General features: G+C 45.9%; 1 protein-coding gene and 1 long non-coding RNA gene across 33 annotated transcripts; one reads left to right on the top strand and one right to left on the bottom strand.

Moving 5' to 3' along the window:
* Positions 1-24,917: 24,917 nt before the first annotated feature.
* LOC103880626 lies at positions 24,918-80,417 on the bottom strand. 30 transcript variants are annotated; one of them, XR_004181040.1, is made up of 10 exons: positions 79,575-79,747; positions 72,222-72,290; positions 69,333-69,377; positions 68,383-68,534; positions 65,609-65,653; positions 64,907-65,010; positions 60,641-60,709; positions 28,528-28,868; positions 27,114-27,264; positions 24,918-25,439 (listed from the first exon to the last, which is right to left on the bottom strand). XR_004181040.1 is itself a non-coding variant. In XM_031661039.1 (8 exons), exons 4-8 carry the CDS (start codon positions 68,413-68,415, stop codon positions 25,285-25,287), a joined length of 402 nt encoding a protein of 133 aa, XP_031516899.1. In that variant the 5' UTR covers positions 68,416-68,534; positions 69,333-69,377; positions 72,222-72,290; positions 80,149-80,417; the 3' UTR covers positions 24,918-25,284. The 30 variants fall into 30 exon arrangements, 13 of the variants coding, with proteins under 13 accessions (XP_031516899.1, XP_031516898.1, XP_031516897.1 ...); XR_004181042.1 differs by lacking the exon at positions 24,918-25,439 and adding an exon at positions 26,556-26,931 and having other exon boundaries at positions 60,641-60,743; positions 79,575-79,749; XR_004181039.1 differs by lacking the exon at positions 24,918-25,439 and adding an exon at positions 26,556-26,931.
* Positions 79,935-127,391, top strand: LOC116272347. 3 transcript variants are annotated; one of them, XR_004181057.1, is made up of 3 exons: positions 79,935-80,011; positions 81,513-81,631; positions 126,116-127,391. It is a non-coding gene; the product is annotated as an uncharacterized LOC116272347 (long non-coding RNA). The 3 variants fall into 3 exon arrangements; XR_004181058.1 differs by lacking the exon at positions 126,116-127,391 and adding an exon at positions 100,569-100,617; XR_004181059.1 differs by lacking the exon at positions 126,116-127,391 and adding an exon at positions 88,860-88,904.
* Positions 127,392-129,534: the final 2,143 nt, after the last annotated feature.

Here is a 129,534-nt window from a genome sequence, read left to right as displayed (position 1 = left end):
GCCCCTGGTCTCCAGTGGGAGCAAAATAAACTTTCCCAGCAGCTCCCTTGCTCGGGAAAGTGCAGGTCGCTCCCTGTCTACAGCCTCCTAAATGCACGCCTCTAACTGTAGCGACACGAAACTGCCGCCCTTAGTGGAAATGTGTGGCCCCACCCTCCCTACTCGCCCCTGCGCCCCTTCTCTGCCCCTAACAGGGACCCTCCCCTGCTCTGCAATGGGAGCAAAGGAAACTCTCCCGGCTCCCCTGCTGGGAAAAGTATGGGGGCCCCTCCCAGATGCTCACCTCAGGGAGTTCCCCAAGGGGAGCAAAGGGCAATCCCCTCCCTGCTCAGGAAGCGTGGCCCCCGCTCCACGGGCAACCCCCGCCTCATGTCCTTTCTAAAGCGTCCGAGCTGGGGAGCTGGGGGTGCGCAGCCGGGAGGGTGGCGGACGCCCCCTTTGCGCGGGACCAAGGACGACCCTTGGAGGAGCCTCTGCGCTGGGGCAGTTTCTCCCCAGAATCCCCAGGACGAGGCTGGGAGTGGGGACTCCTGGTCATGGGGGTTAGTGGGGAACAATAGGGAACGAGGTCCCTTCTCCTATCTGGGGTACCTAGGCCCTAGTCCTGGTCACGGGCGACTCGCCTTCCGAAGTGGGCTTCAAGGTTAGAGACCCTCCCGCACCACCGGCCACAGCTGCAGTGCAGTTGTCGCCCTTCCCACACTAACGATATGTTTTTTGTTAACACCTAAGCCTAAAATTGTATCCATTTTCCTGCAGGGTGGTGGAACAACTTTGCAGCCTGACAAATAACCCTGAATATTCTTGCATTCCACGTTTCCAACTGTCCACGAAAAGAGTCAAACTAGGCCCGGCGCAGTGGCTCACGCCTGTAATCCCAGCACTTTGGTAGACCGAGGCAGGCAGATCACCTGAGGTCGAGTTGGAGACCAGCCTGACCAACAAGGTGAAACCCTGTCTTCTACAATACAAAATTAGACGCATGTGGTGGTGTGCACCTGTAGTCCCAGCTACTCAGGAGGCTGAGGTAGGAGAATCGCTTGAACCCGGGAGGTGGAGGTTGTAGTGAGCCAAGATCAGGCCACTGCACTCTGTCACTCCTGCCTGGGTGACAGAGCTAGACTCCGTCTCAAAAAAAAAAAAAGAAAGACAGAAAGAAAAAGAAAAGAAAAAGGAGTCCAACTCTAAAATACTTGAAGAGATTTAATCTGAGCCAAATATGAGTGACCATGGCCCATGACACAGCCCTCAGGAGGTCCTGAGAACGTGTGCCCAACGTGGTCGGGGTGTAGCTTGGTTTTACACGTTTTAGGGAGACATGAGGCATCAATGAAATGCAAGACACATTGGTTTTGTCCAGAAAGGCGGGACAACTTAAAGCAGGAGGCTTCCAGCTTACAGGTAGATTTTAGAATTTTCTGATTGGCAATTGCTTGAGTTTCTTTAAAGTCCTGGGATCAATAGAAAAGAATGTCTGGGTTAAGATAAAGAACTGTGAAGAATCAAGTTCTTATTTGAACAGGAGCCTTTGGGTGCTAGGGTCAGAGAGAAGAGGTTGTAAAATGTTTCTTCTCAGACTTAAAGGCTGTGTGGATGTTAACCCCGGAGAGGCATCATGAGGCATGTTCGACCCCTGCTTCGCATCACGGCCTGAAACAGTCTCTGAGGTTAAATTTTTAAAAAGCTCTGGCCGAGGAGGAAGTCCATTCAGACGTTTTGAAGGCGGGGAGGTGGGGGGGCTTAGGATTTTATTTTATTGTATTAATTTGTTTAGTTTTTGAGACGGAGTCTAACTCTGTCGGCCAGGCTAGAGTGCTGTGGCGCCATCTCAACTCACTGCAACCTCCACCTCCCAGGTTCAAGCGATTCTCCTGCCTCAGCCTCCTGAGTAGCTGGGACTACAGGCACCTGCTACCACACCTGGTTAATTTTTGTATTTTTAGTAGAGACGGGGTTTCACCATGTTGGCTAGGCTGGTCTGGAACTCCTGACCTCAAGTGATCCGCCCACCTCAGCCTCCCAAAGAATTTTATTTTTGGTTTACAAAGCCCTGCCTCATCTATTGGCCCATTCCTGGGCTGGCAGACTTGCTGCCTGGCCAGCTGAGTCAGGGGCTCTGAGATAACAACTGTCTTTTTATTATTAGTAGTAGTAGTATTTAAGTTCTGGGGCACATGTGTAGAACATGCAGTTTTGTTACATAGGTATACACGTGCCATGGTGGTTTGCTGAACCCATCAACCATCATCTACATTAGGTATTTCTCCTAATGCTATCCCTCCCCTAGCCCCCCACCCACCAACAGGCACCGGTGTGTGATGCTCCCCTCCTTTTCATTATTCAGCTCCCACTTCTGAGTGAGAACATGTGGTGTTTGGTTTTCTGTTCTTGTGATAGTTTGCTGAGAAGGATGGTTTCCAGCTTCATCCATGTCCCTGCAAAGGACATTAACTGATCATTTTTTATGGCTGCGTAGTATTCCATGGTGTCTATGTGCCACATTTTCTTTATCCAGTCTATTATTGATGGACACTTGGGTTGGTTCCAAGTCTTTGCTGCTGTGACTAGTGCTGCAATAAACATACGTATGCATGTGTCTTTATAGTAGAATGATTTATAATCCTTTGGGTATATACCCAGTCATGGGCTTGCTGGGTCAAATGGTCTTGAGCTGTCCCCTGCCTGTGGCCAGACCCACCCCTCCCTAGGTCACCTGCACCCCTAGGTCAGAAACCTGCAAGGCTAGAGGGGCTGGGCCTGTGCCCCAGGTGGTGTGAGCGATGCATATCTTCAGAAGTAACAGGGTGAGCTTGCACACCAGAAGGTTTTTTCTTTTCTTTTTCGTTTTCTTTTCAGCCAGCAAAACCCCAGCAACATACTTGCACTTTAGAGGCCTGAGGAAAATGTAATCATTCTTCATGGGAACACCATCTTTAAAGTGTTACCTCTTGGAGTGAATCCCGATGAATTACCCAAGCAGAGCTCCTTCCGTGGTCTTTTCTCCTGCACCTCTCCCCCCCGCCGACCTCCCCATGTGGCATTGACTCTACCAATTAGCACTTTCTTTTTCCCTGGCCACAGTCCTGGGCTGGGATCGAGGGAGGGTGTGGACCCTAGGTCAGGGTAAGCAGGAGGACCCTGGGGGCTCCTTTCGAGGAGAAAGGGGATGCTGGAGCTGCCTGGGCATTTTGGCACCCTGAGGCAAGTCCGACTTGGGATGAAGCAGAGATGCAAAGAAAGCAGGGTCTTTCTGCCATCTCATACTCCAAAGACCCCTCTCCCTGTGAACTTCCTGCTTCACCCCCATTACCTCCAAAAGAAAGGCCCTACCCTGGACAATCTCCAGCCTCTGACATTTGGACGGCACTGCAGTGCAGGTGAAGCTTCCCTCCTCTGACCGTCCATTATGTTCCAGTAGAGTCTAGACTCTGGCTGCCTTTCAGGGAGGGCGCAGGTCACTCTTGCCAGCCATAATAAACACGCAACATCAGCTTCTGAAGGCCAGGCTTTGCGGCTTTTTCTTTGCGTTCACACAGATAAGCATTTGGAAGACTTCTGTTTCTAATTCATTTAGTTAGATGCCTTTTGCCTTTTTTCTTTTTTTTTTTTTTAACGCTACCATTCTTTGGCTCCAAATACGAATTTCCATAATATTCTGCAGACATTCTGGAACTGGCACCAAGAGGCTGTAACCTCCAGAATGAAAATTAAATTAATTGAAAAAGTCTTCTGAATTGTGTCCAGGTGCCATGGGAAGCATCTTTTGAAGGCCACAAGCTAGGTTGAGGAAGGGATGGGGAACTCACCGCTGGGGCAGTCTCCATGTTTCCCGTTTATTTCACCAGTGGAACCTCAAGAAATAACCACGTTCTGACCATTTCCAAGGGACCCAAGTGGCCACGCTGCACCTTTCAACCTAACCCTTGGTAGCTCCCGGCCTCCTGCGGAAACCTTCCATGTGTCTTTAATTTTTAAGAATTAGTTCTTCTTCTGTTTATTTATTTATTGAGACAGTGTCACTCTGTCATCCAGGCTGTAGTGCAGTGGTGCAATCTCGGCTCACTGCAACCTCCGCCTCCCAGGTTCAAGCAATCCTTGTGCCTCAGTCTCCTGAGTAGCTGCGGCTACAGGTGCTCATCACCATGCCTGGCTAATTTTTGTATTTTTAGTAGAGATGGGATTTCACCATGTTGGCCAGGCTGGTCTCGAACTCCTGACCTCAAGTGATCCACCAGCCTCGGCCTCCCAAAGTGCTGGTATTACAGGTGTGAGCCACCACCCACGGCCAAAGATTGGTTCTTCTGACTTTGGACTTTTCATACCCTGCTCTCCAAACCAGTTTTATATGTTTTATACTGCACACACACGTGGGTTATAATTATATTCCATCCTCATGCACACACATACACGTGCATGCACACACACATGCATGCACGCACACACATACATGCACACACTATTGCAGACTGGCTTTTTCTCCCACTTTCTAGGGGGGATCTGTGGTTTCTTGCCCACGGGGCTTTGTTTACTGGTCTGGGAAATGGGTCTAAATACACAGCTGCAGAATTCAAAGGAGGACTGAAAATCAAACTACGCAGCACAGAACACGGAACTCCATGGAACAGAAAAGAAAGCATCGGGGCAGGGAGTTGTCAGAAGGAACCATTTCCAATAAGTGCATCCTTGAAGAAAATATGTCTAGACTGGGCATGGTGGCTCACACCTGTAATCCCAGCACTTCGGGAGGCTGAGGCGGGCGGATCACCTGAGGTCAGAAGTTTGAGACCAGCCTGACCAACATGGTGAAACCCCATCCCTATTAAAAATACAAAAATTAGCCTGGTGTGGTGGTGCACACCTGTAACCTCAGCTACTTGGGAGGTTGAGGCAGGAGAGTCACTTGAACCCAGGAGGCGGAGGTTGCAGTGAGCCAAGATCACGCCACTACATTCCAGCCTGGGTGACAGAAAAAGACTCTGTCTCAAAAAAAAAAGAAAGAAAGAAAGAGAAAAAGGAAATATGTCAATATGTCTAGACTGGGCACAGTGGTTCACACCTGTAATCACAGCACTTTGGGAAGCTGAGGTGGGTGGATCACCTGAGGTCAGAAGTTCAAGACCAGCCTGGCCAACATGGTGAAACACCATCTCTACTAAAATTACAGAAAAAATTTACAGGGCGTGGTGGTGAGTGCCTGTAATCTCAGCTACTCTGGAGGCTGAGGCACGAGAATCACTTGAACTTGGGAGGCAGAGGTTGCAGTGAGCCGAGATCATGCCTCTTCACTCCGACCTGGGTGACAGAGAGAGACTCTGTCTCAAAAGATAAATAAATAAAAGAAAAAGAAAATATGTCTAGAGAGAAATTTTGGCATTCTTTCTGAGTGGCAAGATGCTAGGTGCTGTGCTGGTGGTGATACAGTTTGCCTCTGTGTCCTCGCCCAACTCATGTCAAACTGAAATCCCCAGTGTTGGAGGTGGGGGCCTGGTGGGAGGTGACTGGATCATGGGGTCAGATCCTTCATGAATGGTTTTGCACCGCCCCCCTCAATTAAACCTCTTTCCTTCATAAATTACCTAGTCTTAGGTAGTTCTTCATAGCGGTGCGAGAATGGGTTCATATAAGCTCCCATTGATTCTACATTATGGTGAGTTGTAGAATTATTTCATTACACACTACAATATAATAATAATAATGGAAATAAAGTGCACAATCAGTGTCATGTGCTTGAATCATCCTGAAACCATCCCTCCCACCCTTGGTCCCATGGAAAAATTGTCTTGCATGAAACTGGTCCCTGGTACCAAAAAGGTTGGGGACTGCTGCTCTAACCATCAAGGAGGTGGACACAAATCCCCACTTCTTCCAAAGTGTATGACACTAAAAAGTTAGGAAAAGAATAATTTCACTATGGAGGAATCTCACAGACATAATTCAGATAGGATGGGTGGGCTAATTGATGGGTGAGTGGATGGATGGATGGATGGATAGGTGGATGGATGGATGGGTAGATGTGTGGATGGATGTGTGGGTGGATGAATTGAGGGTGGGTGGGTGGATGGAGTGGATTGTGGGTGGACGAATGGATGGATGAATGAGTGGATAGATGAAGGGTTGGATGACTGGGGGGTGGATGTATGCATGTATGGGTGGGTGGGTGGATGGATGGATGGATGGATGGATGGATAAATACATGGGTGGGTGGGTGCATGGATGGACAGACGGATGAATAGATGGATAGGTGGCTGGATATTCTTATCTCCCTATTCTCTCAAATTGTGACCAACAGATGTTCTCCTGATGTCTAGATTATCTTTTTTTTTTTTTTTTTGAGACAGAGTCTCACTCTGTCACCCAGGCTGGAAAGAAGTGGCGCGATCTCGGTTCACTGCAAGCTCTGTCTCCTGGGTTCACGCCATTCTCCTGCCTCAGCCTCCCGAGTAGCTGGGACTACAGGTGCCTACCACCATGCCCGGCTAATGTTTTGTATTTTTAGTAGAGACGGGTTTTCACCCTGTGTTAGCCAAGGTGGTCTCGATCTCCTGACCTCGTGATCTGCTCACCTCGGCCTCCCAAAGTGCTGGGATTACAAGTGTGAGCCACCATGCCCGGCTTTTTTTTTTTTTTTTTTTTTTTTTAGACAGAGTTTTGCTCTTGTTGCCCAGGCTGGAGTGCAATGGCATGATCTCAGCTCACCGCAACCTCCACTTCCTGGGTTCAAGTGATTGCCCTGCCTCAGCCTCCCGAGTAGCTGGGATTACAGGCATGCACCACCATGCCCAGCTAATTTTGTATTTTTAGTAGAGATAGGGTTTCTCCATGTTGGTCAGGCTGGTCTTGAACTCCCGACCTCAGGTGATGCACCCTCCTCGGCTTTCCAAAGTGCTGGGATTACAGGCGGGAGCCACCGTATCCGGCCTCTAGATTATTCTTAGAGAGTCAGATTCAAAACCGATACATTTGCAGTATGATATATATGCACATGTATATTCCTGTACCATTACCCTGAGTCAGGTCAACTCTGCCACCCATTCGAGCTTAAGAATGTGATCTTCGGGAACGAGTAGCATCAGATCTTTTGTCTAGCTGCATTTGCCAGGGTATAGCCCACTCGCAATTTTCTTCCATGTACCCCTAACTGCTTGGCTCCTGCACCACCAACTCAGTTTTTTTTCTCCTCAGGTTCCTACAGTGCTCTATTCTTGGTGATTTCTCAACATGCCCAGTTACTCAACAAAGCTTTTTCATGTTTTTTAAAATATTTTATTTATTTTTGCTTATTTTTATTTTTTGTAGAGACAAGGTCTCTCTCTGTTGCCCAGGCTGGTCTCAAACTCCTGGACTCAAGAGATCCTACCATCTCAGCCTCCCGAGTATCTGGGACCACAGGAATGTGCCACCATGTCCGGCTCATTTTATAATTTTAGAGATGGGGTCTCTCTGTGTTACCCAGGCTGGTCTCAAACTCCTGGGCTCAAGTGATCCTCTGACCTCAGCCTCTTGAGTAGCTGGGACCACAGGACTGCACCACCATGCCCAGGTTATTTTATTTTAGAGATGGGCTCTCACTATATTGCCCAGGCTGGTCTCAAACTCCTGGCCTCAAGCAATCCCCCAGTCTCAGCCCTCCCCAAGTCCTAGGATTACAGGGAGGAGCCACCATGCCCAGCCTCAACAAAGCTTTTTGAGTATCTGCTCTGTGGGATACAGCAGTAAAATCAAACAGCTGTGGTTCTGCTTCTGGGAGCAGCAAGTGTTTATTTTAATAGCCCTTAATTTATGTGTGTTTATTTAGATTTATTCGTGTTTATCTGAGCCTCCCAATAAGCTGTGGAGCAGTCACATCTTTGTTTGTACCTCAGCACCTGGCAGAGAGCCCAACAAAGAGAGGCAGCCTTTGAGAAGCTAAATTACTCAATTGAATGCATACACAACAAAACGTAGCTCCCCCAAAAGGCTAGGCATTTAGATAATGAGGTTTCCTATCTTTCCATACAGACACACATGCACACACACGGTATACATGCATATATGTGCTATGAATGAGGTTTCCAATCTTTCCATTCACACACATGCACACACACATTCAGTATGCATGCTTACACGTACCATGAGCAGGGTGCTGTCTGCTCTCCAAATTCCTATGTTGACGTTCTGTTCCCCATGTGTCTGTACTTGCAGCAAGGAAATAATTAAGGTGAAATGAAATCGTAAAGTTAGGACCCTAGGCAGTAAAGTTAGCGCCTTTATGAGAAGAGATACCAGAGGACTTGCCTGCTCTGTCTCTCCACCATGTGAGAACACAGCAAACCAAGAAGAGAGCCCTCACCAGGAACTGAACCAACCAGCTCCTTGATCTTGGACTTCCCAGTCTCCAGAACTGTGAGAAAATAAATTCCTTTTGTTTAAGTACCCAGTCTATGCTATTTTATTATGGCAGCCTGAGAAGACTAATATAGTATTTACATACACGCCCCTGTCCACTGTCCGTCCATCCATTTCTCATGCATGTGTGAGACTCCAGTTGCTTATCCCACATCCTTTCTTTCTTCCTTTATATTAAGGGACCTTGAATTTACTGATTTTGGCAATGTGACGGCTGGAAGATGATATCCTCATTCTCCTTTGCAGTTAGGTGTAACCAAAAATCTATGTTCCAGTTAATAAAATCAATGTAAACCAAAGTTATTGGGTGAAACTTCCGAGGAGTCCCTTAAGAGGGGGACTATGGCCGGGCGCAGTGGCTCAAGCCTCCCAAGCACTGGGAGGCCGAGGCAGGGCAGATCCACGAGGAGTCAAGATCGAGACCATCCTGGCTAACTACGGTGAAACCCACGTCTCTACTAAAAAATACAAAAAAAAAAAACAAAAAACAAAAAAAACTAGCGGGGGCGTGGTGGCCGAGCCTATAGTCCCAGCTACTGGGAGGCAGGAGGCAGGAGAATGGCATAAAACCCAGGAGGCGGAGCTTGCAGTGAGCTGAGATCCGGCCACTGCACTCCAGCAGGCTGACAGAGCAAGACTCGTCCTCAAAAAAAAAAAAAAAGAGGGGGACTGGTGGCCAACAAGCCCACTTTTCACTTTCTCTGCATCATGCCGGGCCTGCCTGCAATAATGATGTGATGTCTGGAGTTCCAGCAGCTAGCTTAGAGCAGGAAGTCCTCTAGAGGGTAGAGGTCCTATTCCAAGAATGACAGAATATATGGAGCAAAGGTGCCAGGGTGGTTGGTGACACTGCAAGATGGCCGTGCCAGGCCCAGAGCAACTCTCCTGACCTCACTACAGACAGAAATGATGCATTTAACGTTCAAAAAGTCAGAACGCTTTCAGTGTTATTTAAATCACTTTTTTAAGAATTTTATTTACACTCCATTGCCAGGGGCTGAGCAAAATTTATAGTAGAGACCTCCTGTGAGGTACTTGTGGGCAGCAAGGCAGAATTAAGAGTGTCTTGGCGGTAGCCAGTGGCTCAAGCCTGTAATCAGCACTTTGGGAGGCCCGGCGGTAGGATCACGAGGTCAGGAGTCGAGACCATCCTGGCTAACACAGTGAAACCCGTCTCTACTAAAAAATATGCAAAAAAAAAAACAGCAGGCCCGAGATGGCGAGAGCCTGTAGTCCCAACTCGGGAGGCTGAGGCAGGAGAATAAGCGTAAACCGGGGCCGGAGGCTTGCAGTGAGCTGAGATCCGGCCTTTTCACACTCGCCTGGGTAGCAGAAGCGAGGAATTCCGTCTCAAAAAAAAAAAAAAAAAAAGAGGTGTCTAAGCCACATGCAATGTCGGCTGTAGACACTCAAAATGAAGTCTCATGAGTCAGTGGGAAGATGGATGTACAGATGGGTGGATGGGTGGGAGATGTGGATGTACGGATAAATGGACAGCCATCTGGATGCATGGATTGATTGAGAGATAAATGGGTAGATGAATAAATAAATGGGTGGATGAATGAATGCATGGACAAATGGGTGGGTGAGTGGATGGATGGATGGGTGGGTGGATGGGTGGATGGGTGAATAGATAGAGGGTTGGATGAATGGGTAGGTGGATGTGTGGGTGGATGAATGAATGGATAAACACATGGGTGGGTGGGTGAATGGATGGATGAAAGGGGTGTACACATGGATGGATGGATGGATGATAGATAAGGGTTTGGTGAATGGGTGGCTGAATGTATGTATGGATGAATGGATGGATGGATGGATGGATGGATGGATGGATGGATGGATGGACAGACAGATGAATAGTTTGGTGAATAGGTGGGTGGATGTGTAGATGAATGGTTGTATCCATGAATGGATGGATGGGTGGGTGCACAGATGGATATGTTATCCGGATAGATGGATGGATAATTGGATGGATGGATAAATAGGTGCATGGATAGACGGATGGATGGGTGGCTAGAAAAATAGATGGATGAATAGACAGACGGGTGAGTGGACGGATGGATTGATAGACTTACAAACAAGTAAATTTCTACCTGATATTTTTGTATTGTCATATAACTTTCTATGTGTTCGTTCATTGAGGAACAACTGTGAATCAGGGGCTCTGGATTCATTAGCCCACCTCTGCTGATGAGGAAACATCCCAGGGCCATTGAGCTTGTCAGTGGTGGGCTGGGATTAAAATCAAGAGCCCTTTGCTTCTGAGTCCAGGCCATTTGCAGCACATTGCCTTGTGACTGCCTCAAAACCACAGGAATTTTCCTCAGAGTGTTCACAGTGGTCAAAGATACAGAGTGTCTTGTATCCCAGAGTTCATACATTGGAAATTTTATGGTTTTTGCCCATCAGTGGTGCAAATCATTTTTAAAACAGTAATTTAATTTGGCACAAACTTGATGTGTGATCCTATGTCTGTGTGTCTTTTTAATTGTCTTACCTGTAGCACTGGCTGAGTCTTCGGAAGAAATTAAAAGGCATTAGGGAAGTTGCATAATATACAAACAACTACTTTGTTGATGAAGCTTATGCTTGCATTTAGTTTGACTTAGAGTCAAGAAAGAATCAACTTCCCAGAATCCTGTATTTGAAGCAGGAATCCTGTTTACCCCTAAGTCTGCTTAGATGGGTAAACAACCTTGTGGGTTAGAACCAGTGGTCCGTTAGGACTGTATCCAAGACCTAAGGTTGAGTCTTGATCGTGACAAGTGTTGACTATGATGGTCCCAGTGCTGAATCTGAGAAAGCCACCCTAGGGTGTTCCAAAACATAGAATGTGACAGGAGAGCTGTTGGAATTTGTGTCTGTTAATTTGTGTTTATCTGAGTTTTCCAACAAGCTAGGAGCAGGCTCAGCTTTGTTTTTACCACGGTACCTGGCAGACAGCCCAATGTACAGACTGGGTACTTTAGATTCTTAATTGCTCAACTGAATGCAGGCAAGGCAAAAGTGAGCGGACCACAAAACACTCTGCAATAACAAGGCTCCTTATCTCTTTTCTTTTGCGCGCACACACACACACACACAAACACACAAATGTGTGAGAATGCTACATGGTAAAAGTTAGCTTACATATGAATTATAAAATGCCTGATTGTTTCAGTTATTATGTATAACTAGTTATCCCAAAATTTACTGGTTTAAAAGAGTCACTGCAGCCAGGTGCGGTGGCTGATGCCTGTAATCCCAGCACTTTGGGAGGCCAAGGCGGGCAGATCACGAGGTCAGGAGTTCGAGAGCAGCCTGGCCAATATAGTGAAACTGTATCTCTACTAAAAATATTAGCTGGACATGGTGGTGCGTGCCTGTGGTCCCAGCTACTTGGGAGGCTGAGGCAGGAGGATTGCTTGAACCTGGGAGGCGGAGGTTGTGGTGAGCCGAGATCCTGCTACTGTATTCCAGCCTGGGCAACAGAGTGAGACTCCATCACAAAAAAAAAAAAAAAGAAAAAACAAAGAGCCACTGCATGTATTTTCTTCATAAATCTGCAGTGTGGACAGATCTCAGCATGGGTGACTCTTCTGCTGAATTAGAAGGCTGGGGCTAAATCACAGAAGCTTTGCTCATCCACGTTTCTGATGCTTGAGGCTGGCTGTTGAAAAAGACTAGGACCAGGTACAGGATTTATAGGGCCGAATGCAGAATGAAAACATGAAGTCCCTTGCCCAAACTTTATTAAGAATTTCAAGATGACAGAAACAGAGTATTCATCCAAGCATGGGGTCCCCTTCTGAGCACAAGTCCACCTGCATAGACTGTGGGCTCAGGAAATGGGCCCTGGCTTAGGTATTTGGTGTGGCCGTCACCGAGAACACCCACCCAGGGCCTCTCTGCACGGCCTGGGCTTCTTCACAGCATATTGGCTGGATCCCAAAAGTGAACACAGAGAAGGAGAGAGGCAAAGTGAGGTGACAGTTACAGCACATTTACAACCTGGTTTCTGAAGTCACGTGGCATCACTTCTGCACAAAAGCAGCCACAAATATCCACCCAATTTCAAGGAAATGGGAATTAGATTCCCACTCCTGATGGGAAGCGCCAAGGTTCTGGAAGACAGTGTGGGACAGAAATATTGCTGTGGCCATTTATGAAAAATACAATCTCTTCCAACAACAATATGTGCATCATTGTAGCTACAGAGCTAATGCAAGCACATTTAAGCACTGTAATGTACTAACATGTGAAAATTATGTTTATTTATCCAATAAACATTGACTTAGCAAATAGAGTGTTACAGATTGTCTCCTACATGCAAAGCATGCCAAGGTGAGTAAGTCCTTTTTCTTTCATCAAATAGCCCAATTGTTCTATTGAGGGAGAGCAAAAAAGAAAACAGAACAGCACAACAACGACATCACCAAAAATAACAATTTATCTCACACAACGTGATATAGTCTACAGATGATGGACACACAGTGCTGTGCCAGGAAAAAGGAGAAAAACGGAGGCCATGCTGGTTGAGAAATGTTTCGCGAATGAGACTGCATTTAAGCTGGGTTGTGTAGCATGTGTAGGAGTCTTCCAGATAGAAAATGTACAGGCATCCATTCCAGAGAGCATACATACATCAGCAAAAACACAGACATTGAGGGAAAAAATTATGACCTTAATGAGTAGGAGGAGAGTTGGGAGGTGAGGGTGGGTAGGTAGTCTGGGATCAGGTGGGGAAGAACCTCGTATGCCTTACCAAGTTGATATGGTTTGGCTCTCTGCTCCCACTCAAATCTCATCTCGAATCGTAATCCCTGCGTGGAATACAGTGAAAACAGATCGACATTATTGTGCTCTCAGTGGTTCACTCCTGTAAACCCAGCACTTGTGGAGTCTAAGGGGGAGGATCTCTTGTGGCCAGAAGTTTGAGACCAACCTGGGCAACACAATGACACCCTATCTCTCTAACAACAACAACAAAAAAATTAGCAGGACATAGTGGTGCACACCTGGAGTCTCAGTTACTTGGGAGGCTGAGGTGGGATGATCACTTGAGCCTAGGAGTTCAAAGTTACGGTGAGGTATGGTCGTGCCTCTGCACTCCAGCCTGGGTGACAGAGTGAGATCTGGTCTCTAAAAACAAATAAATAAGTGTTTTTTAAAAATTTCTGCACTTGAGCTTTTAGAGGCTGTTCACGCCTTAGCTCCCTGGCTCGGAAGCCTTCCTGGCTGCCAAATCCATAAGCCTGAGCTGCCTCAGTGAAGGCTGAGAGACCACTTGGAGCTAAACGAAGCTGCCCCAGCTGAGTCATCGAAACCAGCCTGCTCCTGGCCACCCGGCAGCTGAGCACTGACTCATAAGCGAATCCAACTGACCCCAGAGCTGCCTCGCTGAGCCAAACCCAAATAGCTGAGCCACAGAATTGGGAATGAACTAAATGGGTGTTGTTTTAAAGCACCACGTTTTGGAGTGGTTTGTCATGCTGCAAAAGTTAATCACTGTTTACCTAACGAGCTTCTCAACGTCCCCACATCCCCATTCCAACACAGACACTACTGAGAATTTGCCGAGTTTTCAACGCTTTGCTAGGCACCTTGAGGGACACAAGATAAAGCATCCTCAAGGGCTTTGCCATCCTTTTTGGGGTTGGAGAAAGGGGAGGTACACACACATGTTCAGTTCATGACCATAAACTGTTTCTCTGGCTTTGATTTCCATGCTTAATCATCTTCTGGTGATTAACGCCAAACTGGCTAGTCTGTGGTTTGCAGATTCTTCCAACATTTAAAGAATATCCTTTGTTCGGTCTTGGTTGGCCATATATGGGCAGCAAAAATCCAACAGGATCACATTAATAGCTGCTTGAATTATAAGCCATGTATTTCTCATATTTTATTGCACTAAAACCTGAAGCAGGCAGTAAGAACCACCACATTTATAATACACTTTATGCCATCTATGTCTCCTCATCATCTTATGGGAAGCTATTGACATCCCTAATATTCTATTGCACTAGAACCTTAAACAGGCAGTAAGAACCATCACATTTATAATACACTTTATGCCATCTATCTCTCCTGATAATCTTATGAGGAAGTCATTGACATCCCTAATATTAAAAAAAAAAAAACAAGGAAATGAATCCAAGGCTTGATTCATATCTTGAAATTAAAAGAGCTCATCTTTGAACCTTTATCTCTCTTCCAAGGTCAGATCAGTACACCTGCACATTCTGTTTGCAGGTTCTTGTCACCAGCAAATCAGTGAACTGAATTTTAATTGATGTGTGTGTGCAGGTGTGCATGCATGTCTGTGTAAGTGTGTGTGTTTATGCATCCATCACTTTAACCCCATCATGGGTTCTAGTTAATGCTTAAGCCTGATTTCAAAGAAGCCAACAGATTTGTTGCTCAATGTAATAAAACTACCTCTCCTTAACAAGGAATGATGTTAAGTCAACTTCAAAGATAAACACGGGGCTGGGTGTGGTGGCTCACACCTATAATCCCAGCACTTTGGGAGGGCGAGACAGGTGGGTCATTTGAGGTCAGGAGTTCAAGACCAGCCTGGCCAACATGGTGAAACCCCATCTCTACTAAAAATACAAAAATTAGCTGGGGGTGGTAGCAGGTGCCTGTAATCTCAGCCACTTGGGAGGCTGAGGCAGGAGAATCGCTTGAACCTGGGAGGCAGAGGTTGCAGTGAGCTGCGATCGCACCACTGCACTCCAGCCCAGCTGACACAGTGAGACTCCATCTCAAAAATAAATAAATAAAAAATAAAGATGGGAAAGTTTTTGGTTCCAGACAGGATTATTTCATGACATCCAAGCAAATTTAGATTTTGAAATATAACAAGACGTGGTAAAATGTACCATTTTTCCAAATTAGTTTTCTGCATAATGTTTACAAATTGTAATTTGATATTTTTTCTTTAAATTTCCTTTTGAGGTAATTAAAGAGTCTAAGGAAGATGCAAGGATGCAAGACCCCCACCTAGAGTTTCATTTGCCCTTAACCCAGCTTCATTTTCTATTAGGATTGGAGTGCAATATCAAAGCCGGGTCACCAACACCAGTGCACTTCTGATAACAAGGCTACAGACATCAATCGGTTGTCACAAGTGTAATAGCTTTAAGTCAACACATCTTCATCAACTCCAATATACACAAAGCATTACAGAGGAATATTTATCAGCCAATCCAGAAATATTTATGAATGGTCAGCTCTATGCTGGATTCTGGGAGAAATACCCACCAATTGTTTCATAGAGTCATGTTGCAACGTCTTCCAACTTCAGGGCTGAAGGAGTGCTTGTAGGTCAATGCTGAAGGGTCTTGTTGCTCCATGCACACATAGTGATAAAAAGCTGTGCTAGGGCCGGGCACGGTGGCTCATGCCTGTAATCCCAGCACTTTGGGAGGCCAAGGTGGGTGGATCACCTGAAGTCATGAGTTCGAGACCAGTATGGCCAACACGGTGAAACCCCGTCTCTACTAAAGATACAAAAATTAGCCAGATGTGGTGGCGGGTGCCTGTAATCCCAGCTACTTGGGAGGCTGAGGCAGGAAGAATCGCTTGAACCCAGGAGGTGGAGGTTGCAGTGAGCCGAGATCATGCCATTGCATTCCAGCCTGGGTGATGGAGCAAGACTCCATCTCAAAAACAAACAAACAAACAAACAACAAAAAACAAAAACAAAAAGCTGTGTGATCGTTCCAGGAATTCATGAGAAGGAAGAAGAATTTAGATCCCCTTGGGTTATTTTGAGGGATTAGTTCTGGTTTGTTTATTGGGCCAAACAAACCAGGGTAGATGTAAAATGGCCCCATCAAAACCATCCTACGGAACACTTTTCCACTGCTGGCGGGAATGTAAACTAGCACAACCGCTCTGAAAAACCGTGTAGAGACTCCTTGAAGAACTAAGAGTAGAACTACCTTTCGGGGAAGCCGTCTCACTACTGGGTATTTACTCAGTGGGGGAAAAAAGTCATTATAGGAAAAAGACACTTGCACACACATTTATAGCAGCACAATCCACAACTGCAAAGATAGGGAAGCAATCTAAGTGCCCATCAACCAATCCGTGCATAAACAAAATGTAGTATACATACACCATGGAATACTACTCAGCCATAAAAAGGAATGGAATAATGTCTTTTGCAGCAACTTGGATGAAGCTGGAGGCCATTATTATTTTATTTGTTTATTTATTTATTTTTGAGATGGAGTGTTGCTCTTGTCGCCCAGGCTGGAGTGCAGTGGTGCAATCTTGGCTCACTGCAACCTCTGCCTCCCAGGTTGAAGCGATTCTCCTGCCTCAGCCTCCTGAGTAGCTGGGATTACAGGCACGTGCCACCACACCCAGCTAATTTTTTTGTATTTCTAGTAGAGACGGGGTTTCACCATGTTGGTCAGGCTGGTCTCAAACTCCTGACCTTAGGTGATCCGCCCGCCTTGGCCTCCCAAAGCGCTGGCATTACAGGTGTGAGCCACCACGCTTGGCCCTGGAGGCCATTATTCTAAGTGAAGTAACTCAGGAATGGAAAACCAAATATCGTATGTTCTCATCTGTAAGTAGGAGCTAAGCTATGAGAATGCAAATGCACAAGAATATTATGGAACTTGGGGACTCGGGGGTGAGGATGGAAAGGAGGTGAAAATAAAAGACTACATATTCAGGCCAAGCATGGTGGCTCATGCCTGTAATCCAAGCACTTTGGGAGGCTGAGGCGGGTGGATCATCTGAGGTCAGGAGTTCGAGACCAGCCTGGCCAACATGGTGAAACCTCATTTGTACTAAAAATCCCAAAATTAGCTGGGCGTGGTGGCACGCGCCTGTAGTGCCAGCTACTTGGGAGGCTGAGCCAGGAGAATCACTAGAACCTGGGAGGTGGAGTTTGCAGTAAGCCGAGATCACGTCACTGCACTCCAGTCCGGGCAACAGAGTGAGACTCAGTTTCAAAACACAGACAAACAACAACTACATATTGGATACAGTGTACATTGTTCAGGTGACAGGTACACTAGTCTCAAAAATCACCACTAAAGAATTTATCCATGTAACCAAAAACCACCTTTACCCCCAAAACTATTGAAAAAAAAATCTGTCACACACCAGGGGATGTGTGAGCAAAGGCAGGAAGGAAGAGAGCCCTGGGAAGGAGAAGGGATCACTGAGATGACAGGGAGGGCAGCATTCTATCAGTCAGTGTCCAGGCAGGCAGTGGTGGGAAGGGCCGTGGTCAGGAGTTTCTGTGCTGGCCCTCGGGGCCATAGAGAGCTGAGCTGGGTGACGTGCGGAGCCTGGGCTCATGATCAGGTGCTGTAGCCGTTGGAGGGGTGTGCTGCTGCCTGAGGGACTCAGAGGAGACTAGAGGGTATGAATGAGATTCCTGGGAGTGGCTTAACAAATGACCACAAACAGTGGTATAAAACAACAGGGACTGATGGGGCACAGTGGCTCACGCCTGTCACCCCAGCCCTCTGGGAGGTCGAGGTGAGCGGATCACCTGAGGTCAGGAGTTTGAGACCAGCCTGGCCAACACGACAAAACCCGTCTCTACTAAAAATACAAAAATTAGCCGGGTGCGGTGGTGCACACCTGTCATCCCAGCTACTTGGGAGGCTGAGGCAGGAGGGTCACTTGAACCCAGGAGGCAGAGGTTGTCTTGAGCCGAGATTGCACCACTGTACTGCAGCCTGAACAACAGAGCAAGACTCTGTCTCAAACACAAAACAAAACAACAACAGGAATTTATTCTCTCCCAGTTCTGGAGAGCAGCAGTCTGAGATCAAGGGGTGGGCAGGGCTGTGCTCCCTCTGGAGGCTCTAGGGGAGGATCTCCCCTGCTCTTCCCAGCTCCTGGGGGCTCCAGGCGTCCCTGGGCTTGTGGGCGCATCACTCCAGTCCCTGCCTCCATCTCCACCTGGCCTTCTCCTCCGTGTCCGTCGTCTTCTCCTCTTGTTATAAACACAGCAGTCACTAAATCAGGGCCCACCCTAGTGACCTCAACTGCAAAGACTGTTGTGAGCTGAATTCTGTCCTCTAAATTGATCAATTGACATCCTAACTCCAGGACTGCAGGGTGTCACTGTGTTTGGAGATGTGTTCTTTAAAAAGGTGATTAATATAAAACGAGGTCATTACGGTGGGTCCTAATCTGATATGATTAGTGGCCTTATAAGAAGAAGATAGTGGGACACAGACATGACCTCCCTGCAGGAAAATCCGTTCTCCCTCTCCCAGCTCCTGGGGGCTCCAGGCATCCCTGGGCTTGTGGCTGCATCTCTCCAGTCTCTGCCTCCATCTCCACTTGGCCTTCTCCTCTGCGTCTGTATCTCCTCTTCTGTCTCTTACAAAGGTACCTGTCATTGAGTGCAGGGTCCACCCTATGCCATGATGATCTCATCTTGATTTGTTGCTGTTGTTGTTATTGTTTCGAGATGGAGTCTCGCCCTGTCGCCGAGGCTGGAGTGCAGTGGTGCGATCTTGGCTCAAAGCAACCTCCGCCTCCTGGGTTCAAGCAATTCTCCTGCCTCAGCCTCCCAAGCAGCTGGGACTACAGGCGCCTGCCACCACGCCCAGCTAATTTTTGTACTTTTAGTAGAGACAGGGTTTTGCCACGTTGGCTAGGCTGGTCTCAAACTCCTGACCTCAGGTGATCCACCCGCCTCAGCCTCCCAAAGTGCTGGGATGACAGGCGAGAGCCACCGCGCCTGGCCCTCATCTTGAGATTCTTAACTGAATTACATCTGCAAAGACCCCTTTTCCAAATAAGTTCCCATTCGCAGATTCTGGGGATGAGGACGTGGACGTATCTTTTAGGAGGACCACCGCACAGTCCACTACAGTTGTATCCAGTTGCTTCCAGAGGCTCCAGTGGAGGCTCCTTTTTGCCTCTCCCAGCCCCTTGTGGCTCCAGGAGTCCCTGGCCTTGTGGCCATCTTACCTCAGTCTCTGCCTCCATCTCCACGTGACCTTCTCCTCTGTGTCTCTGTCTGTGTCTCTTCTTCATCTCTTAGAAGGCTGCCTGTCACGGAGCTTGCAGTGAGCTGAGATCCGGCCACTGCACTCCAGCCTGGGCGACAGAGTGAGACTCCGTCTCAAAAAAAAAAAAAAAAAAAAAAAAAGAAGGCTGCCTGTCATTGGATGTAGGGCTCACCCTCATTCATCTTAACAAATGCATCTACAAAGACCCTATTTCCACATAGGGTCTCATTCTGAACTCCCTAGGAGACAGGAGTTTGGAGGGGCCACTGCTCACCCCAATACAGGTTTTACTGTCAAATATCAGTCCCCCAGATTGGTCAACACCGTTTAGAAACTCACAGGCCTGAGTCCCTCTGATACAGTCTCTAAAAATCAACTCCCAGAGCAGAAAGTGGATATGGAAGGGTGAAAAGAGGACTACAGTCCAGGGATACTGATTCAGCACAAAAATTACATGTGCCAGGCCACATGTCAAGGGCTATCCCTCCTTGAAAGTCATAGGACAGGGCCGGGCGCGGTGGCTTACGCCTGTAATCCCAGCACTTTGGGAGGCCGTGGCAGGCGGATCACGAGGTCAGGAATTCGAGACCCGCCTGGCCAACACGGTGAAACCCTGTCTCTACTAAAAATAGAAAAATTAGCCAGGCATTGTGGCATGCACCTGTAATCCCAGTTACTCAGGAGGCTGAGGCAGGAGAACCGCTTGAACCTGAGAGGTGGAGGTTACAGTGAGCCGAGATCATGCCTCTACACTCCAGCCTGGGTGACAGAGCGAGACTCCATCTCAAACAAAAAAAAAGAAAGAAAGTAAGTCACAGGACTAAGAATAAAAAGCCCGTTCAACTGGGGTTCTATCTTCTAGTACTGTTGCGCCAGGAAAATTCATCTCTTGAAAACAGATAACTATAAAAGGCATTGATTTCCGGCTCTGACTCCTAGAATGTTGCCGTTCTAAAAGTCAAACTAAAGCCATTTTGTCTGAAAGCCTTCTCACATGATTTTTGGAATAAAGGGAGTAAGAATAGATAAATACAGAAATAAATAAAACATTATTCTGGCAGAGGACTGATTGTATTCCAAATTATCCTCAAGAAGAGCAAATAAAATATAGAGATGAATTTGGCGGACAATTTTCTTCACGTGAGGTTTCAATGTTTGTACAGTTTTGAACTGGGAGTTTTCACATAAAAACATGTGGCTTAATTTCTTACTGTAAGCATTTTCTGTTGGGAGAAATCACTTTTTTTCTCGTCTGTCTGTGGTGATGCTGTCACTGTTGGAAAATTCAGCTTCTTTATTTGTTTAATTTACAGAAGAGTGTTTGAAATATTCTTTATACTTAACATATAAAGAATATTTTTAATGTACAGAAAAAACTTAAAGAAAATGTAGGCAGGGGAGGAAAAGTATGAGAAAAAAGAGCATAAGAAGCAAAATATTGCAGCCAAAAGTCACAGAAAATGTTTTGCAATGGAAACCATTTCCTTTTCAAATACCCCTGCATGGAAATGATGGGAAGAGGAAAACACCTCATTTTTAGTGGTCACCACAGGGCCAGCAAGCATGCTTAATCTGGCTCTAATTTTATATCCCGAGGCCATGTCAGGAGCGTGGGCGTTTATTATGCCATTTGAAGAGAAATGGAAGCCAAAGGCATGAGGCTTCTCCAGTGAGGGAAGGTCCCAGGGGTGGCCTTGGCTGGGTGGACTCTTCTGTGAGCCTCGGCAGCGATGCTTGGGACTCAGGTTGGGGCCTGAGAAGGGTGCAATCAGCCTGGGGCCTGGGGCCGCTTCTTGCTGATGACTCTCACCACTGAGATATGTACAAATCAAGTCAGGGTGCCCCTTCACTAAAATGTGTGTGTGTGTGTGTGTATACAGACACACATGCATATGTGAGTGTGCACGTGTTTGAGACATAGCATATATAAGTGCAAATGTATATTAAATGTAGAGATACACAGAGATAAATGAATGGACAGATATACATACATGAATGCATATATAGGTAAATATCAATATGTGGATCCAAATAGATACATGGATAGATGATTGCTAAATAGATATAGATACATGTATGGATATATTGATAGAAAGTAGATTCATGGATAAATGATGGATAGAGGTAGATACATGGATGAATAGGCAGACAGATAGGTAGGCAGACAGATAGTAGACAGACAGATAGATAGATAGATATAGATAGATAGATAGAGATGAATGGATAGATAGGTAGATACATAGATATGGATATATGGATGATAGATATGGATAAAATGGATAGATATATAGATAGAAAGAATAGGTAGTTAGATATATAGCTATAGATATATAGATGATAGATATGGATAATATAGATGAACGGATATATAGATGATATAGATAAATGCATAGGCAGATAGATATATAGATAGATATGGATATATAGACAGATATAGATACGTGGATGAATGGATACAGAGAGAGAGAGAAATAAATAAATAAATAAATAAAATAAGAGGCCAAGTGCTATGGCTCACACCTGTAATCCCAGCATATTGGGAGCCCAAGGCAAATGAATTGCTTGAGCCCAGGAATTTGAAACTAGCCTGGGCAACATAGCAAGAGCCCATCTGTACAAAAAATTTAAAAACTAGCAGGAAATGGTGGTACATACCTATAGTCACAACTACTTGGGAGGCTGAGGTAGAAGGATTGCTTGAGCCCAGGAATTTGATGCTGCAGTGAGCTATGATCACACCACGGCACTCTGGCCGGGGCAAAAGGGCAAGACCTTGTCTCTAAGAAAAAGAAAAAGTAGATGACAGACAGATGGATATAGGTAGACAACTACGGAGAAACAGACAGCTAGATCAATACATGAGACAGAAAGAGAGCAAGAGAGAGACAGAGAGTGAAAGAGAGAGAGAGTGTGTGTGCATTTGAAGCTAATACAGGGTTTCTCAGCCTCAGCACTGTGGACATTGGAGTCTGGATCACTCTCTGAGGTGAGGCCGTCCTGTGCACTGTATGGGAAGCCCCTGAGGCCACGGGAATAGGCTCGGGGCTGTGGTAAGGAACGGATCCACCACGAGAGCCTCCAGAAGGAACTCACCCTGCCCACACCTTGATTTCAGACTTCTGCTTCCAAAACTGTGACAGAATGAATCCCAGTTGTAAGCCACCTGGTGTGTGACAGCTTGCTACAGCAGCTCTTGGAAACGGCATACAAGGGGGATGAGACACATTCTAGTATGCTTTCCAGCAAAGTAAGTCTGAGCCGATGTGCTTTTTTTTTTTTTTTTTTTTTTTTTTTGAAACGCAGTCTTGCTCTTGTCGCCCAGGCTGGAGTGCAATGGCACGATCTCAGCTCACTGCAACCTCCATCTCTCAGGTTCAAGCGATTCTCCTGCTTCAGCCTCCCAAGTAGCTGGGACTTCAAGCATGTGCCACCACGCCTGGCTAATTTTTGTACTTTCAGAAGAGAAGGGGTTTCGCCATGTTGGCCAGGCTGGTCTCCAACTGCTGACCTCAGGTGATCCACCCGCCCGGGCCTCCCGAAGTGCTGGGGTTCCAGGTGTGAGCCGCCGCGCCCGGCCCCTGGGGTCTCTTTTATAAGAGCACTGATCCCTTCGTGAGGCTCCACCCTCATGACCACACCACCTTTTAAAGACTCCACCTCCTAGCGCCACCACTTTGCGGCACAGAGATTTCGGGGAAAAACGAGCGTTCAGTTGATTGTGGTGACCGAGGAGCAAGCCCTCTAACAACACTGGAGAATTGATTGCTCACAGTCCTGGAGGCTGGAGGTCCAGGGCAAAGACGTGGCAGATTCAGTGTCTGGTGGGGACCCACTACCTGGTTCCTAGATGGAGCCTTCCGGCTGTGTCTTCACATGGTGGAAGGGGTGAGGGAGCTCTCTGGGGCCCCTTTTACAAGGGTACTCATCCCATCCATGAGGCCCCACCTTCACGACCTCATCACCTCCCAAAGGCCCCATGTCTGAACACTATCACCTTGGAAGTGAGGAGATCAAAATAGAAATTTTGGGGAGATAGCAACATTCAGACCATAGCAAATTTTATATGCTACTTTCTAATAGACTTACAATCATCATTTAAAAAAAAAAATCACTGAACTCCCATGAAATTCCTTATTTGTCACCCCTTTGACTTGGATGTCTAATCTGTTTTCTAATATTTCATTTAAAATAGAAGTTTGTCACCTCCTAGGACCACACATTCTACCTGTTCGATGTTTTCGCCAGGTGGGCAGTCAGGAAACATTTGTTAATAGCCATGCATGGGGAATACCGTTACTCAAGTCATCTCACTTCTTTGCCCTTAAAATTACCTTTTTTGGGCCGGGAGAGGTGGCTCACACCTGTAATCCCAGCATTTTGGGAGGTCAAGGCAGGCAGATCATGAGGTGAGGAGATGGAGACCAGCCTGGCTAACATGGTGAAACCCCATCTCTACTAAAAATACAAAAATTAGCCAGGTGTGGTGGCGGGTGCCTATAGTCCCAGCTACTTGAGAGGCTGAGGCAGGAGAATCGCCTGAACCTGGGAGGCAGAGGTTGTAGTGAGACGAGGTTGCACCATTGCACTCCAGCCTGGGCGACAGAGTGAGACTCCATGTCAAAAAAAAAAAAAAAAAACCTTTTCTTTTTTGTTACTCCCTCTGCTGAAAACATTTAGAGGTGAATTACACAAAACGGTTTGAACCAAATGATGACTTTAAAAATTCATATTAGCAAAAACAACTTTTACTCAAGATAAATTAAAAGAACCAACATCTAGGCCAGGCGCGGTGGCTCACACCTGTAATCCCAGCACTTTGGCAGGCCGAGGCAGGCAGATCACAAGGTCAGGAGATCGAGCCCACCCTGGGTAACACAGTGAAACCCCATCTCTACTAAAAAAATACAAAAAAATTAGCCGGCCGTGGTGGCGGGCGCCTGTAGTCCCAGCTACTTGGGAGGCAGAGTTTGCAGTGAGCCGAGATTGCACCAGACAGAATGAGACTGTCTCAAAAAAACAAACAACAACAACAAGAACCAACATGTAGATTAAGTTCTCTTTTCTAAAGGGAAATTAAGTTTTCAAAACATATTCTTGGCCGGACACAGTGGCTCACGCCTGTAATCCCAGCACTTTGGGAGGCCAAGGCACGTGGATTGCCTGACCTCAGGAGTTCAAGACCAGCCTGGGCAACACGGTGAAACCCTGTCTCTAATAAAATACAAAAAATTAGCTGGGTGTGGTGGCATGCACCCGTAATCCCAGCTACTCGGGAGGCTGAGACAGGAAAATCGCTTGAACCTGAGAGGCGGAGGTTGCAGTGAGCTGAAATTGCACCATTGCACTCCAGTTGGGGTAACAGAGCAAGACTCCATTTCCAAAAAAAAAAAAAAAATCCTCACACTGGGATGAGACACCCAACATCTAGAAGGGCATTGGGTCTCACCAATTACGTAAAAGATCGTGTGTCCTTCATACCTCATGGCAGGCTGTTCGGGAACCAAAGAAATCCAATAAGGTTGATCTCCTTGGAAGAAAACATTTGCAAAGTCAGGGGGAAATTTCAGATTTTATTTGCTTATTGTGATGACCAAAAGCAACCAAACATGATCAACTTCCTTTTTTTTTTTTTCATTTGCAATTCTTCCTTAACAAGAACATGGTAACTGCAGGTATATAGCAGGAAGGAGACCACTGGGGGCTAGTTGCAAAGACATGAGCGTAATAAGGAATGGAAAAGCCATTTCTTCTCCAGGAAGGTAACTCTGCCATTTTTAACATTTTTATCTCATTTTCCCAGCCTCCCTGCTACGGACAATGTTCAGATCCTCATCAGCCGGGGCTCTTCCACCAGCTTCTCAGCATTGCTCTCCAAGGTGTGGTCCCTGGATCAGCAGCATCAACATCCTCTGGGTGCTTACTGGAGATGCAGAATCTCAGGCCTCGTGTCCCAGGCCTCCTTAATCAGAGTCTGCATTTCAGTCCGACTCCCCAGTGATTCCTGCACCCAGTAGAGACTGGAAGTCCTGAGAGTGGTCCTAGTGCTGTGGAGTCCAAAGTTCCCGAGGTTCGCTGCATAACAGCCAATCATTCGAGAGACAAGAAGTTAGAAAAAGAAAAGCATCTTTATTTGGAGAGCCAGCAAGTCAGGAAGATACTGGACCCATGTCCTAAGGAACCATTTTTAAAGGCATGAATCTCAAACTTCTTTGTACATTGAGAAGGGGGAACAAGGAGGAGGCTGAGGTGAGGGGGGTGGCTGGTGACCACAGACACTTGGGCATCAGCAGGGGCCCAAGGAGATTGCAAAACTTCCTTGTCCTTGCTCAGGTCACAGTGCTCCTACAAATCTTCAACACAACATTGCTACTTGTGTGCATGCCCTTCTTATCTCCTCAGAGGTTAGTTTTGGAAAGGAATTCTTATCATCCTTGCTTTCCAGTTAAACTGTAATCTAAGTTCTTTCCATGATTAACTTGGCCCATGTGCAGAAGTGCCTAAGAGCAGTTAGCTTGAGGAGTCAGAAGCAAGATGGAGTCAGCTATGTTCAAGTTCTCTCCCTATCACACTGGCAGCCCATTCTATCCTCTTCTGAGAGACTGAGTGTTTCAAAATGTGGGCCTCTCCATGGCTTTCATGATAAAAGTGTAGGTGCCTTTAGAACTAAGCAGGGTGTAGCCCTCTGCTCAGAACCCTGCATGTGTGGCATGGCATTCTCACTCTCTCCTTACAATAAAGGTAGACAAAAAATAAAAAGTGTTTTTCCAGCTGGGCGCAGTGGCTCACGCCTGTAATCCCAGCACTTTGGGAGGCCGAGGTGGGCGGATCACAAGGTCAGGAGATCGAGACCATCCTGGCTAACACGGTGAAACCCCGTCTCTACTAAAAATACAAAAAAATTAGCCGGGCGTGGTGGCGGGCGCCTGTAGTCCCAGCTACTCAGGAGACTGAGGCAGGAGAATGGCATGATCCCAGGAGGCGGAGCTTGCAGTGAGCCGAGATCGCGCCACTGCACTCCGGCCAGGGGGACAGAGCGAGACTCCGTCTCAAAAAAAAAAAGTGTTTTTCCTCCTCTCTACTCTCATTAAAACAAACAAAGTGAAAGAGAGAGAGAGAGGGAGGAAGGAAGGAAGGGAGGGAGGGAGGGAGGGAGGGAGGGAGGGAGGAAGAAGAAAAGAAAAGAAAGAAGAAACACAGAGAGAAAGAAGGAAGAAACGGGGTGGGGGGAAGGAGAAATGGAGGGAGGGAGGGAGGGAGGGAGGCAGGAAGGCAGGCAGACTGGCCGGCCATTGCTGGCACATGGCATCTGCTCCCCTCTGCAATTTCAAATCCTATCACCCAAGAAAACATCCCAGCCACATAATTCCTAAAACATAAAAGTCCATTTTCAAATCATGAAATAAGTAAATGTTTCTACGGGAAAGCCATCGTTCTTCCCTTTTCTCTAAACACAGCGCCAAAATCAGTATCTTTCTCAGGGGAGAGTCCTCTTATAGCCTGATCCAATGAAGGCTTTCCTTCTGGGTGAACTCTGCGGGGCTTTTGTTTCTTTGCTTTGGGACCTCTGAAAAACAAACGCATCATGCAATGAATTTCCAAAAGCAGCAGCTAAAACCCACCCACGCTGTCTCGCAGCCCTGCTCTCTTCCAACTGCCTGCTTTGTCACCAGAACAGGCTCTGCAGGCCCCTGGGCTCAGGGGGCTTCCCACCGGGTTCTTGCCTTTGGCAGATGTTTTTGTTTTTACCTTCTCGGCAGGTGTTTTCTTCGGCTAAACTTGGCTTAGACAAAGAATGAGGTGCTGAAGTTGAGCTGCTTGGGAGGCAGAGGCAGGAGAGTCGTTTGATCCTGGGTGGTGGAGGTTGCAGTGAGCTGAGATCGAGCCACTGTTCTCAAGCCTGGGGGACAAGAGCAAGACCCCTCTCAAAAAAAAAAAAAAAAGGCAAGAAAAGAAAATAGTATCTCTGAGTGCGGGAGGATCACTTGAGCCCAGGAGTTCAAGACCAGCCTGCACTACATAGGGAAGCCCCATCTCCAGGAAACATTTAAACATTAACCAGGCTGGGCACGGTGCTTCATGCCTGTGATCCCAGCACTTTGGGAGGCTGAGGCGCGTGTATCGCTTGAGCTCAGGAGTTTGAGACCAGCCTGGACAACATGGTAAAACCTTGTGTCTTTAAAAAAAAATAAAAAAATAGCCGAATGTGGTGGCTAGTGCCTGTGGTTGCAGCTACTTGGGAGGCCAAGGTAGGAATATCGCTTTAGCCCAGGAGGCAGAGGTTGCAGTGAGCCAAAAGATTGTACCACTGCACTCTAGCCTGGGCATGAAAACCTGCATGAAACCCTGTCTCAAAAAAATATAAAAATTTTAAAAAGTAGGCAGGCATGGTTGTGTGTGTGTGTGTAGTCCCAGCTACTCAGGAGGCTGAGGAAAGAGCATGGCTTGAGCCCAGGAGGTCGAGGCTACAGTGAGCCACGATCACTTCACTGTACTCCAGTCTGGGCAACAGAGTGAGATCCTGTCTCAAAAAAAGAAAAGAAAGGAAAAGAAAAGAGAAGGGAGGAGCGGGAGGGGAGCGGAAGGGAGGGGAGGGAAGAAAGTGGAGGAGGAAAAGGAAGGGGAGAAAGGGAGGGGAGGGAAGAAAGGGAGGAGGGGAGGGGAGGGGAGAAAAGGAGGGGAGGGAAGAAAGGGAGGAGGGGAGAGGAGGGAAGGGAAGAGAGAAAGAAACAAGCAAGAAACAAGGTAAAGGAAAGGGAAAGAGGGGAGGGGAAGGGGAAGGGGGAAGGAAGGAAGGAGAGAGGAGAGAGAAAGAGAGAAAAGAAAGAAAGAGCTTGGTCATGGTGGATGTCCACATTGATTGAGAACCACAGAGAACAATGGGCCATCCTGATAATACAGACAATTGTCATTTCCCTCCCGTATCACCACGAAACTAGAGAGGTGCTTTCTGGAGGAGCAAAGGTGCTTCAGAAATGTGGAATCCTGACATTCACAATGCAGAATCTTTCTCAGAAGTGAGCTCAACCGTATGTTCATTTTTTTTGTTTTTGTTTTTGTTTTTCCCAGTTATTGGTAATTGGCTTTGTTTAAAAAAAAAAAAAAAAAAAAGAGAGAGAGAGAGAAAATGCAACTGTGAATAGAGAGATTGAAGGTGTCTGACCCAAGGTTGTCGCAGCTCCTGTTTTCTGGTTAGGCCTGCATTTCCTTATGAATCACAGGGAATGGAGAACTTTTCTGGATAATAATGGTCATTCTATGCAGAGCAGGACTCGAGGTGTTATGATAAATGTATAATTTCTCAAAAGTGGTCTACTTGAGAACACAGTTGCAAGGAGTTCCTCTCCATATTTGTTCCTGGGTAAAGCAGCTCTTCATCAGGTCATTCAGCTTTCAATTTATTGTAATCAGCACTTCAGCTCAGGCCAGCAATGTCACTGTGCTTTCCAGTCAGGACGGTCCCAGGGTGCCTCAGACACTGACACAGAGAGACGTGTCAAATGACTGTCATTGAGGGGTAAAGTAGAATTTGACATGAGAATAAAACAGAGATATGTAGAAATCACAAAAGAAGCATGCTCTATTTCCAGTGCAATTCCATTTTAGGTGAATATAGAAAATAATTGCAAATTTTCACATATGCCTTCATTAACTTATGCTATACTAATTTTCACATATGCCCAAGTTAATTCATCCTAATTTCTACTAACTACCACCAAGGCCATACACTTCTGCCCAAGGTAAAATTTACCTACTGTCAGAAGTACATGTGGTGTTTTAAAACTAATTCTACAGTCAAGAGATCCCCATTAACCACACTTCTTTTTTTTTTTTTTTTTTTTTTGAGACGGAGTCTCGCGCTGTCGCCCAGGCTGGAGTGCAGTGGCCGGATCTCAGCTCACTGCAAGCTCCGCCTCCCGGGTTCACGCCATTCTCCTGCCTCAGCCTCCTGAGTAGCTGGGACTACAGGCGCCCACCACCGCGCCCGGCTAATTTTTTGTATTTTTAGTAGAGACGGGGTTTCACTGTGGTCTCGATCTCCTGACCTTGTGATCCGCCCGCCTCGGCCTCCCAAAGTGCTGGGATTACAGGCGTGAGCCACCGCGCCCGGCCAACCACACTTCTTAAAACCAGACGAGCAAGTTCTATCAGATTAACCCTGGAGCTTAAAATCCAACTACACAGAGAACTTTTTAAAACCCTGAACGATTAATTCCACCTGTTGAAAGTGGTTCCCTTCACCTGGGCAACTGCTAAGTCATTGTTTTATTTCGTGTAATGGAAACGCAGTAATGCATTAGATATTCGTAAGATTAAAATATTTCGAGGCATCCAAGGAGCACAGTCATGCTGAAGTGGTCACGAGCATGAAAGATATTTCATCTGCAACTGCTGTACAGTGATAGGAAAGCATCTGTGATAATGGTTGGTAAGAAATCTACAGGCGAGACTAATATTGTTGTGGGGTGTTGCCTAGGTCCACAGGCGATGCAGAATTTCAGTTACAAGTGAGTAAATCCAGAGAAGTAGACTTTGTCCCATCTCAGTTGACAGAGCCCTTGAATTTTACTCACAGACCTCTGGGGTCTCTCAACATACCAAGGCAAAGAACAAAACCTCCAACGACAGGGTAACAGAAGAGGGAACGAGTGGCCAGCCTTGTTCGTTTGAGACACGATATAAATATCAAACTTAAAGCAGAAATACTGAAAATGAAATTGCATGTTAAACTGCTCTTCTAGATGCTTATTTTTGGTTTCCCTTATTCTTCTTTTATTTTTCATTATTATTATTATTGAGACAGAGTCTTGCTCTGTCGCCCAGGCTGGAATGCCACGGTGCCATCTCGGCTCACTGCAACCTCCATCTCCCGGGTTCAAGCGATTCTCCTGCCTCAGCCTCCTGAGTAGCTGGGACTACAGGTGTGTGCCACCACGCCTGGCTAATTTTTGTATTTTTAGTAGACATGGGGTTTCACCACATTGGCCAGGCTGGTCTCGAACTCCTGACCTCACGATCTGTCCGCCTCGGCCTCCTAATTTTCATTGTATTTTAAATCAATAAACAATAATTGCCTATGTCTCTGGGGTGTGCTGTGATGTTTCTCTTTATCTTTCCTGTTGGATTCATCCTCAGCGTCAGTGCAGAACCCTTGGTTTACAGACACTTGGTTTGAAGAGATCCAACATTCAATGGAAACGTCTATCAGACAATGAGTGAATGGCTGTGCCTTCCATATAAAAGCACGATAATGGTGTGTTCTGAGTGGAGGCATACCTCTGTGATTTTACACCTCTCTCAGCTCGGCTGGAACCCAGATTCTTTCAGATTTATACCTCTCTGGGTAAACAAAAAGCTGGGACCCAGATTCTCAAAGTTAAGTATAGTCTTTCTGCAAAAGCCTCTTTGTCCACATCAACAGTGAGATAATTTGCTGTCTCAGAACTGCTAGACCAGCTGAACTTTCCTTGTTTGCCTTCTTGTTAGAGTGCCCATGAAAGGCAGATTGGAGACAAAACTGATTCAACAGAGGCCATGGATAAGAGCTGTTTTGTCTCCAGTTGCATCAGAATCACAAACTATTCCAGGGGAAGGTACACAGAAGACATTTTTGTAGGTTATTCTTCGCTGAAAAGGATTATGAATGACATTTGTCACTGTGGTTCATGCATATTCTTTCTGGGATCTCAACAGCGATGTGATATCCACGAACACAGTCAACATCGTAGAGACTGGGATGTGAAGAAGGGCACAGCAGAGCACAGTGCCTCTGGAAAGCTCCCAGGCCCAATACCAACTCTACATTCCTTCAGCCTGTGTCTCTCCCATGTACCCCTCTTGTCAAGAGAGGGAAATGCAGTTAGAGACAGTCCATTTAATGTTTGTTGAGTGAGTGAAAGAATGAATGAATGTATGAGTTGTCTGTGGCCACATGCCTCTCTGCCAAAATCTATTTCTTCAAACTTAATTTCTGTCTGAACATCTCTATTCAGGCTCCCTGCGGCTTTGGTATTTTCAGCAAAAATCCTCCCTGGGTTCTGACTCCAGGAGACAAAAACCACTCATGTAGTCTTTAGAAATCCTTCAATTAATTTTTAAAAATTATTTGTAGAGACAGGGTCTACCTATGTTGCCCAGGCTGGTCTCAAACTCCTGGGGCTCAAGTGATCCTTCTACCTTGGCCTCCAAAGGTGCTGGGGTTACAGTTGTGAGCCACTGCACCTGGCCTCAAACATTTTGTCTTCCAGATTTACCCTCGTTGACGATCTAGTCACCTGATCACTCTCCTCTTTGGGTCATGAGAGCTGGTGACTATGCAGCCAACAGGGACTTCAACAGAGTCCTGCCCTTCCATTTACATTTAACCTCATTGTTTATGGGTGGCCCCCAGGAACTCTCAGAAACAACTGTTAGAGTGCAGGGATCCTGAGGGGAGTGGGGTGAAGTTAGACCTGAGCTTCTGAGTTCTCCTTCCTCATTTCTCCTCCCTCCCTCCCTTCTCTCGCATTCCTCCTCACCTTCTCTATCTCTTGACCCCCATCCCTTCTCTCAATTCCTCTTTCTTCTCAAGCTCTGAGAATGTTCTGGCATCTTCCACCATGCAGAGAGTATGGTAGGAGGTTAGGAACTAATGGCTCTGGAACCAATGTCTCCTTCAAGTGACATATACTTTCAATCAGTATCTCCAAGTCTGTTCATGTTCCTATGATATCAGAGAGGGAAGCCAGACTATTTGGTGCCCAGCCAGTCTCCCCCTCCTCTGGGAGATGTCCAGCCTCTGTGTCCTCTCTTCTGTCTGCACCCAGGGGCCCAGATATTTGGAAGCCACACACAGAGACTCAGCGTTAGGGGGCTGGCTCCCCATCTCAAAGACATCTGGTGGTTGAGGCTGCTTGACGCAACCAATCAGTGATCTTTCAGTTGGTAGGTTTTTTGGTGGGGAGAGGGAGTAACCCTACGAAGAAAAAGCACCAGATCCCCGTGCTTTTCAGTCTCTTGTTCCTGACTCAGACCAGGGAACCAATCTCCGGGGGACTTTGAGCTGGGAGGAGCTGACAACGGCTGCTATTGATTTGGGGCTGAGACTTCTCCTGGTTTCTGACGAGTTTTGAACTTGCTGACTTCGGGTAGGTTCAAAGGCAATGAATGTAAGGGCTGTGTGGGCTTCTGGAGAGGGTCTTGGAGAGGTGGCTGGGGCTTTTGATCAGGGCGATTCCCAGGAGATGCTTCTAGGGGAAAAGGGAGAAGCAAGAACCTATAGACGGCTCTAGGACTCTGGGGACTGAGAGGTGAGCTGGACAAAGTGGAGATAGCAGGAGTCGCTGCGCCAGCAGGTGGAGGACAAGGTCAGAGGTCAATGTCCGCTAAGCAAACAGCCTTTACCAGGAGTGCTACCAATTAAAGGGACAGCTTTGTGGGGCTACAGAAGCATGTTGGTCTGCCACACTCCTGTCTTCTCCACTGAGGTTCCTGTGGGTAAGGATGTTGTTGTGGAAAAATACCTATAACATTAACTTCACCATTTAATCATTTCTGTATATATGTATTCATCTGTTTTAGAGATGGGGGTCTATACTCTGTCACCCAGGCTGCAGTGAAGTGACACAAACACCTCTCACTGCAGCCTTGACCTCCAGGGCTCAAGCGATCCTCCCAACTCAACCTCCAGAGGAGACGGGACTACAGGCACATGCCACCATGCCCAGCTTATTTTAAAAATTAATTAATTTATTTATTTATTCATTCATTGATTTTATTTATTTATTTATTTATTTATTTATTTATTTTTGAGATGGAGTTTCCCTCTTGTTGCCCAGGCTGGAGTGCAATGGCACGATCCTGGCTCACCGCAACCTCTGCCTCCCTGGTTCAAGTGATTCACCTGTCTCAGCCTCCCCAGTAGCTGGGATTACAGGCATGCACCACCAAGCCTGGCTAATTTTGTATTTTTAGTAGAGACGGGGTTTCTCCATGTTGGTCAGGCTCAATTCCAGACCTCAGGTGATCCGCCTGCCTTGGCCTCCCAAAGTGCTGGGATTACAGGTGTGAGCCACCACGCCCGGCCTTATCAGCCTTTTATAATCAACTTAGTGGGTGGTGCATCCATCAATAATGAAGTGAAGTAGGAGAGGCCAACAGCCAGGATATGTCTATGCCATCATTATCCACCTGCATCCTGTGACCTGCCACAGCCGGCACCACGGGGGAAAAAGAACACACACATGGACCCCCAAACACTGGAGTCTCCTTGTCCATCTGCAGCCCCCTGGACCAGCAAGAGGAAAATACACCTTGTCGTCCACCAGAGATGAAAAAGGATCCCCAGCCAGGAGAGGTGGCTCACGCCTGTCACCCCAGCACTTTGGGAGGCCGAAGCAAGTGGATCGCTTGAAGCCAGGAGTTCAAGACAAACCTGGCCAACATGGTGAAACCCCATCTCTACTAAAAATACAAAAATTAGCCGGGCGTGGTGGCAGGCGCCTGTAATCCCAGGTACTCGGGAGGCTGAGGCAGGAGAATGGCATGAACCAGGGAGGTAGAGGTGGCAGTGAGCCGAGATAACACCACTGCACTCCAGCCTGGGCAACAGAGTTAGACTCCATCTCAAAATAAAAAGAGAGAGAGAAAGAAGATGGGGGAGGGGGTATGGCAGGAGTTTCCTTGAAGAGACCAGCATCATTAGTTTGTTCTCATATTGCTATAAAGAAATAACTAAGACTGGATAATATAAAGAAAAGAGACTCCGTCTCAAAGAAAAAAAAATAAGAAAAAGAAAAAGGAGCCCCAAAGCTTCAGGAGATCCAGGGTATGAAACTGCAAATCCACAGGGCAAGGAAGATGATGCCTCAGTATCCCAATTCTTCAGATCCTCTTCTTCTTTTTTTCTTTTTGTTTGAGATGCAGTCTCGCTCTGTCACCCAGGCTGGAGTGCAGTGACACGATCTCAGCTCACTGCAACCTCCACCTCCCGGGTTCAAGCGAATCTCCTGCCTCAGCCTCCCAAGTAGCTGGGATTACAGGCGCGTGCCACCATGGCCAGCTAATTTTTGTATTTTTAGTAGAGACGGGGTTTCACCATGTTGGCCAGGATGGTCTCGATCTCCTGACTGATCCGCCTGCGTCAGCCTCCAAAAATGCTGGGATTACAGGCGTGAGCCACCACACTGGACCTAGACCTTCCTCTTATCAGTCACCAACTCAGCTTCCCCTGGGACCGCTTCAAAAATCAGCTGTTCATGAGCCCCGGTGCCAAATGCCTGGCTTCTGAGAGACACATGAAGACCCTGATTCCCCTTTTCATGGGGAAGACGTCTGGTCCACCCAGTGGACGGCACAGACAGCTCCTAGCACCACAATGGCAGGGCAAGGGTAAGAGTGTGCCCAGTGGGGGAGGCGGGAATGTATACACGTGCTTCCAGACAGGATGTACAAGACAAAGAATTTGAATGACTTTTTGAAACAATGTCATACGGTCGCCTATGCCAAGCCGATTCCCACACAGGAGACAGCGCCTACTCAGTGTGCCGGGACAAGCATCCCTGTGTGAAGAAGTGACTGCTGCCGGCAGGGGCAGCTCACTTGACAGAGAGGAGAGGCTGGAATGAAGGCTGAAGGCATTTTCAGGGTGTGGACTCCCATCAGTGACTTTTACAGAGGAACCCTGAGCCCAATCTGGGGTCTGGAGTGGGGGCTAAAGGGACAGAGGGGAGGCAGGAAGGGGCTCTCTGGGAGACTTGGTGGATGACACAGAGCCACAGACACAGAAAAGGCAAAGCCTAGAAGCTAGCGTTTGAAAATCAAGGTTAGGGAGACCCAACACAGGAGACGATTTGGTAAAGGTGACCCAGGACAGGAGGCAGGCAGGGCTCCCTCGTCAGAGCCCTCTAAACCTGCACTTCTCTTTGTCCTGGTCACCAGAAGAGAGAAGAGAGAGCCTCTGCCTGATGTCAATGAATGGTGTCTCTGTGGGTAAGGATTTAATTTTCCCCTGATTACCTAAGGAGAAAAATTCTCGCTTTTTTTTTTTTTTTTTTTTTTTTTTTTTTTTTTTTGAGATGGAGTCTCGCTCTGTTGCCCAGACTGGAGTGCAGTGGCACAATCTCGCTCATTGCAAGCCTATTCCTGGTTCATGCCATTCCTCCTGCCTCAGCCTCCCAGTAACTGGGATTACAGGTATCTACCACTCACTTCTGGCTAATTTTTTTGTATTTTTAGTAGGAGATGGGGTTTCACCCGTGTTAGCCAGGATGGTCTCATCTCCTGACTCTCAGTGATCCACTACTGGCTCAAGCAAAGTGCTGGGATTATAGGCGTTGAGCCATCAATTCCTTAAAAATTCTTTCATCCTCATAAATCTACCTTTCTATTTGCATTCACCTTTGCATCTATCTACATATCTAGCCAGCCACCCACATCCATCCATCCATCCATCCATCCACCCATCCACCCACCCACCCATCCATGAACCTGTTTATTCATGCATCCATCCATCCATTCAATCATTCACTCTATCTACACTCATCCATCTGTCCATCTACCCATCCATCCACCTATGAAATCATGTCTACTCCATCCCCCTTTCCATCCATACATCCATCCACCCAAACATCCTGTCTATCCATGTATGCATCTATTCATCCATCAAACATTTATCCATCTCTCCATCCATCCACTGTCTACCCATCCACTCATCCATTCATCCACCCATCCACCCATCTACCCATCCACCCAAATATCCATCCACTCATCCATCCATCCCTCCATCTATACATCCACCTATTCAACACATCTATTCACTCATCCATCTGTCCATCTACCCATCCATCCACCTATGAAACTGTCTATCCATCCCCCTTTCCACCTACACATCCACCCAAACACCTGTCTATCCATGTATGCATCTATTCATCCATCAAACATTTATCCATCTCTCCATCCATCCACTGTCTACCCATCCACTCATCCATTCATCCACCCATCCACCCATCTACCCATCCACCCAAATATCCATCCAAACATCCATCTATCCCTCCATTTTACCCACCAATTCACCATCCATTCATGCATCTATCCATTCGTCCACCTTTCCATCCATTTATCTATCCATCCCTTGACCCATCCCTCCCTCCCTCTTTCTCACTTTCCCTCAGTTCCTGCATATGGACACCTAGACATGTCTAGACATCCATGTAGCCATGAGCCCACCTGTAACATCATTCAAGCACAACCTTGCCTGCTGTTTTGTAGCCAGATGATCACGCCTATGGGTGGCAGAATATCAATAGCAGGGTGCGAAACCTGGGGCCACTGGAATTGGGCATATCTGTGAAAATGTCCCTGGAGTCTTTCCTTTTGGTCTCATTTTTTAGAGGACTCAGAAACTGCAGCACTTGTGTTATTTATTAAGTTTCTCTACTGCTGGCCTCTGCTCAAGTGAGTTAGGAGAAACGGCAGGAGCGAGTCTATGAAAGCTCTTAACGCAGAGCCCCACACAGATGAAGACACTGGTCTTAATTGAGACCTCAAATAATAATTACTATGTGAAAATAGATCAAAGCAATATCTCTGCCCTGCAAAATACTGAGAGGGGAAAATCACGTATTACATTTTGTAAAGATACAAACGCTGTTTTCCGGTGGGTAAAATAAAGTATAGAAAGCAAGGCCAAGTCTAAAGTCTACTTGAAAGAGCCAGATAATGTTGTAAGATTTATTTGCCTGAACCAGGGTCCCAGAAAACCTTGTTGATCTGTTTACACTGCTCCCCGCTATACCGGACAAGAATAATTCCAATGTACTACTTGCTGGGGGTCCAGGAAGGGCAACTGAAACTGATTCACCCTTAGGATATCAGGACCATAATCTAGTTGCAAGCAGAGACTTTGAGGACAAATGTCTTGATATTTGAATTTCACTTCTGCTGTTTATTAGCAGTGCATTGGTGACCATGTCACCAATCTGATCTTTGACTTGTAGAATGAGAGCGATCATTCTTACTATAAGGTTTGCTGCAGATTTTCTGAAAGTGTTTGCAAAGCACCTGCCATGTAGAAAGGGCTCCATCAAGCAGCACGGCTGTTGTTATAAATTTCATTCCAAAAGAGGGAATTCTTGACAAGACATCCCCAGCCCCTGACTTGTGGATTGAGCCTGCTGATGTTCAGTCAGTGGTGGGAAATGAGGCTGCTAATGGGACCCTGTACCGCACCAAGGTGCTGAGCTGTTGAGAAGACACAGGAAGGAGAAGTCAGACAAGGTCTGGTAAGCCAGCGGACTCACCATGAAAAAGATCTACAAAGAGCTCTCATGTACCTGGAACTAAATTCTGAACCTACGCATGAGTTAAAAAGAAAAACAGGCTGGGTGTGGTGGCTCACACCTGTAATCCCAGCACTTTGGGAGGCCAACACGAGGTCAGGAGTTCAAGACCAGCCTGGCAAAGATGCTGAAACCCCATCTCTACTAAAAATACAAAAATTAGCCAGGCGTGGTGGTAGATGCCTGTAATCCCAGTTACTCGGGAGGCTGAGGCAGGGAACTGCTTGAACCCGGGAGGCAGAGGTCGCAGTGAGCTGAGATTGTGCCACTGCACTCCAGCCTGGGCAACACAGTGAGACTCCATCTCAAAACAAACAAACAAAAAATATGCTAGTGGAGATAACTGCATGCTCCTTGTACCCATAAAAATAAGCATACAAGTTCATGTTTGCCCATATCTGAGCAGAAGCCATAGACCTTGTTGGATCATTTAAAATTTTGCTAAGATTTCTGCATGATTTCTTCAGCCATGTAGTATTTTTTTTTCTTGGTTAGCAAGTTTTCGTTGGTTTTGTTTTTTAGCATTTTGAATTTATCAGCCTACTGCCTTCTGCCTTCCAAAGTTTCCGAAGGGAAGTCTGATGATAATCTTCTTTAGGACTCCTCAGATGGGATCAGTCACTTCTGTCTTGTGGTTTTCGACAGTTGAATCACACTGTGCTTTGGGGTGGGTCTCTGCCTTCATCCTGCCTGAAGTTCGCTGACTTTCTTGGATGTTTATGTTAAATAGTGACACTGACAGGTCTAAGAATGTCCCCTGTACCGTGGTGAGTGAAATGGATGAGCACACCCACGAGAGTTCTCAGATCTTCCAACCACCCAACACGTGTGGGTTGTGTTCCATTTCCTCTTCCTACAACCATGTCCCTTCCTAACGAAAATGACTGCGTCACCGCCCAATGTAATCACATGACTGAATCTGGTCACACATCCTATGCTTGGCACCAGTCACATCTACTTTGCCCCCAGCCTTTGGGGTCCCTACTCTTGAGGTCCTGAACATTCATAGAGAACAGATCTCATTCGGTGCAGGAGAGGGGCAGAAAGGATTTGCAAGATGAAGTAGGCCAAGTCTTGTAACACCTGTTGTAGGTAGAAGTAATAATGAGCCCCAAAGATATCCATGTCCTGATTCCCAGAACCTGCGCATATATTGCCTTCCATAGCAAGGGAAATGAAGGTTGCGGATGGAATGAAGGTTGCTGATCAGCTGAGCTTGAGATGAGAAGACATTACTGGATTACCCAGGTAGGACCAATGTTATCACGTGGGTCTTTATCATTGAAAAAGGGAAGCAAGAGGGTCAGAGTTAGAGAGAGATTAGGACATGCTACACTGCTGGCTTTGAAGATGGATGAAGCAGCCACATAACAAGACGTGCAGGCAACCTCTAGAAGCTGGAAATGTCAAGCAAACCCTTTCTCTCCTAGAGCCTCCAGAAGAGAGCCAGCCCTGCTGACACCTTGATGGGAGCCCCAGGAAGCTCATTTCAGACTTCTTACCTCCAGAACTGAAAGCAAAGAAATGTGCATTGTTTTAAGCTGCAAAGTCTGTGACGCTTTGTCCTAGAAGCAAGAGGAAGCTGAGCTAACCCCCTTAAGCAGCTGAAGGAAATCAAGTCAACAGCAACTGAAGTCATTAGAGTGACTCAGATTCCCATGGGGGATGTTTTTCCTTGCTCTTGGTTTTGCTCAAGACCTAGGATCTGATTTTGGTTGGTGCAAAAGCCACCAAAGTTACCAAGATTAGGGGGAATGGAATTCAGGGCTGAGGGGGGATGTACGAAGCCCAGAGCAGGAGCCGAAGAGCCAACAGATATTGATTTAAACCACGGCACATTCTTAGCAACGGGGGATGTGCCTGCAACTGATGATCAGATGGTGTGTGTTTTCCATGTCTTTTTCAACATCTTACAGGCAAAATCACAATAGCGCAGAAGGGTGACCGCACAGCAAAACTATTCTTCTAGAATCACCTTGCACCATAGCAGCAGCTGCAGGGATTGTGCACCACGATGCATCCCTGTGGGCAGGAAAGGCTCCCAGGATGACTGGGAGCTGAACGAGGTGGTAAATGATGGTGTTGGCACTGGGGAGAAGTACAGGGTAGGCATTCCAGGTGACAGGAAGGAAATAAGGAACTCAAGCAGTGTGATGGTGAGAATAAGCACAGGTTCACCCATGTGTGTGGACCTCTGCTTCTTCACACCCAGGTCACCCAGCTTTGAACACGACAGAAGGTCCAGGAACCCAGCCAGTCCTGGAGGTGCACAGATGAGCAAACCATGGCCACTCACTCACTTTCATGTTGCTTAGCGTCTAACAAGGAAAGCAGACATTTAAACAAAACTGCCCACAGGACATAAAAGTAGTGCTGTGGTCAGAGCAGCAGTAAGAAGGTGAGACTTGTAGATGCTTACAATGTGGTCAGCTTGGGTCAGGCAGGGACACAGATGTGAACTTTTTTTTTTTTTTTTTTTTTTTTGAGACAGAGTCTTGCTCCATCACCTAGGATGGAGTTCAGTGGCGCGATCTCTGCTCACTGCCACCTCTGCCTCCTGGGTTTAAGCGATTCTCCTGCCTCAGCCTCCCAAGTAGCTGGGATCACAGGCATATGCCACTACAACCGGCTAAATTTTTTTGTACTTTTAGTAGAGCCGGGGTTTCACCGTGTTAGGCAGGATGGTCTCGATCCCCTGACCTCGTGATCTGCCCGCGTTGGCCTCCCAAAGTGCTGGGAATACAGGAGTAAGCCACAGCGCCCAGCCACAGATGTGAACTTTTAAGGGGAAGTGACAGTGGAGCTGACAACTGAAGAATGAAGACAGCACAAGATACAGGCAGAAGGGAGTTTTGTGTAGCAAGTGTGGTACGTGCAAAGGACCTGTGGTCAATGGAACTGACGATCCCATGGGGCTCAGTGAGGAGGGAAAGAGTTCAGGTATAGCGTGGCATGGAGGGGAACACAGTGAGGCCACAGTCAGTCCTCAACCTTGAAAATGGCCCTTTGACTGTCCTCAGGGGCTAGCCTTGCTTGCCATGTTCATTGTGCATATAGCACCCTCTGCTTGCTCCCGGAGAGCTCTCTCCTGCCTCCCAGCTCTGCGTCTCTCAGATTCTGGCTCTGATCCCACACTGCTGTTGCTTCCACTCATGTACCCATTGCTAATGGCATCGTTTCTTGGAGTAATTCATTGCAAAGTTCATATTCCACTATAAACGCAGTCTGTGCTCAGTACAGTCAACAGGGTGGCCCAAAATAGTTCAATTAAAGAAAAAAAAAATCAAATTTTACCTTGAAAAGAAGCCAGTGATATGGCTTGGGTCCACTTCCCTGAGGTTCTCTGTTAGTGTAAGTTGCTTTTAGGCCTGGTCCTGCTGCATATACAAGGTGTGTCTTTCTTTTTTTTTTCCACCCCCCTTTTTTGAGATGGAGTCTCGCTGTCAGCCAGTCTGGAGTGCAGTGGCGTGAGCTCGGCTCACTGCAACTTCCGCCTCCCGAGTTTAAGCGATTCTCATGCCTCAGCCTCCCAAGTAGCTGTGATTACAGGCGTGTGCCACCACACCCGGCTAGTTTTGTTTTTTTGTTTTGAATGCTGAGCCTCAGTTTACTGCCCGGGCTGGAGGGCAGTGGCGTGACCTTGGCTCACTGCAACCTCCACCTTCTGGGTTCAAGCAATTCTCCTTCCTCAGCCTCCCAAGTAACTGGGATTACAGGCGCCTGCCACCATGCCCGGCTAATTTTTGTATTTTTGGTAGAGATGGGGTTTTGCCATGTTGGTCAGGCTGTTCTCAAACTCCTGACCTCCGCTAGTCTCGAACTCCTGACCTCAGGTGATCCACCCGCCTCACCTTCCCAAAGTGCTGGTATTACAGGCAGGAGCCACTGCACCCAGCCTATCTTTCTATGTAGACGGTGCCCTCTCCTGGTGGGAGGCTCTCAGTGCCTGGTTCCAAATTCATGACGCTAGAGGTGGAGAGGTCCCCAGCTGTCCCCCTTACTTCTCCCAAGCTGGAGCCCTAGCGAATCACCAACTTCCTGTGACCACCTGTTCTAGCTACTTGGTTCACTTTGACCCAGCCCCTCAGGGGTGACACCCTCCCTCATCAGGCTCCCAGACCCCATCAAGTGTTGAAACTCTATGTGGCAGGTACAATCCTGGTCCCCAGAGATGCCCATATCCTAATTCTTAGAACGTATGACCTTTTAGGACAAAGAGGAATGTGCAGAAAGGATTCAGGTATGGTTCTTAAGATGGGGACATTGTTTGAATGATCCATGTAATCACAGTGGGGTCCCAGGGCTTTTATAAGAGAGAGGAAGTGAGATATTTAACCACAGAAAAACGGAATGTGAGGATGGAAGCAGAGATCAGAGAGATGTGCTTTGAAGATGGGGTAACGGCTAATGAGCCAAGGATGGCAGGTGGCTTCTTAAAACTAGAGAAAGCAAGGAATGAATTCTCTCCTAGAGATTCTGGAGAGACCGCAAGCCTCCCAACACCTTGATTTTAAAATAGTGAAATCCATTTCAGACTCCAGACCTACAGAAATGTAAGAAAATAAACATGTGTTGTTTTCAGTGTTGGCAGTTCGTTACCACAGCAACAAGAAAGTAATGCACGCACTTCCTCAATTCATCCTTCTTCAACTGCCCACTCAGGAATAAGGCTCCGTCTCTTCTAAATGGCATCTGTCTGCAGTGTATGAGGAGTGTAAATACAGGGGCCATGATTTTATTTTTCTTGTTTTTTTTTTTTTGTTTTTTTAGAGATGGGGTGTCACTATGTTGCCCAGGCTGGCCTTGAATTCCTGGTCTCAAGCAATCCTCCTGCCTTAACCTCCCAAAGTGCTAGGATTACAGGCATGAGCAACTGTGCTCGACCTGTATCTTTTTTTTTTTTTTTGAGACAGAGCATCACTCTGTTGCCCAGGCTGGAGTGCAATGCTGCGATCTCAGCTCACTGCAACTTCCGCCTCCTGGGTTCAAGCAATTTTCCTGCTTCAGCCTCCCAAGTAGCTGGGATTACAGGTGCCCACCAGCCTGCCCAGCCAATTTTTGTATTTTTGGTAGAGACGGAATTTCACCATGTTGCCCAGGCTGATCTCAAACCCCTGGTCTCAGGTGATCCTCCTCTCTCACCCTCTTGAGTAGCTGGGGTTAGTGACATAAGCCACTGCATCTGGCCTTTGAATCCTCTTGAGAATTAAGTCAATGGTCTGTTTCCGCAATTCTACTCACTTATTTCCCCACAGCCCTTCTCCTCCTCTTTCCCTTTTTCCACCTCCCACATGCTTCGCCCCTCACATGCCCTTCCTATGAGTCTCAGCATCCATGCATCCTTGCACCAAAGTGCGAGAGACACGGGGTCAGTCTTGGATGGAAAAGGAGCTCCCTTCTACACTTTCCTGAGGTCCTGGAGCTGATGTTACTGGCGTCCCATCCTCCCTTTCAATCACCGTCACCTTCTGCCATCCCTCCCATGAAGGTCAGCCCCACTTCAGGCTCTCCCCGACCTCCTTTACCACTTCTGTACACCCCTCCAGCCCTGTGCTCATTGCTTCTCCTGCTCTATACCTGCAATCTCTGACTGCTGCCCTTGAATTGCTGGTTTGCTCTTTCCTGTGATCTGAGAAAGCTAGAGAAGCACAGGGGTTTTCTTTCCTCCCTTTGCTGTGGCGTGAACCCCCACTCCCTTGCCACGCAGGCCTGGAGGGTCTGCCTAAGTAAACCATTTGCATGATTGTATGCCAGAGTTGCATACTGTCGTGAGTCATAAAAAGATATGTGGGGCCAGGCGCGGTGGCTCACGCCTGTAATCCCAGCACTTTGCGAGGCTGCAGCAGGCACATCACGAGGTCAGGAGTTCGAGACCAGCCTGACCAACATGGCAAAACCCCATCTCTACTAAAAATACAAAAATTGGTGTGGTGGTGGATGCCTGTAATCCCAGCTGCTCGGGAGGCTGAGGCAGGAGAATTGCTTGAACCCAGGAGGCGGAGGTTGCAGTGAGCCAAGATCATGCCATTGCAGTCCAGCTTGGGTGACAACAGCAAGGCTCCACTCAAAAAAAAAAAAAAAAAAAAATGTGTATCATGTCCTTGCCCTCAAAATGTAGAAATAGGATCTTATTTAGAAATAGGATCCTTGCAGATGGGTCCTAAATCCAATTACTAGTGTATTTGTAAGGAGAGAGAGATTTGGAGACACAGAGGAGGAAGCCAAGTAGTGACGGAGGCAGGGACTACAGTGATGTGGCCACAAGTCCAGGGACACCTGGAGCCCCCAGGAGGTGAGAGAGGCAAGAAGAATCCTCCACTAGAGCCTCCAGGAGGAGCGCAGCCCTGCTCACACCTAGATCTCAGACTTCTGGTCTTTGGAATGGTGACGTCAATTTCCTTTGTCTTAAGTCACCGAGTGAGTGGTGATCAGCTGTGGTAATGTGATAGATTCTCATCTCAGAAGGCATCAGAGTGGCCCCATCTGGGTCAAAGTATCCTGAGGTCTGTATGGCATTTCTTCTAATCCTACCCGTGAATGACCAGTGCGTGAACAGTTTCCGTAGTTTGCCCTCCCTAAGATGGTAATTTCTTCCCTTGTGAAACTCTTCAGGGCATCTCATAGTGTGGTATCCATTGTGGTATCTCCTCTTTCCTTAATTAGGATGTTTGAGCCCAAAAATGTGATCATTAGTATTAAGTGTTCTTTGCTTTTTTGTTTCTTTTCTGAAATGGAGTCTTACTCTGTTGCCAGGCTGGAGCATAGTGGCATGATCTCGGCTCACTGCAACCTCCGCCTCCTGCGTTCAAGCGATTCTTCTGCCTCAACCTCCTGAGTAGCTGGAACTACAGGTGCCCGCCACCACACCCGGCTAATTTTTTGTATTTTTTTACTAGAGACAGGATTTCGCCATGTTGGCCAGGATGGTCTCGATCTCCTGACCTCAGGATCTGCCAGCCTTGGCCTCCCAAAGTGCTGGGATTACAGGCGTGAGCCACAGGGCCCAGCCGGCATTAGGATTTTTTAATAAATAAAACTGGAGAAGCATTACTGTAGCTACAGGATACTAAGAAAAAGTTCATTCTTGAGCTGAGGAAAAAAAAAACAAACAAACCTAGCTGCGCATGGTGGCTCACGCCTGTGATCCCAGCACTTTGGGAGGCTGAGGCAGGCGGATCACCTGAGGTCAGTGGTTCAAGACCAGCCTGGCCAACATGGTGAAGCCCTGTCTCTACAAAAATACAAAAATTAGTCAGGCATGATGGCAGGTGCCTGTAATCTCAGCTACTCAGGAGGCTGAGGCGGGAGAATCACTTGAACCTGGGAGGCAGAGGTTGCAGTGAGCCGAGATCGTGCCACTGCACTCCAGCCTGAGGGACAGAGAGAGACTCCCTCAAAAACAAAACAAAACAAAACAAAATCCTGACATTAGAACAATTGTGTTGTCAAGTAAATTAGAGGGTGCTGGGACAGCGACATTCCTTCCCTCTCTCCTGGACCCTGGCAGTAAAGCACTGGAGGGGTTCAGACCCATCTGAATCATGGGGCGTGTGACCCAGGGGCTGCTTTTTCACCCAAGGACATTTCCAACCTCACAATGGCACTCTGGTTAGAACTTCCTCAAGAAGAGACACGCGTAACACCAAGGAACGCGGCACAATTCAGCAGTCCTGAATACAGCAGCATGAATGGTGCCTTCTAAGAGCGTTCAGAGCAGCTGACAAGCAAGAGATGATGGCTGGGATTTCTCAATAAACCACTGCAGTATATTAGCCTTTGTACATCAATCAATATTTTTCCACATCTCCTGGTGAGAAACTTAGATAATGCCTGATAAGAACACACATGGCAGCAGAGAATCAGTTCTTCCATTTGCTTCTTTGAGGCAGGGATGTTTTTTGCTCTTGGAACTGACCCGACCCCAGAGTTCTAGCAGAGGCCTCATTAAGTGGGGTGGGATGGAGAATTGTTAAGAAACACTAATGACCAAGGCATGTATTTTCACATTTATATTTGCTCTCTCTGGAGCTACCAGACACTCACTGCAACAAAACCCAGCCAACTGTGTGGAAAGGAAGGGAAATGTATTAGCCACATGCCTGTGCCTGCAGGAATCTGGCTCTGTCGCTGCCTGAATTCCAAAGTAAAAGCTGCAGTTAGGACAGGAGCGGTGGCTCATGCCTGTCATCCCAGCACTTTGGGAGGCGGAGGCAGGGGGATCACCTGAGGTTGGGAGTTCGAGACCAGCCTGACCAACATGGAGAAACCCCATCTCTACTCAAAATACAAAATTAGCTGGGCGTGGTGGTACATGCCTGTAATCCCAACTATTCAGGAGGCTGAATAGAAAAAGAGCTGCAGTCACTCAGATCTTCTGTCCTTACTCGGTTGCATGTTTCTCCAAGTTATGTGGTTCCATAGATGTTGAGATGTTTGTGACATCCATGTCCCCTTCGATTTTGGTCCTCTGTTTCTGATAGGGACTGTATGGTTGACCCCAATGACCAATCATCAAATTTCCATTATGCCAAAGTTGCGTGTGCATGTGTGTGTGCGTGTACAACTATGAGTATGTACATGTGTATGTAGGTATTTGTGTGCATGTGCATATCTCTGTGTATGTGTGTTTGTGTATATGTGTTCGTGTATGTGTGTAGGTGTAAGTATGCATGTATATTTGGTATGTATGTACATGTGTATCTGTGTGTATGTGTATGTATGTATTTGTGTTCATGTGCATATGTGTATATCTTTGTGTTTCTGTATGTGTGTGTATAGGTGTAAGTATGAATGTATGTTTGGTATGTATGCATATGCATATCTGTGTGTACATGTGTATATCCGCAGGCTTGTGGATATCTGTGTGCATGCATGTGTATGTGTGTATATGTGTGTAGGCATATATCTGTGTATATGTTTGTATGTATACCTGTGTATGTATGTTTTATATGTGTATATCTGTGTATGGTTTATGTGCATAGGTATATGTGTGTATCTGCGTATGTCTGCATACATGTGCATGAGAATGTGTATCTGTGTATGTATGTCTGTATATTTGTGCATGTATGTGTGTTTATATCTGCATATACATGTGCAGTATGTATTTGTAAGATGTGTATAACTGTGTGCATGCATGTGTATGTGTGATATATGTGTGTGTGACTGTGTACACACAAGGGTTTAAAACTTAGTGCAATAGAACCTTTGTGAATAACCACAAGAACACACAATTGTGCTTCCTATTGGTACAGGAGAGCAAGAGGAAGAACACTTTATAAAACTCTCTTTTGTTAGTTTTAATCGTATAATGGTAGGAAGAAGTATAGCATGAAGGATAGTTTTGTATATGCTGCAGGAATTTCTACCCATCCAGGAGAAAGCTGGGACCACATAAATCTCAAAGATAACCAAGGAAATATCTGACTCATATTTTAGACTCATATTTAGACATATTTTGGTCATATTCTGACCAAAGAAGAAAAACTTCAATTTTATAAGCTCTTCAATGTACCTCTAGTGTATATTAATGCTTTTTATGCTTATATGCCTGATAACAAAAACTATCATAAGAGACTGCAAACATCTCACCCTTGCAAAAAAAAATAATTCCACAAGGACATCTGCTCAACAACTGGCTGTCCAAACTCAGACTGCTGTCACCATGTTATTGATCTTTTTAGCCAAGGATAATCATTTCAAAATAATTATGGAATCCTCTTCATTATTTCCTTTAAAATCCTTTTTTCCCCTTTACCTCCCTGAATATGTACATATTTTAATACGGCACATCTATTCTCATGGCACTACTATACTCCCAAATAAACATCTCTTCTATTACAGAGTATATTAGTCAGTCCTTACACTGCTATAAAGACGTACCTGAGACAGGGTAATTTATAAAGAAAAAGAGGTTTAATTGGCTCACAGTTCCACAGGGAGTACAGGAAGCATGGCTGGGGCGGCCTCAGGAAACTTAAAATCAGGGCAGAAGGCAAAAGGGAAACAGGCACGTTTTACATGGCCAGAGCAGGAGCAGGACGGGGGTGGGGAAGTTGTTGCACACTTTTAAACAACCAGATTGGATGATAACTCACCCTCACCACACCACCACCATGGGGAACAGTGGTAAACCAGTCAACGGAAACCACCCCCATAATGCAGTCACCTCCCACCAGGCCCCACCTCCAAACTGGGGATTCCAACTCAACCTAAGATTTGGTGGGGAACCAGATCCAAACCATCTCTTTGTGTTTACTTAGGTTGACCCCATACTCTGTATCTGTACCTGTTTCATCCAATTTTATTCTTTTTTATAAAACCAATGCAGTAAAGATGCAACTAAATGTGGACCCGGGGAACAAGGAGTCCAGAGGTCGCCCAAAGAGTTGCAAAGTGAATCCGGAAACCTGAATGTGAAGATGGGTGACTGACAGCCTGATGCCAGCCTCCTCTTGGGTCCTGATTGAAATCTTACCTATTGAAATTTTGCTATTGGATTTTGCATGTAAGGGCCTCCATCAGAGGACAGACTGAGGCATATGGTTTGCCCAGTGAAATAAACAATTTCCAGAGCTTATGAATTGAAGGGTGGGATGAATACAATACATAGAGCACCGAAGCAAACATATCAGAGTTGAGGCAACTCCCCTGGGAGAAAAAACAGAAACCTTGAACTGAATAGTTCAGAACAGGTTGTCACAAACTGAGCATCTCGGGGACCTTTTACCCACAAGAGCTGTAATCTGGAAAGATCTTTGCCTGTTTACCATGATTTCTTTTTCCTGGGAGGTATAAATTCCCAGTGCCCTCCTCTATCTTACTGTGGATGGAATTAGCTCAGTTTTTCGATTTTTAAACAGGTACCACCAAAAACTGTCTTCTCAATGCTTCCCACGCTATTCCACATGGACTTTTGGCTTACAGTTTACTTTCATTTTACTCACTTTTTATCTGTCCTCTAATCTGTCAATCAATTGCCTATTAATCAATCATCTCTCTCTAAAAATATCTTCTATCATTCATATATCTATATATCCATTTCTATCATTGATCTGTCTCTGTGTATATTTATCTATCCATGTATTCATCTATCCATCTACCTACCCTGTCTACGTATCTATTCATGTACTGGCTTTATCTGTCTATCATGTATCTAGCCATTTATTCATTTACCTATCCACCCACCCTGTATATATATCTATATATCTATCAGGTCCAATCTATGTATCTATCTATGTATCTATCTAATCTCTATCTAATCATCTATCAATCAATCTTGTATCTAGCCATTTATTCATTTATCTATCCACCCACCCTGTATATATCAGGTCTAATCTATGTATCTGTCTATGTATCTATGTAATATCTATCTATCAATCATCTATCTACCTATCATGAATCTATCTGTATCAATGTATTTGTCTGTCTGTCTACCTATCTTTATTAACTTACTGACCATGACTAACTCGAACAAGATAAATTCACAAATTTTCTGGGAGGAAATTTCAGGTTGATTCCAGCAGGTAGCAAACATAAAAGCTGTCTTACACCAGGAAACGGTTAAAGACCCAAAGGAGGAAGAACTTTTTCATCCTTTCATAAAAGACCAACAAGTCTGATGGGAGAGCTGCAGCTGTGCCTTAAAATGCAAAGTGACTCAGAGAACAAGGTGCAGGTGAAAGAAGAAAGCTCGTAAGGTCAGAGGTGGGAGAACCAACAGAGCTTGCTTAGACGGAAACTCTTTTTTTTGTTTTGTTTTTTGAAACGGAGTCTTGCTCTGTCACCCAGGCTGGGTGCAATGGTGTAATCTCAGCTCACTGCAACCTCCTGCCTCAGCCTACAGAGTGGCTGGCATTACAGGCTTCCGCCACCACGCCTGGCTAATTTTTGCATTTTTAGTCGAGATGGGGGTTTCTCCATGTTGGCCAGGCTGGTCTCAAACTCCTGACCTCAAGTGATTGAACTGCCTTAGCCTCCCAAAGTGCTGGGACTGCAGGCATGAGCCACTGTGTCCAGCCAGATGGAAACTTTTTTTTTTTTTTTTTGAGGTGGAGTTTGGCTCTTGTGGCCCAGGCTGGAGTGCAACAGCACAATCTCGGCTCACCACAACCTCCGCCTCCCAGGCTCAAGCAATTCTCCTGCCTCAACCTCCTGAGTAGCTGGGATGACAGGCATGTGCCACCACGCCCGGCTAATTTTGTACTTTGAGTAGAGATGGGGTTTCTCCATGTTGGTCAGGCTGGTCTTGAACTCCTAGCCTCAGGTGATCCACCCGCCTTGGCCTCCCAAAGTGCTGGGATTACAGGCGTGAGTCACCGCGCCTGGCCAAAACTTTTAAATCATTGAAACGAGTGCCTCATCTCTAGCCCAATGTCCTCTGCACCTTTTCATCCTTGAAGGGTGACAGCCAAAATCCCCCTCTAGGCTGACGGAATGACGAAGCTTCATGAAATTTCTGTTTTCAAGCTGTCCCTGAGTGAAATGACCTATTTCCTTGCTTTCCTCACTGGTAGGGATGACTGGGCCAGCCAAAACCCTCCTGTGCCCTCAAGCCAATGCTGAAAATGAATTTCACCATTTAGTTAAGATATTATTTTAGTCATTTACAAATAAAATCTGGTCAACAGCCAGACATGCTAGCCAGAAGCAAGCTAAGGCAATGCTCCATCTCTGTCCCGTGTGTCTTGAAAGCGTGCCTTTTTAGGATAATGAAAATCTCCACAATATGTTCTTGGGCTAATGAGAAGTCAAGTGTTTATTTGTATTTTTAATATTAAAGAGAACATCTTTGCCCCTGGGAAAATATTTATGAGAAACATAACTAAATGGAGACTAAGCTTTCCTTTTCATTTCCCTTCTGCGTCACAGACTCTTCTGTTCCTTCAAAGCACTAATTAAATATTTAAAGCTGTTGTCAGTGCAGAAATGTTCCTCCGTAAAATGTTTCAATGAGCTGGAAAAAAGCGGAGGATAATTTGTTACCATCTACGTATTCATAACATAAGGACGTCAGGAGGTATTAGAGTCACTATCGATGTGTCTGACTACACAGCATTGGTAATATTAGAACACTTCCAGCTTTCAAGGTGCAAATTTTTCATCTCCTCCTTTCCACTTCCTTCCATTGGTATCCAGGCCCCTTGGAGAGGTGGCTGCAGGTCACTTTTATTATTATTATGTTTTATTTATTTTATTTTAATTTTATTTATATTTATTTATTATTATTATTTTTTTTTTTTTTTTTTTTTTGAGATAGAGTCTTGCTCTGTCGCCCAGGCTGGAGTGCAATGGTTCGATCTAGGCTCACTGCAACCTCTGCCTCCTGGGCTCAAGTGATTCTGCTGCCTCAGCCTCCTGAGTAGCTGGGACTATAGGCGTGTGCCACCATGCCTGGTTAATTTTTTGTTTGTTTGTTTTTGAGATGGAGTCTCGCTCTGTCACCCAGGCTGGAGTGCAGTGGAGCCATCTTGGCTCACTGCAACCTCTGGCTCCCAAGTTCAAGCAATTCTCCTGCCTCTGCCTCCCAAGTAGCTGGGATTACAGGCGCCTGCCACCACGCCCAGCTATTTTTTTGTATTTTTAGTAGAGACGGGGTTTCACCATGTTGGCCTGGATGGTCTTTATCTCCTGACCTCAGGTGATCCATCCGCCTCAGCCTCCCAAAGTGCTGGGATTACAGGCGTGAGCCACCGCTCCCAGCTGGTCACGTTTATTTTTCAGCCAGTTTCTGTGCACCAAATAAGGGACAGCCTTCTGGAAGCATTTTAAAAGGGAGAAAGTAAAAAGCTATACGAAGTTCATTCCAAAACGTATCTCCCTGATTTCTCAAAGAACTAAAAAGAGAACTACTACCATTTAGTTCAGCAATCCCATTCCTCCATACATACGTAAAGGAAAATAAATTATCCTGCCAAAGAGACTCCTGCACACATATGTTGACCACAGCACTATTTCCAATAGCAAAGACATGGAATCAATCTAAATGCCCATGAATGGTGGACTGGATAAAGAAAATGTGGTACCTAGACGCCACGGGATACTACACAGCCACGGAAAAGAACAAAACCACGTCCTTTGCAGCAACACGGATGGAGCTGGAGGTTCTTATTGTAATCAAACTAATCCAGAAACAGAAAACCAAATATTGCACGTTCTCATGTATAAGTGGATCTACACATTGGGTACTCATGGACACAAAGATAGGAACAGACACTGGGGGCTTCTAGAGTGTGGAGGGAGGGACAGGGGTAAGAACTGAAGAACCACCTATTGGGCGCTCTGCTCACTACCTGGGTGATGAGATCGATCATACCCCAAATCTCAGCATCACACCCACGTAACAAGCCTGCATATGTTCCACAAGTCAGCAAAATAAATCATGATGAAAATAATGAAATGTTCTTAGTTTTATTTTAACAAAAAATTAGAAATCCAACATTTTCAACTCTCTGGCTTGGACCTGATTCTAGGGAAAATATCCTAGGTCTGTGTTTTATAAAGATATGTGTAAATATATGTGTGTGTATGTATGTGTGTGTGTATACATATATATATACACACAATGTGGGTATGCTTGTATATGTGTGTATACCTATATATACCTATACATACATGGAGGTATACACACATATATATGTATGTACATATACATATACAAGCATACACACATAAACAACAGTGTCTTAGTCTTCACATTGAATTTTTTATTGTTCTGCAAATGGAATAACTGTTGATATTTTGAAATAGAACATGCATTTGCTATTATATTTCATCCATATTTTTTTAACCCCTTCTGTGTTTCAGGCAGTGTCCTAGATAGATCTGGGGATTTTGGAGTTGAACAAAACACAGTTCCTTCTTGAAACTGACATTTAGAGAAGCATATCTGAGAGACAAGCAAATGAGGTCAAGCATTAATAAGGCTATGAATAAAACACATCAAAACGCTGAGTAAGAAATATTTATTTATGTATTACTCACCTACTTGACAGAGAAGAAAGAACAAGAAAACTTGAAAGCCGACCTATGTGGTCATCAGGGAAATGCAAATCAAAACCACAATGAGACAGCTCATCATACACACTAGGATGGCTCTAATGACAAAGACAGACAATGACAAGTGTTGGCTCGGATGTGCAGAAACTGGAGTATTCTTACATTGTTTGTGGGATGGTGCAATGGTGCAGGTGCTTTGAAAAGCAGCCTGGCGGATCCTTCAATGGTTAAACATAGAGTTATCATATGACCCAGCCAATCCCCTCCCGGGTATTTACCCAAAAAATTGAAGACAAGTACTCAGACAAGTACGTACATAGAAGTCCTAACTGTATGCTAAGTGCTAAGCATTATTCATGGTAGTCACACAGTGGAAAGAACCCAATGCCCATCAACAGGTGTGTGGGTAAACAAAATGTGGTCTACCCATATAATGGAATGTCATTCGGCCATCAAAAAGAATGAAATTCTGATGCATGGTACAGAATCAATGGACCTCAAAAATATTATGCTGAGTGAAAGAAGCCAGGCACATAACCACATGGGATGCCATTTGTTTGAAATGCCCCTGATAGGCAAATCCATGGATACGAAGTAGATTTGTGAGTGGCTGCATAGGGCTAGAGCAGATGGCAGGATGGTGGTGATGAACCAGGGAATGTTGCAACTATCCTTATGAACCAGGAAGTGCTACAGTTACCTGGATGAACAAGGAAGTGTGGCAATGTCCCTATGAACCAGGAAGTGCTATAATTATTCCTATGAACCAGAGAGTTGCAAATGTCTTTATGAACCAGGAAGTTCTACAGTTATCCATATGAACCAGAATGTGCTGCAGTGTCACTATGACCCAGGAAGTGTCACAATGTCCCTGCAAACTAGGAAGTACAATTATCCGTATGAACCAGGAAATGCCACAACTATCTGTATTAACCTCGAAATGTTACAGCGTCTCCATAAACCAGGAAGTGCTGCAATTAGACATATGAACCAGAAACTGTTACAATGTCCCTACTAACCAGGAAGGTCTATGATTATCCAAATGAACCAGGAAGTGTTGCAATGTCTCTGTGAACCAGGAAGTGGTACTATTATCCATATGAACCAAGAAGTGTGGCAGTGTCGCTATGATCCAGAAAGTATCACAATGTCCCTATGAACAAGGAAGTGTGCTACAATTATCCAGATGAACCAGGAAGTGTGGCAATGTCCCTATGAAGCAGGAAGCAATACAATTATCCATATGAATCATGAAGTGTGTCAATGTCACTATGAAGCAGGAAGTTTCACTATTTCCCTATGAACCAGGAAGTCCTACAATTACTCAGATGAACCAGGAAGTGTGGCAATGTCCCTATGAACCAGGAGGTGATACAATTATCCATATGAATCAGGAAGAGTGGCAATGCCACTATGAAGCTGAAAGTGTCACAATTTCCCTATGATCCAGAAGTGCTACAATTATCCAGATGAACCAGGAAGTGTGGCAATGTCCCTACGAACCAGGAAATGCTACAATTATTCCTATGAACCAGAGGGCTGCAAATGTCTTCATGAACCAGGAAGTTCTACAATTATCCATATGAACCAGAAAGTGTTGCAGTGTCACCATGACCCAGGAAGTGTTACAGTGTCCCTACAAACTAAGAAGTGCTACAATTATCCCTATGAACCAGGAAGTATTGCAGTGTCCCTGCAAACCAGGAAGTGCTACAATTATCTGTATGAACCAGGACGTGTTACAATGTCCCTATGAACCAGGAAGTGCTACAACTATCCCTACAAACCTTGAAATGTTACAATGTCCCTATGAACCAGGAAGTGCTACAATTATCCATATGAACCAGAAAGTGTTACAACGTCCCTGCAAACCAGGAAGTTCTACAATTATCCGAATTAACCAGTAAGTATTGCAATGTCCCTGTGAATCGAAAGTATTGCAATGTCCCTGTGACCCAGGAAGTGCTACTATTATCTATATGAACCAAGAAGTACTACAATTATCTGTATGAAGTACTACAATGTCCCTATGAAACAGGAAGTGCTACAATTATCCCTATGAACCAGGAAGTGTTGCAAGATCCCTGTGAATCAGGAAGTGTGACAATTATCTGTATGAACCAAAAAGTGTTGCAATATCCCTGTGAACTAGGAAGTGCTACATTTATCCCTATGAACCAGGAAGTGTCACAATGTCCCTGTGAACCAGGAAGTGCTACTATTACCCATTTGAACCAGGAAATGCAACAATGTGAGCCAGAAAGTGTTGCAGTGTCCCTATGAATCACAAAGCATTACAATCTCCAGATAAAACCAGGAAGTGTTACAGTGTCCCTATAAATTAGAAAGTGCTGCAACCTTTCAATGACCCAGGAAGTTCATTTACCATCTCTAGAAAGCAGGAAGTGCTACAACCTCCTCAGTGACCCAGGAAGTTCTCTTACCATCCCCAGGTAGCGGACGTACTACAAACTTCCCTAGTGACCCCGGAAGTTTATTTACCATCTCCAGGAAGCAGGAAGTGCTACAACATCCCCAGTGATCCAGGAAGTTTATTTACCATCTCTGGGAAACAGGAAGTACTACAACCTTCCCAGTGACCCAGGGAGTTCATTTACCGTCTCTAGAAAGCAGGAAGTGCTACAACCTTCCAGATGATGGGGTACAGGACACCCCACCCTAAATACAAATGTAAGAGATTACGTGACACCCCAAAATATGCCCCCTTGGCATACTGATTGCCTTGAGCTGAAATAAATCAAGAACCAGCCAAAGCACAACCCAAGGCCTCCTGACTTCACTGTAGTCACAGTGCTCTTGTCTGACATTTCTTATTGACTTTAAAATGTCCTGTCTGTGACATTCCTTATGACCAACAGGAAACCCGAAGCCAGGCAGTGGGAGCCAGGCCAGCCCCTGGATGTCAGGGGCTGCCTGCTTCTTTCACCGTGCACTGAATCTTGCAAATTTGCTGTGACCTCACGTACAGGGGGAAAAAGCTGTTTTTCCTTTGACATGCACACCATTCTCATCCTTCACTTCTGACACTGAATGTGTAGGAACAATGGCTTTTTTCTATCCACATACTCAAAATCTCTGGGACTCTGTGCTGAAAAGCCTTTTTTCCAGGTTCATCTCAGCCCTCCCATCCCTGTGACCCAGGGCCCAGGTAGCCAAGAAAACCAGCAATCACTCATCAATAAATGACCACTCATTCAATCCTTATCGTCATGTATTGGATCCAGGTTACTGGGTCCTCACAGGCTAGATCCACCCTCCAACAGCTGCATCTCAGCTATCCAGTGGGCTGGTGCATCTTCCAGGCAAAGATCATTTGAGGTTTTAGGAGAATTTGAAGGGCTGGGGGCAGCCATGGTAACCTGGGTGCCAAAGTCTTTCAATTACTTTTTTTCAATGGTTCTCTCCACTTTTCTTTCTGTCTCTTTCCACATATGAACACCTCTTTCATCCTCTGATACAGGCCTCACTCTTATAAGGAACATGTGATTCCATTGCAATTACACAGCTCATCCTAAATAATCTTCCCATGTCAAGATCCTTAATGAAATCCCACCTGCAAAGTCCCATGTGTTGCATAAGGTCACCCATTTACACGATCAAGGGGTTAGAATGTGGGCATCTCTGGGGACCAGTATTTCACCTGTCACATGGGGTTTGAACACCTGATGGAATCTGGGAGCCTGATGAGGAAGGGTGTCACCTCGGAGGAGCTGGGTCAAAGTGAACCAAGTAGCTGGAACAGGTGGGCATAGGAAGTTGGTGATTCCCAAGGGCACCACTTTGGCAGAAGACAGACAGTTGGGGACCCCTCTACCTCTCAGGTCTTGGATTTGTAGACAGAGACTGAGAGCCTCCCACCAGGAAAGGGCACTGTCTGCATATGAAGAGAAAGATACACCTTGCTAATGCAGTAAGAACAGGCCTAAAAGCAACTAACACTAATGGAGAGGCTTTTGAACCTCAGAGAGGTGGACCCAAGTGATATCACTGGTTTCTTTTCGAGGGAAAATTTGAATTTTTTTTTTTCTTTAACTGCACTCTTTAGGGTCTCCCAGTTGGCTGTTATTAGTATAGACTGCTTTTCTAATGGGAAGTGAATTTTGCACTTAGCTGCTGAAGGGAATGATGACATTAGCAACGGGTACATGAGTGTAAGCAACAGCAGCGTGGGATCAGAGCCAGGATCTGAGAGATGCAGAGCTGGAAGGCAGGAGAGAGCTCTCTGGGAGCAAGCAGAGGGGAGCAAGAGTAATAAGCACTGAAAACAAGGATGACCCCTGGAGACACTCAAAGGGACATTTTGAAGACTGGGCACTGACTGTGGCCTCACTCTGCTCCCCTCCATCCCATGCCATACCTCACTTCTTCTTTTCCCCCTCACTGAGCCCCACAGGCAGCCTCAGTTCCATTGACCACAGGCCCTTTGCACATGCCACACTTGCTACACAAAACTCCCTTTGGCCCACTCCTTGGGATATAAGTCATCCTCATTCCTCAGCTGTCATCTCAACTGTCACGTCCCCCCAGGGGTCCACATGTCCCCTGCCTAAGCCTCAGGCAACTAATATGGAAGCATCTAGAAGCCTCAAACCTTCATCACTGCTCTTCCTACAGCACTCCAAAAATACAAATAAACTATAAGCAATTCGGCAATAGAGGAGACTTTAAAGAGTTACTCAGTGTTTCGTTCACCACAAAGAAACATCTATGAAATCAAAGTTATCCCCTAAACCAGGGAAACAGGCTGTTACCACCAAAGTTCTGAGAGAAATGAGGAAGACATGACCTGGAAGCAGATGGAGAAAACACCACAGGCCTGTGTTTCTAAGTGTTTGCTAAGTATCATTGTGACCAGGACCTTATAAGAAAAAGCAAATTCCTGATCATTTTCACATCACTCTTCTCTCAGATGCAAAGAGTAAACGATGAGAGCAAGAGTCGGGGGTGGAAAGAGAGGGAGAGGGAGAAACAAAGTAATTTATAAATGAACTGCGCTGGCTGGACGGAGTTGGAACTCCAACCCTGCCAACACATGATTCCCTCCTGTTGATTTCCCATCCCATCATCATCTCCCTCCAGGTAACCAACACCCTCCGCCACAGAGGCCCTAAGACATGGGGACACATGATTGTGATCAGATTTGGGCGACAGGGTGTCTAAAAAATGGCTCTCTCAACCCAGACGTGCTGGACAAACCGACGTGAAAATCCACCGTGGTTTCAGAGGTTGCCTTCTAGTGTTAAGCTTTTCAAATCCCGACTAAGGTTGGAGACAATTTTATACTGAAAGGTGATAATAAGGTGGCTTAAGTAAAAGAAACATGAAGGGCTACATCAAATCCAACATTTTTCCAAAACCATGTAAGAATACACTTACATAAGAGTTTCAATGAGTAATCAATAACTTATATGGTTTTGACGAGTAATCAATAAAAACCAGATGATTATACAAATATATATAAAGAAGTAAGAAACCTCATGGTATGAAAACCAATAATATTATATATTTTGGGGAAAAAGTATACCAGAATAGAGAGACCCTTCCTGAAATGAGTACATTTTTTAAAAGGCAATTTACTTTATTTAAAGGTTAATATCTTTGGGTTTTCACTTTAAAGTCAGGAATTTAAAATATCTGCTCTCTTCACTCATATTTAAACCTGTCCTGGGTTTACTATCAAAGGTAATACAACAAAAATACAAATAAAATGTGAAGAGAACATATAAACACAGAAAATTGAAAATATTTTAAAATCACGTGCAAATAATATGATTGTCTTCTTAGAAAGGTAAGAAATGAGAAAAAAATAGAAATTTAATAAGGGATCATAGCTCAGGATACAGTAAGGAAAAATATATTAAATCCTTTCTATGTTACAACAATAAACAGAAAGATAGTGGGCATAAAAATATATCCAGAGAAACGAAAAAAAAAAAAAGAAAAAAATTAGAACTGCATTAAAAGAAATCATCGGGGAAAGAGGTACATCGAATATCAAGAAAAATCTCAATTTTGCAGGCATGTCGGCACTCTACAAGTCAACTCTTTCTTGTAAACAATTCAAAAAAAAAAAAAAGGTTTTATTTTTCCCAAAAGGGAAGGGAGCAATGACAAAATGGTTCTGAGGTTCAAAGGAAAAAATGTCAACCGGGCGTGGTGGCTCACGCCTGTAATCCCAGCACTTTGGGAGGCTGAGACAGGTAGATCATGAGGTTAGGAGTTCGAGACCAGCCTGGCCAATATGGTGAAATCCTGTCTCCATTAAAAATACAAAAATTAGCTGGGTGTGGTGGTGGGCACCTGCAGTACCAGCTGCTCGGGAAGCTGAGGCAGGAGAATTGCTTGAACCCAGGAGGCAGAGGTTGCAGTGAGTCGAGATCATGCCACTGCATTCCAGCCTGGGCGACAGAGCAAGATTCTGTCTCAAAAAAAAAAAAGTCACCAAAATCAGAACGCTCAAATATAAGACACCATGAATAAAAATTTGAAGACTTGCCTGTCAAAAAATACTGTTAAACTATCTAATGGCAAAAATAAGATGAAAAAGCATTTTCATAGTAAATGGTTGGCAATATTTAATGTCTATAAAAAAATGAAGAACACTTATAAAACAGTAGGGACATATCGGGAGATAAGAATAAAGGCAAAGTAACAAATACCTAAAAGAAGAAGTAGGCTGGGCACAGTGGCTCTTGCCTGCAATCCTAGCACTTTGGGAGGCCGAGGCGGGTAGATTGCCTGAGCTCAGGAGACCAGCCTGGGCAACCTGGTGAAACCCCGTCTCTACTAAATACAAAAAAAAAATTAGCTGGGCACGATGGTGTGCACCTACTGTAGTCCCAGCTACTTGGGAGGCTGAGGCAGGAGAACTGCTTGAACCTGGGAGGCAAAGGTTGCAGTGAGCCAAGATGGTGCCCCTGAACTCCAGCCTGGCGACAGAGCGAGACTCTGTCTCAAAAAAAAAAAAAGTAGTATATATGGCCAATTGATGTACTATTTTTTTTTTTTAATTACAGAAGTAAAGAACTGAAGCTAGGCAAAGATTAATGTTCCATGTGATAGTACACGACAAGGGTTTTCTAGGTGATCACCAGCAGTAATGACGGTGGGAAGAAAGGGACATCTGCACATATCCCTGGCATCAAAATAAATTCATATAATTCTGGGGCAATTTCAGAACCAGGTCAAAAGCTATAGAAGTACTCGTACACATTGATCTAAACAATTTGCATTCTAGAAATTGATTCAAAGGAATAAAAACAAGTGCATAAAGTTGATTCAAATTGGCTTTGAAATCCGTAATTCTAAAATGTTAGAAGACACATAACATGTTTGAAATTAAATACTGAAGTATATAATTATGTGTGAAACAAATAAAAATATAAAATTGACAGTAAAAGTCATGTTAGAAAGACTTAAATGACATGAAAAAGTCATTAAGAAATATGAATATGCCAAAAATCACGTTACTAGCACATAACTATCAAAATGTCAACAGGATTTGGACACTATATTTTTCTGTGTTACAAGTTAAACAAGCGTGTAAACAAAAAAAAAAATTCAGTAACTATCTAATTATTCAAAAAGCACTCACTTCTCCACTGGGAATGCAAAGATCCCTTCCTTCATATCATGTCTATGTTTAAAACCTGGCATTCAACTTTTTAGAGGTGGAATCCAAAAAATCTCAGAATTTAAGATCCTATTTAAGATTTTTGACTTATATCTTAAAATCTTAGAAGTAAAATCAGGACACTAAAAATGTAATCCAAATAAAAATCATATAGTTGAAAACTAGGTTTTTCGCCACTTCAACACTGGAATTTCCTTGTACAAGGAGTGAAGAGTGAGCACAGGTTTCACGTGAAATCTCCTCCCAGCTGCCATGGACATCACTGTCCTGTAAACAACATACAGATGACCCACAGGGTTACAGGCTCTTACCAGTGGAATCAGGCTGCTTGGGGTTTGGACTTGGCTTTGGTTTGGGTGCGTCAGGTGGTGCTGGCTCATCTGTTTGTAAGATGAGAGTTGCGATTATGAGTGCCTTGCAGTGAAGAAAATGAAACATCAATTTGCATACAGACGTTCACTAAACAGATAAAAACTGGACCTTGTTCTTTGTCATGGTGGGGATACCCATACAGTCTGCTGCCAATATCCTTCCAACATCTTCCAGCTACAGTACTTATCTTCAAGTATTTTCAATAAAACCTATCAGGCAGCTTTTCAGATCAGCTATAGAATTGGCAAGGTACTGTGTAAAATGAAAATACAGAAACCCTTGTTCAACTGTATTAAGAATTTCAAGATGACAACTACAGACTCAAACCAATATGGCGCCCTTGTAAGCATGGGTCCTTGGGTGATCGAACAAGTCACCCACTCATGAAGCCTAACCTGGCCAGGGGAGTCACATTTGCCTTACATCATTCCAAAGACTGTAAGAATTTTAAAATAAAACTATGCATACTGGTAAAAAAAAAAAAAAAAAAAGAAAGAAAAAAAAAGAAAGAAAAAACAGTCCAACAACATCAAAAACAAATGACGACACACCTACCCTAATTTTCCACTGTGCAAACAGGTTTCATTGATCATTCACAAGAGATATGTTTTTTGGAAACGATAATAATTTGGTGGTAATAAGCAAGTCGGCAACAGAGGAGACTTTAAGGAGTTACTCACAGTTTCCTCTGTCATGTAAGGAATCTGCTAAGTCAAAGTCATCCCCTAAAGAAGGGAACTGGCTGTTAACACCAAAGTTCTCAGAGAAATGAGGAAGAAATGATCTCGTAAACGGATGCAGAAAACACCATACCCCGACGTTCCTAAATACTTTTCTGGATATCCCTCTAACCAGAATCTCAACAGAAAAAATGAATTCCTGATCATTTTCACATCACTCTCCCTTCTGATGAAAACAGCAAAAGATGAGAGCCAGAGAGAGAGAAATAAACTAATTTATAAACCAATTGTGCTGCCTGGACAGAGTTGGAATTCCAACTCTAACCTGCACATGGTTCTCTCCTGTTGATTTCCTGTCCAAATATCATCTCCCCCCAGGTAACCAACACCGTCCGCCAGGGAGGCCCTAAGAGGGGCTAGCGGGTGTCTAAAACGTGACTCTACCAACCCAGATATGCCAGACAAACTGACGTGAAAACTCACCATGGTTTCAGAGGTTGTCTTCTAGTTTTAAGCTTTTCAAATCCCAACTAAAGTTGGCTAATTTTTTTTTTTTTTTTTTTTTTGAGACGGAGTCTTGCTCTGTCCCCCAGGCTGGAGGGCAGTGTTGCGATCTCGGCTCACTACAACCTCCTCCTCCCCCAGGTTCAAGAGATTCTCCTGCCTCAGTCTCCTGAGTAGCTGGGACTACAGGTGCCCACCACCACACCCAGCTAATTTTTGTATTTTTAGTAGAGATGGGGTTTCACCATATTGGCCAAGCTGATCTCGAACTCCTGACCTTGTGATCCACCCGCCTCAGCCTCCCAAAGTGCTGGGATTACAAGGGTGAGCCACTGTGCCCAGCCAGGTTGGGGAAATTTTTATACTGAAAGGGGATAACAAGGAAATGTAAATAAAAGAAACATGAGGAGCTACATCAAATCCAACATTTTTCCAAAACCATGTAACAGTACATGAGTAATCAATAAAAATCAAATAAGTAGTCAAACATATTGCATATAAATAATATATTTCATGGTATGAGAAACTATATTATTACATGTTTAGGAAAAAAAGTATACTAGAGTAGAAAGAGGCTTTTTGAAGTGATTTATTTTATTTAAAGGTGAATCTCCTTGGGTTTTTGCCCTAAAGTCTGAAATAAAAGCTGTTTACTGCATTTACAATTCTACATATGAAAAGCTGTCCTGGGTTTATCTAGCAAAGACAGTACAACCAAATTACAAATAAACTGTAAACAAAATGTACAAATATAAAAAAGAGGAAATTAAAAAAAAATAATTTGCAAGCAATTTGTGGATCGTAAAGAAAAATATACAAAATCCTTTGTACATTATAGAAACAAACAGAAAAATAGTGGACATAGAAATAGATTCAGAGAAACAAAAAACAATTGAGAAATCCATTGACAGAAATCATCAGGAAAAACAGATGCATCAAATCTCAAGGAAAAAGCTCAACTTTGAAAATGTTTCCCGACTTCTTTGATCAACTTATGTTTGAAGACAATGCAAATGAAATTAAAAAGACGGTTTTACTTTTCCCAAGCGGGAGACACGATGGCAAAATTATTCTCCATCAAAAAAAATTTAAAAACCAGAAAACCAACACAAACTTAAGACACCATTAAAAAAAATAGGTCTTGTTTGTGAAACATTCCTGTGAAAAATATTAAAAGGCAAAAATACATAGCAAAAACATTTTCATAGTGAGTGGCTAATAATCTTTAATATCCATAAATAACTGAAGAAGACTTATAAATCAGTAGGTACATATGATAATTTAAGAATAAAGGGTATAACATCCAATACACAAAAGAAGTATCCATGGCTAACTGGAAGGCACTATTTTTTTTTTTAATTTCAGAATTAGAGATGTGAAACTAAGACAAGTTTGATACAATCCTTACACTATCTGACAAAGGTTTTTTGTTTTTTTTTTTTTTTTTTTTGAGATGGAGTCTCGCTGTCTCTCCCAGGCTGGAGTGCAGTGGCGTGATCTCGGCTCACTGCAAGCTCCGCCTCCCAGGTTCACGCCATTCTCCCGCCTCAGCCTCCCAAGTAGCTGAGACTACAGGCGCCCGCCACCACACCCGGCTAGTTTTTTGTATTTTTAGTAGAGACGGGGTTTCACCGTGTTAGCCAGGATAGTCTCGATCTCCTGACCTCGTGATCCACCCGCCTCGGCCTCCCAAAGTGCTGGGATTACAGGCTTGAGCCACCGCGCCCGGCCCTGACAAAGGTTTTGTAGGTGATAACCAGTAGAGATGGTGTGACGATAGGGACATCTGCACACACCATCATCAAAATAAACTGGGACAATTCTGGGGCAAATGGCGAACCAGGTCAAAAACTAGAAAAGGACTCATATACATTGATCTAGACAATTTGAATACCAGAAATCTCTTCAAAAAAAAAAAGCAGATGAAGTTGACTCAAATTTGCCTTGTAATTCATAACTCTAAAAAGTCAGAAGACACAATATTTTAGACATTAGGGATTAGTTAAATAAATTAATGTATTATATATTTATATAGAATAGTATATAATTGACAGTAAATGTCATATGATATAAATGATAAAATGACATGAGCAAATGTTCAGTGACTATTAATAACTATAAAATAGGCCGGGTGCAGTGGCTCATGCCTGTAATCCCAGAATTTTGGGAGGCCGAGGTAGGCAGATCACCTGAGGTCAGGAGTTTGAGACCAGCTTGGCCAGCGTGGTGAAACCCCACCTGTACTAAAAATACACACAAAAAAATTAGCTGGGCATGGTGGTGCATGCCTGTAATCCCAGTTACTCAGGAGGCTGAGGCAGGAGAATTGCTCGAACCCAGGAGGCAGAGGTTGCAGTGAGCTGAGATCGTGCCACTGCACTCCCACCTGGGTGACAGAGCGAGACTCCATCTCAAATAATAATAAATAATAATAATAATAATGTTACAGTGCAGTATGAACAAAAGACTGGCTTTATTACTTAACATTTGCTTCATTTAAACTGATATATAAAATATAAGTGCAAATAACCATCAAAATGCCAAGAGCGCAGGCACATTATTTATGATTCTGTGTTAAAAATTAAAAACAAAAACTAAAACCCTGAATGTTTCACAACAATTCACTTCAAAAACCAGTTGCTAGTCAGATTACCCTGAGAATGCTCTCATGTGTCAAAATAGCTGATACAAATATTCAAGAGCAAAAACACTGAAAACACCCAAGTTTCTCTACAGGGAATGCACAGGCCATTTTCTCTATACCAAGTTCATATGAAAATCTTGTGCTCAGTGTTTTAGAAGTTCCATACAGTCTTGGAAGTAAAATCAGCAAACTAAAAATAAAATGAAGTCAAATATCTATTTCAGAAAACCGTGTACTTCCCTCCCTGCCCAATGGAATAACTCTGTACAGAGTTAATAGCAAGCACATGCTCATCTGAAAGCCTCTCGTCCAGCTGACGTGGATGCCACTCTACTATGGACAATATACAGACAACCCATAGAGTGAGAAGCACTTACCAATGAATCCAGGTTGCTTAGGGTTTGCATTTGGCTTCGGCTTGGGTGAATTAGGAGGTGCTGGTTCATCTCTTTGTGACAATGAAAGTTGCAATTGTGACTGTCTTAGAGTAAAGAAAATGCAACATCAATTTGCATAGAGATGGCTGACAGATCAGGTAAAAGTTGGAGCTTGCTGCTTGTCATGGCAGGGATAACCATACACACAGCCTCCTGCCAACTTTCTTCCATCACTTCCAGCTACATTGTTTAACATCAAATTAAACTAAAGCAGCTGTCTAGCCCAGTGACAGAACTGGCAAGGTCCTGTGCAAAACAAAAATGTGGGACCCTCATCCCAACTGTATGAAGAAGAGCCACATGCTAACTACAGACCAGTAAACCAATATAGCACCTTTGTAAGCACAGCTCCCTGGGTGGCTTCACAAGTCGCATGCCTGTGCGCCTCACATGGCCAGGAGAGTCACATTTGCCTTACATCATTCCAAAGACTAAACAAAAGCAAGTGAACTGGTAAAAAAAAAAAAAAAAAAAAAAAGTCCAACAACATCAAAAACAGACAACATCACACTTACTCCCTAAGTTTCTATGGTGCAAACAAGTTCCATTGATCATTCTCAAGAGGTAAGTCTCTTGCAAATGATAATAATTGAGTGATAACAAGCAAGTCAGCAACAGAGGAGACTTTAAAGAGCTACTCACGATTTCCTCCACCATGAAAGGCATCTGCGAAGTCCAAGTCAGCCCCTACAAAAAGGAAACGGGCTGTTAACACCAAAGTTCTCAGAAATGAGGAAGGAAGGAGCTCATAAACAGAAATCACCGGAGCCCCATGTGACTAAATACTTTTCTGAATATGACTCTCACCAGGATCTCATTAGAAAAAGCAAATTCCTGACCATTTTCACATCACTCTTCTCTCACATGAACAGATTAGAGATCAGAAGGTCGGGGTGTGGGGCTGGGGGGAAGAGAGAAAGAGAAAGAGAAAGAAGAGATAGACACAAAGAGAGAAAGAAATTCATAAATCAATTCTGCTCCCGGACTGAGTAGGAACTCCAACTTTGCCTGCACACTGTTTGCTCCTGTTTATTCCCATCCCATCGTCATCTCGTTCGACACCCCCAACGCCTTCTGTGAGGGAGACCCGAAGAGGTGAGGAAGAATGACTGTGATCAGATTTGGGCTAGAGAGCGTCTAAAAAGTGGGTCTACCCACCAGGTATGTTCTTGATCATTTCAGAGGCTGCCTTCCAGTTCTAAGCTTTTCAAATTCTAACTAAGGTAGAGCAACTGTTTTTGATTTGTTTTGAGACAGGGTCTTCCTCCGTCACCCAGGTTGGAGTGCAGTGGTCTGACCACAGCTCACTGCAGGCTCCGCCTCCTGGCTTCAAGCAATCCTCCTGCCTCAGCCTCCCAAGCAGGTGGGACAGGAGGTATGTGCCACCACGCCTGCTAATTTTTTATTTCATTTTAGAGAGGGGGTCTTGCTATGTCGCCCAGGCCGGTCTTGAACTCCTGGGCTTGAAAGATCCTCCCATCTTAGCCTCCCAGAGTGCTGGGATTATATGTGTGAACCTCTATTCCTGGCCATCAGGAACTTTCTACATGGGGAAGGGGAAAAAAGGAGGCTTAAATGAAGGAAACATGAGGGGCTACTTTGAATCCAACACTTTTCAACACCATGTAACAACAGTACATTAGTCATCACTAAAAAACTGATGATTTTTCCAATATATTGTGTATAAAGAAATAAGAAGTGTCACGGTATGAGAACCTATACTATTATATGTTTAAAAAAGAAAGTATACTAGAATAGAGAGATCTTCTTGGAATGAATATCTGGTTTTGCAAAGACCATTTATTTTATTTAAAGGTGAACCTCTTTAGGTTTTTGCCTTGAAATCAGGAATAAAAAAATGTCCACTGTCTTCACTCATACTTAACGCCGTCATGTGTTCTCTAGCAAAGCCAATTCAATCAAAATACGAATGCACGCTGAAGATAACGAAAAAACACAGAAAAGCAGACAATTTTTAAAAATCACTTACATGTCGGTCTTCTTAGAAATACAAGAAATGGAGAGAGAACAATTGGAGTTCATAAGGTTCATCATTCAGTGGAGAGTAAGAGAGAATGCACAGAAATGCTGCTATAGTTCAGAAATAGAGAGAAAAACAGCACACATAAAAATGTATTCAGCAAAACAAATCAATACTGACGGGAAAACACCTTAGAAATCCATTTAAAGAAATCACCAGGAGAAAAAGGCACACAGAAGAATTTGAGTCCCAATGAAAATGCTCGGTTTTACAAATATTTTAGCATTCTATAAATCAATTCATAGTTGTAAGTAATTCAAAAGAAAAGAAAAAGATGGTTTTCTTTTTCCCAAGAGGGAAGAGAGACAGTGATAAAATGGTTCTGAAGTTAAAAGGAAAAACATGGTACACAAAGGTGGAAACTCACACAAATCGAAGACAACATAAAAAAGAAACATTCAAGTCTTGCTTGTAAATGGTTCTGTTCAAAATGTTTTCAGAGGCAACAATAAAGTGGAAACACATTTTCATAATATACTGGGCAATGTTAATTGTCTATAAGTAATTCAAAAATGACTAGAAATCAGGGAGGACATACTAGCACAGAAGAATAAAAGCCACAGTATGCCATACACAGAAGGAGTCTCCACGGCCCACTGATGCATTGTTTTTGGTTCAAGTTTCAGAATTAAAGACATGAAACTAAGACAAGGTTAGCATGACATTTTGCACTACTGGACAAAGATGTTTTGGTGAACACCACTATCGGAGATGGTGTGAGGAAAGGGTCATCTGCGCACCCCGCTGCCATCAAAATAAATTGGTGCAATTCTGAGGCAATTTCAAAACCATGTCAGAAGCTACCAATGTACTCACAAACATTGATCTAAACAACTTGCACTCTAGAAACATATCTTCAGGCCGGGCGCGGTGGCTCAAGCCTGTAATCCCAGCACTTTGGGAGGCCGAGGCGGGTGGATCACGAGGTCAGGAGATCGAGACCATCCTGGCTAACATGGTGAAACCCCGTCTCTACTAAAAATACAAAAAACTAGCCGGGCGAGGTGGCGGGCGCCTGTAGTCCCAGCTACTCGGAGGCTGAGGCAGGAGAATGGCGTGAACCCGGGAGGCGGAGCTTGCAGTGAGCCGAGATCGCGCCACCGCACTCCAGCCTGGGCAACACAGCGAGACTCCGTCTCAAAAAAAAAAAAAGAAACATATCTTCAAACACTTTCCTTTACACAGAGATGGTTTTCCCCATAGTAAGTCTACATCTAAAAGCTCTTATTCAGTTATCTGGAAGTTCCGTTTATCTTTGAAGTGACATCAAGAAAAGAAAAATAAAATCCAAACCGAAAACTATTTTTGAAATCTAGGTTTTCCACTACTTGAGCACTGCAATCACCTTGTAATTCAACAGCAGGAACAGGCTCACCTGAAATCTCCTCTTCTCAGATGACATGAACATCACTGCCGGGTAAACGACATAGAGACCACCCGGAGGGTTAGAGGCTCTTATCAGTGAAACCAGGTCGGTTGGGGCTTGGATCTGGCTTTGGTTTGGGGGATCAGGCGGTGCTGGGTCACCTGTTTGTAAAACATGAGAGTTGCGATCATCAGTGCCTTGCAGTCCAAAAAAAAATGAAAAATCAATTTCCATAGCGACCAGAAAAATGAAAAATCAATTTCGATAGTGACCAGAAAAGAAAATGAAAAATTAATTTCGATAGTGACCAGAAAAGAAAATGAAAAATCAATTTCAATAGCAACCACAAAAGAAAATGAAAAATCAATTTCCATAATGGCCAGAAAAGCAAATGAAAAATCAATTTGCATAGAGACTGTTCACTAAACAGGTAAAAAGTGGCCCTTGTTTTTGTCATGGTGGGGATGTCCATACACACAGCCTCTTGCCAATTCCCTTCCATCATCTTCCAGCTACAGGATTTAAGTATTTTCAAAGAAAACTAAGCCAGGTGTCCAGACCACCTCCAGAATTTAAGAGGTCCTGTGCAAAATGAAAATGCAAGACTCACTGTTCCCATTTTATGAAGAATTTCGAGATGGCAGCTACAGAGTAATACACCAATATAGTGCCCTTGTATGCACAGGTCACATGCCCATGAAGTCTGACCCGGCCAGGGAAGTGACATTTGCCTTATATCATTCCAGAAGCTGTAACAATTTTAAAATAAAAGCCAGCATACTGGTGGAAAAAAGAATCCAACAACAACAAGAATAAATCACAACAAGGCATATATTTCCAATATTTCCACTGTATAAACCCAATCCATGGATCATGCAAAAGAGATAAGTCTTTTGGAAATGACAGTAATTTGGTGACAGTAAGCAAGTCGGTAACCAGACTTAAAAAGAGTTACTCACTGTTTCCTCCACCACCAAAGGCATCTGCTAAGTCAAAGTCAGCCCCTAAAGGAGGGAAACGGTCTGTTACTTCTCAAGTTCTGAGAAATCACCAGAGACCCACATGACTAAAGACTTTCTGAATATCACACTGACCAGGATGTCATTTGAAAAAGTAAATTCCTGACCATTTTCACATCATTCTTCCTTCAGATGACAAGAGTAAGAGATGAGAGCAAGAGAGAGAGGGAGAGAGAAATAATGTCATTTGTAAATCAACTGTGCTGCCTGGACCCAGCTGGGACTCCGAATCTACCTGCACACGACTCTCTCTGATTGATTCCCCATTATCTCCTCCCAGGTCCGCAACACCTGACCTGGTAAGCGGACCGTAAGAGGTAGGGCAGGTGACTGTGATCTCATCTGATCTGTGACTGACAGATTCTGATCTGTGTCTCAAAAGTGGCTCTACCCACCCAGTTGGGCTCCATAAACTAATGTGACATTCATGCTAGTTTCAAAGCCAGCCTTCTAGGTTTTTTTGTTTGTTTTGTTTTTGTATTTTTTTTTTTTGAGATGGAGTTTTGCTCTTTTGCCCAGGCTAGAGTGCAGTGGTGCAATTTCGGCTCACTGCAACCTCCGCCTCCCGGGTTCAAGCCATTCTCCTGCCTCAGCCTCCCAAGTAGCTGGGATTACAGGTGCACGCCACCACACCTGTATAATTTTTGTATTTTTAGCAGAGGCGGGGTTTCTCCATGTTGGTCAGGCTGATCTTGAACTCCTGACCTCAACTGATCCAGCCGCCTCAGCCTCCTAAGGTGCTGGGATTACAGGCGTGAGCCACCTTACCCGGCCCAGCCTTCTAGTTCTAAGCTTTTCAAATCCCAATTAAGGTCGAGGCACATTTTATATTGGGAGTGATCAAGGAGGCTCAAATGAAAGAAACATGAGGGGCTACATCAAAATGAATCTTTTTTTTTCAAAACCATATGAAAATACACAAGTAATGAATAAAAAGCACATGATTTTTCACATATATTGTATAGAAAGGAATAAGAAATCTCATAGCATAAGAACGTATGTGTTCAGGAAAAAAAGCATACTAGAAGAGAAAGACACTTCTTGAAATGATTTATTTTACTTAAAGGTGAATCTCTTTGGGGTTTTGCCCTAATGTCTGGAAAAAAGCTGTCTACCGTATTTACAACCCCATGTATTAAAAGTTGTCCTGAGTTTTCTAGCAAAGGCAATAGAACTGAATTACAAATAAACTGTAAAGAGAACATATAAATCCAGGAACGGGGAAAATTTTTAAAACCCATTACCAAATAATATGACAGACTTCTTAGAAAAGGTCAGAAATGACGAGAAAAAAAATTGGATTTTAACAAAGGGTCATCATTTCATAGATAGTAAAAAAATACATACACCATCGTTTCTACGTGACAGAAATAAACAGAAAAATAGTGGACACGAAAATGGATTCAGAGTAACAAAAACAAGGAAAAAACACTTTAGAAACCCATTGACGGAAACAACAAGAGAAAGAGACAAATCTAATCTCAAAGAAAAAGCTCAGGCCAGGCGCAGTGGCTCACACCTGTCATCCCAGCACTTTGAGAGGCTGAGGTGGGCAGATCACCTGAGGTCAGGGGTTCAAGACCAGCCTGGCTAACATGGCGAAATCTCGTCTCTACTCAAAATACAAGAATTTGCCTAGCATTGTGGTGCATGTCTGTAATCCTAGCTACTTGGGAGGCTGAGGCACGAGAATCGCTTGAACCCAGGAAGTGGAGGCTGCAGTGAGCCAAGATCACGCCACTTGAGGCTCTGTCTCAAAAAACAAAACAAAACAAAAAAAAGAAAAAGCTCAACATTGAAAACGCATTACCATTCCTTGAATCAACCTATGATTATAAACAATTCAAACGAAATTAAAAAGAAGGTTTTACTTCTCCCAAGAGAAGAGACAACAGCAAAATGATTCCCAATTTAAATGGAAAAGAAAAAGTTACATGAAGCAGGATACCCACACAAACGTAAGACACCATTAAAAAAAATAAACATACTGCTTGTAAAACATTCCTGTTAAAAATATTCAAAGGCAAAAATAAAGTGCAAAACCATTTTCATAATAAGTGGCTGGTAATCTTTTATATCGATAAATCACTGAAGAAGGCTTATACATCAGTAGGTAGCGAGGCCGAGACAGGCGGAACATCTGAGGTCAGGAGTTCGAGACCAGCCTGGCCAACATGGTGAAACCCCGTTTCTACTAACAATACAAAACTGAGCCGGGCCTGGTGGCGGGCACCATGAATTGAAGGATAAAGGCCAAAGCATCCAATACACAAAAGAAGGCGTCTCCATGGCCCATTGGGATGCATTATGCTTTGTACATTTCAGAACGAGAGATGTGAAACTAAGACTAGTTTGATATAATAATGACACTATTCGACAAAGGTTTTGTAGGTGATCATTGCTACTGGAAAAGGTTTGAAGACACAGATATTTGCAGATACCCTGGTATCAAATCAAACTGGTGAGATTCTGGGGCAAGCACACAACCAGGTTAAAAGCTATAAAAGTAGTCATATGCATTGATCTAGACAATCTGAATACCAGAAATCTCTTCAAAGGAATGAAAAAGGATAGATAAAGTTGACTCAAATTGGCTTTGTAATTCATAATTCTAAAATGTCAGAGGACACGATGTTTTCAACGTTAGGGATTAAAGAAATTAATGTATTTTATTATATACTTAGATAGAATAGTATTTGTCAGTAAATGTCATATGATAGAAATGAGAAAACGACATGAGAAAACGTGAATAAATATTCCTATTAATAAGTATAAAATAATGTTACAATAAACAACATAGAGACCACCCGTAGGGTTAGAGGCTCTTACCAGTGAAACCAGGTCAGTTGGGGTTTGGATCTGGCTTTGGTTTGGGGGGATCAAGGGGTGCTGGGTCACCTGTTTATAAGACATGAGAGTTGCGATCATCAGTGCCTGTAGTCAAGAAAATGAAAAATCAATTGCCATAGCGACCAGAAAATGAAAAATCAATTTCAATAGCGACCAGAAAAGCAAATGAAATGTCAATTTGCATAGAGACTGTTCACTAAACAGGTAAAAATTGACCCCTGTTTTTGTCATGGTGGGGATGCCCATACTCGTAGCCTCCTGCCAATTCCCTTCTGTCATCTTCCAGCTACAGGATTTAACTTCAAGCATTTTCAAAGAAAACTAAATCAGGCGTCCAGACCACCTCCAGAATTTGGGAGGTCCTGTGCAAAATGAAAATGTGCGACCCATTGTTCCAACTTTATGAAGAACTTGAAGATGGCAGCAATACAGCAATAAACCGTGGCACCCTTGTGAGCACAGGTCCCTGTGTGACTGCACAGGTCATATGCCCATGAGGCCTGACCTGGTCAGGGGAGTCACATTTGCTTTACATTGTTCCAAAGACTGTAACCATTTTAAAATAAAAGCCAGCATACTGGCTGGGCGTGATGGCTCGCATCTATAATCCCAGCACTTTGGGAGGCCAAGGTGAGTGCACAGCTTGAGTTTAGGAGTTTGAGACCAGCCTGGTCCACCTGGCAAAACCCAACCCCTACCAAAAGACAGAAATTAGCCGGGCATGGTAGTGGGCGCCTGTAATCCCAGCTGCTGGGGAGGCTGAGGCCTGAGAATTGCTTAAGCCCAGGAGGCGGAGGTTGCAGTGAGCTGAGATTGCACCACTGCACTCCAGCCTGGGCCACAGAGTTAGACTCTGAAACTACACTTAAAAAAAAAAAAGCCAGCATACTGGTAAAAAAATAATAATAATAATCAAAAATGCAACAACAAAAATAAACAACACATGTACTTCCTCTGTTTCCACTGTCCAAACTCAATTCATTTATCATGCAAAAGAGATGTCTCGAAAATGATAATAATTCGATGATAATCAGCAAAGCCAGCAACAGAGGAGACTTTAAAAACTTCCTCACTGTTTCCTCCATCACAAAAGGCATCTGCTAACTCAAATCAGCCCCTAAAGGAGGGAAATAAGCTGTTAATACCAACGTTCTAAGGAATGAGGAAGGAATGACCCCAAAACAGGTGGAGAACACACCACAGCCCCACATTTCTAACCACTTCAGAAAAAGTGAATTCCTATTTTCGCATCACTCTTCCCTCAGGTGAAAACAGTAAAAGAGGAGCATGAGACAGAAAAAGAGGGAGTAAGAGAGACAGACAGACATAGAGAGACGGAGAGAGAGAGAGGGGATGAGAGAGAGGCGGGAGAGAGAGAAGAGAGAGGAGAGAGAGAAAAGAGAGAGGAGAGAGAGAATAGAGGGGAGAAAGACACAGGAGAGAGAGAGCGGAGAGAGGAGGGGAGAGAGAGGAGAGAGAGGAGAGAGGAGAGGGGAGAGAAGAAAGAGAGGAGAGAGAGGAGAGAGAATGGAGAGAGAGAAGAGAGGAGAGAGAGGAGAGGAGAGGGGAGAGAGGGAGAGAGAGGAGAGAGATAGGTGAGAGAAAGGAGGAGAGAGATGAGAAGGAAAGAGGAGAGAGAAAAGAGAGAGAAAGGAGAGAGAAGAGAAAGGAAAGAGGAGAGGAGAGAGGGGGGAGAGAGGAGAGAGAGGAGAGAGAGGGGAGAGACAGAGAGAGGAGAGAGAGGAGAGAGAGATGAGAGAGAAAGAGAAGAGAGAGGGGGAGAGGAGAGAGAGAGAGGAAAGAGAAGAGAGGAGAGAGAATAGAGAGCGAGAAAGGAGAGAGAGCACGAGAGAGGAGAGAGAGAGAAAAAATGTATTAAATCAATTGTGCCACCAGTACCAGGTTGGAATTCCAACTCTCCCTGCACACAAGTCCCTCCTGCTGATTCCTCATCCCACCATCCTCTCCTCCCACGTCCCCAACAGCTTTTTTGAGGGAGACCCTAAGAGGTGGAGACAGATGACTGTCATCACATTTAGGCTAGAGGGTGTCCAAGAAGTGGCTTTCCCAACCCAGCTATGCCCCACAAACTGATGTGACAATTTACCATGATGTCAGAGGGGCCATCTAGTTTCAAGCTTTTCAAATCCCAACTACAGTTGAGGCACTTTTCAATTGGGAAGGGCGAATAAGGAGGCTTCCATGAAGGAAACTCGAGGGGCTACATGGAAACCAGCACTCCTGCAAATCATCGTTATTGATGCAAGTATGGTGGTCCCTGTCGCCCTATCTCCTGTCTGCCTGTTACATGCCTTTCTTCTCCAGGAAACAGAATTCTTAGGCCACCAGAACTCCCTTGGATATATTTTCCTGACCCCAAGCACATCGTAGGTGCAAAGGAAGGAAGGAATGCATGAAGGATGAAGAAATGAATTTGCAGAGAGACAAGAGAAAAACCCTTTCTGCAGGTGGCTTGGGAACAAATGCAGCCGATAAAACCCTACAGAGCCATCATGTCTACGGTGGTAGCCTGCCAGGAAGAAGGAAGGACAGGTAAGAAGAAAAGAGAAAATACCCAGTAACGGGATTGCTGGGTCAAATGGTAGTTGTACTCTCAGTTCTTTAAGGAACTTCCATACTGTTTTCCATAGTGGAAAAGAAGTCATCCTATGAAAAAAATACCTGCACACGCATTTTAAAAGCAGCACAATTTGCAATTGCAAAAATGTGGAACCCACCGAAATGCTCATCAATCAACAAGTGGGTAAAGAAACTGTGGTATGTATATACAAAGGAATACTACTCAGCCATGAAAAGGAATGTCATTCGCAGCGACCTGGATGGGATTGGAGTCTATTATGCTAAGTGAAGTAAGTCAGGAATGAAAAAGCAAACATCGGCCGGGCGCGGTGGCTCAAGCCTGTAATCCTAGCACTTTGGGAGGCCGAGACGGGCGGATCACAAGGTCAGGAGATCGAGACCATCCTGGCTAACACGGTGAAACCCCGCCCTCTACTAAAAGTACAAAACTAGCCGGGCGAGGTGGCGAGCCTGTAGTCCCAGCTACCGTGAGGCTGAGCCAGGAGAATGGCGAACCCTCGGAGGCGGAGCTTGCAGAGCAGAGATCCCGCCACTGCACTCTAGCCTGGTGACAGAGCGACTCATCTCAAAAAAAAAAAAAAAAAAAAAAGAAAAGCAAACATCGTGTGTTCTCACTCACATGTGGGAGCTAAGCTGTGAGGATGCAAAGGCATAAGAATGACACAATGGACTTTGGGGAATCACGGGGAAAGGGTGGGAAGGAGGTGAGGAATAAAAGACTACAAATAGTGTGCCGTGTATACCGCTCGGGTGATGGGTGCACCAAAATCTCACAAATCATCACCAAAAGGCCGGGCGCGGTGGCTCAAGCCTGTAATCCCAGCACTTTGGGAGGCCGAGACGGGTGGATCACAAGGTCATGAGATCGAGACCATCCTGGCTAACCCGGTGAAACCCCGTCTCTACTATAAAATACAAAAAACTAGCCGGGCAAGGTGGCGGGCGCCTGTAGTCCCAGCTACTCGGGAGGCTGAGGCAGGAGAATGGCGTGAACCCGGGAGGCGGAGCTTGCAGTGAGCTGAGATCCGGCCACTGCACTCCAGCCTGGGCGACAGAGCGAGACTCCGTCTCAAAAAAAAAACAAAAACAAAAACATCATCACCAAAGACCTTCCTCATGTAACCACACACCATGTGTTCCCCAATAACCTATGGAAATAAAAAAATTAATTTAAAAAAATCTGGGAGGCCAAGGCAGGTGGATCAGTTGAGGTCAGCAGTTCAAGACCAGCCTGGCCAACATGGTGAAACCCTGTCTCTACTAAAAATACAAAAATTAGCCAGGCGTGGTGGTGGGCACCTTTAATCCCAGCTACTTGGGAGGCTGAGGCAGGAGAATCCCTGGAACCCAGGAGGTGTAGAGTGCAGTGAGCCCAGATTGCGCCACTGCACTCCAGTCTGGGCAACAGAGCAAGACTCTGTCTCAAAATAAATAAATTAAATAAATAAAAAATAAAGAAAACGGAAAAACATGAAGCCCTGTTCGGAACCTCCCCTGCAGGCTGCCGGCTCCTCTAAGGTTCCCCCTATGGAGCAGGCCTCACTGTCTCTAATCGCTACCAATTGAAAGCACAATTTCTAGGATGCCCAGGGCACATTTTTTGAAATGTGGAAAGCCATTAGCAATTCCTCCTTAAACACAGAGGGCCGGACTCCTAAGAGATGCTCTAGGCTGAGTTACATACTATTAAGAAGAAATTTCGCTGAGCAAACCCGGCCTCCTCTGTCTTCCCCAGAGCCGGGCATGCAGGCTTCTAATCCTAAATATATTCAGCCCTGGTAAGTGTGGGTGGAGGATTACCCAGATGCCGAGGCAAGAAACTGAAGGCACAAACTGTTTCAGTGTAATAAACAGTTAGAATAAGACTAGTTGTAATATAAATTAGATATAGAGATGATCATGGACAATTATCAGTCATTATTATAAACATTATTAATCATTAGCTTTTAATATTACTCTTTGTTGCATTACTCATATAACCAAGGAATAACCGGCGGGTATAGGGTCAGGTGCTGAAGGGACATTGTGACAAGTGACCTAGAAGGCAAGAGGTGAGCCCTCTATCACACCCACATAAGGGTCGCTTGAGGGTTCCTTGGTCAAGCGGTGATGCCAGTGCCTAGGAAGGCACCCGTTACTTAGCAGACCACGAAAAGGAGTCTCCTTTCCTTTAGGAGTCAGGGAACACTCTGCTCCACCAGCTTCTTGTGGAAGGCTGGATATGATCCAGGCCTGCCCGCAGTCATCGGCCTAAGCCCCCTCCTGTGGTGCTCTGCTTCAACGCTCCTTGTTCACCTTCACGTTCCTCCCATACTCCAGGTTCCTCTTTAAAGTTCTTAGAAGATAGTGGTAGAAGAAATAGTGAAAGTCTTAAAGTCTTTGATCTTTATGATAAGTGTATAGAAGAAAACGTTGACGTATGCTGCCTTCCCTCTCTGCTACTTGACCTTATCAATCACTTGGATGACTCACCCTCCTCACCCTGCCCCCTTGTCTTGTATACAACAAATTATCAGCGCCCAACCATTCAGGGCCGCTACCACTACCGGTCTCGGTGTCTTGGTGGTAGTGGTTCCCCGGGCCCAGCTGTTTTCTCTTTATCTATGTGTCTTTCGTCTTTATTTCTTATGATCTCTCGTCTCCACACACGGGGGAACACCCGCCAAGCCCTGTAGGGCTGGACCCTACAGGTAAGGCAAGTCCAGACACGACACTGCCTGCAAGCCGGTCTACTTAAAAGCCTGACTAGGCTGGCGTGGTGGCTCACGCCTGTAATGCCAACACTTTGGGAGGCCGAGGCAGGAGGATCACCGGAGGTCAGGAGTTCAAGACCAGCCTGGCCAACATGGTGAAACCCCATCTCTACTAAAAACACAAAAATTAGCCAGACACGGTGGTGGGTGCTTGTAATCCCAGCTACTCAGGAGGCTGAGGCAGGAGTATTGCTTGAACCTGGGAGAAGGAGGTTGCAGTGAGCTGAGATTGCACCACTGCACTCCAGCCTAGGCGACAGAGCTAGACTCTGTCTCAAAAAAAAAAAACCTAACTATATTAAGGACCAAAAATGCACCAGGGAGTGGAAAAAGGAATTTATAACACAGGACAGCCAGCAGGTTCCCCTGTTTTATTTTAAAAGGTTGGGGATAGAAAAATGTTGTTAAAGAGTATAATTGAATTGCTCAATACGCAAAGGATGAACGCATGAGGGGATGAAAATATCTCATAGACTCATAAATATATATACACCAACTATGTACCTACAAAAATAAAAAATAAAGAAAACCACTGTTAAGGTAACAGTGTCGGGGATGGCAGGGGACCCTTCCTTCCTGGTATTTTTTCTGTTTTCCGAATTCTCCTCTGGTACGCACGGACCATCTGGGAGGGGCACATTTCTACCCCCACGTGTCGCTTTTCACAGGGACCTGTCGCACAGCGCACGGGCTTAAATTCCTGGAGCCTGTATCCGCTAATTTTTTGTTTGTTTGTTTGTTTTCAGACAGAGTGTCACTCTGTCCACCAGGCTGTAGTGCAGTGGTCCCATCTCGGCTCACTGCAGCCTCCACCTCCTGGGTTCAAACGATTCTCGTGCCTTAGCCTCCCAAGTAGCTGGGATTACAGAGGTGCACCATCACACCCAGCTAATTTTTGTATTTTTAGTAGAGATGGGGTTTCACCATGTTGGCCAGGCTGGTCTCGAATTCCCGACCTCAAGTGATCCTCCCGCCTCGGCTTCCCAAAGTTCTGGAATTACAAGCGTGAGCCACCGCGCCCGGCCCGCAAAGTATTTTTGAACGTTTTCAGGAGTGAACATTTTTTCTAACTTTCCTTCCCCTCCCCCACCCCGGGTCTCAGGCTCCCAGCAATTCCAAATTTAGGCCTGGGATGCAGGGCGTGGCTCCGGGAGGCTGCTCCGGGGAGACCTCCCCAATTGCCCTAACCAAGACCCAGGTCCCAGAATCCTGGGGGGCGGTGGGGAGATAACAGGGGACGTGAGGGGCTCATGCAAAGGGGCAGAGATCCCTAAGAACGTCACCAGGGTTGGGGTGAATCGGATGCCACCTCTTCCCCAGGTCCCTCTAAATTTAAGAGCTTGCGATTCTGAAAAGTGTAGAGGGAAAATTAAAACTTGGAACCCCAGTTCACTCTGCCAAAATAATAATAATAATAAATAAAGCTGGAAGCTGAATTAGGCAAAAAGCTGTCTTTCCTTCTGTTCCCAAGCAGATAGATGCAGAGAAAGAATGCAACAACTCTGTTGCCCTTAGCTTAGTAAAGTGCCAATTTAGTGAGCGTAAGACAAACACATAATTGACTATTCTACCTGCTCCTTTTCTTTTGCAACAGGTGAATTGGGTAAAATGAGCCTTCCCCCCCTTTAAATACCTAAGCCCTCAGTATCACCTTTGGAGAAAGGGCTCCTTCCTGACCTTCGCCAAATTAACTCAAATGTATTGAGACTTGTCCCAGGTACTTTTTGGTTTACAAAAGAAACGCCGACCTTTCCCTCTGAAACGGCTGCCACTTGGCCCCAGGAAGAGCGTTGTGGAGAAAGTAGGCGCCTCCTCCGGACCTGGGCACCCGTGGGCACAGCGCGTCCCGCCGGGCAGGGAAGAGGGACCGGGTGTCCCAGCGGGGTGCACCACCCCGCAACCCACATCCCCAAGCGGATCTCCAGGCCCGACCCGCGCCCCACCGCGTCCCCCGACCCGGATCCCGCCGCTCGCTCACCAGGGGCGGCCACCAGAGGGCGGAGCAGGCCGAGGAGCAGCAGCCCAGCGCGCCATGGTGCGCCCAACGCCAGCAGGAACCGTCCCCGAGAGCAGCGCGCCCGCGAAGGCTGCAGGACAGAACCTCCCCCACTAGCCGGGTGGGGCGGAGCCCGCGGAGGACTCGAAGAGGTTGGGTGAGTGGAGCAGCCCTGCAAGCTCAGCCCGGGCTGCGCCTGCCCCGCCCCACCCCGGCCTCCACGTGCACACGGAAGGGGCGGCAACGCCGGGCCCCGGGGAGGGGGCGGAGGAGGGGCCCCGGGGAGGGGGAGGGGGCGGAGGAGGGGCCCCGGGGAGGGGGGGGGGGGGGAGGGGGGGCCCGGGGGGGGGGACGGGCGGAGGTGACCCAGGCGGCGCCGAGGGGAGCACGGGACGCCCCCCTTCCCTTCTCAGGAAACTGTGAGTGCCCCCGGCCCACAGGCCCGTCGCCAGGACGCCCAGGACGGCGCCAACTAGAGCAAAGTGCAACCTCCGGGAAAGTGCGGGTCCCTCCCTCTTTACAGCCCCTTAAATGCACGCCCCAGGGTGGTCCTTACCTGGAGCCAAGAGAAACCACTGCCCTTCTTGGAGAGGTGTGGGCCTCTCCGCACTCGCCCTTGCTGTCCCCTCTCTGTTCCTAACAGGCACCCTCCCAGGCAGCCCCAACGGGGAGAAAATGAAACTTTTCCTGCTTCTCTGCTCGGAAAACTATGGGGCCCTCTTCCCGCTGCTCGCGGGGCGCTCAGGGCGCTCCCCAAGGGGTGCAAAGTGCAATCCCTTCCCTGCTTAGAAAGGCGTAGGCCCCGACAGGCAGCCACGGCCCCTGGTCCTTTCTGGAGCGTCCGAGCTGGGGGCGTTCAGTGGAGAGGGATGGCGGGGGTGAGGGGCTTTGGGACACACTGCGGATACCCACTCTGCGCGGGACCAAGGACGTTCGGCCACAAGCTCAGAGACAGGGTTGGGAGTGAGGACTTGTGGCCGTGGTTTGGGGTTGGGGGTAAGACCCCTATCTGGGTGGCCTGGCTGAGTCCTGGTCCTTGGCGACTCGCCCCCGCAGGCTGAGTCAGGGGCCCTTCGGTAACACTGGTCTTGTGTTGTGCCAGGCCTGCGGCGACGCCGTCTTTCCCCAGACCATCTGTGCCCCTGGATCAGACACAGGCAAGGCCAGAGGGCCTAGCTCCGCACCCCAGGGCCCACCTCAGGGGTTTGAGGATTGCAGCAGTGAAACTATGCACTCCATTCCTGGAGGCGGAATCACTTTTCTTTTTTTTTTTTTTTTTCCTGTCTTTCTTTCTTTTTTTTTTTTTTCTTTTGTCTTTGCTTCGTCCTGAACCTGCCTGGGGTAATGACGTGATGACTGAAGTCCCAGCAGCCAGTTTGGAGCAGGAAGTCTCCTACAGGATAGAAGTTGTGTATGTGTTGTTTGTTTGTTTTGAGATGGATTCTTGCTCTGTGGCCCAAGCTGGAGTGCAGTGGCACCCTCTTGGCTCTCTGCAACCTCCGCCTCCTGGGTTCAAGTGATTCTCCCGGCTCAGCCTCCTGAGTAGCTGGGATTACAGGCGTGCACCACCATGCCTGGCTAATTTTTGTATTTTTAGTAGAGACAAGGTTTCACCCTGTTGGCCAGGCTGGTCTCGAACTCCTGACCTCATGATCCACACACCTCGGCCTCCCAAAGTGCTGGGATTACAGGCATGAGCCACTGCGCCCAGCCAGAAGTTGTATTCTAAGCATGGCAGAACACGTTGAGCAAAGGTGTCAGGGTGGCTGGTGACATAGCACGATGGCCATGCCAGCCCCAGACTCACTCTCCCAACTTATTTTACAGGACAGAGGCGTACATTTTTATCTCACTGTTTGCTAAGGTCAGGTCTCCATCAGCTTTCTTTAAATCACTTTTATTTCTGTTTTTCATTACCAGGGTCTGAACCCAACTTAGAGACCTCCTGTGAGGTTCTTGTGGACAACCAAGACCCTTAAGAGATGTCTGAGCATTACACACCATGTCTGCTGCACAGACGATCAAATGAAGTTTTTGAGGTCAGTGGATGATGGGTGGATATAGATGGGTCTGAGGGTAGGAAGTGGTGGATGGATGAATGAATGGACGGACAGCCATCTGCATGCACGAATGGGTGGATCACTTGCTGTAAGGATGGATAAAGAGATAGATGGCTGGATGAATGAATAAATGGGCAGACAAATGGGTGGATGGATGAGAGGATGAGTGGATAGATGGATGGAAAGATGAGTGGGCGATTGGGTGGATAGATAGTTGGGTGGATGGATGAATGGATGGATACATGTGAATAAATGGATGAATGGATGGGTGGGTGGATGAATAGATGAATGAATAGATGAATAAATGATGAATGGATGGGTGGGTGGATGAATGGATGGATAAATGGACAGATGAATAAATGGATGGATGAAAGCGGGCATAAATGGATTGATCTATGGATAGATGGATAGATAGGTGACTGGATGGGTGGGTGGATGGATGGTTGGAAGGATAGATGGATGGACAGATTACTGGGTGGATGGAGGAGTAGAGAGATAGATGGGTAGGTGGGTGGATGGATGGATAAATGGGTGAACAAATGGATGGATAGATGGGTGGACAGATTACTGGCTGGCTGGATGGGTAGAGAGATAGATGAGTGGGTGGGTGGGTGGATGGATGGATGGACAGATGGATGGATGGATAGATGGATGGACAGACAGACGGATAGATAGCTGGATAGATGGGTGGGTAGAAGAATAGATGGATGAATGGATGGATGAGTAGGTGAATAGATGGATTGATGGACAAACAAGTAAATTTTTACCTGACATTTTTGTATTGTCGTATAACTTTCTATGTGTTGATTCACTGGGAAATAATTGTGATACATGGATATTGGACTTACTAGCTCATGTCTGCTGATAAGAAAACAACACAGGGCCATAGAGTTCATAGGCAGTGGGCTGGGATCAAAACGAAGGGCTCTTTGATTCTGAGTTCACGCCATTTGGACCACTTTGCCTTGTGACTGCCCCCAGATCACTGGAATTTTCCTCGGGGTTCACAGCGCCCAAAGGTAAGCAGTATTCGGTAGCCTAGAGTTCATACATTGGAAATTTCATGGTCTGTGTCCCCTCAGTGGTACAAAGCATTTTTACAGCAATAATTAATTTGGCAATAACTTGATGTGTGAGCCTGTGTATGCGTCTTTTCAGCTGGCTAGTACAGTATCAGTGATGCCATGTTCGCATGCTAAATACCAGCCAGAGACATGCAAGAAAAGAAGGGCAGGCCGGGCGCGGTGGCTTGTGCCTGTAATCCCAGTACTTTGGGAGGTTGAGGTGGGTGGATCACCTGAGGTCAGCAGTTCGAGACCAGCCTGGCCAAAATGGTGAAACTCCGTCTCTACTAAAAATACACAAATTAGCTGGGCATGGTGGTGAGTGCCTGTAATCCCAGCTACTCAGGAGGCTGAGGCAGGAGAATCACTTGAACCTGGGGGGCAGATGTTGAAGTGAGCTCAGATCACACTACTGTACTCCAGCCTGGGCAACAGAGCAATATTCCATCTCAAAAGAAAAAAAAAAAAAAAAGGGGGGGGAGCACAGCCTACCAGAGCTGCTCAGACACATGTTCTTTATCTGAATTTTTGGGGGTCAACTCAAAATCCAATCAACCGATGACAATGACATCCTAGAAACTGTTCCCAGATCAGACAGTAAAATTTCACAGATTCTGCCTTTGAGTCATGGGGATTTGAGTCTCTGTAGGTTCAGGAGAAACATCTCGTGCATACAATTCCAGAGAGTCAGGGGCCAGCCTTTTCTGTAAAAAGAGAAACAAAATAGAATTGCACATTGGCATGGACCGGATGCAAGGAAACATCACTAATTTAAGCTCCTTTACGAACCCTATCCTAGGAAGCACTTTCCTTCTTCACTTTCAGCAGTCAAGCCTCTCCAGTGTCATTGCGTCTAAACCTGTTGACATGATGGGGCTGTGCTTCACCTGGAAGATGGTCTCTATTCCTGACCATTCTGAAGGCAAAGAACTTGAAATAAGTTCAAATTCAAGTTGCAGCACATCCACGGAGCAGCTGGAAGTGCTGCCTGTGGCCTGTCGTAATGGCAGGGTAGCAGGGAGAGAGAAATGTTTTTCTTCACCCATCATCGGCTTTATGACTAAGGCCCCTAGAACAAAAACAGAATAGCAAGAGAAAAGCAGGTCCATGTATTTAGGTTTTATGTGACATGGAAGCCATCATAAGAAATAAATAGGGAAATTTGAGTATTTTTGTGCTTCGGTTTTGGTTTTTTGTTTGTTCGTTTGTTTGTTTGTTTGTTTGTTTGTTTGTTTTGAGACGGAGTCTCGCTCTGTCGCCCAGGCTGGAGTGCAGTGGCCGGATCTCAGCTCACTGCAAGCTCTGCCCCCCCGGGTTCACGCCATTCTCCTGCCTCAGCCTCCCGAGTAGCTGGGACTACAGGCGCCCGCCACCTCGCCCGGCTAGTTTTTTGTATTTTTTTAGTAGAGACGGGGTTTCACCGTGTTAGCCAGGATGGTCTCAATCTCCCGACCTCGTGATCCGCCCGTCTCGGCCTCCCAAAGTGCTGGGATTACAGGCTTGAGCCACTGCACCCGGCCTCGTTTGTTTGTTTTTTGAGATGGAGTCTCACTCTGTCGCCCAGGCTGGAGTTCTATGGCGTGATCTTGGCTCATTGCAACCTCCACCTCGTGGGTTCAAGCGATCCTCCTGCCCCAGCCTCCCGAGTAGCCGGGACTATAGGCAAGCACCACCACGTCCGGCTAATTTTTATATTTTTAGTAGAGACAGAGTTTCACCATGTTGGCCAGGCTGGTTTCGAACTCCTGACCTCAGTTGATCCACCTGCCTCGGTCTCCCAAAGTGCTGGGATTACAGATGTGATATGCTTAGTTTTAATGAAGAGTGAACAGTGATGGAGAAGTGTGATTATTGGACAGAAGTGTTACAGGAATGGGGTCCCGAACCAGACCCCAAGAGACGGTTCTTGGATCTCAAGCAAGAAAGAATTCAGGGTGAGTCCACAGAGTAAAGTGAAAGCAAGTTTATTAGGAAACAAAAGGAATAAAGAATGGCTACTCCATAGACAGAGCAGCCCCGAGGGCTCCTGGTTGCCCATTTTTATGGTTATTTCTGTGGATACGCTAAACAAGGGGTGCATTATTCATGCCTCCCGTTTTTAGACCATGTAGGGTAACTTCCTGATGTTGCCATGGCATTTGTCACTGTCATGGCGCTGGTGGGAGTGTAGCAGTGAGGATGACCAGAGGTCACTCTTGTGGCTATCTTGGTTTTGGTGGGATTTGACCGGCTTTTTTTTTTTTTTTTTTTTTTTTTACTGCAACCTGTTTCATCAGCAAGGCCTTTCTGACCTGTATCTTGTATCAACCTCCTATCTCATCCTGTGACTTAGAATGCCTTAACCATCTGGGAATGCAGCCGAGTAGGTTTTAGCCTCATTTTACCCAGCCCATATTCAAGATGGGGTGGCTCTGGTTTACACACCTCTGGCAAAAGGATCTGATCTAATGAGAATAAACTGCGGGAACTTAGCAGGGCCTGTTTGTTCAGATTCTTCTGCGTCCCTGCATGTTCACAGTTAAGGATATTCTCTTCCTCCTGGTATAGGGAGGGGACCTCCGGAATGGGGGTCCCGTGACCTGCTTCAGGGTAAGATCAGAGAGTCCTTCTGAGCTTTGATGACCTACGTTAAGGAAGACCCGTGAGGGTAAGGTGAAAGTGACCTTCTTACTTACATTGTTTTCTCAAATGCCACAGTTCCGGGTGGAAAGGAGAAAACAATTTCGGGGGACAAGACAAGTAGATATAGCAGATGGGGGAGGTTTGTGGTCAACTATATCACTCTGAGAGGCATTCAAGGAATATTTCAGAATTTCTGATAGCACACACCAGGAACAGCCTAATCTCCCTAAAAGGAGTCTAGTTCATTACTGAGTTTATGGCTTCCCTACATTTACTTGTTTCTGACCACAATCAGATAGATAGATAGATAGGATGGATAGATAGATAGATAGATAGATAGATAGATAGATAGATAGATAGATAGATAAGATAGATAGATTAGATAGATAGATAGATTAGATAGATAGATAGATAGATAGATAGATAGACAGACAGACAGACAGACAGATAGAATTTTTTTTTTTTTTAATACAAAGTCTTCTTCTGTCCCCCAGGCTGGAGTGCAGTGATACAATCTCGGCTCACTGCAACCTCTGCCTGTCGGGTTCAAGTGATTCTCTTGCCTTAACCTCCTGAGTAGCTGGGAGTACAGGCCTGTACCACCATGCCCAGCTAATTTTTGTATTTTTAGTAGAGACTGGGTTTCACCATGTTGGCCAGGCTGGTCTCAAACTCCTGGCCTCAAGTGATCCATCTGCCTTGGCCTCCCCAAGTGCTGGGATTACAGGCATGAGCCACTGCATCTGGCCTGACCACTGCCATATTTAATGAAGAGGAGACCCCTCCCTCCCTGAGGGTGATGGAGGGCATCAGATCCAGCCTTTGTGACAAGGAGAAAGTGTTGGTCAGCACTAGAAGTAGAAAGGGTGTGTTTTAGTCTGTTTTCTGTTGCTATCACAGAATACCACAGACTGAGTAGCTTATTAAAAATAGAGGGTGTTTTTAACTTGCAGTTGTGGTGGCTGGGAAGTCCAAGGTGGAGCAGCTGAATCTGATGAGGGCTTCATTCTGGTTCATAGCTTGCAGAGAAAGTGGATGAGGAGAGAAGGTATGTGCTCAAGAAAAACAAGGGGGCCACAGTCCCACAATAGCTAGCCCCTTCCTTCCAGAGACATTAATTCCACTTAATAACCTAATTACCTCTTCAATGTGCCACCTGCAAATGCCGTTGCACGATGAGTAGAAAAGCTTTTCAGACCTTCTCTCCTCTTCCAGGGCCAGGCACAGTGGCTCATGCCTGTAATGTCTTTGGGAGGTCAAGGCAGGAGGATTGCTTTGAGGCTAGGAGTTCAAGACCAGCCTAGGCAACTAAGTGTGGTCTCATCTCTACAAAAAAAAAAATTTTTTTTGAGATAGAGTCTAGCTCTGTCGTCCATGCTGGAGTACAGTGGTGTGATCTCAGCTCACTGTAACCTCCGTCTCCTGAGTTCAAGCGATTCTCCTGCCTCAGCCTCCCAAGTAGCTGGGTTTACAGGTGTGCGCCACCACACCCGGCTAATTTTTGTATTTTTAGTAGAAACAGGGTTTCACCATGTTGGTCTCAAACTCCTAACCTCAGGTGATTCCTCTGCCTCAGCCTCCCAAAGTGCTGGGATTACAGGCATGAGCCACCGTGCCCGCCTCCCCCGCCTCCCCATTTTTTTTTTTTTTTTAAATTAGCCAGGCATGCTGATTGCTTGAGCCTGGGAGGTGGAGACTGCAGAGATGTAATTGTACCACCGCACTCCAGCCTGGGCGACTGAGACCCTATCTCAAAATACAACAAAATAAAAAACAAGAATGCAGACTCGGAGCACAGCCGAAACCAAGTTTTAGCTGCAAGACAGGTTATGGGAGGGAGAAAGGAAAAGGCTTTGCTAGCAAAAGTGGGCTCGTTATGTAGATGCAACTTCACAGGTAGCACCCCCCAGAGAGAAGAGATGGTGAATATTTCTTTTCAGGTCTTTAAAAGCTCCATACTCTCAGTTAATCTCTCCTAGATCCAGACAAGAGAAGAGTTGGTCACTTTACAGCTGACTGTCTAATCCAGACAAGAGAAGGGCTGGCCGCCTTACACCAGACTCTCTAATCCGGACAAGAGAAGGGCTGGCCGCCTTACAGCAGACTCTCTAATCCGGACAAGAGAAGGGCTGGCCGCCTTACACCAGACTCTCTAATCCGGACAAGAGAAGGGCTGGCTGCCTTACAGCAGACCCTCTACAGATCAACAGACGCAGGGTTCCCCCACAAAAGACAGTGTTTCTTCTTTTTTGTTTTTCTTCACCTTTAATTTAAAATTCAAGGGTGCATGTGCAGAATGTGCAGGTTTGTTACCTAAGTACACATGTGCCATGGTGGTTTGCTGCACAGATCAACCCATCACTCAGGTATTAAGCCAGCATCTGTTAGCTATTCTTCCTGAGGCTCTCCCTCCCCTTACCCCCGAGCTTTTCACAGTCCCCAGTGTGTGTTCTCCTCGCTGTGTCCATGTGCTGTCATTCTTCGGCTCCCACTTATGAGTCAGAACATGCAGTATTTTATTTTGTGTTCCTGCATTAGTTTGCTGAGGGTAACGGCTTCCACCTCCATCCATGTTCCTGCAGGGGACATAAACTCATTCTTTTGTATGGCTTCATAGTATTCCATGGTGTAGATGTACCACCTTTTCTTTTTTTTTTTTTTTTTTTTTTGAAATGGAATCTTGTTCTGTCACCCAGGCTGGAGTGCTGTGGTGCAATCTCAGCTCATTGCAACCTCTGCTTCCCAGATTCAAGCGATTCTCCTGCCTCAGCCTCCCGAGTAGCTGGGATAACAGGCACCCGCCATCACACCCAGCAAATTTTTGTATTTTTAGTAGAGACGGGGTTTCACCATGTTGGCCAAGCTAGTCTTGAACTCCTGACCTCAAGTGATCTGCCCGCCTTGGCCTCCCAAAGTGCTGGGATTACAGGCGTGAGCCACTGTGCCTGGCCACCACATTTTCTTTACCCAGCCTATCATTGATGGGCATTTAGGTTGATTCTGTGTCTTTGCTATTGTGAACAGTGCTGCAGTGAACATACGCATGCATGGATCTTTATGATAGAATGATTTTTCCTTTGGGTACATACCCAGTAATGGGATTGCTGGGCCAAAGGGTAATTCTGCCTTGAGGTCTCTGAGGAATCGCCACACTGTCTTCCACAGTGGTTGAACTAATTTACACTCCCACCAACAGTGTAACAGTGTTCCTGTTTCTCCACAACCTCACCAGCACCTGTTGTTTTTTGACTTTTTAATAATCGCCATTCTGACTAGTGTGAGATGGTGTCTCGTCGTTAGCTTTGATTTGCATTTCTCTGATGATCAGCGGTGTTCAGGTTTTTCCATATGTTTTTTTTTTTTTTTTGGCCACATGAATGTCTTCTTTCGAGAAGTGGAAAGAGAGCATTTCAGGAGTACTCCCCAATATATTAAAGAAATATATTTTGAGATAAAATATTTTTATTTCCTTTAGTATGTTTTATTTATTTATTTTTATTTTTTATTTTTCTTTGAGACAGGGTCTTGCTCTGTCACCCAGGCTGGAATGCAATGGTGTGATCTCGGCTCTCGACAACCTCCACCTCCCGGGTTCAAGCAATTCTCCCACCTCAGCCTTCCAAGTAGCTGGGATTACAGCTGCCTGCCACCACAACTGGCTCATTTTTTTGTATTTTTAATAGAGATGGGATTTTGCCATGTTGGTCAGGCTGGTCTAAAACTCCTGAGCTCAGGTGATCAACCCGCCTCCCAGAGTGCTGGGTGTACAGGTGTGAGCCACTGAGGCCAGCCTGTTTCTTTTCTTATACAAACAAACCTATGATGATAAAGTTTAATTTATGAATTAGGCACAGTGAAAAATGAACAACAGAGTCATAATGAAATAGGACAATTATAACAATATACTGTAGTAAAAGTTATGTGAATGTGGTGTGCTCTTTCTCTCTTTCATGTGTGTGTCTCAGTCTCTCTCTTGAAATATCTTAGTATTTTCAGCCTATAGTTGACCAGTGATAACGGAAACCACATGTTGTAGGCTGTTCTTGCATTGCTGCAAAGAAATACCAGAGACTGGGTAATTTATATGAAAAAAAAGAAGTGGGCTGGGCACGGAGACTCACGCCTGTCATCCCAGCACTTTGGGAGGCTGAGGCGGGAGGATCACTTGAGGTCAGGAGTTTAAGACCAGCCTGGCCAACATGGTGAAACCCCGTCTCTACCAAAAATACAAAAAATTAGCCGGGGTCATGGTGGGCACTTGTAATCCCAGCTACTCAGGAGGCTGAGGCAGGAGAATCTCTTGAATCTGGGAGGCGGAGGTTGTAGTGAGCTGAGATCGTACCACTGCACTCCAGCCTGGGCGACAGCAAGACTCCCGTCACACACACACACACACACAAAAGGTGTCATTGGCTCACGGTTCTGCAGGCTGTGGAGAAAGCACGGCACCAGCATCTGCTCAGCTTCTGGGGGGCCTCAGGAAGCTTCCAGTTATGGTGAAAGATGAAGTGGGGGTGAGCATATCACACGAGAAAAACAGCAACTCGGGGGTGGTGAGAGGTGCCACAACACTAAACCAGCCAGATCTGGCAAGAACTAACCCACTATTGTGAGGACAGACGTAAGCCATGAGGAATCTGCCCCCATGACCTGCCACCAGGCCCACCTCCAGCATTGGGCATGACAATTTGACGTGAGATTTGACGGGGACAAATATCCAAACTCTTTCACCACAGAAAGCAAAAACCACAGATAAGGGGGGCTACTGTGCATTGTGCAGGAAGGCAGTGCCTCGGAGCCGGCTGGGGGAAGGAGCAGGTCTCTCAGCTGCCGAACAGTTTTGGGAGATTACCTACCATCACTTCTCTCTGTCCCAGAATCGCACAAAATGGTCAGGAGATTACCTACCATCACTTCTCTCTGTCCCAGAATCACACAAAATGGTCAGCTGTGCCAGGTACCTTGCCCACTTGCCCAATTCTCTCCACCTTTCCTTCTGTCTCCTTCCACATGTGACCACCCCCTTCACACTCCCATCGTCGCGTCTAAAGCTTGCTCCACGCATTGCATGACAGCCAGTAAGTCTAGAGACAAGGTGTGAAGGTAAGGACAGCAGCTTTATTTTGAAGAACCAGCAAGTCGAGAAGACAGAAGAGTGCCGTCCTAAAAAGCCATCTTTAAAAAAAAAATTATTATTATACTTTAAGTTCTGGGATACATGTGCAGAATGTACAGGTTTGTTACATAGGTATACATGTGCCATGGTGGTTTGCTGCACCCATCAACCCGTCATCTAGGTTTTAAGCCCCACAGGCATTAGGTATTTATCCTAATGCTCTCCCTCCCTTTGCCCCCCACCCCGCAACAGGCCCCGGTGTGTGATGTTCCCCTCCTTGTGTCCATGGGTTCTCACTGTTCACCTCCCACTTATGAGTGAGAATATGCGGTGTTTGGTTTTCTGTTCCCGTGTTAGTTTGCTGAGAAAGATGGTTTCCAGCTTCATCCATGTCCCTGCAAAGGACATGAACTCATTCTTTTTTATGGCTGCATAGTATTCCATGGTGTATATGTGCCACATTTTCTTTATCCAGTCTATCACTGATGGGCATTTGGGTTGAAAGAACCATCTTAATAGAATTTTAGGCTCCTTTTATGCTAGGGGGAGAGGGAGGGTGATAGAGGGCAGGAGGTGAGCAATGATCGTAGACATCTGGGCGGCTGTTACGGTCCAGGGGGCCTTGTGGAACTTCTTCGTCCTTGGTCAGGTCACAGTGCTCTTATAAATCTTTGACATAGCATTGTTCCTTCTGTGTACATCCTCCTGATCCCCTTGGGGGTTATTTTTGGGAAGGGACTATGATCATTCTTGCTTTAAAGTTAAACCATAATCTGAATTCATGATTAGCTTGGCCTATTTGTAGGAATGAGCAAACGCAGTTAGCTTGTGAGGTAAGAAGCAAGACGGAGTGAATGGTGTTAGATTTTTCTCACTATTAGACTCACACATAGGTTCTTGGCCAAGGAAGTACATGACGAACACATTCTCTCTCCCTTTTTTTTTTTTGAGACAGAGCTTCGCTCTTGTCCCCCAGGCTGGAGTGCAATGGTGCGATCTTGGCTCACTGCAAGCTCCGCCTCTCCGGTCAAGCGATTCTCCTGCCTCAGCCTCCTGAGTAGCTGGGATTACGGGCGCCCGCCGCCATGCCTAGCTAATTTTTTGTATTTTTAGTAGAGACAGGGTTTCACTATGTTGACCAGGCTGGTCTCGAACCCCTGACCTCAAATGATCCGCCTCAGCCTCCCAAAGTGCTGGGATTACAGGTGTGAGCCACCACGCCCACCCCAACATGTTCTCTTGTTAGAGGCATTTGAACCAGAGCAACTCCATCTTGAATAGGAGCTGGATAAAATGAGGCTGAGAACTGCTGGGCTGCATTCCCAGGAGGTTAGGCATTCTTACTCACAGGATGAGATAGGAGGTCAGCACAAGATACGGGTCATAAAGACCTTGCTGATAAAACAGGTTGCGGTAAAGAAGCCGGCCAGAACCCACCAAAACCAAGATGGTGACGAGAGTGACCTCTGATCGTCCTCACTACTCATTATATCCTAATTCTAATAAATTTGCTTCTCAAAGATACTCCCACAAGTGCCATGACAGTTTACAAATGCCATGGCAACATCCAGAAGTTACCATATATTGTCTAAAAGGGGAGGAACCCTCAGTTATAGAAACTCCCGTTTCCCAGAAAACTCTTATATTTAGCATATAATATGGTGTTTAGATTATATGCTAAATGCCCTTTGTTTAGCATATGATCAAGAAATAACCATAAGTATACTCAGTCAAGCAGCCCATGCTTCTGTTCTGTCTGTGGAGTGGCCATTGTTTTATTCCTTCCTTCCTTTTTTTTTTTTTTTCCCTGAGACAAGATGTCACTCTGTCACCCAGAGTGGAGTCCATTGGCACAATCAGAGTTCACTGCAGCCTCAACCTGTTGAACTTAAGCAGTCCTCCCACCTCGGTCTCCCAAGTAGCTGGGACCACAGGTGCACGCCACCACACCCAGCTAATTTTTGTATTTTTGGTAGAGACAGAGTTTTGTCTTGTTGGCAAAGCTGGTTTCAAACTCTTGGGCTCAAGCATTCCGCCCGTCTCAGCCTCCCAAAGTGTTGGCATTACAGGCATGAGCCACCCTGCCCAGCCCTTTTACTTTCTTAATAAACTTGCTTTCACTCTGTGGACTCATCCTGAATTTTTTTCTTGCATGAGATCCAAGAACTCTCTTGGGGTTTGAATTGGGACCCCTTTCTAGTAACACTTTGACTCCTCTGTTCAGATGTCATCACTCCCTCCAGCAAACCTGGAGTGTTCAAACTCTTTTCCATCCATCCTTTCCTCTCAAAGCAAAGAGGCAACTTGGCTATTCTCATAGACACACAGATAGGAGATGTAGGAATTCATAGGCAGATGTTAGATCTATTGATAAACAAGATGGCAGCTTGTCTTGCTGCTTAGATATAAAAGATGCCGTTGCTTGCTTGTGAAAAAAAATGAAGCATGTTCCTGGAGTTCACCAATATGGCGTGGACTTTATCTCCTTATCAGTATCAGTCAGTGCAAGACGATCCAACCTCTGGGTGCCAAGACACGCGCTCATTTTCCCAATGGCATTCTCTTATCCCTTGAGCCTGCTTTCCTACCTGCTATGGTTTGGATCTGTGTTCCCACCCAAATCTTATGTCAAATTGTAATCCCCAATGTTGAAGCTGGGGCCCGGTGGGAGATGGCTGGGTCATGGGGATGGTTTTTCATGAATGGTCTAGCATCCTCTTCTTGGTGCTGTTCTCATGCTAGTGAGTGAGTTCTCACAAGATCAAGTTGTTTAATAGTGTGTGGCACCTCCCTTCTCACTCTCTCTCTTGCTCCTGTTCTAACCACGTAAGATGCACCTGCTTCCCCTTTGCCTTTCACCATAATTGTAAGTTTCCTGAGGCTTCCCTAGTCAGGCTTCCTGTCCAGCCTGCAGAACTGTGAATCGATTAAACCTCTTTTCTTTATTAATTACCCAGTCTCAGGTATTTCTTTATAGCAGTGAAAGAAGGGCCGAATACACCACCCATTGAGCAGATTGGAAGTGCAAGAAAACTAGCACATGCCCCCATCCTAGAAGCAGCCTCAGCCAACACATTTTGGGAAATGACCGAAAAAGACCCCAGTCTTCCTCACTCCTCGGGTGGGATGACCCTGAGTCTCCAAGCTCTCATTGCAGTCACTGGCTTGATAATATCTTCTACTCTCTGTCTTCCTTCCCTCTCCCCTCCCACCCTCCCCAAACACAAAGGCTTTGTAGTAAAATCGTGATCTCAAGGTCTGCTTTCACCTCCTTGAAATCTAGACTTTCTGTGCTTCCAGAAAACATGTTGAAATGTTACCTGTCAATTAAATTCTGGGAAGCCTGGGTGTATCACAGTTTGAATCATACAGAGAGACACCATGAAGAGCCTGGAGTTTGGTGAACTTTGTTGAAACCCCTCCTTCACTTTCCTTGTTGAATCCAATCCAGTCCTCATGTCCTCATGAGTTCGTTTTCATTTCCTAAATGACATCCATGGAAAAATAATGGGGAGAAAGGAAAGCACAATTTTACATTTGTATCTGACAGGTTCTGAAAGGGAGCCAGAGAATGTAGTTAGCATCCACAAATTATGGAATAAGGTATTTCCCATCTTCTTAACACACACAGCACTTCTAAGGGGCCTGCAAAAACCCCAGCGGCCTTTCAGTGTCCCACACATCTTAGCACACATGGATATTTACATCTCTCCTATCAAGAAACAAATATGCATGCATATCATTATTTTGGAGATGTAGCATGAGCACTTTGTTTGCAAGAAACAAATATGCACGCATATCATTTTGGAGATATAGCGTGAGCACTTACATTTTTTGCAAGAAACAAATATGCATGCATGTCATTATTTTTGGAGATACAGTGAATGCACTTTTCAGTTACATGCTCAAAATGTTTGGTAAACTGAAAGTGGTTGTCATTACCCTTAATTTCTGCAAGGAATAAGCAAGTATGTCCTGGTGGCACATTGCTACGAATAAAGCAGACTATGTCAGTGCTACGGGAGTTCTATGGAAAGCATGAACCACAACATGGTTTTTCCTGTCTTGTTCGTGATGCTTATTCATAACAGGAGAGAACAGAATATTGCCTTCATTCATGTCCTTGATTTATGATGGAATCCATAGGAATCTGCCATCTTGGGTGAATGAGCAATACCTAAAGGAATGTCCTGTATGATACCGAGCTATACCACCACCCAAAATATGACTTAGGAGACCAAGATTGCGATTTTTATAAAAAGCTCGTAAGCAATCATTGGTGTTAGTGGGTTTTTTTGTTTGTTTTTGTTTTTGACAGAGTCTCACTCTGTCACCCAGGCTGGAGTGCAGTGACATGATTTTGGCTCACTGCACACTGCAACCTCCATCTCCCAGGCTAAACCAATTCTCATGCCCCAGCCTCCCAAGTAGCTGGGAGTACAGGTGTGTGCCACTGCACCTGGCTCATTTTTGCATTTTCCTTTTAGTAGAGATGGGGTTTCACCATGTTGGCCAAGCTGGTCTCTAACTCCAGGCCTCAAGTGATCCACCTGCCTTGGCCTCCCAATGTGTCGGGATTACGGGCATGAGCCACTGCACCTGGCCAGTGTATGTTTGTAAGGTTCACCCACATTGTAGCATGTGTCAGTACTTGAAACCTTTTTCTGCCCGAATCACATTCCACTGTATGGATATGCCATATTTTGTTAAATCCGTTCATCAGCTGAGGGATGTTTGGGTCACCTCCACTTTTTGGCTATTGTGAGTATTGCAGCTATCAACATTACGTGTACAAATGTACGAGCTCTTGGGCGGACACATGTTCTCATTTTTCTCTTGAGTATATGCCCAGAAGCAGAATTGCTGGCTCATAGAGTGATGTGGTTTGGCTGTGTTCCCACCCAAATCTCATCTTGAATTCCCAGGTGTTGTGGGAGGTAATTGAATCATGGGGGCAGGTTTTTCCTATGCTGTACTCATGGTAGTGAATAAGTCTCATGAGATCTGATGGTTTTATAAAGGGGCGTTTTCCTGCACAAGCTCTCTCTTTGCCTGCCACCATCCATGTAAGACGTGAGTTCCTCCTTGCCTTCTGCTGTGATTATAAGGCCTCCCCAGTCACATGGAACTCTAAGTTCATTAAACCTCTCTTTCTTCTGTTAATTGCCCAATTTTGGGTATATCTTTATCAGCAGTATGAAAACAGACTAATACTTACGGTATGTCTTCGGTTAACCTTTTGAGGAAACATCAGACTCTTCCATCTCTGTATCTTTCCAATTTCAATCTAAATGGACTCGAATCTGACTCTTAGACTCCACTCCCATGGGAAATGTGATCTCGGCTATTATTGCAGTTCCTGTCCTCCCTAGAGTCTCCTAAGAATTTGGGTCACGCTCCATTTTGAGCCGATTTGAAAACTGGTCCATCATGGTCTCTGCCCTGAAAAGCTTCATTCTCATCCCACCTCCTGCCCCGGCTTCCAGCAGCCTCCCTTAAAATTCTGGGGATGCAGATATCTGTGCTGAGGCTGAGAAGCCAGAAGCCTGGAGACCAGTGTCCCTGGGCAGGTGCAGTAGAACCAGCTGGCCATGCACCAAAATTCCTGTGACCCTGGTACTGTGCTGTCTGCGCTGAGAGCTGGCCGCCTGCTTAGGCGTCCCTGGATCTTACACTGGATAACTGGATAAGTAAGAAATAATTATTTAATTGTTAAGCCACAGAAATTCCAGGGCTCATGTGTTACAGCCAGTCATTTCTCATGAACTAATACAGTAGATGGCTTGGATCAACCCCCTCTGATGGGATGCTGCTTCTCTTCTCGGTTGGTGGAAAACAATTTCCATCAGTCTCTCTGTGTATGTGTGTGTGTGTGTGTGTGTGTGTGTGATTCTCTCTCTCTCTCTCTCTCTGTATTCCTTTCCTTTCCCTTTCTGTCTCCATCTCCCCCGCCCCGACTCTTCTGGCCCCTCCCTACCATTGTAAGATAAAAGATCAGGTTGCACGCGGTAACGCACACGTGTAATCCTAGCACTCTGGGAGACTAAGGCAGGAGGATTTCTTGAGTTCAAGAGTCCAGGACCACCCTGGACAACATAGTGATACCTCATCTCTACAAAACAAACAAACAAACAAACATATTAGCTGGGCATGGTGGCACATGACTGTGATTTTAGCTGGTCTGGAGGCTGAGGTGGGAGGATTGCTTGCCCCCAGGAAGTCAAGGCTGCAGTGAGCTGTGATGGCACCACTTCTTTCTAGCATGGGTGACAGAACAAGACCCCCATTTCAAAAAAAAAAAAAAAGACACAACATCATCAAAAATAGTACTTAAATATAAAGGTTTGAATGCTTAAAAATCTCCCACAGCAAGCAGGCTTTAAAACTCCAAAATCTGTCTGAACACAGTGAGCATGTTTTTTTTTATGTCACTCTTCTCAGATCTGAAAGCCTGATGACAGGTGTACGGTGCTTTTGTCCCTTGCAGGATGCAGGGGTGCCACGCCTTTTTAGTGGAATCTCACTCTATGTACCCAGGCTGGAGTGTAGTGGTGAGATCTTGGCTCACTGCAAACTCTGCGTCCCGGGTTCACGCCATTTCTCCTGCCTCAGCCTCCTGAGTAGCTGGGACTACAGGCGCCAGGCCATCACGCCAGGCTACTCTTTTGTATTTTTAGTAGAGACAGAGTTTCACCATGTTGGTCAGGCTGGACTCGAACTCCTGACCTCGTGATCTGCCTGGGCTTCCCAAAGTGGTGGAATGACAGGAGTGAGCCACTGCGCCCGGCCTCTGTGAAAACCTCAGAGGCAGGCAGCATATTCCCTGCAGAACCGGTAGGTGGCGCAGCCAGATAAGCATTAACTAAATCACAGCTCACTCTCCCCATCAGAATCTAGAGGGTAACCCCAAACCTGAGAATTTGGTCAGGTCCCCACACACACAGGCATCATCATTCTTTAGCACCATTATGAAGGGCTCTTCTCCCACCGTTAAAGGAAACTAACACAGAGTCTTCTGAAACAGCCAGTCAAAAACTCTGTGATGCAGGAAAGAAAAAAAAAAGGATGATTACAGAATAAATATTTACATTTCTGCCTGTAACACAGACTCTGAAGCATTGGAATAATGAGGATTTGCACACTGCAAATGGGCATCAAAATCTGGCTTTAGACTTGAAAAATGAAGATTTGTGTCAAAGAAAAGGAACATTTCAAACACCACATTTATGTTTGACCCATATATATATGTATATACGTGATTTTAGCTGGTCTGATATAATATTTAATGTTATAATATATAATATATATAATAGATTATAATAGATTATATTATATATTTGTTTGTCTTAAGACAGAGTCTCACTCTGTTGCCCAGGCTGGAGTGTTGTGGAGCAATCTCGGCTCACTGCAGTCTCCGCCTCCTGGGTTCAAGCGCTTCTCCTGCCTCAGCCTCCCAAGTAGTTAGGACTACAGGCGCCCGCTTCCATTCCCCTGCTAATTTTTGTATTTTTAGTAGAGATGGGGTTTCACCATGTTGGTCAGGCTGGTCTCGAACTCCTGACTTCAGGTGATCCACCTGCCTCTGCCTCCCAAAGTGCTGGGATTACAGGCGTGAGCCACCGCGCCTAGCCAGTACCTTTATACCCTTCTGGAAACAGAACATGTTCTTTCCCCTAATGACACTGAATTATGTCAACAGTTCTCCCCCAAGTAATGCACAGGTTTAAATCACACGGGTGATTTCACCTGGCTGCCCCCACTATTTCATTTGAAAAAGGGACACAGTCATGCCTACGTGAGAGGCAGTGGCTCTATGTAAAAAGTTTTAACACACAGGAAACACCATTAAATGGTTAGTGACTAACCTGTATTTCCTGTTTTTGTTTCTTGTTTTTCCCAAATATCCCCACTGGCCTGAATGAGACCTCAGGGTGTCTCATTCTTACTTTATCTTACAATCGCTCTGATGGTCAAGAAGGTTGACCACATGGGAATTCTTAAATCAAGGCACATGATTGTTACAAAGAATAGACACCGAGGTGGGCGGATCACCTGAGGTCAGGAGTTTGAGACCAGCCTGGCCAATATAGTGAAACCCCTTCTCTACTGAAAATATAAAAATTAGCCAGATGTGGTGGCAAGTGCCTGTAATCCCAGCTACTGAGGAGGCCGAGGTAGGAGAATCGCTTGAACCTGGGAAGCGGAGGTTGCAGTGAGCTGAGATCGCGCCACTGCACTCCAGCCTGGGCAACAGAGTGAGACTCCATCTCAAAAAAAAACAAAAAAGTTGTTGTCAAATGTCCAGTGGATAAAGCCATGAGATCTTCTTGGTATGCCTGTCTTTTTGGAAAGGCATGGGGTTGAGACAGAGGGACAGCTTGTCTTAAAGGAATTAAAGGAGAAGAGTTAAGCTTGTTCGAACTTTTCTTCTCCAACTCAGCGTTTTCATACAAGGTGTCCTGGAGCAAGTATGTGACAATAATCTGCATCTGCTTCCACCCCCCACCCAGGATATTTTCTACTTTTCAGTAGGTTGGAAAGCCATCCTGAATAATGATTATAGAAAGTAATGTAAACTGGCTGGGTGCTGTGGCTCATGCCTATAATCCCAGCACTTTGGGAGGCCAAGGCAGGTGGATCACACAAGGTCAGTAGTTCGAGACAAGCCTGGTCAACATGGCAAAACCTCATCTCCACTAAAAATACAAAAATTAGCCAGGCATGATGGCAGGTGCCAGTAATCACAGCTACTTGGGAGGCTGAGGCAGGAGAATCGCTTGAACCTAGGGAGCGGAGGTTGCAGTGAGCCGAAATCGCACCACGGCACTACGGCCTGGGTGAAAGAGCGAAACCCCATCTCAACAAACAAACAAAAAACAAGAAAGCAATATAAACTCTCCTAGACTTGGAGATTTTGCCCCCTTCTCACAATTCAGACACAGACCATCCGTTTTTGTCAGGCAGCTACTCTCCTATCTACATAAAGGGCAAAGCTGTAAAATATGGATTGAAGTTGGGTCTCAACACCTCATAATTAAAGATCGTTTCAAATGTTAATTGAGAAGCCACAGATTTGTATGCAAATCATAACAAATCCCATATTCTGTACATAGCAGCCTGAGAAATAAAATATGATTGCATACAACTTATAAAAAAATTTTAAATGGAGACGATAAATTCAATCAGTACACAGTGTTTTTTTTGTTTGTTTGTTTGTTTGTTTGTTTGTTTTTTTCCAGACGGAGTCTCGCTCTGTCGCCCAGGCTGGAGTGCAGTGGCCGGATCTCAGCTCACTGCAAGCTCCGCCTCCCGGGTTCACGCCATTCTCCTGCCTCAGCCTCCCGAGTAGCTGGGACTACAGGCGCCCGCCACCTCGCCCGGCTAGTTTTTTTGTATTTTTTTAGTAGAGACGGGGTTTCACCGTGTCAGCCAGGATGGTCTCGATCTCCTGACCTCGTGATCCGCCCGTCTCGGCCTCCCAAAGTGCTGGGATTACAGGCTTGAGCCACCACGCCCGGCCAGTACACAGTGTTTTATAGCTTCCAAACACTGTATAAAGAAATTTATCGCCAGGTATGGTGGCTCATGCTACTAATCCCAATATTTGGGGAGGTCAAGGCAGGAGGGTCACTTGAACCCAGAAGTTGGAGATCAGCCCTGGAAACATAGCAAGACCCCATCTCTACAAAAAATTAAAAATGAGCTGGGCATAGTGGTGTGCACCTATAGCACCGGCTACTTGGGAGGCTGAGGTGAAAGGTTAGCTTGATCCTGTGAGGTCAAGTCTGCAAGGAACCATGACTGCGTCACTACACTCCGGCCTAGGTGACAGAGCAAGACCTTATCTCAAAACACAAACAAACAAACAAAAGAGAAAGCAAAAAATGTGTGATAATAATTCAACTTTTTCCAAGTGAAAAGGCCTTTCCTTTCCAAGACACGGAGGCAGGAAGAAATATTAACTTATGTGAGATGCCAGTTGAAACAGCCTACAATATCAAAAAGCAATGTACAGCCCTTAACAAAACTCCCCTGAAACCAATGCTGAAACCACTAGTCGACACAGAAATTCAGTTTGATTCGACTTAATTTCAACATTTTTTTATGTCGCCAGGCACGGTGTGGCTCATGCCTGTAATCTCAGCACTTTGAGATGCCGAGGCAGATCGATCACCCGAGGTCAGAAGTTTGAGACCAGCATGGCCAGCATGGTGAAACTCTGTCTCCACTAAAAATGCAAAACTTAGCCAGGCGTGGTCGTGCCTGTAATCCCAGCTACTCAGGAGGCTGAGACAGGAGAATCGCCTGAACCTGGAAGGCAGAGGTTGCAGTGAGCCGAGATCATGCTACTGCACTCCAGCCTGGGTGACAGAGTAAGACTCCATCTGAAAACAAAAACAAACCAAAAAAACAAGTTAATTAGAATGCATGGCCAATGTTGTGTTCCCCAACTCTGTTGGTTTTCATATTTTTTCCCACAAACTAAATAAAAATGAAAGCAAAGCTTAAAGCTAAAAAGCATACCCATTTAGACAATCTGGAAATATATGCTCATTGTTGAAACAACACTATGAGAGTTTGTGCATATTTCTTTGGTCGTTTTTGTCATCTGAATCTATGACTGACTGGTTCCCGCTCTGCTATTTTAGAAATAAAATGTCCTTTCTTCTGTCATTCATATGGTTTTGTCACCAACCCGTATTTGCTGGAATAAGGTAGTAAAAAAACATACACTAACGTTTCAACTCCCCATCAGCTCTGCTAACTTATTACTAGTTTTCACACATACTGAGTTTAATGAATCTGTGTTTTGGAACAAAGCAATTACCTTAGGAACCTAAGAGATGTTTCTGGCCGGGCGCGGTGGCTCACGCCTGTAATCCCAGCACTTTGGGAGGCCGAGGCGAGTGGATCACAAGGTCGGGAGATCGAGACCATCTTGGCCAACATGGTGAAACCTCGTCTCTACTAAAAATACAAAAATTAGCTGAGTGTGGTGGCACGTGCTTATAATCCCAGCTACTTGGGAGGCTGAGACAGGAGAATCGCTTGAACCCAGGAGGCAGAGGTTGCAGTGAGCTAAGATTGTGCCACTGCACTCCAGCCTGGTGACAGAGTGAGACTCTGGCTCAGAAAAAAAAACAAAAACAAAACAAAACAAAACAAAAACTAGAGAGATGTTTCCTTGTAAAACTACCCCATTCTAAAAAGCAGCTGGGTGATATCTGCTTCCCTGTAAAGATAACTCTTTGTAGTGTGAGCTCCTCTGTTCATAGATGAAAACTGCTGCACACCTAAAATGTTAGTTTAAATTTATTCATAGCATCGACATAAAATCCTAGCTATTTTACACAACACTGCCCTGGATCATCTTTGAAATAATTTGAGCAAATGGTAAAAAGACGTATCCCAAAGACAACAATCCTGGGAGGCTACAGAAAAGCAGAAACCATAAACTAAGGAAGTCAAATGCTTTTGAACCGCTTAGAACTCCTTTATCGGTTTTTGTCACTGGCTTTGTGTTTTGCCTAAATTAGCAAATATAGCAAGTCTGTTTATGCCTCAGTTAAGCTGTAGACTTAACCTCACTAAAAATAACACATTAGGAGAAACTATCAGAAAAAACAATAACTGTTATTTTGACACATGTCCACATCTCCACCCCAACACAAAGGCACACATAAAGAGGGACTGGACACAAATCCATACCACAAACTTGATTTGGTTTACAGACTTGATTTTGTAACCCAAATCTTTTTTGTTTTTGAGATAGAGTCTCACTCTGTCGCCCAGGCTGGAGTGCCCTGTGCAATCTCAGCTTGCTGCAACCTCCGCCTTCTGGGTTCAAGCAATTCTCCTCCCTCAGCATCCCGAGTGACTGGGACTACAGGCGCATTCCACCACGGCCAGCTAACTTTCGTAGCTGGGACAACAGGTGCCTGCCACCACACCCAGCTAATTTTTGTGTTTTAGTAGAGACAGGGTTTCACCATGTTGGCCAGGTTGGTCTTGAACTGCTGACCTCCAGCAATCCATCCACCTCAGCCTCCCAAAGTGCTGGGATTATAGGCGTGAGACACCACACCCGGCCAAATGAGTTTCATATAGCAAATTGTGAAAGCTGGTCACTGGATCACCTGAGTTTGAATTATTTTCAATATCGATGACCTAACATGCAGATCCAGGAGACAGAGCCAGGACCCAAGATTTTCAGTCCTCCAAAGGAGCCCAGGATTGTAAAGAATTTGGGCAAGTTTCCTCTGGTTAAAAAAACAAAATGCATGTTTCAGCATTCAAAGTGAAACAGAGGAAAAGCACTTATTATTCAATTACTTTAGGCGATTGAGTCAAGCCAGAGATAGACACGGTCCAAAAACTCTTGGGAAGGATGTTCCATCTTCTATATGGAATGCTGGACCTATCCCAAAGTTCTCCAGGGATACCCTGAAGAGTTGTAGCACATTCAAGAAAGTGCACACATTTCTTCAATAAACAGACCCAGAGAGAGCTGTCCACCTGGAGCAGATTCTGGTCAGCCCATGAGCAGCTCTTACTCACACAGATACTGAGCCAATCAGAAATGATAAAATCCTTCCAATACTTTGAATCACCCAGTAATGAATTGGTCAATAGGGGACTTTCCCTGCCCTCATCTGCCTGCCCCAGGGCTCATGGTTCATCTTGTCCATGAGTTTCTACATGCAACTATGAGCTAAAATAAAAACACACCGGCCCAGGCACGGTGGCTCATGCCTGTGAGCACTTTGGGAGGCCAGGCAGATCACTTGAGGTCAGGAGTTCGAGACTAGCCTGGCCAGCATGGAGAAACCTCATCTCTACTAAAAATACAAAAATTAGTTGGGTGTGGTAGTGGGTGCCTGTAGTCCTACCTACTCGGGAGGCTGAGGCAGGAGAATCACTTGAACCCAGGAGGTGGAGGTTGCAGTGAGCTGAGATTGCACCACCGCCCTCCAGCCTGGGTGACAGACTGAGACTATGTCTCAAAAACAAAAACAAAGAAAACCCAGATACACAGATTAAAAAGGAGAAGTCCTAATCACTCATAGTAAATCAATAGATTACTGTCCCTGTTAGAAGCTCTGCATCTCAGGAGCAAACAACCGCAAGCCATATATAGAAAGAGCATTTAGTAGTTCACACATCGTGATTTAGGAAGCAACCACTTCTCTGATTCTAAAATAATTCACTCTAGGGAGAGTGGCTGCACTGAAACATTGCCTTCCCACCGGATTGAGTTCGAGAAGTCAGTCAGGGATGAGGAAAATGAAGGATATGTACCTGACTGCAGGATTAAGCAGCAGAAACAGCATCTTATTTTTATTTTTATTTTTATTTTTATTTTTATTTTTATTTTTGAGACAGAGTCTCACTCTGTTGCCCAGGCTGGAGTGCAGTGGCGCGTTCTTGGCTCACTACAACCTCCGCCTCCTGGGTTCAGCATGTTGGCCAGGCTGATCTCCAACTCCTGACCTCAAATGATTCACCCGCCTCAGCCTCCCAAAGTGCTGGGATTACAGGCGCGAGCCACCGCACCCAGCCACTAGCTTCTAATAACAATAATTCTACTCTCTACTTCTATGAGCTCAACTGTTTTTTAGCTCCCACTTATGAGTGAAAACATGGGGTATTTATCTTTCCATGCCTGACTTTTTTCACTGAAAATAATGTCTTCCAGTTTCATCTGCGCTGTTGAAATGGGAGAATTCCATTTTTTATGTAAAGTAGTAAGATTACAGAATCATATGGCAGTTCTACTTTGAGTTTCCTGAGAAAGTGCCATGTGGTTTTCCATCCTAGCTGTATTCATGTACATTCCCACCAACAGTGTATGCGTTTCCGTTTGTCCCAATCCTCACCAGCATTTTTTACTTTTTGTCTCTTTGATAATAGCGAATCTAACTAGGACGAGTTGGCCATGAGTCTCTCTTTTTTGGGTGAAATTTGTATTCAGATCCTTTGTTTTTTGTTTTTTTGTTTTTTTGTTTAAGACAGAGTCTCACTCTGTACCCCAGGCTTGGCACCATCTCGACTCACTGCAACCTCCGCCTCCCAGGTTCAAGTGATTCTCCTGCCTCAGCCTCCCAAGTAGCTGGGATTACAGGTGCCCCACCACCACACTTAGCTAATGTTTTGTATTTTTAGTACAGACAGGGTTTTGCCATGTTGGCCAGGCTGGTCAGGAACTCCTGACCTTAGGGGATCCATCTGCCTCAGCCTCCCAAAGTGCTGGGATGACAGGCGTGAGCCACCACGCCTAGCCCCTTTGGTAATTTTTAAATTGGATTACTGTTTTTCCTCTTGAGTTGTCTGAGATCCTTGTAATTTTAGAGATTCATCCCCTGTCAGATGAGTAATTATTGTCTCCCAAATATTTGTAAATCTTTTCTCCTATTCCGCAGCTTGTCTCTCCACTCAGTTGATTGTTGCCTTTGCTGTGCGGAAGCTTTGCTGGTTTCATATAACCCATTTGTCTATGTTGGGCTGTGGTACCCGTGCTTTCGAGTTGTGGCCACAGAAGTGTGGCCTGGACCAAGGTCCTGAAGCATTTCTTCCTCTTTTAGCTTTAGTCATCTCATCGTTTGGGGTCTTATATTTCAGTCTTTAATTCACGTGGAGTGTGTTTTTGTGTATGGTGAGGGATGGGGGCTAGTTTTATTCTTCTGAGTACAGTATCCAGTTGTTCTAGCACCATTTATTGAATAGAGGGTTCTTTTCTCTGTGTACATTCCTGCTGCTTTTGTCACAAGTCAGTTGGGTGTAAATCCATGTTTCTTTTCCTGGGATGTCTATTCTGTTCTGTGTCTTCCTACATTAAAAATCACATTCTAGGCCAGGCACAGTGGCTCATGCCTGTAATCCCAGTACCTTGGCAAGCCAAGGTGGGTGGATCACCTGAGGCCAGGAGTTTGAGACCAGCCTGACCAACATGGTGAAAACCTATCTCTATTAAAAATACAAAAAATTAGCTGGACGTGGTGGCGGGCTAATCCCAGCTACTCAGGAGGCTGAGGCAGGAGAATCACCTGAACCCGGGAGGCAGAGGTTGCAGTGAGCCAAGATCGTGCCACCACACCTCAGCCTGGGTGACAGAGCAAGACTCTGTCTCAAAAAAAAAAAAAAAAAAAAAAAATCAAATTCTATTTGTGACAAAGGAATCGTGGTGTATTAGCTCTGACACCTGCCTTATACCTTTCCACCTGGATGTTCTTTCTGCTCTTGGCTTCACTGTGGGTGTCCTATAAATCGTACAGACAAAATTAAGTTTAACCAACTGTCTGCAACTTTGGTGTTTCTTCCCCTGAGGAATTCCCCTGAGGAATACCAACTCTTCATGTGCAGAGAAGTGGAAGTATAGAAATTCAATTATCCCTCTTCTCTCAGCCGATGAACAGCTAGAGGCTGGAAATGCAAGTTCAATTGAAAGTTAGAAGCTGCCGCCCTGGGAATGTGCGCGCTATCGCTGCTGAGCGGGGACCTTTTCATGCAGCACACTGACAGTTCACCGTGTGGGCACGTGCACACACACACACATACACACACATGCGCGTGCGCACGCACAGACACGCGCACACACACACACACAGGCGCGTGCGCACGCACAGACACACACACACAGGCGCGTGCACACGCACAGACATTAATACAGGCGCTGCGGCGCTACTATTGCGACACATTATTACACAGGCGCTGCACACGCATAGACACACACACACAGGCGCTGCGTACACGACAGACATTAATATAGGTGCGGCAGCACGCATTGCAGACACGTACACATACAGGCGCTGCGCGACGACAGACACACAGTTGCAGGCGCATATGCATACATACATTACACATTACGCCAGGCGCTGTGGCGCGACGCGACAGACACACGCGGCGCATTTCATTGCATTAATATACGGGCGCGGCGGACGCACAGATTACATTACTATTGCCAGGCGCGACGACAGACATTGCGGCGCCAGGCGCGACGCGACAGACACACAGACATTACCACATTGTGGCGCCATGCGTTCATATCGCAGCGCACGCACAGACACACACACACAGGCGCGTGCGCACGCACAGACACACACACACACACACACACACGCTTGATTTCCTCTCTAAAGTGGCAAGAAGAAGCTGCCTGGCTGCAAGCCCTGCTGGCATGGGTCATACCATCCACAAAACTCTTCCCTTGCTCCCCACTTTTGCTTGAAAGCCTTTCACAGACTGCAGATTCAAGGGAAAGCCATGCCAGCCACCCCGCTGTCTGCTGGGAGACCCTGAGGTGGGCTCTCCTCTTTGCCCTCAGCAGGAAGAGGGTCTCCTCCCTCCCACCTGTGTCATCTGGGGGAAGAGCTGTCTCTGGAATGGAAACACTGGGAAGGAGGGTGCAGAGGACAGACTGCATCACCACTTTAGTGCTTGACGAATTCCTTTCCCCCAGACCCGCACAGCCCTCTGATATTGTGGTACATTTTCCTGGCATCCTTACTCAGCTGCAAATCCATCCTAGACCATAGCAGGGGAGGCTATTTTTACCTGGGTCAGGTCGTATCTTCTCCTTTGTTCCTGTTTCTGAAGGTCAGGAATGCCTTACCCTCGGGAGCCAGGATCTCAGACAAAGGCTCTCCAACCCTGAAGCTCTTTCTGTCTCCCAGAACCGCAGGCATCGGTGCTGGGGTCACTGCATGCAGGTATATAATTTTCCCTCAGCAGTGCGTCACTGCAGGCAAGCCAAGACTTCTACCAGGCATCGGGGACCAGCTCCTGCTCACCGGTGTTAGGGGCCACAGGTAGCAGAGACAAAAATCAGGGCATGAAAGGCCCGAATTGTGTATTTGCTGGGAAACTGGGTGGTCCCCGTTCTTCCATGTCATGGATTCCTGGTGCAAGCCCTACACCCCTGTCCAACACCGCCAGCTCCCTCCCTCCCTTAAAGAGAGTATTCAGGATGCCCAGCTGGGGAGGAACTACCTCCTTTCCCGATAATTTGGGCTCCTTCGGCCTTCTGTGCTGTGCCCTGACCTGTTCGTGTCTCCACCACACATCAGCCCTAAACGCAGCTCACGCTTCAGGAAAAATGTGTGTGCACCCACGTGCCGCAACGCCTGTCTCTCCATTCCCCAGGGCTAAGCCCCAAAGAGTAAGAGACAAACGTGGTGTGGAGGGCTTTCTGTGATGCAAGGGCAGAAACCTGGATTCTTAAACTAAGGCGTCTGTGTGCATCGCCCTTTATCACGGGACTGTGAGTCTCACACCAAGACGTCTTCCTCACCCCTTCATCACAGAACCCAGTCGCCCCCTTCCCCTTATGTAAGCTGGGACTCTGGGCAAGGGTGTTTGCTTTTTTCCTGCCTGGACCCATCCTGCTTGGTGAGGTGCAACTTGAAACCCCCTTCCCTGTACAAGAGACAGACAGAGAGAAGGGGCAGCCTCTCTCCATTAGCACCTTCATTCTTTGATGAGAATATCGCAGCTCACCCATACCGGGGTGCAGGGTGAGAGTGAGGGAAAGAGGAAAGAAAGGGGACTCCCAAAGAAGGGGTGACATGCAAGACCAGGACGAGACAGACATCCACCGCTGCGCTGGAGGGAGGGGACCGGGGAAAGCAGAGAGGTGGGAGGGGTGATGGAGAGGCGCGCAGTAGGGGACGCCTGCTCTCCCCGCACCCTCCCCATCTGCAAAGGGAGGCCCCCCGCCCAGCGCCGCAGCCCCTCCCCGCGCGCTCGCCCCCGCGCCTCCCTCCCGCGCCCCCCGCCGCCGGTGGACGGCAGCGCGCTGCTGCCCGCGGGGCTGGCGTTTCCACCTGTCACCGCGCCGCCGCCGCCCCAAGTTTTCGGGGGACTTGCCCGGCGCGCCGCCTTCCTCCTGCTCTCCCCCATGGCCGCCGCCCCCTCTTCCCGGCCGCCCCCCGGGGCCCCCGTGCGCCCCGCCCAGCCCCACGGCCGCCGGGCCCGGTGAGCGCCAGCAGCTGGGGGCACCCGGACGGTGGGAGCCCCGCGCGCAGCCGCCTGCACCCGAGCGCGCCGGCCTCCGAGCAGCCACCACTGCCACCACCGCCGCCGCCGAGCAGCCACCCAGGCAGCGTCTGTCCCGGGCACGGAGCATTGCGGATGCGGCGCGGGGCCGGCGCGGGGCTCCGGGCGCGCTCGGGGGTCGTGAGCGCCGCGCCCCGCGCCCCCGCGCGCCCCCCGCCCTCCCGCGCGCCCCGCTGGGGCCATGCAGTCTCTCATCTCGCCGGTGACCAAGGCGATCCTGGTGGCCCTCTTCATCTTCGCCATCCTCCTCATCCTCTATGTGATCCTATGGTACATCTGCCGCGATGTGGACTGCGACCATGGCATCTGAGCGCCGCGGACCCCCGGGGTCGCCACGCAGGGGGCGCCCCCAGCGCCGGGGCCATGGGGACTGAGCCGTCCCGCAGTGCCCCCCAGCTCAGCGCCCGCGCCCCCTACTCCGGGCCCCGCCGCCCGCCCTGCACCTCCACCGCCTCCTGGCCTTGACCTTCAGGGACGCACCGGAGAAAGCGGGTGAGTGCGCTCGTGCGGGCGCTTTGGGGGGCCACGGTTGGGGAACCCCAACTTCGGGGAAGGAGCTGAATCCGGACGCGGGACTGAACCCGAGGATTCACTGAGCCCGGGGCTCCCCCATGGGGCACGGGAAGCGGCAGGTGCGCGTGCAGAGGGGTGGGCGCAGGTCCTCCCGTGCCCCCTCCAGGTCCGTCCCACCCACCCCGTGGGCGCCTTGGGTTCGAGAAGCATAGGCGCTCCCGCCTGTGGCCGCCACTGGTGCAGCAGAACGCGGGTTCTCAGGTGGGTCCGCTGCGCTATGGCACACCAGGCGCTATCAAGTCCCTAGCCCTCTGCTTCGGCGATGGGGACCCTGCACTCAGGTCCCCTATAACCTCCACGGACAAACACGGTGAGCACGGGGCTAGGAACCGAGCGAGGGTTATCCACGGCCAAGGGACACCTCTAGGGAGCAATGGAAAACAAAATTTAAACCAGGTCGGAAGACTGTTTGCCTTTCTCACACTTCCGAGCGCCCCCAGGGAAGCCGAAGCCTTGGGGGTGGGGGGAGGAGGTGTCCTCCAAAGTCCTCTGGCCCCTGCTCCAGAGGGGAGAGGGACAGATGTGACAAGGATGAGGCTTTGCCCTACACCAAGCGTGCCGGGCAAGTTTGGGACGGTGAAGCAATCTGTGACTTAAATAAATATCTTCTTAGCCAGAAAAATGCCTCCCTTTGAATATTTCTCTGGGAAATAAATAAATAAATAAAACGGTGAGGAAAAACACCCAGTTTAGATAGACTGCCAATTGATGCGTGGGTATGGCTTCCTTTGGTAATCAGGGCAGACAGAAGCTGTTTGGGGGCTCACTTCGGATTTGAGGGAGCTCGGCTTGGTGTTATTTATGTTCATGGATTCCTCTCAGATTAACAGTTTCCAGCCACTTATGGGTTAAGGAAACTAAAAATCCTGGGAATTTTTTTTTTTTTTGGGTCCAGGATAACCTATGGATTGCTTGTCCCAGGAATCTTTGGAAATCCAATGGGACTGCAAATGTCTGATTTGGGATGGTTAGGGTGTGAGTGTGAGTGTGACTGTGTGTGTGTGTCTGTTTTCTGTAGTTAAAATTGGAGTTGACACAGTGAGTGATTCTGCAGCACCTAACTCATGTCCACAGACAACAGTGTCTGCAAAGGTGGCGGGGGGCCAGGGGGCATTAGGGGGAAGAGACACCACTTTCAGAATAACAGATATGCCCTGAGAAAATGAAAACATTTGCAAAGTCCCCCACATTCTCCATTAAAATACCTTCTCATGGGACTCTGTGGCTGGGTATGTGTATTACATCTCCCAAGATGCCAAGTTTGTCTCTGGAATTTGTTGCCTCTCCTCAACCTGGCCCCCAACTCCCAGGTCACGTACCCAAATGTACCATTTTTACAGCTCAGTCCGAAAAGACTCTCTGACACCAGAACGGACCAATATTTTTGAAGTACTGCCTGTGCTCCAGGTATTAAATTAACTGAAAAGAAATATTATGAAAATCCAAAATGGGACGCTTTGCAGATTATTCCCGGCATAGAAGAAAAGGCTACTGGAGATTCACACAAGCACATCCCACCCAGGGGATCCAAAATTATGCCAAGCACATACCCAGTGGGCTAGTCGAATAGGAAAAGGAAGATTTAATCCAAGAAGCCTGTTTCTCAGGTTAGGATTTGGGAAGAAACAGGGTTATAGAGTCAGCCACTAGCGGGGCTTGTCTGGGAATGATATGAAAATACAGTTGCAGCTGAAACTGGATGTGAGCCGCTAACCAAGCTCACCCTAAACATGATAGCTGAAGTCCTATTCACATCTGATAATTCCCTAGGGCTTGTACATTCTCAGCCTCTCTTGGATTATTTTTTTACATAAAATTTCCATTCCAATTGAGCACTGTTTATTCAATTTCCCAGAGAATGCCTTCTCATAAATTAGAAACTAGCCATCTACATATTGATTCTATGAATGATTACATTAAATTTCCTGCTTAATAGTCACTGCCATGTCTGCTGAAAGGCTCATCACCAAATGAGAACAAAACGCAGGGATTCAGAATTCAAATGGCAGGGCGCTCACCAAGTCACCAAGTGAACAGCTAATTAACGCTCTTGGAAAAGAACACTCACCCCCATCACATAGCCTTGTCTCCTTCCCCCAGATAGACAAGGCTAGAACCAGAAAGAAACCTTTAGACAAAAGGAAATCACAGTAACTCATGTCTGTGTAGCCTCCTGTGTAATCTACAAAAGCCCTTCCCGTGCAGTGTTCCTCCAAATCTACGCCACTGTCCTGGGAAGACGCCAGGTTGGTGCTAACATCCCTGTTTCAGGTACACAAACCAAGGCAGGTAGAAGTGCTTCTTGCCCAAGGTCACACAGCAAGTCAGTGCAGAGCTGTCACAGTGACAGCAGACTACCACTTGGAGCTTTTGGCTACAGATTGGGGGGCATTTCTTTCCACGCGTGTGACTCTTCTCTGTGGTCCTGTTTTATGTCCATCAGTGCACACTGACATCCAGCAGTTCTCCAAGGGAGTCCTTAGATCATGGTGACCATTTGGGTATTTCTTTTCTTTTTTTTTTCTTTTTTTTTTTTGAGATGGAGTCTTGCTCTGTCACCCAGGCTGGAGTGCAGTGGTGCAGTCTCGGCTCACTGCAACCTCTGCCTCCCAGGTTCAAGTGATTCTCCTGCCTCAGCCTCCTGAGTAGCTGGGATTACAGGCACGTGCCACTACGCCCGGCTAATTTTTATATTTTTAGTAGAGATGGGGTTTCACCCATGTTGGCCGGGCTGGTCTCAAACTCCTAACCTCATGATCTGCCCGCCTCAGCCTCCCAAAGTGCTTAGGATTACAGGTATGAGCTACTGCTTCTGGCCCGTTTGGGTATTTCACACCTAAAGAAGATGTGAGTATCAAAACAGCAGCATGGTCACTCAGGATGCTTTCCTGGAACCTAGAAAGATAAGCCCTGACTGGAAAAAAGGACAATCTCAATTAAGCTGGGAAGAGCATGATGACACAGAAACCTGTCTGCTATTATCTTAATTTTCTATGGACAACCCACACATGCAAGGGTGGTTATGATTACTGTCAAAGACCTACAGTTTCCTATGAATAACAATTACACCTAATAGTTGCTGAGTCTTTTACTGAACACCAGACCTGGAGTGAAGATAATATTATATACATTGTATTTTACCCTCCTGACAGCAACATGAATATAATTAGTATCCCAATTACACAGAAGGGAAAAATAAGGCTGGGAAAAAAAAAAAAAAAAGGTTATGTAACTTCCCCAAGAATAAAAGAAAAATCTCAATCATCAGTAACGAAGCTTTTACCAACGGACCTGTGGCACACATGTGTGTTTATGGGGTGTGTGTGTGTGTGCATATAAAATCTCACATATATTGCAGTGGTATTACACAAAAGTTTTAAATTATATTTCTACTTGCAGCTCTCCTTTAGGGTTTAAAATTAATCATTCTCTTTAAAGTTTTTTAAAAATTGATTATGGAATAACTGCTAATTATCTGTTTCTAGATGCTGCTCACACAGGTTTCCATTTTTAAAACTTTTTATGTATTTTTTTTTTTTTTAAGACAGGGTCTGGCTCTGTCACCCAGGCTGGAGTGCAATGGTGTGATCTTGGCTCTCTGCAACCTCCACCTTCCAGGCTTAAGCAATTCTCATGCCTCAGCCTCCTGAGTAGCTTGGACCACAGGCCTGAGCCACCATGCCCAGCTAATTTTTGGACTTTTTAGTAGAGACCTCATTTCATCATGTTGGCCAGGCTGGTTTCGAACTCCTGACCTCAAGTGATCCACCCACCTCGATCTCCCAAAGTGCTGGCATTACAGGCTTTTGATGTATTTTTTGATATTGACAATCAGTCATAAAAAATTTAAAAAGTCAATTCAAGAGTTTTTCCATATTTTAGAAGTTGTCAGTTATATCCCTAGAATAAGGAAAACTCTTTTATTTTGTAAGAGGATCTTTATATATATATAATGTGTGTGTGTGTGCGCTTTTTTTTTTTTGAGAAGGAGTCTCTCTCTCTGTTGCCCAGGCTGGAGTGTAGTGGCGCAATCTTGGCTCACTGCAACCTCTGCCTCTTGGACTCTAGCAATTCTTCTGCCTCAGCCTCCCGAGCAGCTGGGATTACAGGCTTCTGTCACCACATCTGGCTAATTTTTGTATTTTTAGTAGATATGGGGTTTCGCCATGTTGACCAGGCTGGTCTCCAATTTCTGACCGCAAGTGATCTGCCTGCCTCAGCCTCCCAAGGTGCTGGGATTACAAGGGTGAGCCACCACACCCAGCCAATATATTTTATGTGTTCCAAACTGTAAAGATTTTTATGAGTCTAAAAAAAAAATGAACCTTAAAGCGAAGATGCTGAAAAACTGGCCCTAAATGCATTTTTTCTTGGGATCCCATGTAGTGTGAATCCCGCTCCTAAAATCTCCCTTTTATGGTTTTGGCAGCTTCCGAATTGAAGGGGCAGGTCCCCCAAGGGGCAGAGAGGGCCTCCTGGAAACGTCAGCTTCTGTACAAGAAGAGTTGAGGGAAGAGGGTAAGTTAGATCTGTAATGAAGCCTAAGATGTAGCAAGACAAAACATCTAGACACCATAATGAGGGACAGTTGGTGGCAGTGATGAGAGAGATGTGGTCAACTAGATGAGAGAGAACTTTCTCAAGCTGATCGTTAAAGACAGGGTGGGCACGGCGGCTCACGACTGTAATCCCAGCACTTTGGGAGGCTGAGGTGGAAGGATCGATTGAGCCCAGGAGTTCGATACCAGCCCGGGCAACATAGTGAGACTCTATCTCTATAAGAAAAAAAAAGTAGGGGCCAGGCACGGTGGCTCACACCTATAATCCCATCACTTTGGGAGGCTGAGGCGGGCAGATCACTTGAGGTCAGGAGTTCCAGACCATCCTGGCCAACATGGTGAAACCCCGTTTCTACTAAAAATGCAAAAATCAGCCAAGCATGGTGGCACACATCTGTAATCCCAGCTACATGGGAGGCTGAGGCAGAAAAATCGCTTGAACCTGGGAGGTGGGGGTTGCAGTGAGCCGAGACTGCGCCACTGCACTCCAGCCTGGGCAACAGAGTGAGACTCCATCTCAGAAAAAAAAAAAGAAAAGAAAAGAAAAGAAAAGAAAAGAAAAGAAAAGAAAACAGGCTGCCTCAGAAGTGGTCAGAGGTGTTTGCCTTGTTGTGTACACTTCCCCAAGGGAAGTGTAGCAGGGAGGAGAGACGAAGAAGCAAGTGTTTGGGTCATAGGACTTCACACTCAATAAGAATATTTACATACCTTTCAAATTTATATCACTGGGGAAAAAAAAAAAAAAAACAAGGTTCTTTTGCAGAAGAAAACATTTTGGAATTCAAGATAAGTGACGCGGGGGACAAAGAATTGGGTTGAAAATCTCACTGTTGCTTTCAAAGCTGTTCTCAGTTAATGAAGATGGAGTCTGAGAATGTGGCTCAGGTTATTGAGATGCTCCTTAACGATTCTTCTCCTCCTTTACCCTAAAATTAAGATCCTTTTATATCTCCTCTTCTCAGGCCGTGTTCCACAGATGTTCATATTGGAACTTGCCTGCATTGCAGATGTCTGTAAAAAAAAAAAAAGAAAGAAAGAAAGCAGGGGGAGAGGGGAGGCAGAGGCTGAAAGATAATAGAGAATTGCAAGGTGCCAACAGAGAAGGAAAGACCAGTCTGGCTCTTACATATTAGCTCCGTGATACTCTGAGCTCCACAGTGTCAAGCTAAATCCCATTTAGAAGGTGAAGTAGGAAATAGATGTGGATTTGGAGTAGGAGGGACAGTACTGAGGCCTGACTCAGAGAGCTGGGTCCTTTCAGGATGTGGGAGACACGAAACGGAGGGCTCCTAAGGGGAAGAGGAGGCTGCGTTCACTTTCACGCACTTCCCAAGGCAGCGTGTCAGGCCGGGAAGCTGTACAGTGGGAAGAAGAATCTGTAACAGCGCCTCAAAGCAGGAAAACAACACCGTACCATAAGCCAAACCCCCTGCTGTGCTTTCTGAGTAATGCCATTTCTAAAAAGATCATGTTTCCATGAGTTATTTTTTCCCCTCCGCCGATTTGGTCTAGCAACATGTAAAGTGTAAATTCAAGGGAAACATGAGTGAAATAGAAAGGGTGACTTTGGAGGTACCTACAGTCAATGCAGTGCTGGGGTGGGGCGTGCTGACCTAGAGGGCGATATACCCCCATCTGAGAAGGGTCCCAGCGCCCTGCTGCTGTCTCACAAACCTGAGCGCTTCCTTACCGAAACTGTCCCCAGAGGCAGGATCTTTCAAGAAATGTTGTCCTTGGTCCTTGTCTTGCATCCTTAGCTAGGGAGCCTTCCAGGCAGAGGCAAGGATTTTTGGAAATACCTAAGCCTCCTTCAGCGCCAAGTCTGGGGGATAACTTTAGAAGCCAATTTAATCAATATGGCTTTTAGCTCAAAATAGCGCCAGCGTAAGGTAAGGTCTAGACAGGCGCTTGGAGGCAATTCTGAAACAGTTCCAAAAATAGTTTGAAGCAAACTGGGCCCTTTGAATGAGTAGCCTGCCTACTGGAGGGAAGGGATCAAACTCACTTGTGTGCAAAACCTCAGGTGCAATTTCTGTTGTAAACTCTCCTCGCTCACCTCCTAACTAGGACTTTTCGGGTGTGGGAGCAAGATGTATACATTTATTGAATACCTACTGTGGATTTACGACAATTTTATGCTTTTATTACGAAACCTTTGGATAGGCTGTTATGTTTTCTTCTGGGGAAGGTGAAAACTGTCTGTAATTATGTGCTCTAAAAGCTGTCCATGGCCGGGCGCGGTGTCTCACGCCTGCAATCCCAGCACTTCGGGAGGGCCAGGCTGGCAGATCACTTGAGGTCAGGAGTTCGAGACCAGCCTGGCCAACATGGTGAAACCCCGTCTCTAGCAAGAATACAAAAATTAGCCAGGTGTGGTAGTGCACACCTGTAATCCAAGCTACTTGGGAGGCTGAGGTGGGAGAATCACTTGAACCCGGGAGGCAGAGGTTGCAATGAGCTGAGACCGTGCCACTGCACTCCAGCCTGGGCGACAGAGCGGGACCCTGTCTCAAAATAAATAAATAGTAAATAAATAACTTTCCACTAGCGATCTCAAGGCCAGGGTGCCCGCGGTCAGCGGTGGCTATTTTTCATGTCATTGTACTATCTCTTACCATCTGACCAGGCACCCTTCCATTCCGTCCGCCTACCCCTGTCTCTGAGTCATCGGATGACTAAGCATACCTATGCTTTGGTTCTGTTGGCGTGAATGCAGTGATTCAGGTCAGAAGTGAGCCCACCATACAGAAGGCTCACGAAAAGATCCTCGGGGAAAATGGACGGACATCATTCGTGAAAGAGAAAAGCAAAGTATCCCCAAAACCGACCCATTAATGGTGGTCTGACACAAGGCATTGCTGCATTACTCTTCATTGCTCCCTCATTCCCATGTGTGTGAAGTGTGACTATAATTACGATGAAAGCTAAATGAATTAAATATGATTCTCTTTTTTCTTTTTTTTTGGAGACAGGGTCTCGCTCTGTTGCCCAGGCTGGACATGGTGTGATCTCAGCTTACTGTAACCTCCTCCTCCCGGGTTCAAGTGATGCTCCTGCCTCAGCCTCCTGAGTAGCTGGGACTATAGGCACCCACCACCACACCCAGCTAATTTTTGTATTTTTACTAGAGATGGGGTTTCACTGTGTTGGCCAGGCTAGTCTCGAATCCTGACCTCAAATGATCCGCCTGCCTTGGCCTCCCAAAGTGCTGGGATTACAGGCATGAGCCACCATTCCAGGCCAATTTTCTTTAATATCTCATCTTTTAGTATGACACCGATGGACAAGTCTAATGGGAATTACAATAACATGGAAATTGGATCTTTCCTACCGTCAGCAAAAATGTCAAGACCACAAAAGACAAAACAAAAAAAAAACTAAGTGAATAAAATAGTAGAGACAAACAGAAATATGAGAACAAAGGCATCTTAAAAAGATGCTTAAGAAAAAAACTTTGGGGAGACCAAGGCAGGCGGATCACTTGAGGTTCAGGAGTTCGAGACCAGCCTGAACTCCAACATGGCTGTAGACACAGGCCAACCCTGTCTCTACTAAAAAAAACAAAAACAAAAAATCAGCTGGGTGTGGTGGCAGGCAATCACCTGTAATCCCAGTTACTCAGGAGACTGAGGCAGGAGAATCCCTTGAACCCAGCAGGTGGAGGTTGCAGTGAGCCGAGATCTGGTTCAAGTGATTCTCCTGCCTCAGCCTCCCGAGTAGCTGGGACTACAGGCATGTAACACCACACCAGGCTAATTTTTGTATTTTTTGTAGACATGGGGTTTCACCATGTTACCCAGGCTGTTCTGAAACTCCTGGGCTCAACTGATCCTCCTGCTTCAGCCTCCCAAAGTGCTAAGAGTAGAGGTGTGAGCCACCCTAACCATGGCAAACATCATTTCTTTTTCTTCTTCTTTTTTTATTTTTAACTGTTTTTTTGTTTTTGTTTTTGTTTTGAGACAGGGTCTCACTCTGTCGCCCAGGCTGGAGTGCTGCAATGGCACGATCTCAGCTCACCGCAACCTCTGCCTCCTGAGTTCAAGTGATTCTCCTGCCTCAGCCTTCCGGGCAGCTAGAATTACAGGCATGTGCCACTGCGCCTGGCTTAATTTTGTATTTTTAGTTTTGCCATGTTGGCCAGGCTGGTCTCGAACTCCTGACCTCAGGTGACTCACCCACCTTGGGCTCCCAAAGTGCTGGGATTACAGGCCTGAGCCATCCTGCCCAGTGCAAACATCACTTCAGTATCCCCTTGCATCCTTCAAGGGCTCTCCGTCTGGGGACAGATGGTGGGGCAGTAACCTTCAGAAGTGCAGAGACACAAGGGTGCTTTCCTCAGGGGTAGGGGAGGTGAATTCAACCAAGAACACGACTCGTGAGGAGGAAGACAACTGCAGTGTTGGAACCACCAACCATAAGTGGCTATTGAGTATGGATTCATTCAAGGCTTGAATATTTATTTTTATTGAGCTATAATTGATTTAAACATAAACAGCCACGTGTGGCTGGTGGCTATTCTATTGGATAGCACAGCTAGAATTGTAATCTATGTGCTGTTTGATTCATTCATTGTATTAGTTTGCTAAGGCTGCCATAACAAAGGACCACCAACTTGGGGGCTTCAACAAGGGACGTTGATTCTCCTGGAGTCCTGGAGGCTGGAAGTCGGAGATCCAGGTGTGGACAGAGCTGGTTCCTCCTGAGGCCTCTCTCCTGGGCTTGGAGACACGGTCTTCTCCCTGGGTCCTCAGAGGATCGTCCCCCTGTGTGTGTCTGTGTCCTCATCTCCTTGTCTTATGAAGTGTCTTAGTGCATCTCAGGCTGCTATCACAGAATACCATAGACTGGGTGGCTTATAAGCAACAGGCATTGATTCTCCCACAGTCTTGGAGGCTGGAAGTCTGAGATCAAGGTGTGGGCAGGGCTGGTTCCTCCTGAAGCCTCTCTCCTGGGCTTGGAGATGCCGTCTTCTCCCTGTGTCCTCACAGGGTCAACCCTCTGTGTGTGTCTGTGTCCTCGTCTCCTCTTCTTTTAAGGGCACCAGTCCTGTTGGATCAGGCCCTATCCTAATGACACAATTTTCGCATAATTACCTGTTTGAAGGCCTTATCTCCAAACACCGTCACAATGAGGGCTAAGGTTTCAACATAGGCATTTCGAAGAGACACAGTTTAGCCTGAAACACTCATTTCACAAACCTCTCCTGGTTCTTCTGTACCAGCAGTTATAACACTAGACAAACCTGGTTCCTGCTCTCTGAGTGTAAATTCTCAGCTGGGGAGATGGCAAGGTTATTGGATCATCATGGTACATTTGGATCCAGGGTGTAACAGAAGTCTGGGCCACATGCCATAAAACAGCTGGCAGACAGATCTCAGAGTCTCTGTGCTACAGGAACATGGAGGAGGAACCCAGGTGGGCCTGGGAGGAGATGTTTAAGGCATTGTGATGCTTGGTGTAACCCTGAAGGTCAAGATACGGTTATCCAGATAACGCGAAGATTCATTTCAGGTAGAGGAAGCCACAGCAAGTGAGATCATACATGGATACATATGCGCGCGCGCACGCACACACACACACACACACACACACACTCTTTCATGCCCAAAGGCAGCAAATTCTGCAGCCCAGTTTGTATTCCAGAGCCTGCTGCTGACCACATTGAGCTATGTCCTGAGACCAAATCATGCCTCAGTGCCTTTTTTTTTTTTTTTTTTTTTTTTGAGACAGAGTGTTGCTCTGTTGCCAGGCTGGAGTGCAGTGGCACGATCTCAGCTCACCACAACCTCCGCCTCCCGGGTTCAGGCGATTCTCCTGCCTCAGCCTCCCAAGTAGCTGGGACTACAGGTGCACACTGCCACGCCTGGCTAATTTTTGTATTTTAATAGAGACGAGGCTTCACTATGTTGGCCAGGAGGGTCTTGATCTTTTGACCTCGTGATCCGCCTGCCTCAGCCTCCCAAAGTGTTGGGAGTACAGGCGTGAGCCACCACCCCTGGCCGGTTTAGTGCCTTTTTAAACGGGCTTCCCTCTCTCCCTCTGCAAATGCTCTATGCCTTTGAACCCCAACCTCAGTCTCTGTGTCTGGAGAACCCACCTTATGACAACACCTTATGCACACATGAGCTTTGGCGGGTAAGTAACATGATCCTCACTCGCAGACGTGCTGCCTGAGACCCGAGTCCCCTGGCCGAGGTCCACCACTCACATGGAGCACCATGGTTCTCCATGTTGGAGCTCTACCTCAAGAATTCATGAAGAAACAGAGAAAGTAAGGGGCTGATAAAGGTTCTTGTGTACTAAAATTGCACCTCTGGAAACTGACTCTGAAAGCGGTGGCGTACCTGGAACATGATTAGTGCAGGTCAAAAGCAAAGCCATCATCCTGCGTATTGTTCCCTCTGGCCCTTCTTCCTGCTCCCCGGAGCCGTGTTGGCATTAAACAAGACAGCATGAGTGGGTATGTTTACACCTCTTGCAGTATTGTCGGATTTTCCTGGGACCTCCCAGAATCTCTGTGTCTGAAAGCAAGCCAGGGATGCTTTGTGAAGGTGGCAACCCCAACTCTAAGGCCAGCCAGAAACAGCACTCTCTGTGCCTCTCGAATTACTCCAGCTTCTTGGCCGTCTGACTCAACCCTGTTGGGCGTCAGTCTCATGGAAACACACAGGAATGGGTGGAGACCTACCCATTCTTTTTGTTTGTTTGTTTGTTCTTTGTTTTGAGATGGAATCTAGCTCTGTCGCCCAGGCTGGAGTGCAGTGGCATGATCTCAGCTCACTGCAACCTCCGCCTCCCGGGTTCAAGCGATTCTCCTGCCTCAGCCTCCCGAGTAGCTGGGACTACAGGCGCCCGCCACCACGCTCAGCTAATCTTTGTATTTTTAGTAGAGACAGGGTTTCACCATGTTGGCCAGGCTGGTCTCGAACTCCTGACCTCAGGTGATCCATCCGCCTCAGCCTCCCAAAGTGCTGGGATTATAGACTTGAGCCACCACGGCCAGCACCCACCCATTCTTAAAGATAAGATTTAGAGAGTTACAGGTGAGGAAAAGACAGACAGGAATTAGACTCCTTGCAAAAGCTGAATTGGATGCGGCTGGTTCCTGGGGCTAGCAAGTGTGATCATCGTGATACTTTGTGGGGATCAACCCATTCTCTTACCAACAGCTGCGATTCAGGAGGTGGTAGAAGTCATTCCCAGCTGAAAATTTGAGATACTCAAGTGAAGAAAAGCCCTTTTCAGTAGGCTTTGAATTCTTTGAGAAAGTATCAAGGAATTCCCTGTACCCCCAAGCTTCGTCCCAAGTGCTCAGAATAACTATCTAGTCACTTCCAAGTTGCTCCAGCTGATTTGCCTGGAGCAAGGACGGCTCCCTGGGGCACTGAGTCTTCCTTGATCCAGCTGTTCAGGTCATCCTAATTGGGAAGAGTCTTCAAGCCACTGTGAAATGTGGAGGGGCTGGGGTTCACAGGGGTGAGAGATGGAGCGGCAGCCTGCCCAGCCCAGTGTCCATAGAGATCATGGGGGTTTGGGGGGCCTCTGGGGAACACAGCTACGTGACTACAGCCCCACCTAGTACTCCACTGAGGTACCCGGAGCCCTGTTACTGTATTTTCCCTGGATGCCCCAGGTTTTCAGGGTCTGGAACAACTCTGCCCGTTAGAAATACAATATGGGCTGGGTGTGGTGTCTCACGCCTATAATCCCAGCACTTTGGGAGACTAAGGTGGGTGGATCACTTGAGGTCAGGAGTTTGAGACCAGCCTGGCCAACATGGTGAAACCCCCTACTCTACTTAAAATACAAAAATTAACCGGGTGTGGTGGCAGGTGCTTGTAATCCCAGCTACTCAGGAGGCTGAGGCAGGAGAACTGCTTGAACCCAGGAGTCAGAGGTTGCAGTGAGCCAAGATGGCGCCATTGCAGTCCAGCCTGGGCAACAGAGTGAGACTCGGTCTGAAAAAAAAAAGAAAAGAAATACAATATGATCCACATGAGCAATTGAAAACTCTTTGCTAAACACATTAACAAAGGAGTAAAATGAAAATGGTGAAATCAATTTTAATAATATGTTTAATCACTATATCTAAACAGTCTCCTTTTAACAGGTATATATATTTATATTTACATAAATATATAAATTTATTTTTATGTATGTTTTTAAATTTATTAAACTTGTATAAATTTTATTAAAATATATATGCAAATATGGTATTTAATAATAAATATGGTATTTAATGGCACTATTTAGTGTCATTTTAACATGTATGTATATTTTTATGTTTACATAAATATATAAATTTACAGTTTATATTTTAAAATTAATTAAATATGTACAAATTTTATTAAAATATATTTTCATATATATTCAATCACTATATCAAATAGTCTCATTTCAACATGTATATATTTATATTTACATAAACAAATGTAAAGCTTATGTGTATTTTTCAGTTTATTAAATGTGTACACATTTTATTACAATATATATGTAAGATATTTTATCACTATATGAAATAGTGTCATTTCAAAATGTATATTTATATAAATATGTAAATTTATATATATATATTTTTTAATGTTAAATATGTACACATTTTATTAAGATATATTTCTGGCCGGGCGTGGTGACTTATGCCTGTAATCCCAGCACTTTGGGAGGCCAAGGCAGGCAGATCATCTGAGGTTGGGAGTTCGAGGCCAGCCTGACCAACATGGAGAAACCCCATCTCTACTAAAAATACAAACAATTAGCCGAGCATAGTAGCGCATGCTTGTAATCCCAGCTATTTAGGAGGCTGAGGCAGGAGAATCGCTTGAAACCGGGAGGCAGAGGTTGCAGTGAGCCGAGATCGTGCCACTGCACTCCAGCCTGGGCAACAAGAGTGAAACTCAGTCTCAAAAATATATTTTTTTTTCCTATATAAACATATGTTTATAAATATCATAAATGAATATATGTATTTTATAAGTATATGAAATAATTGTATACATATACACATAATTTATTTCAAATTTATATTTTTTAAAATATGTGTAAATATATTTAGAATTGTATATATGGGTATAATTATTTAGAATTGTATAGTTATTTAGAATGTATTTAGAATTTTCTATAGTTATTTAGAATAGATTTAGAATTGTATAGTTATTTAGAATAGATTTAGAATTGTATATGTAGTTATTTAGAATAGATTTAGAATTGTATATGTAGTTATTTAGAATAGTATATAAAGTTATTTAGAATAGATTAGAATTGTATGTATAGTCATAAGTGAGATAGTGCACATTCTTTTTTCGCACCAAGTCTTCAAATCCAGTGTCTATTGTACACTTAGAGCACATCTCAGTTCAGATGAACTGACATCCTCTGGGGGTTTGTCCCTTCCAAATCTCCTGTTCAAATAGAATCCCCAGTGTTGGGCGTGGGGCCTGGTGGGAGGTGTTTTGGTCACGGGAACAGATCCCTCGTGAATGACTTGGTGCTGTCCTCACAGAAATGTGTGAGTTCTCACAATATTCGTTCATGTAAGAGCTGATTGTTAAAAAGAGCCTGGCTGCTCCTCGTCTCTCTCTTGCTCCGTCTCTCGTCCTGTGACACTCTGGTTCCCCTTGCCTTCCTCCACGCGTAAAAGCTTTCTGAGGCCTCACCAGAAGCTGAGCAGGTGCCAACGCCATGCCTGCTTCTGATACCGTTTGCAGAACAGTAAGCCTAATACAGCCCTTTTCTTTAGGAAGTCACCCAGCCTCAGGTATTCCTTTATAGCAACACAAAATGGACTAAGACGCAAACCACATCCAAATGCCATTTGTGACTGGTGCCCCCAGTGCTGGGTAGCACAAGTCTCATTTTGTCTTCCAGCTAACACTATGCTGTTCTTATGGAATTTCTCTGCCCTGGCCCTGAAGAAAGCATCTCTTCCTTCCCTGGCTCTTCTCTCGTCATCACTCTCAACCATCTGGTAGTTTTCTACGTGTGCTATTTAGCCAGAACTATCCCCGACAGAGGGGCCTCCCTGCACACAGCCCAAACAAATTCACACAGGACTAAAGTCTGCTTCTTTATTGGATCATTGCCTTTCTGGGTAAACTGAGAGTCAGTGGGGGTTCAGAATTTCTGTCAACCTCCTAGATAGGTCTTCTCAGGCTCCAGACACCCTAGATGCTTGTGTCTTGACTTTCATTTGGTTCTACCATATACAGAATACAAATAATCTATAAATGGAAAAATGCGGCTAGGCGCGGTGGCTCACGCCTGTAATCCCAGCACTTTGCGAGGCCGAGGCGGGCGGATCACGAGGTCAGGAGATGGAGACCATCCTGGCTAACACGGTGAAACCCCATCTCTACTAAAAATACAAAAAATGAGCCGGGTGTGGTGGCGGGTACCTGTAGTCCCAGCTACTTGGGAGGCTGAGGCAGGAGAATTGCTTGAGCCCGGGAGGCGGAGCTTGCAGTGAGCTGAGATCCAGCCACTGCACTCCAGCCTGGGTGACAAAGTGAGACTCCTTCTCAAAAAAAAAAATGAAAGGAAAAATGCTAGTTCTATGCTAGTTATGCAGGTACTGGTTAGGGTGTCCTGGCCGCCCCCCACCCCACAGCCTTTGTAATCTCAACTCTTCTGTTGACTGGACTTCACTGCTTTCCTCCTGATATCCTCTTTCTGTCCCAGGATCTCATCCAGAACCCACATTACATTGAGTCATGTCTTCTCTTGGCTGTGACAGTTTCTCAGACTTGTCTTGTTTTTCATGACCTTGAAGCAAGGTCTTGTACATGACTCTTGTATGGGTTTTTTGATTTAAAAAGATATTTATTTGGCTCACGGTTCTGCAGACTGTTCAAGAGTCAAATACAAGACCTTACTTCAAGGTCATCCAAAGCAAGGCCTGCAGACCATACAAGGACCCCTAGCCACAAATGGCACTTGGATGTGGCTTGTGTATTAGTCCATTTTGTATTGCTATAGAGGAGTATCTGAGCTGCATGATTTATAAAGAAAAGAGGTTTATTTGGCTCACGTTCCTGCAGACTGTACGAGAAGCATTGTCTTGAGGACAACGGGTCAGGTATTTTGTCAAGCTGTCCCTCTGTTGGGATTTGCCTGCAGTTTTTCTCATGGTGAGACTAGGGTGCTTGGCTTTGGGGAGGATGACGGCAGAGATGAAGAGTCATTCTCATTACATCATATCAAGGTACATACTGTCAGCATGACCTACCACCGTTGACATTGGCTTGATCACGTCTGAGGTGGTGTTTGTCAGATTTCTCCACTGAAAAGTTATTGATCTCCCTGACCATGCTCTTTGAAAGGAAGTCTCTACATGCCACCCACACTTAACGGAGTGGGGAGTTGTATTTCATCCTCTTGAGAATAAAATATCTACATCAATGATTTGGAACTCTTCTGCATGGGAGATTTGTATCTCCTCCTTCCTTTATGTATTTATTCAATTATTGACTGCCTTGGGTTACCATCTAATATTATTTCATTTTATTGCCCAAGTCATTTCAGCTTTTTCAGGTTGGCTTTTGCTTATCTTTCACACACCCTCAGTTTTTTGTGTGTTTGAGCATTTTCTTATTTGCTTGTACTGCAAGATGGTCCAGGCGTATCTGTATCACCCAAGCTCCATTCTTAGAATTAACCATTATTCCAGAGAGCCCTGGTACTTTTTATCTGAACATGATACTAGGAACCAAAGTGCTGGGTGAAATGACTTGTCAGTAGCATTAAAGAGACGTACTGGCTGGGCACAGTGGCTCTTGCTTGTCAGCACAGCACTTTGGGAGGCTGAGGTGGGAAGATTACTTGAGTCCAGGAGTTCAAGACCAGCCTGGGAAGCTTAACAAGACAAAAAAAAAAAAATTTAAAATTAGCTACTTGGTGCACACACCTGTAGCATTAACTACTCAAGAGGCTGAGGCAGAAGAATTGTTTAAGCCCAGGCATTTAAGATGACAGCTATGGTTGCGCCAATGTGCCCAGCCTAAGCAACAGAGCCAGGCCCCATCTCGAAAAAAAATTAAAGAGTGCAAGAGTGTGAGATTACAGTCAGCTGTGATTGTGGCACTGCACTCCAGCCTAAGCAACAGAGCCAGGCACCATCTCTAAAAAAATTTAAAAGTGCAAGAGTTTGATCGCTATGATTGTGCCACTGCACTCCTGCCTGGGTAACAGAGCCAGGCCCCGTCTCTAACAAAATTTAACAAGTGCAAGAGTTTGAGATTACGGTCAGCTCTGATTGTGCCACTGTACTCCAGCCTGGGTAGCAGAGCCAGCTCCTGTCTCTAAAAAAATTAAAAAGTGCAAGAGTTTAATTGCTATGATTCTGCACTCCAGCCTGGGTAACAGAGCCAGACCTTGTCTCTAAAGAGAATGAGGGGGTGGCGGGGAGTTGGGGGAGGTAATCTTTCATCAGATCACCATGGATTTCTTTTCTTACTCTTTTTTCCTTTCCTTTGCATCTACTTAGGGCCCCTACAATGATGGAGAGCCCTGGTGGCTGTGGAGTCTTCAGTTTGCCTGCATGCCAGGTGCAAGCCAGGGAGTGGTAAGATCATCCCCCTCGTAAGCCACCAGCAGGCCAGGACTCCAGTGTGGAGGGATGGATCTCTGAAGGTCACTGCTCGGCCCTTCTCTGAAGACTGTCCACCAGCATGTCAACCCAGCTGCACTGCGGGGGTGAAGGGTGGGATGACTGTCAATAAGGATTAAGGCCATCTCCCCCACCCGTCACTCATTCTGCCAAGCCATCACCGGGCAACCAGGACTCATGGGCAGCGTCACCTCCGGGGCCGTGCTGGCATCTGTAACCTCCATCCATCCTTGTGGTCCCATCCAGCCATCTCTGCCCCCCTGCCTGGCCCACTCTCTTGTGAAGTTTTCATCCGCCTTCCTCTTGTGCAGAGTCAGAATTCACAGAGGTTCCAATGCCCAAGGGAAGCCCAGTGGCACTGTTCACTCTTAGTACTGGCTGGAGACGTCCAGAGGACAAATCGGCTTCAGATTATACCATCGTTAAAGTGGGTGCAACTCGGAGGCTTGCCCTACTTAACTCTCCGATGCAATCCCTGCTGCCAGCTTCATACAGACTCCATCCAGTGCAAATGGCTTCCTTCTGTGTGCAGAGCAAATGCTCCAGGGAAGAGACACACAGGATTCCCCGTCATCATTGTTGCCAAGTGACCCCAAATATTCCTATCCTGTCTGTTGCAAAGAGGAAAAGTCACGTCTTGGAAGAACGGCATCACCCTACAAATTCAGACTAGACACTTTGCCCATGAAACAAGAATCCCAGAAATTTCTTGAAGCAAATCTTGCATTCGTGACCGTCGGACTCTATGGGATGTGTAAGGCACATTCCCAGTCTCATCACCTGTGACAGTTGCATTGCCGAGTCCAGCAGCCGCGGAGGACTCTCTGCTGTTCTTCCTCTGCTTCACTTAACATACGAGAGTGAAGAGATGAAGATTGAGGCGGGCCCTGCACCAGGGGACATGTGTATCTCTCTGAATGTCCTTGACAGACAGCAGCAGCCCAGCGACACCCAGCCCCCATCCTGTCCGTATGCACCCTGGTGAGCATTTTCTACAGTCTCCTAAACGCTCCCATTATTCTGTTTTGCTGGTGTGATGTGTGACACCTCAGTGTCGTCATAGCTTCTGCCTCCTCCGTGTGGAGAGAGGGCATAAAGACAGAGCTGAGATATTATGGCTATTCCAGAAAATAAAATATTTTTTGAAACCACACGGCTCAGGTGCAGCTCTTTGTGTCATTGTGAAAACAGAGCCCTAGCCTGTATACCATTAGCTTGGTGGCACTTGGATAACAGAGTATTCACTGGCCCTGCAGAGGAGCATGGGCGGAAATGTATTTATCAGCTGATGTTGGCGCAGTGCGCTGTTTGTGCACTATGATTATTATTACTTTATTATTATTATTATTTAGACGGAGCCTCACTCTGTCGTCCAGGCTGGAGTACAGTGGCACGATCTTGGCTCACCACAACCTCCGCCTCCCGGGTTCAAGCAATTCTCCTGCCTCAGCCTCCCAAGTAGCCGGGATTACAGGTGCCCACCACTAGGTATGGCTAATTGTTTTGTATTTTCAGTAGAGACGGGGTTTCGCCATGTTGGCCAGGCTGGTCTCGAACTTCTGACCTCAGGTATCTGCCCGCCTCGGCCTCCCAAAGTGCTGGGATGACAGGAGTGAAGCACCGCGCCCGGCCTGTCGGTGCATTCTATAGAATGAGATGCCTCTCACAGGGTCTCCAGAGCTGTGGGAAGGGATGCTTTCCATTAAAACAACAACAACAAAAAGTGGCTGGCAAAGTTCACACAATGATGTTAACAATCGAGTTATTCAACAGTCATTTTCCTCAAGGAGGTCTGGTTTCTCTGTGTCTCAGAAAAACTCAGGAAGGCTCCTAACCCTTTGCACAGGGGAACACGGCACTCCACCCTTGCTGGTCTCAGCTTTGACTGGGCAGGCGCTCAACATGCCAGTCAGACAACTAGGCAGAAAAACTTCACACAAGTACCTCGACCTACCCCAGAACAGGGTCAAAAGCTAAGAGACAAAGTTTGAAAAGGCATATTTCATAAGCACAATTTTAATTGTATTTATGATTAAAGAATAACATGTTTTTCTTTTTCTTTTTTTTTGAGTCAGAGTCTCACTCTGTCCCCCAGGCTGGAGTGCAGTGGTGCCGTCTCAGGTCACTGCAACCTCCATCTCCTCAGCTTCAGGCGATTCTCTTGCTTCAGCCTCCTGAGTAGCTGGGATTACAGGCATGTGCCACCATACCTGTATACTTTTTTTTTTTTTTTTTAGTAGAGACGGGGTTTCGGCATGTTAGCCAGGCTGGTCTTGAACTCCTAACCTCAGGTAATCTGCCCACCTCGGCCTCCCGAAGTGCTGGGATGACAGGCGTGAGCCACCGCATCCCATCGACTCGAGTTTTAATATATTTAGTTTATTATTAGCCCCAAGAAGGAAAACTTGGCAGACATATGGCTAAGGGTTAGTTTTCATATCTACACAGCTAACAAGATGTCTGGGTGTTTGAGGGGGCTGTGAGGAGGATACATTCCTCTGGGAAGGGGCCTTTATAATCTTGGGGTGACAGATGGCATAAGATAGTTTTCGTTCATCTAAGAAAATGTGGGAAGATCATCAAGAAGTGGCTGAGACTCGGTGCAGTGGCTCATGCCTATAATACCAACACTTTGGGAGGCCATGGAGGGAGGATCCCTTGAGCCCAGGAATTCAAGACCAGCCTGGGCAACACAGTGAAACCCCATCTCTACTAAACATTTTAAAAATTGTCATGTGCAGTGGCTCATGCCTGTCATCCCAGCAGTTTGGTAGGCCAAGGCGGGCAGATTACCTGAGGTCAGGAGTTCAAGACCAGCCTGACTAACATGCCAAAACCCCGTCTCTACCAAAAAAAAAAAAAAAAAAACAAAAGTATACAGGTATGGTGGCACATGCCTGTAATCCCAGCTACTCGGGAGGCTGAGGCAGGAGAATCGGTTGAACCTGGGAGGCGGAGGTTGCAGTGAGCTGAGATTACGCCACTGCACTCCAGCCTGGGTGACAAAGCAAGACTGCATCTCAAAAAAAAAAAAATTTAAAAAATTACCAGGCATGGTGGTGTGCACCTGTGGTCCCAGTAACACAGGAGGCCAAGATGGAAGGATTACTTTCGCCTGGGAGGTCAAGGCTGCAGTGAGCTATGATCGCACCACTGTGGTGAGCCGAGATCGTGCCACTGTACTCTGTTACCCTTGTCCTGGGTAACAGAACAAGACCCTGTCTCAAAATAAAAAAAAAAAAAGGAAATAAAAGTGGCAGGCTTGGTGGTAGTATGGGGGCCCAAGCATTGGTGGG

The sequence above is a fragment of the Papio anubis genome, chromosome Y, assembly GCF_008728515.1.
Source record: "Papio anubis isolate 15944 chromosome Y, Panubis1.0, whole genome shotgun sequence".
Taxonomy (NCBI): Eukaryota; Metazoa; Chordata; class Mammalia; order Primates; family Cercopithecidae; genus Papio; species Papio anubis.
This window is presented reverse-complemented; position numbering and strand designations above follow the sequence as displayed.

Coding starts and splice junctions, on each gene's coding strand:
- LOC103880626 (XM_031661036.1), bottom strand. Junction 65,011..65,608: donor CTTTCATGGTGGAGGAAATC/GTGAGTAGCTCT, acceptor CTTTACTCTAAG/ACAGTCACAATTGCAACTTT. Junction 25,440..60,640: donor CAAGCAGCCTGATTCCACTG/GTAAGAGCCTGT, acceptor GCTGTTATGCAG/CGAACCTCGGGAACTTTGGA.